General features: G+C 47.0%; 17 protein-coding genes and 3 long non-coding RNA genes across 31 annotated transcripts; 12 read left to right on the top strand and 8 right to left on the bottom strand.

The window, feature by feature from the left end:
* The first annotated feature begins 1,442 nt into the window (after positions 1-1,442).
* Positions 1,443-3,450, top strand: LOC120701252 (protein SPEAR3-like). Its single transcript, XM_039985376.1, has 5 exons — positions 1,443-1,800; positions 1,934-2,038; positions 2,647-2,711; positions 2,843-2,930; positions 3,048-3,450. The coding sequence occupies exons 1-5, from the start codon at positions 1,564-1,566 to the stop codon at positions 3,144-3,146; spliced, it is 594 nt and encodes a 197-aa protein (XP_039841310.1). The 5' UTR covers positions 1,443-1,563; the 3' UTR covers positions 3,147-3,450.
* A 5,486-nt stretch (positions 3,451-8,936) lies between these two features.
* LOC120700643 (aldehyde oxidase GLOX-like) lies at positions 8,937-10,790 on the top strand. The gene has a single exon (XM_039984892.1). It carries the CDS (start codon positions 8,937-8,939, stop codon positions 10,788-10,790), a length of 1,854 nt encoding a protein of 617 aa, XP_039840826.1.
* A 1,651-nt stretch (positions 10,791-12,441) lies between these two features.
* LOC120697867 (ninja-family protein 8-like) lies at positions 12,442-15,427 on the bottom strand. The gene is made up of 3 exons (XM_039981232.1): positions 15,263-15,427; positions 13,636-14,827; positions 12,442-13,098 (listed from the first exon to the last, which is right to left on the bottom strand). Exons 2-3 carry the CDS (start codon positions 14,708-14,710, stop codon positions 12,737-12,739), a joined length of 1,437 nt encoding a protein of 478 aa, XP_039837166.1. The 5' UTR covers positions 14,711-14,827; positions 15,263-15,427; the 3' UTR covers positions 12,442-12,736.
* Positions 15,428-16,555: 1,128 nt separating this feature from the next.
* On the bottom strand, positions 16,556-19,092 carry LOC120697869 (cytochrome c oxidase assembly protein COX19-like). 3 transcript variants are annotated; one of them, XM_039981235.1, is made up of 5 exons: positions 18,814-19,092; positions 18,116-18,221; positions 17,845-17,933; positions 17,671-17,768; positions 16,556-16,879 (listed from the first exon to the last, which is right to left on the bottom strand). In XM_039981235.1, exons 2-5 carry the CDS (start codon positions 18,123-18,125, stop codon positions 16,753-16,755), a joined length of 324 nt encoding a protein of 107 aa, XP_039837169.1. In that variant the 5' UTR covers positions 18,126-18,221; positions 18,814-19,092; the 3' UTR covers positions 16,556-16,752. The 3 variants fall into 3 exon arrangements, with proteins under 3 accessions (XP_039837169.1, XP_039837168.1, XP_039837170.1); XM_039981234.1 differs by having other exon boundaries at positions 18,796-19,092; XM_039981236.1 differs by lacking the exon at positions 18,814-19,092 and adding an exon at positions 18,667-18,716.
* A 171-nt stretch (positions 19,093-19,263) lies between these two features.
* LOC120697868 (ribosomal L1 domain-containing protein 1-like) lies at positions 19,264-20,950 on the top strand. The gene has a single exon (XM_039981233.1). It carries the CDS (start codon positions 19,311-19,313, stop codon positions 20,574-20,576), a length of 1,266 nt encoding a protein of 421 aa, XP_039837167.1. The 5' UTR covers positions 19,264-19,310; the 3' UTR covers positions 20,577-20,950.
* Positions 20,951-22,269: 1,319 nt separating this feature from the next.
* On the top strand, positions 22,270-26,842 carry LOC120697871. 3 transcript variants are annotated; one of them, XM_039981239.1, is made up of 9 exons: positions 22,270-23,048; positions 23,631-23,744; positions 24,129-24,318; positions 24,428-24,544; positions 24,689-24,817; positions 25,210-25,259; positions 25,351-25,448; positions 25,601-25,885; positions 26,052-26,842. In XM_039981239.1, exons 2-9 carry the CDS (start codon positions 23,675-23,677, stop codon positions 26,559-26,561), a joined length of 1,449 nt encoding a protein of 482 aa, XP_039837173.1. In that variant the 5' UTR covers positions 22,270-23,048; positions 23,631-23,674; the 3' UTR covers positions 26,562-26,842. The 3 variants fall into 3 exon arrangements, with proteins under 3 accessions (XP_039837173.1, XP_039837171.1, XP_039837172.1); XM_039981237.1 differs by having other exon boundaries at positions 22,275-23,048; positions 24,129-24,339; XM_039981238.1 differs by lacking the exon at positions 22,270-23,048 and adding an exon at positions 23,068-23,230 and having other exon boundaries at positions 24,129-24,339.
* An 859-nt stretch (positions 26,843-27,701) lies between these two features.
* LOC120697872 (50S ribosomal protein L21, mitochondrial-like) lies at positions 27,702-30,536 on the top strand. The gene is made up of 5 exons (XM_039981240.1): positions 27,702-28,170; positions 28,259-28,339; positions 28,948-29,049; positions 29,839-29,913; positions 30,065-30,536. The coding sequence occupies exons 1-5, from the start codon at positions 27,751-27,753 to the stop codon at positions 30,134-30,136; spliced, it is 750 nt and encodes a 249-aa protein (XP_039837174.1). The 5' UTR covers positions 27,702-27,750; the 3' UTR covers positions 30,137-30,536.
* Positions 30,537-33,614: 3,078 nt separating this feature from the next.
* Positions 33,615-36,461, bottom strand: LOC120697875. The gene is made up of 2 exons (XR_005684604.1): positions 36,324-36,461; positions 33,615-36,240 (listed from the first exon to the last, which is right to left on the bottom strand). It is a non-coding gene; the product is annotated as an uncharacterized LOC120697875 (long non-coding RNA).
* On the top strand, positions 36,215-45,293 carry LOC120697873 (probable ubiquitin-conjugating enzyme E2 24). 4 transcript variants are annotated; one of them, XM_039981245.1, is made up of 11 exons: positions 36,215-36,833; positions 38,790-39,582; positions 40,368-40,481; positions 40,561-41,966; positions 42,149-42,307; positions 42,394-42,531; positions 42,600-42,806; positions 42,910-42,973; positions 43,969-44,108; positions 44,204-44,515; positions 44,763-45,293. In XM_039981245.1, exons 4-11 carry the CDS (start codon positions 40,572-40,574, stop codon positions 44,988-44,990), a joined length of 2,643 nt encoding a protein of 880 aa, XP_039837179.1. In that variant the 5' UTR covers positions 36,215-36,833; positions 38,790-39,582; positions 40,368-40,481; positions 40,561-40,571; the 3' UTR covers positions 44,991-45,293. The 4 variants fall into 4 exon arrangements, with proteins under 4 accessions (XP_039837179.1, XP_039837178.1, XP_039837177.1 ...); XM_039981244.1 differs by having other exon boundaries at positions 36,442-36,833; positions 42,134-42,307; positions 44,763-45,280; XM_039981243.1 differs by having other exon boundaries at positions 36,442-36,833; positions 38,790-41,966; positions 44,763-45,280.
* Positions 45,294-47,800: 2,507 nt separating this feature from the next.
* LOC120700644 lies at positions 47,801-56,267 on the top strand. The gene is made up of 9 exons (XM_039984893.1): positions 47,801-47,936; positions 48,055-48,172; positions 49,795-49,923; positions 50,017-50,454; positions 50,527-50,590; positions 50,998-51,137; positions 51,239-51,550; positions 51,794-52,084; positions 53,197-56,267. The coding sequence occupies exons 1-9, from the start codon at positions 47,917-47,919 to the stop codon at positions 56,011-56,013; spliced, it is 4,329 nt and encodes a 1,442-aa protein (XP_039840827.1). The 5' UTR covers positions 47,801-47,916; the 3' UTR covers positions 56,014-56,267.
* Positions 56,268-57,391: 1,124 nt separating this feature from the next.
* LOC120697874 (MACPF domain-containing protein NSL1-like) lies at positions 57,392-60,360 on the top strand. The gene is made up of 7 exons (XM_039981246.1): positions 57,392-57,872; positions 57,967-58,205; positions 58,316-58,511; positions 58,629-58,697; positions 58,806-58,989; positions 59,114-59,280; positions 59,378-60,360. The coding sequence occupies exons 1-7, from the start codon at positions 57,609-57,611 to the stop codon at positions 60,080-60,082; spliced, it is 1,824 nt and encodes a 607-aa protein (XP_039837180.1). The 5' UTR covers positions 57,392-57,608; the 3' UTR covers positions 60,083-60,360.
* A 1,960-nt stretch (positions 60,361-62,320) lies between these two features.
* On the top strand, positions 62,321-65,820 carry LOC120697876. 2 transcript variants are annotated; one of them, XM_039981247.1, is made up of 4 exons: positions 62,321-62,537; positions 64,340-64,527; positions 64,814-65,066; positions 65,272-65,820. In XM_039981247.1, exons 2-4 carry the CDS (start codon positions 64,359-64,361, stop codon positions 65,549-65,551), a joined length of 702 nt encoding a protein of 233 aa, XP_039837181.1. In that variant the 5' UTR covers positions 62,321-62,537; positions 64,340-64,358; the 3' UTR covers positions 65,552-65,820. The 2 variants fall into 2 exon arrangements, with proteins under 2 accessions (XP_039837181.1, XP_039837182.1); XM_039981248.1 differs by having other exon boundaries at positions 64,814-65,083; positions 65,272-65,371.
* Positions 65,821-66,297: 477 nt separating this feature from the next.
* Positions 66,298-68,518, bottom strand: LOC120697877. The gene is made up of 5 exons (XR_005684605.1): positions 68,357-68,518; positions 68,110-68,269; positions 67,931-67,992; positions 67,613-67,845; positions 66,298-66,591 (listed from the first exon to the last, which is right to left on the bottom strand). It is a non-coding gene; the product is annotated as an uncharacterized LOC120697877 (long non-coding RNA).
* Positions 68,519-69,107: 589 nt separating this feature from the next.
* LOC120697879 lies at positions 69,108-74,841 on the bottom strand. Of its 2 annotated transcripts, XM_039981249.1 has the most exons (17): positions 74,607-74,831; positions 73,932-73,995; positions 73,609-73,717; positions 73,367-73,429; positions 72,788-72,888; positions 72,625-72,691; positions 72,460-72,531; positions 71,775-71,936; positions 71,251-71,324; positions 71,077-71,174; positions 70,762-70,869; positions 70,579-70,673; positions 70,333-70,470; positions 70,190-70,237; positions 69,940-70,054; positions 69,603-69,700; positions 69,108-69,515 (listed from the first exon to the last, which is right to left on the bottom strand). In XM_039981249.1, the coding sequence occupies exons 1-17, from the start codon at positions 74,677-74,679 to the stop codon at positions 69,426-69,428; spliced, it is 1,575 nt and encodes a 524-aa protein (XP_039837183.1). In that variant the 5' UTR covers positions 74,680-74,831; the 3' UTR covers positions 69,108-69,425. The 2 variants fall into 2 exon arrangements, with proteins under 2 accessions (XP_039837183.1, XP_039837184.1); XM_039981250.1 differs by lacking the exon at positions 69,940-70,054 and having other exon boundaries at positions 74,607-74,841.
* An 8,100-nt stretch (positions 74,842-82,941) lies between these two features.
* Positions 82,942-87,097, top strand: LOC120697880 (aspartic proteinase NANA, chloroplast-like). The gene is made up of 2 exons (XM_039981251.1): positions 82,942-83,759; positions 86,130-87,097. Exons 1-2 carry the CDS (start codon positions 83,212-83,214, stop codon positions 86,959-86,961), a joined length of 1,380 nt encoding a protein of 459 aa, XP_039837185.1. The 5' UTR covers positions 82,942-83,211; the 3' UTR covers positions 86,962-87,097.
* A 4,751-nt stretch (positions 87,098-91,848) lies between these two features.
* LOC120701253 (aspartic proteinase NANA, chloroplast-like) lies at positions 91,849-93,363 on the top strand. Its single transcript, XM_039985377.1, has 2 exons — positions 91,849-92,372; positions 92,541-93,363. Exons 1-2 carry the CDS (start codon positions 91,849-91,851, stop codon positions 93,361-93,363), a joined length of 1,347 nt encoding a protein of 448 aa, XP_039841311.1.
* A 1,484-nt stretch (positions 93,364-94,847) lies between these two features.
* LOC120700645 (probable purine permease 4) lies at positions 94,848-95,942 on the bottom strand. Its single transcript, XM_039984894.1, has one exon. The coding sequence runs from the start codon at positions 95,940-95,942 to the stop codon at positions 94,848-94,850; it is 1,095 nt and encodes a 364-aa protein (XP_039840828.1).
* An 11,037-nt stretch (positions 95,943-106,979) lies between these two features.
* Positions 106,980-109,613, top strand: LOC120701254 (probable purine permease 4). Its single transcript, XM_039985378.1, has 2 exons — positions 106,980-107,825; positions 109,000-109,613. The coding sequence occupies exons 1-2, from the start codon at positions 107,005-107,007 to the stop codon at positions 109,283-109,285; spliced, it is 1,107 nt and encodes a 368-aa protein (XP_039841312.1). The 5' UTR covers positions 106,980-107,004; the 3' UTR covers positions 109,286-109,613.
* Positions 109,614-117,106: 7,493 nt separating this feature from the next.
* Positions 117,107-123,223, bottom strand: LOC120697881. The gene is made up of 3 exons (XR_005684606.1): positions 122,331-123,223; positions 121,367-121,490; positions 117,107-117,615 (listed from the first exon to the last, which is right to left on the bottom strand). It is a non-coding gene; the product is annotated as an uncharacterized LOC120697881 (long non-coding RNA).
* Positions 123,224-126,970: 3,747 nt separating this feature from the next.
* Positions 126,971-135,084, bottom strand: LOC120697882 (translation initiation factor IF-2-like). Of its 3 annotated transcripts, none has more exons than XM_039981253.1 (7): positions 134,960-135,084; positions 134,752-134,855; positions 131,960-134,522; positions 130,749-131,369; positions 129,183-129,546; positions 129,002-129,079; positions 126,971-127,493 (listed from the first exon to the last, which is right to left on the bottom strand). In XM_039981253.1, exons 3-7 carry the CDS (start codon positions 132,325-132,327, stop codon positions 127,437-127,439), a joined length of 1,488 nt encoding a protein of 495 aa, XP_039837187.1. In that variant the 5' UTR covers positions 132,328-134,522; positions 134,752-134,855; positions 134,960-135,084; the 3' UTR covers positions 126,971-127,436. The 3 variants fall into 3 exon arrangements, with proteins under 3 accessions (XP_039837187.1, XP_039837188.1, XP_039837189.1); XM_039981254.1 differs by having other exon boundaries at positions 134,752-134,849; positions 134,960-135,063; XM_039981255.1 differs by lacking the exon at positions 126,971-127,493 and adding an exon at positions 127,903-128,135.
* Positions 135,085-135,714: the final 630 nt, after the last annotated feature.

Raw genomic sequence — 135,714 nt, forward strand, 5'->3', positions numbered from 1 at the left:
TATCATTGTCATCACCACATCAGTGCAAGGGCGCCAGAGATCCAGGCCGCACGTGAAACCGAAATCTACGACCGGAACTGTAGCAGCGAGCAAGTGGCAAATATGCTAGCTAGCTAGAGATGCAGACGATGCCCTCCCTGATCGATAACATATATGCCAGTGTGTGATTTGTGTTGTATCGAGGACGATCCTTTCCACCTACTCTGCGATCCCCACCCACACCCCATGTCCGATCCGAGCCAGCTGAGTCTGATCCATGCAGCAACCAGCGAAGCTTCTGATTCCCGAGATCGCCCGGAAGATTTTGCTCCCCATCTCGCCCTCCCCTCCAACCATTACTAAATCGATTCCGCTCCAATCCCTTTCAGATAATCGTACGTACATGCTGTCATGTAATCCCCATCATGCGCGTATGGCTTTATTAGTTTTTATTGTGCCTTGTTTTGGCACTTGGAAATCCTCTGCTTCCATGTCCGTCTCTCCTCCACCACCAGTTGTCTGATTTTGTGTATTGCTGCTTTTTGTTCAGTTATTGTATTATCAAATGGGATGCTGTAGGAACACGAGGTTTTCACTCAGCTGCATACTAGTTTAGAGAGATCGAGAGTTGGTAAATAGTACCAAGCAAGAAGACATCACCTGATATTATAGTGGAATTCCAAACTATCATTTCAACCTCGAATCCGTGGGAGTACATTGTTTCCTCTTTGTGCTAGGATTTGACGCAACGTCAAGTATACAAGATCCCAGATTTTCAGTTCACTTACTGGCCAAGAAGCATTTCTTAATTAAAGGCAGCTACCTCTATGAATGAATCATTATTATTGGAAGGATGAGACTATATATATTACTTCCTCTATTTTTATTCACATATTGTATTACGTTTGTCTTAAGTCGAACTTACCAAACTTTAACTAAACTTACGATACCAAATTTATTTTATTGAATCCACCATGAAGTATATGTTGATAGTACATATGTTAGATAATATAGTTATTGCTATATTTTTCTATAGACTTGGTCAAAATTAATCAAGTTTGACTTAAGACAAACCTAATACGACATATAAATAAAAACGGAGGGAGTAGTAACAAACAAAATTTTGTGCACCATTTGTTTCTGTGCTAGTTCCATGTAAATTTGAGGAGCTCGTAATTACTTTCTAAGTTATCAGTGGTGCATTTTAATTTGCTGACAAAGATGCCCCAAGATCGTCTCCGAGCCTATCAAAATCAAGGAGCCAAATTTAGTTGTTTTCTCCTTTTGTTTTAGTCATAATGATTTGTGGAGCACATGTGGTGATTATCTATGCTAGTGAGCCATGCCACTACATGGATTAAATTAATAAATCCAATAAAATATTGAGAAAAATCTGCTGTCTCCTTTTAATAACTAATGGGGGTATTGAACGTGTAAGGCGATCTCTCGCTTTCGCTTTAAGAGGCTTCTTTGCACCACCCATCTCCTCCTTTAATTTCTTTCTAGCTTGCTCCCATTTCTTGGTCTTCTTCTAGGTCTAGCCGTCTAGCAGTCCAGCTACCAAGGGGCCGGGACCCGGGATCCATGAGTGCAAGCAACTCCGGGTCCGGGGACAGCATAGAATGGGGAAGGGGAAGATCATCTGGCTCCAGGAAGGGCAGGAGAGGCGGCAACAGCAGCTCTGACAAGCCGAGGCAGCCGCAGCGAGGGCTCGGCGTAGCCCAGCTGGAGAAGATCAGGATACAAAGTGAGATGGCCGAGTACTTGCACCACCCGCTTGGCCAACCGCCTCCGATCCAAAGAACTGGTAGCTTCAACTTGGTAATCGTTCAGTCATATGTGATAATTTGATTCCATGGTTTTTTGTTGGTACCGTAGTCAAATTAATTAATAAGTTCCGTATAGTTCCCGATTTTATGTGATGATTTTGTATGTAATTGATTTGATTGAGCAGGAAGAACCGCGGTTCTCTCACTCGCTGCCGTCGTCTCCTTCCTTCCCCATCCATGCTAACATCGGTGTTTCATCTTCGTACCCAACTCATCATCCAAATCTTACGGTACAGCTTAATGCGACTGTTTTTTTTTATAGAATAGTTCAACGGGTGTATGAAGAACTATATATGTACTAGCAGAGACCATTCAAATTACCTTACGAAATTAAAGCATTGTATGCTGTTGCTATTTTCTGAATTGCTATATACATTAATTCAGATATATATTATTCCATGATTATCAGGCTGGGATAAATATTCATACTTTTCTTTTGATAAATTAGTTGATCACTATATATGCAGAATGACATGAGATCAGAAAAGCTAGCGAAAAATACGGTCTTGTTGCCCCATTTTTTTTGGGGGGGGTTGGGGGGTTCTTAGGTGTTTTTGCAAGTACTTATGTACTAGTGTAAATCAAGAATGCATCATATATTACTTTTGGGCCAATGCAAGGAATGATAGATCATGAAGCCTAAAAGATGAACAAGAATGCATATAATAATATAATTATTCCTAGCACCGAAAGATGAACAAGAGAGTATCATTGCAGATCAAGAGATTTTATTCTGCCATATATGCACGTGATGGCCTTAGCCAGCTGGCTGCCTGGCTGCATATCTCACATCAGCTGGTGTGGCGACCTAACCTCAATTATGTGGCCTTGTACGCAGATGGCCTATGGAGAGAGATCAGGAGACATAAGATATGGTGCATTTCAAACTAATCCCATCATCAGGTGAGTCGTATATATATGTGAAAGGAGTCAAGGCTTCATGTCTACCAGCTGAACTTGTGATCCTCCTAGACACCGATAATGCATTGATATGTGAGCATATGCATTTATTTCCTATGTGTATGTACCTTCAGGCCACCCAATTACCATGGCGCCATGTATGGTTCAGAAGCACATTATTCCCATCCAAACAACGTCACATTGCCGCTCTTCGAACCTGAGGTACGGTACTTATGTTTGATGTAATCTATGTGCTAGATAGTGTAAAAATATAGTTTCTGTTTTTTCTTTAACTTAGCTTATTTGATGAGTGGTGTGTTGCCAACTTCTCTTCTGCAGGAATCCGTTTGCTTGAATAGACCGCCATACGATCTAAATCAAACAGTGGACTCGCCAAACTTAGATGACCAAGAGGTAGACCTTGAGCTCAAGCTATGATCGAAAATATGCTGGCACGCCCTCTACGTACCTCAGTCAAGCTATACGCCTGATTATATTATTTGTGCCACAAGAACTAGAGTGCTTGCAGTCTTGTGTGTAATGCATGCATGGGATCATATATAAGAAAAAGAATATGCACGTGCGCAATTCTTTGAGTCACTGCACCGTATGACCGATGTGTAACTGAGTTACTGAAACAATGGACAGCCAGCATAGCTGGATTTGGTGATGCTGGCTAGCTAGTTAATTTGTACAGTTGTGTAAACATTGGCAGCATAGAATTAGTAGTAGTTTTCTCACAGTGATGTTGCAATCTATCCATGGATACGTGATGCAGCATTCATCGACATTGCTCAATTCAGAAAAGCAGAATATTGATGCATCCTCTCGGTACGGTCCACACCAGAATATTAATTCCTGATAAAGAAAATTAGGCGAAGATAGCTGCTAGTGAGAATGATGCTGATGAATGTTCCATGGTGTCGTCTCACCATATACACACTGAAAACTTTGCATGCATGCAGATTTTCATCAAGACAACCTGGAACAATGTACGTGCTTTCTCAGTCGTAACTGTACGTGGGATTGGGGCATTTTGCCTGCTATAGCTATCTTGTACATGATGTGGCGACGATATCTTATATATCCTCTTATGCAGTTCTTGCATTCGGATTGATATGTGTGTATTTACCTTTTGATAATTCTTGTAGACAATCTTAGTTACATTATTGTGCATATCAAAGACTTTCATGAATGGATGGGATCACAATCTTTTATATATACCCCCTCCATCCCGAATTACAATTCGTTTTGACTTTTCTAGATATATAATTTTTTGCTATGTATCTAGATATAGTGTACATCTATGTGCATAGAAAAATATATGTATATATTGAAAACCAGAACGGATTATTTTAATTTGGGACGGAGGTAGTATATATATGCAAGGTGATATTTTTGTTAAAATTCAGAATCCATGCACGTGCTCTCTGAGGAAAAAAAAAGAATTATGTGCACTGTAATTATCACATGTGTGAACCTAATCTATCTTAAATGTAGCTCGTGCTAGCTAGCTAAATATGAATTTCATGATCGAGTATGTATAGATATTTATAAAACTTTGCACCTTTGAGTACTCACAGTGCAGATCTTCGATATATCTATCAACTTGCGTGTACTTGAACCGGGCTAGCTAGTAATTATATATTTTTTCATAAGTATTCTATGATTTAGTGTGCTTTTCTAATTGTATTCTTGTATTGAATCGGAGTCTCTTGCGCAATAAGATATTTTTCTTGGCCACTAGCTCTTCCTCAGATATAATTCATGATATTTGTTATGGAAAATGCTTCAAATTAAAAGACAACATATATATTTGTATATAACTAAGTTACAACCAGGTTATCCAACTCCTTTGATATATATAAATAATCACCACTTAATAAGTGATTTAATATAATGAGCCGTGCATTCGTTCTCATGTTTTCAATCTCTCAAGTAGTGGAAGTGTAATTTTATATTAATAGTCCATATGCAAGCTTGGATTGACTAATTGAAAAACAAAAATGCGGCTTCTAGCTTTTTCCAGGAAAAAAGGCTGCAAGATCACAAAATCATGGCGAGCTATATATATTACACTTGTAATCTGACACTGATCGAGAGATCAGGATGTTGTCCTTCATGCCTGACCTTTCTTGTACATGCATGATCGGTAGTGATGAAAGGCTATAGGATATTGTTGATTGGTGATACGCAGCAGTCGCGGTACTGCATCAGTCGTCTCCAATCGCGTCTGAAGGAGTGAGAAGATCGACTACACAATATAATCCAACGGTACACAGACGATGAGAGAAGCCTTTAGCTGCATGCGTACGCGGAGGAGATCTCAACGTACGAGAGCTTTGCAACCCCCCAAATCCTCAAGCTGCAGTATTAAACTAGCTAACGATCCAAGTAATCATCGCATGCATGTGTTCGTAATTGGGATTTTTGAACAAGTCTCCTCCAGTTCGAAAGCGGGAAGGGACGCGCGCTCTTCCTGCAACTTGCTCAAAACTAAGCAACCGCCAAATAAAAGGAGGCTTCATTAATCTGATTCCGGATCGTGTGTGTGTGTGTGTGTGTGTGTGTGTGTGTGTGTGTGTGTGTAATGGCACCGATATATATGCTATGCATATGTAATTGTGTGTATCTAGAGAAGTTGGGACGACATCGCAGGCCCACCTGCTAAATCATGGTGCCAGAAGTGCAAGTTGCAAAGGCTCGCCCTTTAGAGAGGACCCCGGCCGGACCGGCCGAGTCTTTTCTTCTGATGGAATCTTTGCCGCCGTGCCATCGATCTTACGCACGTGTGCATCGGCCGGCGATTTTTTTGCTTCCTGCATTTGCAGCCGCAAATGCTTGAGACTTGAGTGCCTGTACTCGATCTACTACTACTCCTCCATCGCTAAGCAACCCTTGGTAGATCATGATTCATGAGTAGCTTAATTAGTTAGTCTGCCAGGTGCTCACCGCTTCCCCGTCCATCTTCCCGTCGACCCCTCCGGCGGCCGGCCGGCCAGCGGGGAGATGGGGCCGCGGTCGCCACCTGTTGTTGCTCGTCCTCGTCCATCTGCTGAAAAAGGTATGCGACCGAGAGAGAACCGCGCAGGCCGTCACCAATCTCTAAGGCCCGACCGACTCTGCCCAAGGCCGCGTGGGCCGAGCAACCGCTTCGACATTTTTGCGCCCTTGGCCGGCCCAGTCGAAATCTCCGCCGCACTCCACCAAACAAATCATCATTTCTCAAAAAAAAAAAAACATCAGCATGCCGTACGTACAGTACAGCACTAGTAGATATGCATGAACATTTACAGCACTAGTTGATATGCATCCAGAATTCGCATTGATGCTTGTCTTTATTAAGTCATTGCAGCTTACTATAAACGACTACAATACAGCTCTACCAAAGCATGAGCGAAAATATCAGCTACGAATATATATGCATTTATGGCGGGAGCGAGCATAAGATTGCAGCAAATCGATCAAATTATGAACGTCGGGCTGAGGCCACACTTTTATATTTATACACGTGGCGGGGCCGTGTGTCTGGCGCCGCTATATATACACGGGTAGGGGTGGTAAAGGGCCCAACATTTTGAACTAGAAAATTTAAGGATCGGGTCCTAAAACGGCCGGGCTCTAAACATATGTATTTTTGAATTAAAAATTTTAAGGGTCTTATTGGGCTGTGAAGAGGCCACTAGAGCCATGGCCCATTACCACCCTGTACACGGGCTTGCATTGAGGCGCGCTAGTGAAAAATATTATTATTGGGGAGCAAACTTGAAGTCGTCGTCCTTTGTGGTATTAGATATTTAGATACGATACTGGTTATTGTACTCGTGCAGTAAAAATTTTCTCCTCCGCTTCTAGATCTACTTTTGCATAGACAATGCTAATAACTTGTAGTATCTTTTACGGATGCCTCTGTTCTTTTGCAGGTACCCATGGCCATGGACGGAAGCAGTTCAAGCGATGGCGGCAACCGTAGGAACGGCAAAAGGGCCGCTGGCAAAGGCTACTTGGACAGGCTGATGAGAGAGCCAAAACGAGGGGTGGGGATAGCCAAGCTGGAGAAGATGAGGGTGGAGGAGGAAATGATGAAAGACAAGCACTTGCGCAATCCCTTTAGCAGGGCACAAATTTCTGGACCTGCAGGTATTGGTCTCCAAGGCATGGTAAGTAGCGCACCTTTTTTTTCTTTTCGCGAAATTTAATTGTAAACGCCCTTGTATGATCCATTTTGTGTGGTTCCCGCATGGCTTTTAATTTGTATTTTGTATCATCATTTCATGGATTACTTATCTGCTTAATTAATTACCTGACGCATTTTTACGGGAATTGATCTGTATCGAGTGAAGCATGTCGCCGAAATGGCCTCCAACCCTAGTATCTGGCTTATACTGGGCTTGTTGCCCAACCAACAACCTCGTCCGAATTCTGTGGTAATTTGTGGTTAGGTTTACATCATCAAGGATTCATGTTGCAATAGATGTGATCGAGGAGACATGTATTTCACAACTCTGATGATCTTTGTGATAATTTTTTTTTAATTTCGGAGTAGGGCAATCGAACTGTCCCCCATCCAACCCCACTGCTTGCATCTTACTGTCCTCTTGCTATCGCGCTTCAGTTCAATGCCTATATTATATACAGTCCTCCATACTTTAGGTATATATACGGGCCTATATGGTTGAGAGTTTGTTCAAAACTGAAAGCATCGTTGTTGTCTTTTTCTGTTTCCAATGTTTGTTTCTTTGTTCAGACCTCTCATTTGTGATGATAATAATAATACTTTCTCTTACATCTTATGCCCCTATTAGCATGCATATACATGTTGGTCTCAAGTAGGGTTGACAGTTGACCCCGTTTCTGATTTATTGTAGATGTCATATGGACCAAACGGAAACATGCGTGGACTGTTCATCGTTCCCTTGGCCAGGTACACACATCTATACATGATCAATTTCCCATGTTTACACATGTTCTTGGAATAGGGGACTAATTAACATTTTGGAAGGAGCAATGTGAACAGGCATCCAAGCCCCTCCGAAGCAGCAGCAGCAGCAGCAGCTAATGTCAATCAGCTGCCAAGCTACACAGCGCCTACTAGAACTCTGCAGCTCTTTCCTGAACATAAGGTACATATATATCTAGATCGTTGTTCTCATTTTTCTAGACTGAATGCATGGCTGACCTGCTGCGCACACAAAGCACACAGACCCCCTGCTGCTGTTCTCGGTAGCAGCATGAAATACATGTGCTTCGATTTTTTTTTCTTTTTTGGTCTAAGCAACGCTAGGCGAATTGAATTTAATGCTCATGTGAACATTGAATTACTCAAGCTTTGTAGCTAGGGAAGGAGCTCAGCATGTGCGTGCTATTCAACTGCATAGGGTATCAAACTCACTGATCACGGCTGCTCTCCGATTTTTGCAGGAAGATGAACATGGTGATTGCAAGGGGGCCGCTTCCAATAACGCCCATGACAATCCACGGGGCCTGGACCTTGAGCTGAGGCTGTGATCATCCTATAGTCCTTCAAAAGTCTCTTGAATATTTATTCGTCAAGGAGGGTGGCTCCAACATCTTAGACATGTGTGTGAGAGAGAGATCGTGTGCGACGCATGCTTTTGAGAAGAAAAAAAGAGGTTGATTATGTGGATTAGTAAGAAACATCTGCTCAACAGATCAGCAAGTAGTAGTTATTTTATTCCCTTCTGTAAGATTTGGATTATTGTGCTGTGTGTTGCTATGCAATGTCGCAATGCGAAAATGTGAGATTACCCGGATCGAGATCAGAAATAGAGCAAGCACTGTTGGCAAAAATGTGTGCGTATGAAGATTAGCAGAGCTCAAGCAAACAAGTTACTCTAAAGGGAATGAAGTTCATCTGTCCGAATCATAGGAAAACTATGGAGATTTAGCAGAACAATTTGGACATGGACCACGAGACGACGTGACGAAACAGAGCAACGACGACGCTGTTGGAACGGCCGCTGCGGTAGCGCTCCCGTGAGAATGGCGCGGCCGGCGCCAGCTATTTTTGCACAGCCAAGCCAACGGGGCTTGAAAGAAACCGCGGCCGGCGAGGTAGAGCGACGGAGGCGACCCAAAATTAGTCGCCGGGATAATTAGCGGCGGAGCTTAAAGCTTCCAGATAAAAAGAGGAATGGAGGCAGCGATCCCTAGCCGGGACGGTCACGGGAGGAGGCCGGAGGGAAGGGAGAGACCAGCGCCGCAACGATGGGGTCCCGCGCCGCGGCCTTCGCCGTGGGCGTCCTCCTGCTGGCCTCCCCCGGCGAGGCGTTCTTCGACATCTTCAACATCTTCAGCCCGCGGTCCGAGAGCGACTACTTCCAGAACGCGTTCGACGGGCCGGAGGAGCAGGCGGCGCCCGTGCAGACGGAGCAGGAGGAGAAGGGCGCCGCGCCGGCCACCGCCACGGGGCTCACGAGGGTGCCGCCCTCGGGCCCGCTCAGCAAGGCCGCGCAGGACACGGTGCAGGTCGCCGCCGCCAGCGGCGAGGGGCCGGTCGGCGAGTGGACCATCGTGAGCGAGAACTCGGGCGTGTCACCCATGCACATGGCCGTGATGCGCCACGGCCGGGCCGTCATGTTCGACACCAGCACCACGGGGCGGTCGCTGATGCGGCTGCCCCAGGACAACTGCCGCACCGACCCGCGCGCCAAGGAGGAGGGCACCATGGACTGCTGGGCCCACTCCGTGGAGTTCGACTACAACACCGGCGGCCTCCGCCCGCTCAAGATCTTGACGGACACCTGGTGCTCGTCGGGCGCGTTCGACGCGGACGGCAACCTGGTGCAGACCGGCGGCTACTTCGAGGGCGACAAGGTTGTCCGGGTGCTGAGCCCGTGCGAGACCTGCGACTGGCTGGAGCGCCCCAACAGCTTCGCGGAGGGGAGGTGGTACGCGACGCAGCAGGTGCTCCCGGACGGCCGCTTCATCGTCTTCGGCGGCCGCCGCGCCTTCGGCTACGAGTTCGTGCCGGCGCCCGGGCGGATGAACGACAAGGCCAACTACATGCCGTTCCTCCGCCAGACCACCGACGACGCGGAGAACAACCTGTACCCGTTCGTCAACCTCCTCCCCAGCGGCAACCTCTTCCTCTTCGCCAACGACCGCTCCGTCATCTTCGACTACAAGGCCGGCAAGATCGTGCGCGAGCTCCCCAAGCTGCCCGGCGGCAGCCGCAACTACCCCGCGTCCGCCATGTCCGCGCTCCTCCCGCTCGACCTCCGCAACGCCACCGCCGGCGACCCCGACCCGGTGGTCATCATCTGCGGCGGGGCGCTCAAGACGGCCTTCCGCTCCGGCGAGAACAACACCTTCAAGCCCGCGCTCCGCGACTGCGCCCGCATCAACCCGGCCGCTCCCGACCCGCGGTGGGAGACCGAGGACATGCCCATCGGCCGCGTCATGGGCAACATGCTCATCCTCCCCACCGGCGACCTGCTGCTGCTCAACGGCGCCGCCAAGGGCTGCTCGGGCTGGGGCTTCGCCCGGCAGCCCATCCTGACCCCGATCCTCTACTCGCCGCGCAAGGAGCAGGGCTCGCGCTTCCGGCCGCTGGCCTCCTCCACCATCTCGCGCATGTACCACTCCACGAGCGCCGTGCTCCCCGACGGCAGCGTGCTCGTCGCCGGCGGGAACACCAACGCGGCCTACAACTTCAGCGGCGTCGACTTCCCCACCGAGGTGCGCGTGGAGCGCTTCTCGCCGCCGTACCTGAGCAAGGACCGCGTCGGCAGCCGCCCCAGGATCGACGCGGCGTCGGTGCCCGCGGACGGGATGCGGTACGGCTCCCCGTTCACGTTCCGGTTCTCCATGCCGTCCGAGCCCGTGGGGCAGCCGGACGTGATGGTCACCATGTACGCGCAACCCTTCACCACGCACGGCTACTCCATGAACCAGCGGATGCTCATCCTGCCGGTGACCACGTTCGCTGAGGAGGGGCGGAGCTACACGGTGACCGTGGACGCGCCGAGGAAGCCGGAGCTGGCGCCGCGGGGGTACTACCTGGTCTCCGTGGTGGCCAAGGGCTTGCCGAGCGTGTCTGCGTGGGTGAAGATCCTGTGAATACTACTGTTGCTCTAGAACTTGCGATGTGTGTGTGTGTGTGTGTGTGTTGGCTTTGCGGTTTTGTGGTTTAATTTTACGTAGGGATCGAGGTTTATGGGAAGTCAGATCGAACAGATTACCTCTGTACTTGTGATCATGCGGTTCGTATGCTTGGCTCCTTACATGAACATAGCTATAGTAGCATAGCGCAACAAGCCTAGAACGTAATGCTTGAATTGAACATGTGCAAAGATTGAAAGAAAGCGGATGGTAACGTTGATCTTCAAAAGCGTAGTATGCGGTCGAATGATACTTTGTGCTTAAAATTGATTGCCGTATCTGGAGCATGACCATGTGTATAACAGGAACAAGGTCAGCATGCATCAATGTTGCAACGCTAGCTCTTGCAGATGCCGGGGATTCCAATGCGCGCGAGACATTGTCACATCTTGTAGTGCTGGGTATCTGTGTTCTAATCCTTTGCTCGGCAAGACAGCTAACTACTCTTTTCATATCGTTGATAAGCTAAGAATCGTACGGTACAAACAGAACTCAAAGTAATTCTATTGTGCTATATCAGGTCTGAATTACTTAGAAGAAAGTGCTGGGGGTCCAGATGTCACAGTTGGTATTATTGCAAAAATGGACAAGGTGACTCTACTGCAGGTAAAAAGATCAAGCATTATCGTTCCAAATCCGTAACTCCTGTAGTCTCTCTGTGTGTGCACAACAAAATTATAAATTTCAATTTTGCTCTCTTAAAATACTTTTTTTTGTGATAGTTTGCTGCAAAAGGAAGCAGCTGAAAAGTTTTTTTTTTCAAGATGGATACAAATTACCTATGGATACATTTGAAAACGTAATGGGACTTGCCATAGAAGGGTGCAAAGCAATTGCAACTTACATCCGAGAGGTACACAACTTCTTGTTGATCTTCCACTATGCTCGTATGCAGTTTATTGAGCTTATTTTCTGTTTACATTGACCTATTGACACATTGGAACTTCTCAATGCCCCATGTGGTACCTTGGTTGCTGGCCGTCATACTGAAACAGGTGCTATTGGAAAACACAAAGCGGCTGTAGTGTCAGAGTGGTTAACCTCAAGAGGTCGATCGCATCTACCCAGCTTGTGTAACATTTAGAAGTCTGGGTGATCTGTGTAACAGTGAAATTTATCTGCTTAGTGCTTACTCGACGGAGTATAGGAAGATTAATGGCCTCAGCATGTTGAAGATTGCTGACCCATCAATGGATACATCACACCTCGTGTAATAGGCTTGCTGGTTGTATGAATGGCTTTGTCGCAGTGCAGTGGGCAGGAAATTCCTGAGCCTGTACCGCACTCCAACGGAATATGTAAGTATGTAACTTCAAGGTAGCTTGCCAACGAAATATAAAAAAATTATGACGGACTAATGCAACTGTTCGGGACATTGTATGCTGATTATCTCAGCGCTTGTCAGTTTACATTGCACCCGTCTGCTTGACGATCAGATAATGATTAAAAGCAACAGGTGTTTGCTGAAAATTTAGTTCTATAATTGTGCCTTCAAGATACAGCCACCATTCAGCCACCATTCCGATTTGAAATGCAGAAAAATGCAGTACCACGGAACAAATAGCAGGAATCATAGAACTCATCCCAAGAAAACGGATAAACTTCCAAGTAATTATCTAGTTCAAATAATGTGCTGAATATTCTGCTTTACGACCAGGTGACTTGGCTTAGCATATCAATACTCCATGTGGTGTGAGGATAGAGGAACTCAGAACTAGGTAAATCTTGCTTGAAGATACAAAGCTAAAAATACACATTTTCTATCCTCAAACATAGTTCAATACCAAGCGTCTAGAATTGCATAATAAATACCAATATGAGGTGAACACAGAGTATTGCAATGAATTGGTGATAGACACAAGGGGGCAGCGATTATTAGTCAAGCATTCTCTCAAACAGGCAAATTAGTTTTCAGCAGACGCTGCTTGGTTACCGACAGGGAATGCTGGCAAAGTTTCACTATTTTCTTGGGCCGGAGCATCTGCATTTGCATGCCTCATGAACTCCTCTGGGGACATGTGAGTGCCATGGCAGGCACATACTATCTTCACCTCATTTCTACCAAACTTGTATGTCACACCGGATATTGTTCTACCATTTGGTCCAGTACCAGTGGTAGAAACCCAAGGAAGGTCAGGATATGATCCAGAACCTCCAAATTTGACATTTGGCGCGATGCCTGGCCTTATAGCAGAACCCATAAGAGGGAGCGCCCTCTCAGCCTTCTTCTCATCTTCCATGTGAACAGATGAAGAAGCACCTGCCTCTGCAGTTTGCAAAAAAAAGAAAAGAGCAAAACAAATCAGTCTTGCCGGTCTGTATGATTAGCTGGCAAAATATTCAAACATGCATGGATAATTTTGGCAGCAAACATAATAAAAGTACATATGCTCAGTATGGGATGCCTTGCATTATGTTTCAGTTTGTATTACCAAATTATTGGCAGCCCGTGCATAAAGAAAAGACTCGTACAGTTATCTCAAACAAGGTCATCATAATATTGTAAAATTAAATGAGCTTAATGACAAGCCACAGTATGCGCCAATCATACCAAACACACATATTGTGGAACCAACAAGGACCCTTGGGATGGAACTGGATGTTAAATCTTCTCTAAAATGTATTTCTAAATAGACACAGGTTATATGTCAATCAAGTGTTTTAACTCTAGTTTCTGGTAACAGATCTGTTTTTTACTTTTTAGTGGTAGAGAGATCTGTTTTGCTGTTAACAATAACCATTAAAAAATCACAAACAGAAGGATTCCCCCCTATTTCTCTGGGAAAGGAACGCAATCACTAACCTTGGGGTCTCTTGCTATCATCAGCTTGCTTGGAATTCGTTTGCTCAGCTTTGTCTTTTACAGCAAAAGAAGACACAGCCTGAGGCGGAGCACCGAAAGCCCATGAAGAGCTCGTCTCAAGTGTCGGTAGCTGGACTGCTGGATAACCAAAAGCAACCTGAGAGGCACTACTCATTGTCTGGACAGCTAGCCCACCATTTGTAGGTGGCCTCAACTGCACTGGACATACTGAGTGAAAATTCTGTGCATTAGTTACGGTAGGAGGACCAGACACCTGAGCTTGGACTTGGTATGGCACAGCCACTACATTTGATGCTTGCATAGACAATGGATTGCCAGGCGGCAGCTTTCCTGAGCTTGCCTCACTTCCTGAGAAACTTGGTTGCCTCTTTCCTTGAATACCAACAGCAGCAGCATCAGCAGATCTTTTCCTATCAGATCCTTTGTTAACAATGGAGCCCTTAGCACTGTCTTCACGCTGTGCAACCAACCAAGAATTCGAACCTTCTGCTTCTGACTCCACAACATCCTCATTTTCACCAGTTGAACCATCATCCGTACTAATTGAGATAGGTGCATTTTTCGCACCCCCATCAGAGCTCTTACTAGATGCATCAGGCTGGTCACCAGATGTCTGATTCTTCTTCTGAAAGCTCATCTCTTCAGAAAGCAAGTTGCGGTTACTTAAGACTGGCTTCTGTTCCTCAGAATTATTTCCACTGTTATTTGACATCCTCCCATCTTGATACCTGGGAAGCTGAGGCTGAAGGCCCACTGGTTCGACGGATCCATCTACCACTGGAGCAGAGGAACTCCCTGGTTGTCCCCAGAAATTCCCAAATTGTGGTGCAACAGGACCATGCCTCTGTTTACTATTGTGTTCTTGACTCTCAGGGTTTGTTTGATAATACTTCCCAAAAGAAGCATCAGGAGTTTGTGAACCAACTTTGCTACTGCTTTCTTCCACTTGAGGTTCTGCTTTTGGTTCTAGAGGAGCGTCTCTAGCCTTAGCCTTCCCAGAAGATCCGCCCAAAGAGAGGCCCAAACTAAGCTCAAGGCCATTTTCCTCTTCCATTTCCAGTTATTGGTAATTGTAATTATAGGTATGCGTAGTTACAGGCTATTCTTCACACACTCTTAGGATGACATAGACCGTGCCATTGTATACTTACAGCCATTCAAAGCATCATCCCTGCAATAAATACCTTACGTAAGAGATTCGTCACATGTGGAAACATAAATTAACTAAAAATCACTTAACAAAGCAATTCATCACATGCACACACACACACACAAACGCAAAATAACTAACATTTAACAGCATTTCACAAGGAAAATCATGGGATTTACACAGGAAATCAAGGCCCGGCATCCTAGAACAGGGATATGTCTTATGTTTCGGTAATCATTTCATCAGAACGCGCCTTCAAACAGGGGACGGACTTAAACTAGGACTCAGGGGCGGACCCAGTATAGGACATGGGTGTACAATAATTTTTTTCAAAAAAAAAGTCGAAGTTAGTAGGTAAAATCCATGGTAGATCCGAATACAAATAGCACATGTTAGGGGGTTTGGGTGTTCGATTCGCACAGCAGGAAAGGAAGGGAAGGGAAAGGACAGACATACCTTGTAGGCCGACGAAGCGCCCGACGAAGAACTGGCACGGGCGGCGCCACTCCCCAGTCGTCGCCGCTTGGAAGGCAGCCGAGCGAGCGAGAGTCAGAGAGAGAGAGAAAGAGGAGAGAGGAAGGGGCACTTCCGTGGGGGCTCGTAAGTCGTAACTCGTAAGGTAGCGGACTCCTACTGTCCTACATACTAGATAGAGATCCTCCATGGCTCCATCTATAATCAGCAGCCCATCCAATAAGCCCCCGGCCCATGATTCCTTCCGCGCTCAGGAAAAGCATCACAGCACGCGGGAGCAGCAGAAGGCCCAATTCGGTCATCTGGGGAGACTAGTTTTCCCCCATTTTTTTCCTTTTCTATTCTACTATCTTTCTTTTATATATTTCTCAAAAAAATACTATCTTTATTTTATATGGATTTATTCAAATACTTCTGTTGATTTAAAAAGATTAATATAGACCTTCCAAAAATTGTAAATGGTTAATTCAGAATTTTATAAAATATATATGGCAACACTTTTTAGCACATGTTCAATATTTTATGTTCAAATGTTGAAATTGTAAGCTCGAAATGTTGAAATTGTAAATATGAAATGGTGAAATGATAGATTCAAAATGTTGATTGATTTTTTTCACCATCAACATCCTGAAACACTTGGCTCAACATATTACTAAATCTGGGTCAATATTTTGAAATATTGTTTCAACATTTTCCCAAAAACTGTTGAACAAGTGCATTGATATAATATAATTGATTTTTTAGAAAAGGAAAAATATATACATATTGGATCTTATTTCTTGAGTTTATTATAAGTAACACAGTGCTTCAAAACGTTTCTAAAAGTGCATGCATGAATTGGGAGAAAAATGCATTTAATTTCTTACATTCAGTCAAAATACTCCACTATTGTGCTGTCTTGTCACAGGCCCGCTACTGGAACTCAAAGCATAGGAGGGGGAAAGTCAGCATATGTGCTTCACTACCTTTTTTTTATTCTGTTCATTACTTTTGTTAAAGATCGCATGATTAGCATATTTAAAATATTAAATTAATTTAGTCAGAAATCTAAAATACAAGATCAAGCATCTATTCAAACTTGATGCAATATTTTGGATAAAGTAGTTCAAGATTTTATGTAAATGTTGAAGCATTAATAATTATGAGAAAACAAATTAATAATTCAGGGACCTGTGTGAAACCCTTAAAAAAATTTAGTGAACACTGATGCAATTTACGCAATAACTTAACATGCTCTGCAATGCATGTTTTCTATACATAGAGAAAACAGTTTATGGTCAATATAATCTGCAGCCCGATCATATATCTTTTTAGGAACGTCAGAGCAACAAATAGATAAGTTTCAGCATTGGTTACAAATTTGCTACCATTTTTCTTTTTATTAAGCCTTTCTTTGCTCTCAGGTCTCGACAGATCTCCTGGATGAACAACTTGCATCAGAAAAATACAGAAGCTACATCGAAATCAAGCAGCTATTTTTTTTTCTCCTTTGCCTCATTAGGAAGGGTCTCCAGTTTGCCTTTCTTGTAAGGAGCTGTATCCACTTCATCCAGATTTCTGAACCCAAGCTCTGACATGTCTTGCTTCGCCATCAAGTTTCTGAGGAAGACAAAATTTGAGATTTAGCACCACACATGGAAAACAATGATTTGAAATCTTAATGGAAAGTGCAGAAGCAAACAGAAAAAGAAGATGCAAAAAGTATATCTTGTTATGGACCAGCAAACATTTTAATGCTAAGTGAACCATGTTATGATGAGCTCACGTACTGAATTTCAGAGATCAAAGTTGGTAAGAGCTCACGCCAGGGCTAGTAAGAATTCCCAAGATAGAACAGCGAAATACTATCTCAAAACAATCAGTGCAGCACCAAAACGTGCCCTAAAAGTAGTAGCTGCATGCCCACTTGTGGTTTGGCATACTGATCGCTTCACTTGATTACCAAACACCGACTCTGTAAGGCACACTGCACATGTTGACATGGGTTATTGTAGCCATAGCAGTTACTTCCCTCAACAACTGAAAACGGATCAGGACATGATGTAGCTTGCAGATCAGCACATGTGCCCAAAAAAGAACATATTTATCAATCACACTAAATATTTTTTGTCAAAATAGAGAATAAAAATATTGAAAGCATTTATGAGTGTAGGACAGAGAATTAATTCCAAGCAATAGGGCAACTATCCAGAAACTCCAATCCATAATATGTTTGCACAGTTTCCTTGATCATTAATTTTATAGTATGTAGTGTGCTAACCACAAAAACTTAATTGTCGCTAGGTTTAGGAAATTATTGATATGCCAAAAGCGAAGTTGTGTATCTATATCATGATAACTTTTACAACTCTAAAATTAGTATGTAGATAATAAGAACTAAGCATACTAACCTCTCCATTCGACATTCCAGATACTTCTTTGAGAACTGCCGACATTTTTCAGACTGGGATCCTGAAGATTTCAGGCAAGCAAGATAGTCTTTCTTCTCCTGTTTGAACAGTCATCATTCATATAACAAGTATAGAATCACAATGGTAATTGATAAAGAAAGTCTGCAGCCTTACCAAGTCGCACTCATGTAAGTGATCCAATGGGAATACACCTTTTTCAGGAGGTACAGGCCTCACCCCCCTATTTCCACCAAAAGCGCCACCTGTGGCAATTCACATTGTTATTCAGATCTTCATATTAATACTGCAATTTGGAATGACAACATATACATGAGGAGATGTCACTGTAAAAACTTGTAACAGATGCCTAATGCAAACAAAAACAATGAATAATAGATGGGAAGCAATGTTAAGAGGTCAACCCTGGACCAGTACACCTCCTTACCGGCACTCATTTGCCAAAAAAATAATGTTTCGATCAGGAACAATCAAGAACAAAGGCTTCCAAGAATAAAGTCGGATCTCTAGCAATTGCGTCCAATGCCTCAACACTGCAACAACACAATAGACACTATAGCTGGTAAGTGTGGTATTATTAACTGAAACTTCAATTCTGTATAATTGAATGCCATGTTTATCCATTTGAAACAAACTGTCGGATGATATGACAAGTGGACAACCTTGCAGTACACAACCAAAATATTGACAAGTATGACAACAATAGAATACCCAATACATGCATTTTTTGCTAAGTATTCTCTAAGTTGCAACAACAAATAGCTACCACCGGATGCATGAGGCTATGAAGATGCTAGATGCATCCATGGACAACTGAAACCATCCATGGACAGAGGACCAAACTTCAAAGGAGTAGTAGCCAGATATCAGAACATACTGATGTATCCAGAAGACTAGCAATACTGTACGATATGCATGCATTACGAATCGAAGGCAAGCCAACGGTCACCCATATAGCAGATTGAAAACCAGGCATACCGGTTCAATCCAATTAGTTCGAAGCTTCATATGATACTGGTCTTGCATTCACAAATCAACAGAGTGAAAATATTTACATTTCGAATCGATCCAAAGTGGATGGATGTCTAATCTGCGACGGGTGATAACCTGAGAGTAGAACAACACCTCACGGCAGCGCCTGGGGCCTGTGAGAATGCGCGGCGGCGCGGCAGTGAGAGACTCGGCGTCTCGGCCCGTAGGGAGGGGACGCCGCTACTCGGCCCAGCTGCGCGCAACTACCGCCCCCGTCACGCCCACGCGTGGCTGATGCGCGACCCCAGAGCCGCCCGCCCCCGCATCGACGCCGTCGGCCGTCGCTGCTCGGTGCTGCTGCCACCGTAGGCGGCTGCCGCGTTCCGTCGAGGTGAGGTGGCCTGGCCTGGGCTGGGCTGGGCTGGCGTCTGAGCCTTCGGAGTTTGTGGGCTCTTGTGGACTTGGCTGCTACTGCATCACTGAGCTCGGCCCAAATACAGCTTCTGACATTTTCGAATATGTGTCCCTTGGACCCACTTGCCATAGGGAGCAGTTCAGGCAAATGATTTGAAGTCGTATAAAATGTGCTCTTCCTCCTCCCATCGCGCATCAAACCCTAAACCCCTTCGCTCTCTTGTCGCGCCGCCGCCATGTCGCCGCAGCCGCCACACCCGGTGTCCCGTGAGACGGTGGCCGGCGCCGTCGCCTCCCTGACCAAGTGGATGAAGAAGCGCGCCGCGGAGGCGCCCCCCAACCTCCTCGCCGACGAGCGCGACGATCTCGTGGTCCTCCAGCTCTCGCTCCGCCGCATCCCCGCCTCGCCCACCACCAAACCTCGCCTGCTCCCGCTCCCACACCCCGTCGTCGGGCACGACGGCGCCTCCGTCTGCGTCATCTCCGACGACCGCCCCAACTCGCGGTCCCCGCCCGCCTCCGTCCTCCTCGATGCGTCCAAGTCGCTCCACGGCCTCCCCGTCTCCGAGGTCATCCCGCTCTCCACGCTCCGCACGGACTACCGCCCGTACGAGTCTCGCCGCCGCCTCGCCGCCTCCCACGACCTCTTCATCGCCGACCGCGCCATCCTCCCGCTGCTGCCGCGCGTCCTCGGGAAGGCGTTCTACTCCACCAAGAAGGCTCCGATTGGAGTCGATTTCACCCGCGTCGGGTGGCCGGAGCAGGTCCGCAAGGTGCTGGGCTCCACTTTTCTCTACCTGCGGTCGGGGACCTGCTCGGGGATCAAAGTTGGGAGGCTGGACATGGAGGAAGAGGAGATCGTGGAGAATGTGATGGCTGCGGTGGAGGCGGCTGCGGAAAAGGTGCCAAAGAAGTGGGCCAATGTTAGGGCGCTGCATCTGAAGGCTGTGGATTCAGTTGCCCTGCCAATTTACCAGGTTGTGCCAGAGTTGGGTATGAAGATTGAGGTGCCTGAGGAAGTTGAATCTGGGGAGGTCATTGATGCTGCGGAATTGGAGACTAGGGGGAAGAAGACTGACAAGAAGAAGAAGGCATTGATGAACGCTGATGCCAATGATGATAAGGGAGTTGCCAATGAGAGTGGCAAGAGGAAGAGGAATAAGAAGGAGCAGATTAAGGATGTTGAAATGCAGGAAGAAGTTCAGGCGGAGACAGAGAAAAAGAAGCGAAGGAAGAGTATTGTGGTTTCTGTTGATGAGGGCCAGAAGGTTGGCAAGAAGGGTAAAGATAAGGGCAAGCGCGATTTGGAAAATGAGGTGGAAGAACCCAGTATGGACAATAAGAACAAGAGTAAGAAGGGGAAGATTGAAGAGGGGAAGAAAAAGAAGAACATGAAGGGTGATGGTGAAGTCTCAGCAGATAAAAGCCACGAAGATAAGAAGAGCAAGGGGGAGAAATCTGATGGCAAGATCAAGAAGACAAGGAGCAAGGTAAGAGTATAAGGTTACACTCGATATTGGTGCTGGAGATGCCCGTTCTGCATTGAGGCCAGCTGCAGATTCAAAGAATTGATGAACTGGGTTAGTTGTAATCATCTTGAAGAATCATCTTTTGTCCAGGTTCCATGTTGTATGGGGAGCCTTGCTTAACTTGAGAAGACCGCCTATCAGTTTTACCATGGAACGCTATACATTTGGTCCAACAGGTTTCTTCTGAAGTTTCATCTTCAGGTTTTGCTAGCTTAGTAGCTGAAGCCTTTGGGTTAATAATAGTGTGGTGAAACTGTTTATTGCTAAGACTATGTACTCCATTCAAATCGTAACAATTTTGTGTCCATCTGAGAATATACTTGTGTTACCCTGGCTTCTTTGAAGTACCTCTTGCGATCACTTGTGCTGCCCTGGCTCACTGGCTGCATTATTTGCATTATCAGACTTGCGTATTTTCTCCCACCATGTCACCATTATCTAGATTTAACACGACCATTATGTTGTTAACTGAACCAATACAAATTGTTACTTCACAACATATGATGAATATTTTCAATTTTATTATGGGCTACATACATTGGAAATTTAGAATATGTCGTAGTTAAGATCCAGGATCTTAGACAACATCCTGGCAAGAAAATCTTCACATATAATCCATTTTAGACAAGTTACATTCGTGTTGAACATCCTGCCAAAAAAATCTTCGCACATGCTTCGATGTATTCCCAAATCTTAGACTAGTTGCATACTGGAATGACAGTCTATGAATACTGGTACTGTACTTTTTCATGCTAAGTCTGATGAACCTTTTTAATGCGAGTTGGAATTTGTTTCTGTCCGAAGTGATAGTAAATTTCCTCGAATGGTTGTACTGGTATATCTGAAGTTCTGAACACATTTGAAATTAACGCTTCCATGAGATGCCACATGCCAGTAGCTTTACCGAGGCATCGGTGCTTCGATTTTGCTTTGGCTCCCCTGATCAAAAGTCAATGAAGTTCTGCCCTAGGATACTCTGTATCAGGAGATGTTACAATTGGATCCGCTAATCATGAGCACTGATAATCTTGCTTTCAGTTCAGCAGTCTCTGTTCCCTGCTTCAAAAGTTCAAATAATACCATTGCCTCTTTCTTGAGACACAGAGCAACGACTTGGAAGTTGGAAGAACACTGCTTGGAAGATGAGTGGTGATGCTTTTGTGATTCATTGAACTTGCAGCTTGACTATTGTATGTTCAACTTCAAGGCTAGGGCGGAGGTGCTCCATTAGTAAAAGATCAATCTTCCCATACCAATCATCTTCCTCTCAATGAATCCATCCTCGATTGAACTAGGGCTTTGCTTCGCTATTGCCTCTCCTGCCTTGTGTAGTTGCTCTCTGGACTGCTCTAGTTCCCCGGATCTTAGCCAAATCAAGTAAAGTTCAATGCTAAGGATTGAGGGTGACCAGTGGTCTTATGTGTGAAGACAGCCAACAAACTGGCTAATTTGAATTATAGTATCTACAAATCGCGAGCATCGAGCTGGGCGTCCATAGCCGACCTAGCATCTGGGCGAGGAGTTCACGTCGTATGAGATGGACCGGATGGCGCTACGGTCAGTCCGAGACGCGTCAGCAGGTTCAGAATTCGGAATTTCGGGATCATCCTCTTCTCCAAGCAACCACCCAGTGGAGACCGAGCCGGGAGGCACCCGTGTCAACTGCAGTTAGCTTGCCGGCGCCAGATGCCAAGCTTCGCCGCGGATAAGAGCGGAGTCAAACCTGTTTCATCACGACGGCGCGACGTGCTCGCGTCGCGCCATCTCTGGGCTGCCACCCGTCGAATACCGCACGCGGCATGGTCGAAGAGATGGGCGCGGGCGCGGGCGCGGGTGCGGCGTGATCGGGCGCGTCGATCTCGGAGGCGACGTGCGAGCGACCCAACCCAAGACTCCAAGAGCAGCCTGTCGACCTCCCCTCCCCAGGCGCGAGACGGCGAGAAGCCCCGCTGCTGGAGCGCCTGCGGTGGCGGTGAGGCGACGAGTGGCCGCGGGCCCCGCCCGTCGACCTCGCGCCGGCCGCGATTGGCGGGCGGCGGCCTCGCGTTCCGGAAAGGCTGGGGGCGCAGCGCAGCACGCGCCCCCCCACGCGTGGTGCGCCACGGCTGGCAGCCGCGCCGCACCACCACGCGGCGCCCATGCGCGCGCCCCCCCGTGTGGTCGCCCTCGCGCGCGCGTCACCGGTCACACCGGATAAGCCCATTCGCCCATCCCACCCCACGGCTCCCGCTCCCGGATCGCCGCGGGCTCCTTTTGACTCGCGCGCCTCTTCTCTCTCACTCTTCCGTTTCGAAGCCTGAGCCCTGAGTTGCCGTGCTGCCTGGAGCCTCTGACGCCACCCCAGTCCCAGATCGTCTGGGAGTCTCGTGGTAACTGCCCGGCGGCAGCGGGTTTCCGAGCAGCGTCCAGGCCTCCAGGGAGTTCCTTCCTGCTTCTCCGGGAGAGGTACAGCGGTCTTCTTTCCTGTACGTGCGATTTGGCGCGGACCGCAGTCGGTAGTACCAGTGGTATGCGCTCCAACTGTTTGTCGAAATGCCCGCGTGTGTGAACGGGAGAAGTTTCTGTCTAGGAGTTTGATGCAAGTTGCTCCTTGTTTCGATCTCGTCTGCTCACCTGGATTCTTGGATGTAAGCTGCGAGCAGGCTTTCGATTTATTTGATCCAGGAATTAAAGTCAATTGGTTGGGCTCTCGTAGCTGGAATGTGCACCTTTGACTTGTTCACAAGCTAGAGCTCTGTGAAACCTCCACCGTTAAATCCTTTCTAAGTCTGTTAGATGCTGGAAGAGGTAGTCGCTATGCTAGTAGTGCAGACCATTTTTGTTAGTTTAAACAGCGCTACACATTTTACATTTTTCAAGATGCTGGAAGAGGAAGTCGCTATGCTAGTAGTGCAGACCATTTTTGTTAGTTTAAACAGCGCTACACATTTTACATTTTTCACCGTGCCATAGAGGTTTTCATATTAGTTATTGATCTATTATAGAGGTACTGAACTCTTGACGTGTTTTTTCTTCTTCTTTTGTTAGGTAAAAATGTATCATCAGGGTCGATGCATCTATCTGTGACATAGATGGAGGACTATTTTTCACGCTTCCTGAACCTTGGTTGGCAGTTAAGACAATACTTGACAGAATTGATAGGTGCCAACTTGAGCTTGTATCTCTTAACAAAACCACCTTGGATTTGGGCATGCTGATTTCAGTGCTCATGTGGGTCTTGTTTCTTTTGCTATTTTTAAATTATAAGTTCCTAATTACAGGGTTCCTTGAGTTTATATGGAGCACAATTAGTTTGATGCTTGACTACTCCCTGCTGGATAGTAATATTAGATTTTCATTTTGAGAGATGCTGAACCTTTTCTTTTGGAGGCAATATGGTCCGACCTTCAGAGGTTTGGACTGCATAAGATGTGCTTGATTGCCACTAAAAGAAACAAATGCTTCTCTAAACTAGGAGAAACCTGAAAATTGGTGTTTTTGTTGTGTTTTTCTTTATTTTTATGTATTTTTCATTTATCTTGCCAGAAAATTTGCTTGGGTACATTGATTGGATTCCTCAACGTCTTGAAATACAATTCTCTGCTAGTCATGGAGGATCACTGCCTGGCACTACAGGATATATTCATGAAGAGGCATATGCATTATCTATTAGTAAAACTACTACAGAAGAGCAGACTGCAAATGGAATATCTGAAGGCACAATTTTCAGAAAAAAGTTTTCTGCTATTTATCAAAGGTTCAGTTTTTTTATACCTTCATCAATCAGTAAGTATGTGTTTTTGCCCTATGTCTCACATCCACTTTGCAACTATTTGTGGTGTCAGATCATATGGTAGGTCTTCCTATCTTTTGCATGGCTTCGGGGTGGTACGAAGATTGGCGTTCCATGTGCGTGATCAGTGGAGTCTGTTTTTAAGTGAAGTACATGCCAAACTAACTAGGTTAGTTAATGCCTTCTCTGTTCAGACTTCTATATTTTGCTTGGGTGTGTGCACCTTACAGTTTGAGGACTCAAAAGGCCATTGATGGTGTAACCCAGTCTTGTTTATTCTAATTAGTTCTAAAATATGTCATTTTGGTCACAGGATCTTACATCGTTTCTGGACAACACTACAGGGATCTCGTGAAGACATAGGATGGTTGCAAAGAACTCGAGCATCGCTTTGTTCAGTTGATGGCACAGGCCGCTTCAAGGAGATATTAAATGAGATCAGGTGATTTTTTTAAACAAATCAGGATGAAGAGCTGTCAAATGTATTGAAAAAAGAAAGCCTGATTGGGCAGTACAACAAAACAACACCCCACCCCACCAACAAAAGGGTCGAACAACGACAACTACTAACAACTGAAGACAACCAAGTTGGATTGCGACCTCAACACGTGCCACGCGACACCATGGGCACCACTGCTATACTATACACCACATCAATTTCTTCAGTTCCCAGTTATAGTGAACTCTGTACAAAAACATTACCACGTTATTTTAGCATTGCTTTCATTTTCAAATACTGTAGTGTTAAAATTATGATCATACCAATTAAGTTGAACTGAAAGTGATTAATCAGTTTCAAGAATGACCAACAATACTATATGCTTTATGTTTCAGAAATGGTCTGCACTGCCTGCCTGATACACTGGTTTACTTATTTATTCCTGGTGAGACATCTTTCACAATGTAACAAGTTTTTGCAAATGATCCGTAAATGCCATTTCTTACAAATTGTCTCATCTGTACTCCTTTATGCAGGCCTTTTTAGCAACCACAGTCCACTTTACTTCACCAATACGAAAAGATTCTTTTCAAAAATGGGATTGGCTTGCCATATTGCAAAAATTCATAGCGAGGTAATTGAGCTGCAGGTTTGCATGCAAGTTTTTCCTCACTAGTTTGTCTAGCATAGGTTTCGTTCTTATCTCGCATTATGTCCTAAAGCAACAGCTGCTTGTGCTAGTGTTTCTTACTATTACTCATTGTACTTACATGTTGCTTTGTCTAGTCATCGGTGGAGAAAAATGCGTGGGAACTGAAACAGTACATTGAGGAGCTCTACTGGGGATCTGGTAAGAAAGTTTTGCTCCTTGGCCATAGCAAAGGTGGAGTTGATGCAGCTGCAGCTCTTTCCTTGTACTGGTCTGAGCTCAAGGGCAAGGTTGCCGGCCTGGCATTGGTTCAGAGCCCATATGGTGGCTCCCCAGTCGCCTCTGATATCCTTCGAGAAGGCCAGATCGCTGATAAGGAGGCAAGGAGAATCATGGAGCTCATTGTATGCAGACTAATCAAGGTCCTCATCATGAATTGTTACTCAGTCAAATCCATTGTTCATTTTTCTTTGAGAGTAGGAGCTCTGCCAATTACTTAAGATAGGAAAAAGGAGAAACCCGTTGTTTACAGACTGTTCATTCATGATGTCATCCACTTCAGGGTCTTAAACAAGCGAACAATTGCAGGGTGACATGAGGGCCTTGGAGGACCTCACCTACGACAAGAGAAAAGACTTCATCTCCAAGCACAAGCTCCCTGTTGATGAGCTGCCGGTTATCTCCTTCCACACCGAAGCCAGCACCGCGCCAACAGTTCTCACAACACTGACCCGCATTGCCCAGGCCGAGCTTCTACCATGGCTCCCCTTGCCACGGTTCTTCCCATCAGCATCCGAGTTTGTCGAGTCAATGCTCGCCTCTCTAAAGGTCCCTGTGGTTGCACCTGTGTCGGCAGCGATGGCGGTCACCGCGCTCCACCTGCGGCTGCGGTATGGAGAGAGTAGTGACGGGCTGGTGACTCGGCGTGACGCTGAGGTGCCCGGATCGGTGTTGGTGAGGCCCAAGAGGAAGCTGGACCACGCCTGGATGGTGTACTCCACGCTGAAGAAGGGCAGCACTGAGGCTGATGCAAGTGAGATGTGCGAGGCCCTGCTGGCCATGCTCGTTGAGATTGGAAGGAACAAGAAATTTCGCTGATCATTTGGTCATCTGGAGATCTGGATCGTTGGTTTGGTCATGCAAAAATGTTTGTGCCTGAAGTCTACTTTAGTGTCATGAACTGGAACTTACTAATCTGAAGTCACCGGAGAAAGAGAGATACTACAGTGAATGATAGAATACTATAGCCTTTACAGGGAATAGTGAAAACTAGGTTGTACTTTTCCTTTGTTGGAAGAAAATACACTTGGCAACATGCCATTTTGTTTTAACGAACAATAACTCTTTCGTGACTATTTTTTTGAAATAGAATCTTTTCATATTTGAAGTATTAAACATAGACTAATTACAGAACTTGTCCGTAAACTACAAGAGAAATTTATCGAGACGAATTAATCCATCATTAGCGTATGTTTACTGTAGTAATTTATTGTTTAATCACGAATTAATTAAGCTCAAAAGATTCGTCTCGCAATTTATTGGCAATATGTGAAAACCTAGACTGGCAATATGTAAAAATTGTTTTTTTTTCGTCTATATTTAATACATCATGCATGTGTCCAAACGTTGATGTGTAAAGTTTTTTTTACAGGAAACTAAACAACGATTCATTCAGTGTTCTATTATTATTTTTCCATCAATTTATGATGTGTTTTATACCACTGGATTATTCCACTCCCTCTTTATAGTCAGGACACGTATAACATATTGTCGTGATGCCTTAGAGAAAGTATTATAGTGCCACTTCAGCAGGCTGAGAGATGTCCAAGTCAGCAGAAATCACAGTTGGCAGATAGAGAATAGAAGAGAGAGAAAAAAGCTACCGACTCCTGACATGCCGGCTTCAAACCGGCGAAGAGAACTGTGCCGCAGCTGCTCCCTCTGCATGCTGGCTGCTGTGTCCACAGAGAGCATTAATTGGTAACAGACTCACTGCCACCGCTGCATGCCCGCACTGCCACCGCTGCATGCCGTGGCCTCTCCCAGCCGGCTGCCGGCTGGGTTATAAGCCCTGCTCTTAGCTGATTCCGCCTTCACGGTTGGATCACGTAAACTAGCAACTGTTGGGTCCCGAACCAAGTATAGGGGGCCCCAGTGTCAGTGTCACTCTCTCGTCTCGTCGAGGCTTCCACAGTTCCACCCCTTAAACCCTCATCAAAACCGCTGCGCGACGAATATTTCCATTTCTGCCCTTTCCTCGCTTCCGCCCGCCGCCGTCGACGCAGCCATGGCGTCGCGGCGCTGCCTCCTCCGCCTCCTCTCGAGCCGCCTCGTCCCTCAGAGATCTCAGCCTCTTGCACCGGTCTTGATCGCAACCCGAACCCTGACATCTTTGTCCGAGCCCGTCGCCCATCCAGCTCCCGGGGCCCTCGCCTCCCCGCGGCTCTACTACCCCTCGAGCTGCCACTTCGCGACCCGCTCCTCCGGCGACGAGGAGGATGGCGACGAAGAAGAGCACTACGACGACGAGGGGAGCGAGGGGGAATGGGGCGAGGAGGATGAGGCGGTGGCGGCGAAGAAACCGAGCGGGAAGACAGAGGAGGAGAAGGTAGCGGAGGCGGCGGAGATCGGGTACAAGGTGGTGGGACCGCTTGGGGCTGACGAGAAACCCTTCAAGCCCTACGAACCCGTCTTCGCCGTCGTACAGGTCTGCTCCACTTGGCCCCAGTCTTTCGAATTTTGAGTTTGGGATTTGGATCTAGTGTCTGATTGTGTGTGATTGTTTCTACCTTCAGATTGGCTCTCATCAATTCAAGGTCAGCAATGGCGATTCCATCTTCACGGAGAGGTTGAAGTTCTGCGATGTAAATGACAAGGTACGAGTTGCACTTCGATGGCAACCTATTTTACTTTTTAACTTTTGACCTTGTTGTTTCATGTATCATCTTCAAATAATTGACTTCGAGGAGATCATGTTGCTGTGCATTATACGATGACATATAGAAATTCGAATTGCATGAACATGTAATGCGAATCCCACTCTTGTAGCTCTGTTTATCTATTAGTGCTTTTGGGCATTGAAATTTGGACCAATTTATGTTGAGAATCTAGGAACCTTGGCTTATACGTAGGTGTATGCTGTTTATTCTGCCTCTGGAAATTTATTGTTAGGCTCACTTTTCCTTTCAATTCCTAAAGCAACATCGAATTTTTAGCATCTTGAGTCATTATGAATTGGTGATTAAGAAGGATTATAATTCCAGCAGCCTTCTTTGAGTTATATATAGTATATCTCTACCTGATGTCATGCTAATGTTTATTTAGTGCATCACGTTCCACAAATTAAGAAACCGAGTTTACTGGGTAACCTCATGAATTCTCTAGCAATTCTGGCAACCAGCATAGATCTCTGTTTATTATCCTGTATATTTCATTTTATTGACAATTTGCTATTGGTGATGTTGTCTGCATGATGTCGCTGCAGCTGATCTTAAACCGAGTTCTCATGCTTGGTTCACAAACTCAAACAGTTATTGGAAGGCCAATTCTTCCTGAAGCTTCTGTTCACGCTGTTGTTGAGGAGCATGTAAGATGGACATTTCTTTCCTGAACTCCACTGTTTTGTTGGTACAGCCTTGTTCTCTAAAATGAACCTTAAGAAGTAATTTTTTACTCTCTATTTTATTAACATAATTCTGTAAGTATATCTTCTGTATTTATTAGTGGAATTATGGTTTGCAAAATACATTTCAGGATCTTTCTACCTATCTATACAGATTTCAGATTTATTGGAACACATTTGTTTTAATAATTTGATTGGTATGCATGCATACCTACTTGTTGAGGAACAATGACCTAGTTACACCAGCTGATTTGATGGATTTGAGCTGGCATTGCTGGTAGCAGGTTTAGCCTTATTGGTGGAGTTCCTTGTTTGGGTATAGTCCACAGTATATCAATGATTGTAATTTGTAACATCTAAAACACGTTCCTTGTTCAATGATAGAATCATGTTGCACATCTACTCAACATCAACTACATTTATGACTTACTGGCTGATATTTGCCTAGGACAACCTTTGATGTATTGTCGACCACGTTGGATTGCATTGTTCTTATGCGTATACCTTGAATTACAATTTACATCTGATGGTTAAGCACTATAGTACTACTTTATATTTTTTGTCATAATATATTCTTCAGACATCTAGAAACGATAGTTTTTAATTGTCAAAGATGTGAAATGGCAAAAAAAAAAACTCTCTGACAACACATCTTCTCGGCGTTATCGTGGCAGAGTTCATTTTGATCTGACTGGTCCTTGCAATGTGTTGTTGGATAGATTTGACTTTAACTTCTATTGATTATCTTCTCAGGCCCTAGATGCAAAAGTGATCATATTCAAGAAGAAGCGGAGAAAAAATTATCGCCGAACAAAGGGCCACCGTCAGGTAAATTTATACTGTTGTAGTTTGTACTATATTCTGTTCTTAAAAGATATAGTGGCATTTTCTTTCATGGGTGGCTTCAAAAATAGTTTTTTCTTAGTATTTTGTCTCAGGAATCTTGCCCGTGTTCTTACTGTACTCTAACCATTTCCAGGAATTAACAAAACTGAGAATAACCAACATTGAAGGAATAGATAAGCCAGAGACTGTTGCCATTGCCGCCTAATTTCAGGTTGAAGGAACAGTGCCTTTTGTTTTTGTCGGCAATGCCCAAGCGGGTTTTAGAAGTTAAGTCAGATCATGATAGCTGATACCAGTGCAAAGCCGCTTCTTTTCTTGTTAATTGCAAAGGTGAAGTGAAAGATGAAGCTGTCTCAGCATTCCAATGGCACTATACCAATGTACTGAGCAGGTTGGGTACTATGGCGTGGATCGGCTGTTGTAGCTTGCGTGACACTGATTGTTTTTCCTCATTTTTTTGGTATCTTTTCTGCACACACCCTTTATAAATGTGTTCTGATACATCAGTGCCATGTTGACTGCTAGAACCATGTAATAATGGGACCACAATGCTTCGTAACTCGTGCATTCGTGATATCATGGGAGGATTTGCAGCTTGCAAGTTACAAGTAGCCTCCAGCGTGCATATTTGTTCACGTTTAGTACCCCAGCTTCCTGCGACTGGGCTTTAACATGATCGCTGAGCAAAGCTGCCCCAGTAAACTGTGTCCAGTTCCATTTGATTGGATCACTCGGGGCCAGGAGCCCTGCACTTTGTTGTGCTCTGATGCTAATCTGAACACGGTTGCTCTGTCGGAGTTATCTGTTTCCTGCGGCTGGATCTGGATGTCATTGTGCTCCTCGATCAGTCTGTTCTGGTTGAAGTTGCAGTCGTGTTCTCGTCGCACTAGCTTGGGAAAGGAGAAAAGGACAGGTTTCTTGGGTCCTTGGTGGGCTCGAGCTATGACTATAATACTTAGTTTTCATAATCTTTGTTGTCCTCATGTTCTCTCGAGTCAAAACGGTAGCAGCCAGAGGCCGTGCGCTTATTCCTCATGCAGCTAGTTTTTTTTGTTTTCCTTTTCTTTAAAAAAAACTCTATTCACCCTAGCATCCACTTTGCAAATCACAAGGCATTAATTACGCGGCGAAGCAAGTGCCACTAGCACCACAGAACAATTTTTTATTATAGTTACTTGTTTAATCGTCGTTGTGTGTAATAATTTTACTCGTCTGCTGTTTAATGGATTTAATTTTAACCAGTGGCGTTGTTGGTGTGCTTGGTGGTCTCTGCGGCGGATGGGGCCTGTGACATGTACTCCTCTTGGTGTCATTTTGTGTGGTTAAGGTTGCAAACTTGCGTTGTGCAAACAACTTTGCAGACGTATGTACATGGATGTGTACTCTTTGGTCTTTGTTTTGCTCTGCTGTGATGACGAATCGTTTCCCTGTGCTGCTGCTGCTGCTGCAGTCCACCTGTCGTCTTGATTTCACCTTTCATTCATCCATGCATCTGCCTATCTTCTTTGAGTCTGAAATTCTGATCGATAAGGATCCAGCGACTGCAGCTAAAGAGCAATCTGCAGTCTACTCATGGCACCATTAATACAACAAGTTCGTCGATGGCAATCTTAATAGCTTCTGCCTCCAAGTCACATGTTGGTGAGCTCGAGACTGAAATATATTCTGGCTCACGCTGCTATGTCAGCGAATGACAATCTTCAGGTGATACCACCTGTCAGTGCGGGACAATCTCACTGGCGCTGTGTATTTCCGAGTTCCGACTTAAAAAAATCAGATGTATCAACATAAGATGGTCCTTTTTCACGGATAAATGGATATGCACATGCTCGGATCGTGCTCCAGGCCTAGTTTGGACAAGCGGATAAACAATTTGGCTAACAAACATTCACTACAACACATCCGGGGCAACAAATCAGCAAACCGAAAGATCCAAACTAGCATGCACCTGTCATGGATCATGATGATCTTTCCTTGCAGATCTCTCATACTGAAATCTCTCTGGTTCAAGACCCAGGTCTAATTGGAAGCCGTGTTCATCTGCATCGCCTCCCACTCCCACCAATGCAAAGCTGCCACACCAAAAGTCAGAGCTGAAGGCTACATGATGCGCAAAGCCACTTTTGGCAAAGCTAGCGCGCCAGCCACCATTGGTTTAAAGAACTGATGTGGCGTCGTGCTTCAGATTGGAGCAATAAGCTGAAGGAACTGTGCCGAGCATTCAGATTGGAGCATATCGTCCTCAAGCGCCTGTTTTTGGTTTAAAGAACTGATGTGGCGTCGTGCTTTGCATCTTCCTTTTTGGGTGCCTCTCCCCATCCCCTACTTCGTGTCATGGTCTCTCATTGAAGTAGATCAAGCTTATCCAAATCCCTAGCTTCTTCCTCCTTGCTGCAAGCAACTTGCCATCCTCTTTTCGTGACAAGAAAAAGGCTATCATCTTCCTGTTGCTCCACCTTCTTTAGGCACTGAAATATATATGGAACTGAACATAAATTCAGCAGACACTTGTGAGCTGAACGCTACAGTTGTCTTGTGGCAAATTTAGGCTAAAGGGGGCAAAAGCATATGCTGCTGGAGTGGTTTGAGACCTTTGCTTGTAATGTCACATTCAGAAAATCTCAACCTCCAGCTTTGAAGGTTAATTAGGAGCATAACAGAATATGCTGCAATAGTGGCCTGTACTTTTTCCTTTGTAAAGTTGGTCTCCGGAAGATTCTGAGATTACTCTAACCTGATGAGTTTTCTAGTAAGCTTCCATTCACCAAATGTTAATCTGCTTATTGCTGGATTCTTTGGAAAGTTGACGGTACAAAGGATGGCATATTCTGCACGAGTTGCATGTACTTTTGTTTTCACAAAGACTACATGTGATCATTATTTTTAACTACACTGCATGATCGATTGTACTGCGAGATGAATTGTACTGCCCTCCTGAATCAAAAGATGAACTGTACTGACTTCTGTCCTGAAACAAGCATGAACAGACAACAGACATTGTTCTAGCATCATCTACCAATGACAGTGTCCCGCAATTTTCCAAGTTCACCATGACAATTTTGAATAACATGGAAAAAGACGTTCGGATGGTGCACACAGATCAATGGTACAATGGAACAAGTCACAAAGAACTGGAGGATAAACAGGAATAGACACATTCGCTGACCTAAATACTTTAGTAGGTCCATTAGACTTGGTGGCTCCAAGATCTAGTGGGAACTGCGCAAGTGCATCACTGATTGCATAATTGAACATTTGAACATGGATCTCATTCCGCGGCGAATAAATTTGGTGGAAGCCTACTGCTGAGAGAGAGAAAAACTTGAAATGGAAACAGCAATGCAGCACTATGAGCAGTAACACTGCATTACAGCAAACAGTCCTCCCATTGCAATAGCAATTGGATGTTTCATAGCACTTATATGATAACATTTTATGGGATTTTAATAAATAAATAAATAAATAAAAACTATTCATGCCTTTGATTAGCTATCAAGCATTGGGCCTGAATGATTTTCAGAAAAAGGACTTTGTATGTGCATGTGCAAATTGTGCCTGTAGTACAGTCCAGACAGGGGCTTAGCGAGCTGTGTGATCATAGTACCAACAAGGTGGTTTCTGACTTGGATTTGCAGCAGTTTTGTTATGGTGCAAACTGCACCTATATTGAACAAGAGTAGAAGTGACTTGTAAATCCTTGCATAACCTGAGAAAAAGAAAAACCTAGCAAAATACCTTGTAATTCCTTAATTCTTACTGTACTGCATAAATTTTACCTACCACAGATTTCCACCACGACCCGATGTATTTTCACAAATGAAAGCAGAAACTTCTGCTAAACAACCCAAACAACACACCACCACTCGGAGCTGATGACTTCTTTTATCGGTTTATGGTGCCATGGATGCTCACGATGCAAGGAAAATATATATACATTTCATATCTGCCAGGATGGACACTTAAAATATCGCCGGCCGCCTCCCTCCTCTCCACCCACCACCGAGCTAGTGGAGCAGTGACGCAGCTGCAAATTAACGTCAAATTTAAACACACACCAATTGCTCAGGATAACATGTTCGCTCCGAATAATTTTGGACAGATAGCTAGGTGATGCATCGATAATGCGTGCTCCATGGAAAGATGGCACTGGAAAGCTAGGCCAGCTTCTTCTGCACATGTTTGGCCCACTCATCAGCCAACAATGATGCCAGATAATTAGTGGTTCATGTAATCATGTGGGCTTAAAATTGGCAAAAGTTTACGAGCAAATAAAACGATCGGCATTGACAAACGTAGCACAGGGAGAGGGCAAATGAGAATACGAAATGTAAACACGCGCTATACGAAATTGGCAAATGTTCAGATGAACCGTGTTCAGAAAAGTCGGGACAGACCGACTTTACACTCAGGTCGGGCAACTAGAATGTACTAGTTTGTCAAGCAAGCACAAAAGGTGTTGTTGTCATTGAACTCACACTCTTCCGTAACTAGCTGGATCAGACGGGAGCATATTCTGCAGATCATCCAAAACCCATTTCGTTTTCAGCATCGATCACGCCCTTCCATGCATCTTCTCCAGAATATCCAGTTGAGATACCTCAAAAAAGGGGGCAGCCATCACATGATCCCTTGAGCTGAGCACACGCCACTTGCCACACCCTGCCTGCTCACTGTCACCACCTTCACTCACTCAAAAGATCCCCTCACATTCAGACAACGAGAAAGCCGGGCGACGCGATGCATCCCATTGCAACCACATTTTGAAGTGACAAAAAAGGGCAGGTAAATCCGATCCACGCCGATTCCGGCACAAAATGGCGGCCGGCCATCTGGTGGCTATTTTTCTTATGCGTTTGCGACCTGAAACTCCAACTAGGATTGCTTCCGGTGACCGGAAAAGAAAGGCTGTCGCCAAGCAAAAGGAGGGGGCCAGTGTTGTTGCGCCGCCTGCACTTCCAGCGGTGTGTGCAACGGCCATGTGGAGGGATATTCTGCAGGCGATCCCGGGATCCTGTAAAGGACGGGTGCAACCACACAGCACTTTCAGGGGCAAGGAGTGCAGGATTGCTGGGAGCTTTACATTGTGGGCGCCGGTTTGTTGAACTTGGGGAATATCGGTATAACCCCCTCCCAATAAGAGGAGGAGTTTTACCATTTTAGGTTAGGCCTCATACGTTTTCCACTTCCTTTTACTATCTACGGAACAAATCAATATTTTGTAGTAAAAAAGATTTATAATGTTTGGGACGGACACATCATCTACCATTAAAAAATAACACTTAAATTCCTGAAATAAATCTAAACAAGTGTGAGCACATACACTGAGTGAAGGACTCAAACTTGGTAGTACATATTCTACCCCAACGAATCTAATCGACCGAGTTACACTTAGTTCGTTGCTTTGAAATATTTTTTTATAATCATATAGTTGAGTAATTTAGATAAAGATTAGGATGTAATTTTACATTATTTCACTACTACAGAAATCATTTTGGAGCGCGGGCAAAATCGCTTTTCCGAGGCGGGCATGCCAACCGCCTCGGAGCCATCGTCACGGTTAATGGAGGAATTTACCGACGCAATTTTTAAGTGCCTCGCAAAATAGAATTTTGTAGTAGTGTTTCTATAATTTAAAGCTGAGTAAATTAGATATACATTTATGAGTTCTTTTAGGTTATTTGCATAATGTAGAGTGAATATTTTTTCCTTCCTAGCCAGGATTAGAGCATGTCAAATTAGTAGCATGATTCTTTTTCTTCCCTAGCCCATATAATGAGAATTATTGTGGCGTGGAGGCAAGGAAAGTTACACTTAGGGCCTGTAGATTATATAATCAAATTTATATGCGCTAGATTATATAATCCATACTATGATATGAAATGAGCATACTTTGGGCAGTTTATGTGATTGTGATAATCTAATTGTATAGGTTATATAATCTGGATTATAATTTGTAGTGTTTGCTATCCATGTGGATTATATAAGCTAGATTATATAATTTAGAGGGCAAGTAATCTGAAACAAACAAATTTATCAACACTACCAGAGTCTCGATTTGATAAGCCAGCAAGAAGTCCGTGAGATGAAAGCTGAAAGCAGGAAAAATTTTACCAGCAACATGTGTGATTTCCAGGGCAAAATCATGCTCGGAAAGAGAAGAGACGATTTTGACGAAGCACGGGAAGAAGAACCCAATCAGCAATCGCTTCCGTTCAGCTCCATTTACCTGTCAATTTGCTGGCTGATTGATTTACCTCCACCGTGTGAGTTAGGTCCGCATCATTTCACGCGAGTAAACATCGATCACGGCTAGGAAAAGAAAATTCGAGAGTCCATCCACAGGTTTCACTTCGCAGCACTTGAGAAGAAAAAAAGAGAGAGGAAAAGGTAACCTCGTAAAGCGGCAGGACGGAATCCCATTAGCGGCAGCGCAATTAGGCGCGCTCTCGATTAAAGAAGCCAAAAGAATTGGGCGCGGCACCGGAAAGGCGAGGCCTTTGCGCTCGCGCACCGTAGAAATTGTTGCCGGCACCACCACCACGGCCACCCGACCCGAGCAGCCACCGAGCACCCAGCAAGAACCTCTCTGCCTCTCTAGGCTTTGACGTCCTCACTGCCACTTGAAATATCGGTGGGCACGGCCACTCCAGTCTTCCACTGCTCCGGGCTGTGATTTGGTGCGACTTGGTGGTGGCCGTGCGCGTCTTGGCTTCTGCTTTCTTTCTCGCTTCCTTGGAGGATTTGGACCCGTTGGAATTCAGAAGCTTGCTGGCCATGGTCAAAGGGTTCGGGGATGGATTGAGGCGTGGGGGAAGAGGAGGGTAGCTTCCTCTTCTTCGGTGATCGGGTCTGGGTTCGTGGATCGTGGGAGCAATCATGGCGGCGGGTGGGTACTGTCACAGGTATGGAACTATGGATGCCATTTCATCCGGCCTCTATTTCGATTCCTGGAGTCCTGGTTTGGAGGTTCATTTCGCATTTTCTTTGGCGCGCCGCCGCCGCCGCCGCTCCACCGCCTCTCGCGGCCGCGCAACCGCTGCTCCTCCCCGCTCCTGCCGCGCTGTTGTTAAGGAGCGCGCGGCAGGCCAGGTGGCGAATTCCGCTACTAGTAGTTCTGACATGTTCTCAGCGTGAATATTTGGGTATCGCAGGTGTCATGCCATCAGCTCTTTTTTGGTGATTGAAAGCGAAATATCTGGACTATTTGTTGGCTTTGTAGTTGTGGGATTGGATGATTTTTTTTTTCATATTTGATTTTTGGACAGGGTGCCAAGGTTTAGTTTGACATATTTGTTAGTTTTTAAGAGGATGTGACTAGCATGGAGTGGTATTTTGTTGTATTTGATTTGTTTGGCAGGCTTGTTAATTTGTGTCGTCACATAGCTACTTATAAGTGATTACACATCCAAGGGTACCAGACTTGTCGTTATCATTTTTACTTGGAAGAACCCAAACTGAAGTCAACAAATCGACATTTGTTAATTAAAAACTGGGTTCCCTTGATCCAACCGTTTGTCTGATAGGTTCGTCAATTAAATAAAGTTTGTAGGTTGTTTTAGGGGTTTTCCATGTGAAGTTTCAATCAAGGCCGTCTTTAGTTTCAAAATCTTTTCCCCCAAAAAAATCACATCGCATGTTTAGACACATGCATGGAGTACTAAATAAAATCTATTTATAAAATCTTTTGTATGGATGGGTTGTAAATCGCGAGACGAATCCAATGAGCCTACGTAATCCATAACTTGCAACAGTGATGCTACAGTAACTATTCACTAATCATGGATTGATTAGGCTCATTAGATTCGTCTCGCGATTTACAGTCCATCTGTGCAAAAAGTTTTATAAATAGACTTTATTTGGTACTCCAAAATATTAAGATTCTCTTTCAGAAAATTTTGGCAAAGTGATCTAAACACAGCCTTTGTGATCTAGATTTTTTGAATCATCCACTCTGGTTGATTTGGTTTTTGTATTCCCCATCTATTAGAGTATTAGTGCTTCAGCATGAACCTTTCGGAAGTTTCGTTGTACTGAATACCTATTTTGATTTGCCCTTGCAGTAAGAAAAAGGGCATATTATTTGTTGTCGTTTCCACCGATCAGAGAAATAACCTTTACATGTTTATGTATTTGTGTTCATAGCAAGTGAAGGTCTATAGTTATGATTTCTGCTTCCATTTCAGTAATAATCTTAATTTCCTTGATATGTAAGATTCCCTTGTCGTTAGTATTCATATTTTTCTGTTGTCAGCTCGAACTAATTTTTCTTATTGGCATTTTAGGCTACAGTCATCATGACGCTTTGTAAATGAAATGGGTATTCAAACAAAGTGGTAGAAAAGAACTTGGTGGTTTTGATTAATGATTATTATTTCTTGCAACTGAATCAGATTTTTTAATCAATACGACCAGTGATGCTACAAAACTTAAAGGAACTTTTATTTGAGCTTAGTTGTATTCTGAGGAAAAAAATAGCTTCTCTGATCTGTCCATTCTTTATTATTCTATAGCTTTTAATTTAGAAACAGATTTAACTTTGCACTATGGCTATGCTTATCCTGACAAATTCCATCCCTGGAACTACTATTGTGAGAAATTAAGGGCATTGGCTACCATGTTTGTCCTTAAAAGTCCGATCTTCCCTAATCAGTATATTTTCTGAGGGACTGTTTTCCTTGTACAGTTGTCTCTATTTTTAATATATCATACCACAGTGGGGGTCTCCCCCGCTTTGTAGCTTTCAAAAAAAAGTATATTTTCTGAAGCATGGAATTATTTTGTCTCTTTGCGGGCTTGCTTGGTATTATTTTTGTAGTAAGATGAACATTTGGACTAATCTTGGCCTGCTATGGTTTCAGGGTGCGCTCATCTTTGCAATCGGATCAGAAAGACCTCTCTATTTTCTGATGTCATCATAAGTGAAGCCCTCTCTGATGAAAAGCTGTTGTTTTGGTTGTTTTCTTGGAATACTGGTTAACGGATGGTAGCATATTCTATTCTGTGTGATTAGGCTTGATTGCAGACTGATGCTCCCTATCGCTTACGTCCTCTGATCATCCAGAGTATACCATCTGGCAGCTAGCATTTCTCTATTGGAATTATCACCCTTCATAAGAAATAGGGCAAATCTCCTTTGGCAAACATAGTTCAGAGGTCATCTCTTTGTCGGTTTATCCTGAACTTGTTCCTATGATTGAATGAAATATCAGCAGCAAGATACTTCTAATGACCTCCCTTAGAACATCCTCATTTAGTTTGGTGGAAGTTTCAGAAGGTTCCATTCCTGGTCAGGTTTCCTCTGTCATGTGTATCAGCTGATTTGCTGGGCAAATCTCCTTTGGCATTACTTACTTACTGGTTCTTTTGGGCAAATCTCCTTTGGCATTGGCTGCTCCAGATCTCTCTGTGGGCAAATCTCCTTTGGCACTAGTTCTAGTTTTAGCTTTAGTTTCGGACTGCTCTTTGGGCAAATCTCCTTTGGCACAAAATACTATCTTCTTATATTTGCTTTATTTTGGGTAAATCTCCTCCAGCTGTGAGTAGCAGCAGCTCTATCAGGGTAATTCTCCTTTGGCATTATTAGTCAAGTGTGCTGGCGGCGTGCACGTAAATTCTACCAAAATATCAAGAAGTACTTCTGGAAGGTGGAAGGTAATACACCGTTTTCCTTCAATGTAGCATTCTGTGGTGCCTGGAAAGCTATGATGGCCATGCGTTAGTTGTAGTCCAATGATACATAACTAGAGGTACCTAAATCATAGGACAAGTATTAACTCAAATTTAGAATAGAAGGCTAGAGAGAAATGCTTGTCCAGTCCTCACATGGTTAATTTATTTGTGGTGGCAAATATGAAGACAAATTTTGACATCAACATCAGCAGAAGGCTAGGGGGCCATACATACACATCGCAGTGGATAGATAATTGATTAGCATATAACATAATGTTACAATGAAAACGCCTCCACGATGTTTCTCTGTCATTCCTCCTGTGGGTGATATAATCATGATTTGTCAGTTGTCATGGTAGAATGGAAGGAAAACAAAAAAGAAATAAGCATATGGAGCCAATAGCAGAACAAAATAGTGGAAAGAGAAATTATGAGCACACCAAGGGTTTTAACAATTTGAAACAGTTACTTTTGACAAAAAAAAGAACCTAAATTATTCTTAAGTTAAATAAGGTTTGGATGTTTGGTGATCTTTTAGGTTCTGGTACCTTCCAATACATTGCAACCACCATAAAAAGATCTAGTTCTACATTCTTTTGTCTCGTTACGATCTCTAATCCTGTGTGTGCGTGCGCGTGTGTCCTTGCCTCCTTGGGTATGTTGTAAGGGTTCTCTACCCTTTTTCTTCTTAATATAAAGATACAACTCTCCTGCATGTTGGAGAAAAAAAATCTCTAATCCTCCTATGTTGCCTTTATTTTCTGCAGGAATACTTGGCCAACTGTGTTGTTACATTGCCATTCCAAACATCAACTTGCTTATTGTTGTTTGTTCTTGAGATTACCACGTTATCCATACAGTACACACCTTATTCTAAGAAGGTGGGCATTTATTTAATCTAACATTTCTTGACAAGGTTGTCTTATATGCCATATGGAATGACCAAGCGTGGTGTTGCAGGATTTGGAATCATGGATTTGTTTGCAATTGACTCGGATAGTGAGTCATATAGTGGGACCAGTGACAGCGAAGACCAAGAAGAATGCGAATTTACGTACAGTGACCATGCCCAGAGTATCTTGTCCAGCCTGGATGAGAGCATTGGCAAGATCGATAATTTTCTGACTTTTGAAAGGGGGTTTCTGCATGGGGATATAGTCTGCCCTGTTTCCGACCCCTCAGGTCAGCTGGGACGGGTTGTTGGTGTTGAAATGTTTGTTGACTTGGAGACAAGCTCTGGTGACATAATTAAAGATGTAAACAGCAAGAAGCTATCAAGAGTGAGATCCTTCGTTTCTGGAGACTGCGTCGTAATGGGACCATGGATTGGACGGGTGATCAGAGCATTTGACCTTGTTACTGTTTTGTTCAGCGGCGGGGCGAAGTGTGAAATGCTGTTAAGGGATTCTGAGGCACTGAAGCCCATTCCACCAATTCTTTTTGAAGATGCACCTTATTTTTACTATCCCGGTCAACGTGTGAGGATTGTTGAACCCTCGGTTTACCAGTCAGCAACATGGTTGTGTGGATCATGGAGGCCAGGTAGAGATGACGGTGTTGTCTCTCATGTAGATGTTGGGATGGTGCATGTGAACTGGATCACATCTGTGACCAATGTTTGGGGAGATAAATCATCAAGTCCTCCAAACATTCAGGATCCAAAGAAACTCACTTTGCTGTCATGCTTCCCTTATGCTAATTGGCAACTGGGTGATTGGTGTGCTCTTACAGCTGACGACCATGGATGTCTGTGGATGGATTCTGGGAAGTCTTGCATTGTTAGTGAAGCCTGGAAGTGCAACTCTCCTGGGCACATGCATTTGGAAAATTGTAGTTCAGGTTATTCTCAAACATATGTTGTCTCCAAGACAAAGAGTACTGTTGATATTCTTTGGCAAAATGGAAGCATATCCCTTGGTCTGGAACCCCAGACACTGGTTCCTGTGAGTACCCTTGGTGATTATGATTTTTGGCCAGGGCAATTTGTCCTAGAGAAACTGGCTGTTGAGGATTCTGCAAGATGTCAACGAACTGGGATAGTGAGAAATGTGGATGCACTCGAGCGAACAGTAAATGTATCATGGATTAGTCCTGCAGGCAGTGACACTGTCAGCTATGGAAGAACAGTGGAGACTGTGAGTGCTTACGAGCTGGTAGAGCACCCAGATTTCTCCTTCTGCACTGGTGAGGTCGTTATCAGGTCAGCTGTGAACATAAAAAAGTCTGAAGCAGATCTCACAAATGTGTCATTAGCAAGCAGGGAATCATTGGTTACCCACTCTGACTTCTTATCATGCATCGGAAATGTGCTTGGCTACAAGGATGACGGAATTGAAGTCCAGTGGGCTAATGGTGTGATATCCAAGGTAAACTTAGCTTTGACTCTGCCACTAGCTTCTTAAGTGCTAGTCTTGCATCCTGGTCGTGTTTAGTCAATCATTTACTTTCTTAAGCTGCGTTCTTTGTTGATTCTTATATTTTCTGATCTTCTTTTGAGTTTGAGATATGGACCTCAACATACTATTTGTAACAGATCTCTCTCGTCCAGTGTCAGGTGCAGCATTTTGAAATAATTGGATTGGATAAACTTCTTGATAGTTCACTAGAATCGATGCATGAGGAAAATACAGCCGGTGATTCAGTAGATATGGACGAGCAGGACGAAATGCATCATGAGAACGCAAACATCTGTTTCTCTATCTATCCTGTACTCTCTCTATCCTGTGTTGAACCAGTATTGATCTTCGCCTTTTTAAAATTTACTAAGAGATGACCGAATAATTTTTTGTTCAGATTGCTCTGGAATCTACTGACTGCACTGGTTCCTTGTGCAAAGCCACTGCCTTTCTCTTTCCCAAGACAGCTTTTGATTTCCTTACAAATGTGGCTTCTAGTTTATTTGGTACTCATGGTTCTCCATCGCCAAGCTCAGTAAGTTCCAGTTATCTTTTCTAATAAGACATTTTTTTCATAATTCTAAGGTGAAGTTTTTCTTCCAGGTTGTGATAGATCCTCGATATCAAATTATTAAGACGGCAGAAATGCAGACATCTGCAGATGAATTGCCAGAGGAAAAACAGGTAGTGGAGTTGGTGGCAAAGATTGAGAAACCAAATCTCACTTCAGAAGATAACACATCAAAAGGATTTGATGTAGTGACTGATTGTTCGGATCATCACTTTGCGAAGGGAAGTGGCCATGAAAGTGTAATGCATCTTCTGAAGCTTTCACTGGCATTTTGTTTCAAGCGATAGTTATTCGTGCATATAGAGAAGTCTGTGTGATGATGTTTATTTTCTATTCTCTTAGGTTACAAGAAGTTGGGTGAAGAAGGTGCAACAAGAATGGACGATCCTGCAAAATGATTTACCAGGTGTGCTTTTCTGTTGTTTGTATTTATTCAATAAGGGCACTTTCTTTAACTGATCCCTATTATTGAATGTGAAACTTGACTAGCTGTCTAATTCACTCAGTATTTCTTGGAGATAGTTGTAACTATTAGTAGTGAATATATACCATAATGTTGTGTGTTTGCATACATGCGTTGGTGTCTAAGGCTAGGTGTAAGTCAAAATACTCCATGCTCCACAGGATACCACTAGAACAATAATATTTTTGAAGGAAAGCAGCATTCCTTAACTGGGTGCAGGGAAGGTTTCAAGGATGAAATCTTGCTGCAAGCACACAGATTCAAGGAATCTCTTATGCAGTCAGTTTCTGCTTGGCTTGAGGCTCTGGGATGGACTCGTCTCACTTCTCTTTTAGCATTCTCCCCTCTTACAGATTCCCCCCTTTGTTTGGGCCCAAGGGCGTTTTCTATTTATGGGTTTTTCCTCTTACACTTAAATCTACAGCTGTTTTCCTTTCAAAAAAGCATGCAATTATTCCATCTCAAGCTTATTCATATCCATTCAAGAGTACTGAAAAATTAAGTAGGTGTAGATCATTAATGTATAGTGTCTGGCCTTTTGCATATTCAGTGTAAAGCAAGCTGTTAAACTGCTACTATGCTACATGAACAATTGGAAACATAATCATGGTGGTTAGGACAGTTCTCTGTGGGCGGTTTTGCCCTTGGTGGCAAGAAAAAAATATTTGCCGCCTAGTACTATCATAATATGATCATTAGGTGCAGTAAGTAATTTAATCTGTTTATTAGATGTAGTAAGAAAGACCTGGAGCAGCCTAGGAGGAACTAGGCAGGAAATAGGCACCCAATTTCGCCTTGACGAGGACATGAACTTGGGTGTCTGTGTTTTATTGAGCTAGGCTCAATTCCTTAGCATTAGATGTAATAAGTCAATGTTTCTCAAAAGGTGATGGGGTATATTTTGACGAGTATATGCATGCTTTGTTTCAACTATGCAGATGGTATTCATGTAAGAGTTTTTGAGGAAAGGATGGATCTTCTGAGGGCTTGCATTGTTGGGGCAACTGGAACACCTTATCATGATAATCTTTTTTTCTTTGATATTTTCTTTCCTCCTGACTATCCCCATGAACCACCTGTAAGTTCTCCCACTTGTCTCTACTGTTATGGCATATAAATCTGGCAGTTCTTTTTTTTTGTCAAATTTAAAGAATTCTGTAAAATTTCTTTCAGTCTGTTCACTACCACTCTGGTGGTCTCCGCCTGAACCCAAATTTGTATGAGTCGGGAAAAGTATGTCTCAGCCTTCTCAAGACATGGACAGGGACAGGTAACGAGGTGTGGAATCCAGATAACTCAACTGTTCTTCAACTGCTGTTGTCCCTTCAGGCCCTTGTTCTCAATGAAAAACCTTATTTCAATGAGGCGGGCTATGACAAATTTTTGGGGAAGGCTGATGGAGAGAAGAACTCTATTACTTACAATGAGAATGCTTTCCTGCTGTCATGCAAGTCCATGATGTATGTTTTACACAAACCACCAAAGGTATGCCATCAGCTCTGAAGTTTCTGTACTGAATAGTCTCTGAAAACTTATTACTTTTTATGCATCTACGTCAATGATTCATATGGTTCAACTGAACTCTAAGTCTTATTCAATTAGAAAAGGTAAATAATTCTTCTGAAGTTTGAAAACTATGAGTTGAGTAATGTGTCAATCTGTACTGTTTTATCTAAGTTCTGCTGTATCTCTCAATCTTAAGAAGATACATATTGATGTATTTCTCACTCAGCATTTTGAGAAGTTGGTCAAGGAGCATTTCACTTGTCGCGCCCAACGCATTCTGGATGCCTGCGAGGCTTATCTTGGCGGTGATCTCGTTGGACATGCGCACGACAAAGCATACATATCAGAGGACGGCAGCAAGAACTGTTCAACCGGTTTCAAGATAATGCTTGGAAAGCTTCTGCCGAAGATTGCCGCTGCCTTCTCTGAAGCGGGGATCATCAGCGGCCAGTAAACCAGAGCTAACTTGCTCCCTACATCATTAATGAAACTGGGACCCTTTATCAGTGATTATTGTGTGTATTTTGATGCTTGTGTATTCCAAATAAAATGCTAACTGGTTCATGCGTTAGTTATGTCTGTCTTGTAAATGCGGAACAGTATATACTCATGATTGCTGAACTGAAATGTTGCTAAGCTAAAGGCAACTCAAGTGTGGAGTGCCTGGGTTTGGGTTGTATTCTACGTTAAGTGTGAAAGGTATGTAAATGTGCGTTCTTGAAAGGTTTTCCTAAATTATTGACAGTGTAGTCGTACATATTTGCTAGTACTCCGCTCTGAAATTTCTCTGAAACTTTTAAAGAAAAAAAAAGACAGCGTGGGCCAGTCCGGCAGTCTAGTTTTGCTCTGGGTCTACATTAACATGAACGAAATGTTAATAAAAACATCCGCACTTTATCCAATACTCCTATACGCTACTCCATTCTAAATTGTAGGCCGTTTTAGTTTGGCCTAAACCAAAACATGAAGGCATTTTGGTGGTGGATTTAACAAAAGTAATTTGATGTTATATATATATTGGTGTACTTTTCTACAAACTTAACGGAAACAAAAGAAGTAAAACCAATTTTCTTTTGACATACTATCAGGGGTGGACGAAAAGTCCCCACCTCAACTTTATTAAATCACATATGCCGAACTAGATGTAATGGTTTTGGTTCTATTTTTTTAAGAATGTGGCTAATTTACGGCGGGTCGTATTGTAAGCTATTAGTACGACCTCTCTTTTTATATTAAAAGATACTTTACACCATCAACTTTCCTTTTCTATTGACTAAAGCCTCGGGAAAATACATTAGGATGCCTATATACATGTGAGGGGCATAGAGAAAAGAAAAAGGACAAATGATATCAGCACATGCATGCATACGTGAAAAAAGAGGAAGAATGAATAGGTACGTGCATGCACGCAGTTTCAACACACAAAAGATTGTAATTATTTCAAAACTGAGCGTCCAAATTAAAATTCGGTGACACGGTTGTGCTCATTTGAATAAGAGCTTCAAAATAAGATTCCACACCACCATGTTTCAATAATACATTTTTTATGTGAGAAAAATACATTTAGTGTATTCTAATTTGCTTATAACTTTTGCAAAAGTTGCTTATGTCTTTACAAAATATTGTTTGACTCGCCTGAGTTCATTTAAGTGGATATTGATGTTGATACATAGATTGGATGGTGTGATTAGAGGATGATGGCAAATAATTATGTTAGGGTAGGTGGATGTTTATTGCATGACCAGTGATAGGAAACTCTACCAAGTTAATCCAGCATTTTAATAGTTTATATTGGTATCTATCTATTCTAAGTAAGCAAGTGACGTCTTGTGTAGTTAGAATTTGAATTTGATGACTGGTTCAAAAACTATCACTTTTTAAATTTTAAAATTGGTTGCATGTCTCGTTGTGGGAGATAAAACTTCCCCACTCACTTGAGCCGCGGTCACTGGATCAGAATTCAGTGTGGAAGTACCAGGCGATTCCACATGGTGTGGTTAGTCTATTTGATGTGCAAAGCGATGGATACGAAGGATGCGTACGTACAAACAAAATTACAGCTGACTGCAATTAAGTTATTATCTTTTTTTAATCCACTTGGCAAGCTTGAAACAAAGGACATTTAATCCTTAACTACTTTTGACTTCGTACTTATGGTATAGTTTTTTATTATACATTTAAATCATGTGTACCAGGGTCCATGAGTACATGACAGCTAATCCACACTATTTTCAAGATAATGAAATAGGTTGAACCTACCATCCGTAGTTAGTAAATCGCAACTCAGGGTAGCCATAATTAACCGAGAACCGAAAATCGAAGCGAAATAACAAAAAAAAACCAAAACCGAAAAATTCGGTTCCAGAAATCATGGAACCGAAATAACCAAAAAAATCAGTTCCTACTCTCAGGTAACCGAATTAACCGAATATATAAACTTTGCATTTTGTAAGAGTATATTTAGTCTATGTGTGATGTATCATACTTCAATTGTTATGTATTTCTCTTGCTATATTGTTATTGTTCCCTTCTCAATTTTTATTCTCTAAAATAGAGGAAGTATTGTCCAAATTTGCTATAGAACATGTATATTTTTCTTGTTGTCTTAGCTTTTGGTAAAAAAGTTCGGTTAGAACCGAAATTGAACTGAAATAACCGAGAACCGGAATATTCGGTTTTTGAATTTTTTTTGAAGCCGATCGGTTCCTATTTTCTAGAAACTGAATTTTTTGAAAAAACAAATTGCCACCCTTAATAGCAACTAAATGTTATGACATCCTAAGAAATAACAAAGATGAAACTTTATATTATGGACAGGTGTTTCATCAACTCTTAGAAATTTATTCATAAATCATAACACGTGGTAGTACAGTATATTTCGAAAAATCCAAACCGCCTTTTCGCATTTCTACTTTGCTAGTCTATTAACCCGACACGCACGTGAGTAGCCCAGGCCCACAACCAGCCTCTCAGGTTCATCGGGTCCATAGAAAATACATTTTTTTTAAAAAACTACCATAGAAAATACTGAAACAGAATCCCACGTGCGAGCTGATTGCCTGAACAAGAATGCAGAAAGCGGAGAGAGATTTATTTTCATAAAAAAAAGCCCAGAGAGAGAGGGAGAGAGAGAGAGAGCCTATGATCGGGGCCCCACTGCGCCCCGGGCCTTTGTAAAGCCCAAAAATCCAAACCGCCTTTTCGCATTTCTCCAAAATGTTGTGGATAAATTTCGCTTCTGCTCAGTCTACGCCGCACTCATCCACCTCCCCCCCCCCCCCCCCCCCGCCCCCCCCCCCCCCCGCCACCAACCTCGCCGGAACCCTAACGGCGGCCGGCGGCGCCGGGGATTGGCGGCGATCGCATTGCTGCGCCCCCCGATGGCGACCCACGCCTCCAAGTGAGTCGCCCCCGGCGCCGATCTATTTTGCCGCTCTCTTCGTTCGGCTTCGCCCTTGCGTCAATTCTAATGCGGATTTGGTTGGTCCGGTGAATCTTGAATCTTGTACCCGTTACAGGAGTTATCTCTGCGCGGGCAGCTCATCGTTCGATGATCCCGACGTGGTTGAGGTGTCCCCGGCGGCCGCCGCGGCCGGGGGGTGGGCCACGGGCCACAATAAGAGGAAGCGGAGCCAGGTGATGTTGAAATTGCCTCCCCCTTTGTTCACTGTGCGTGGTTATGTTGGTATTGTTGTTTCGGGATTAGGAATTGCGGTGCGTGTGGATGGTTGGTGCGGTTTTGTGCTTGCAGCCGGATTATACTGGGAGAAACGGTTGGTTATGTTATCCTTCTCCGATGTTCAATAAAAATGAACATCTCAGGTGGCGCAGAATTGAGTCTAAATGAACATCTCAGGTGGCGCAGAATTGAGTCTATTTGTCTAGATTCCTTGAAATTGGTCGGGTTGAGTAGTTGGTTTTCTTTGATTGTGCTAGGGAAGTAATAGGTTCTGATAAGGCTGGGTGATTATCTGATTACCAAAGAGTTAATAATTCTTGCATGTGTCATGTTTGAATGAAATGTGGAATCTATGTTTAGCTTTTTATTTGATGATCATCTTATTGATGAACTGGTAGCCGACCTTTGAACTGGCGGAGTTAAAAGTTTTGCTGTCCATTCTCTAGCAAAATAAATAAATAAAAAACCTTGCCAACTTCCTGAACGATTTCTGAGGAATCGGAACTTTGGAGACAATCAGCATGGGAAAGCAGAATTATATCATAACTTCAAGTATACACAAGTCTATTAAACTTCCTCAAACTAGGTCAGCTTCTTGAATTCCCTAGAACAAAATAAGTTCTTGCTTCCCCTTGCATCTTTGTTTCATCTACCATGTCCATGTTCTTTTTTTTTGAACTTATGACAGCCCTGGTCATCCATCGGTATACCATATGTATTTTCTGCATATCACAGAGGTTCCTCGGTTCCTCATGTCAGAGTTATGGGTAGTAATGGATCGTGGCCCTAATGCCCCCTTCACAATCCAATCTGTCCATAATTATTATTAGCTCAAATATATAAAATATGAGCCTGACCCTTAAATTATTTAGGTTAAATTGTTAGGCCCTTTACCCCCTACCTTTCCCCCCCAGTTTTACCTGCTCTGGAACACCCGTCGGGAAAAAAAAGATAATATCTAGAGGACAACCTATGTGGGAATTTATGCAGGGCCCTCATTTGGGTTTCCACCATTTTGTGCCTTTCTGTTTTATCTGCTGAGTGCTGAATAATAGGGATTCTGTCCTATACATATCATATATTAATATATTATGCATGGTGTGATCAACAACACATGGGCGAGTGATGACAGTGGCATTGTCGAGTGCATATAGTTGGAAGTTGTTCGCTGCTGGATTTCCTTTTCTGTTATCATCTCTTTGTTCTGATGGTTTACTATTTTCATTTATCATTATGCTTGGCATATTAGTTCCCTATTTTAGGTACGCAGTGTGAATGTCAGAATTATATATATGCTGTTATTTGACACATAACTCTTTAGAGTATTTGGTATGGTAAATAGCTTCTGAGCAGCTTTTATGTTACAGTTACACTGTACCAAAAGAATGCTGATTGCAGTTCTGGAAAATATTCTCATTGCTGCATTTTCTTCTGAATTATACTGTTTTGGCATTCAGCTCTTTTTAGAGTATTTGGTATGGCAAATAAATAGCTTCTGAGCATTTTTTACAATTATACTGTACCAAAAGAGGATTGAAGTTCTGGAAACTAGTCTGATGCGTTTTCTTCTGAGTTATAGGTTGTACCTCATGAAGTGATTGAAATTGATGATGATGACCCTGATGGAGTTATGATTGTTGGTGATAAAACATCAGCGGACAAGAATAAGCAAACTGTTGTATACCCGGATTGGGCAAAGCATGGCAAGGTTAATTCCCTCATATCTTTTCGCTTTGTCATACTATTTGCTTCCGTACCATGTCATTTTCTGACAGATTTTCTTCTTTGTAAACAAATTCAGAGTAGTCTGGTTCATGAAATTCCTGGCCCAAGCACATATGCTTCAAAATATGCCAATCCATGGGTTGACCTGAAAATGTCTCAAGACGATGCAGTTTACAACTATTCTGATGACTACCCTTATGAAGGATTTGATGAAGACTATGCTTATGATGAAGATGAGTACGAAGATGACGGTTATGATGCTTCACTTGTTGAGAGTGAGCATAACTATAGTTTGTCTTCCAAGTTTGATAACTTGGGTATTCCTCCTTGTGTGGAGCCTTCCATACCGTGGATGCAGAAGACTGAGATTGCAAATAAGTCCAAACCAACTAAGATCATGGATGCTCAAATAGAAGAAAAATACAAGGCATTTAAGCAGTTCGATACTGTTGATGATCATAGTGATCATTATTATTCTAAGCCAGAGTTAAGAAAGGTCCAGGTGGTAAAAAAGGTAAGATTTTTTACATGCCCTCTCTATCCCTCGTTGCCCTAATTTAGTTCGGTGCTAAAGTTCTTTCAACAGCCATCAAAAGACTGGGCGAAATGTATTCAGCACGAGTGGAAAGTCCTAAAAAAAGATTTGCCAGGTAGGTACCTTGTGCTTTCTATACTCTGGTTTTATGAACGCTGGTTGTACTAGTCTTCTTCATCAATATGACTCTTGATGAACCATGCAGTAGTGGAGCCAAGATTTTAATCTAGGAAGCCTTAATCAGTACATGTGTTTTACAAATTCTACATATGTACGGAAATTTATTAAATTATTAACTAGTCTAAGAGAAAATCTCAAACTTAGGGTAGTCCTTGGTCTATAGTGCTACCCACCTGGTTCTGCCACTAGCACCATGCCTTTGTTAGTATGACATGTGCTTACTGTTTTTAGTACTTGGAAGGTACTCTATTCTTAAATCTTAAGGACCAATAATGGTTATAATTTAGCCTCTCTTACGTTTTGAGAAAGATTTAACTGGGCCTTTTCTTCAAATTGAACCAGATACTATATTTGTGAGGGCATATGAGGATAGAATGGACCTGCTTAGAGCTGTCATTATGGGACCAGCTGGCACTCCTTACCATGATGGGCTCTTCTTCGTTGACATTTACTTTCCTCCACAATATCCAAATGTACCACCAGTAAGATTATCTTGACTGAAGCAGCTTATCTCCATCAATTATTTTCCTCGTTTCTTCAGTTTGCTTTAAGAATCTTGTATTGATTAGTTGATTTTCTACAGATGGTGAATTACCGTGCTGGTGGTCTGCGGCTTAATCCAAACTTGTATGCTTGTGGGAAGGTGTGCCTTAGCCTTCTAAACACCTGGAGTGGCAGTGGATGTGAGAAATGGAATCCATCCAATTCAACTATGCTGCAGGTTTTGATCTCCATTCAGGCTTTGGTTTTGAATGCCAAACCTTATTTTAATGAGCCTGGTTATGCTATGCAAGCTAACACAGCTCATGGGGAGAAGAAATCCCTGACATACAATGAAGATACATTCCTTCTATCATGCAGGACGATGCTGTATTCTCTTCGAAATCCACCGAAGGTATGCCTCTGTTCTTGTCCCAGTTATTGGAAGAGTACTTTTGTTTCTGTAATGATCCTGAACTTTTGGAAACCAATGCAACCATGGCAAGTCGTCAATTGCCATGTGAGTATGGGACTTGACAATTTAACTTGAAATATAGTACCTTCTCTATACAAAACTATGTTTAGTCATCTATGCTTATCGAATATCGAATACAACCTTAATAATTGCAAAAAATTGATGTGAATGTATTTTCTGCAGAATTTCGAGGATTTTGTTGCTGGCCATTTCCGCAAGTATGGGCGCAACATCCTTGTGGCATGCAGAGCCTACCTGGAAGGTGCCCAGGTCGGATGCCTTGCTGGGGATGGAGTGCAGGATGTGGATGAAGGTGACAAGAGCTGCTCAGTGAGGTTTAAGCAATCGCTGAAGAGACTGTTTGAGGAACTTCTGATGGAGTTCACCGTGAAGGGTGCAGACACTGACAAATTCCTCAACGAGAAGGCAGGACCTGGGCCTTCCACAGTGGCAGCGGACACCACACTGAGGCTATAAGGCAGAGTCGGCGCAAATAATTTTGCCATTTAAGCTACCGCTCCTATTTTCAACCTGATAGGAGCCGTGTCAAAGTGATGCCGGAGCATCTAACTGATTCCTGTAGGTCGTGTATGTAGATATCCCTGTCTAGATCTTCTTCTGGTAAAACCTAAGTGACATATCCGCGCGTGCAGGGGGAAAGTATTTTACTGTAGCTATGGCCCGCAAGGGTATTTACCTGCGGCGCCCTCGTCCGCGGCTTGTGTTCATATATGATTGGCAATCGAAATGAGGTTTGTCTGGTCGACCCTGCCTGATTCGTTCTTGGGATCTCCGGCCCGGTGTGCCGACTACTGTATCTGCCCATTGGACGATGATGCTTTGGTATAATCGCCTGGCCGTGATCCCTTTGGGTTTAGCGGCTTTGTATGCTTCCGTACATTCTGCTGGGGGCTCTCAAATCTGAGGCAGTTGCATCCAGAAAAGGAAACGAATGCTGTCCTTAGATTTAACTTTTTCGAAATTTGGAAGAAGAACGCTCCCAGACGGTGCCGCGCTCGTTCTGCTCTCCACCGTGACCCGGGTGCACCAGACGAGCGGCTCACCTAACCTACCGCCGGTGTTCCCGATCCCGCCGGTGCTTTCTAACGGGGGTAGCTCGTAACCTCGAGCCGCCGTTTGCAATCGAGTCATTTTACTAGGGGCTAGTTTGGTTTGTTCGCACTACCCCCGTACTGAATCACGAAAATGGACATTTGTTTCACGCCTCTTTTTTCCTCCATTTTTCTTTTGCTGCTGAACTCGGCACGCTCCATGACTGTGCCACCAGATGGGCTGCTGAACAGAGTACCACTCTGTTCACTGTGCTGGTGGCTGGTGCTGGAGTGGTACGAGAGAAAAATAATATTTGCTAGTTAGTAGTTGGAGACTAGTGCTGAAGCTACATAAGAGAAAAATATTGTTACGGGCGGATCCAATTACTACCCCCACCAACTTTATTGTCACCAGACACGCAGATCGACCGAAAAATGATCAGATCACACCACACCAATGGATTCCATAACAAGACCTGAACAAAATGAGAGAGGAAAAAAAATCCCATCTAATCTAACCCACCGATAGCTTAAACCTCCGAGGTCAAGCCTTCCTCGTCTCCTCCGTCCTCCCCGTCGTCGTCTCATTCCCTTCCCCAAAACCAGATGGGCGAGGGGAGGAGGCGAGATCTCACTCCCCGCTCCATCTCCGCCTCCCAGTCCCCAATGGCGCCACCGCGCGCGAACCCTACCCACCACCCGCGCCTTGCCCTCCCCCTCATCATCCTGCTCCTGATCTCCGCCGCCGCCGGAGATACCTCCGTGTCGACGTTCTCCTACCCCCGCCACTGCCCCGGCCTCCCCGCGGCTTCCGACCTCCCCGCGGGCGGCGGCCCCGCCCTCCCCACCCTCCAGCTCTCCACTGGCTACTTCTCCGGCGGGGACAACGTCTTCGGCCCCGAAACCTCCTCCCAGCCGCGGTCCTTCTCGCTCCTCCCCTCCTCCGTCGCCCGCACCGCCAACGCCTCGCTCCTCCACGTCTCCGCCACGCTCGGCGTCTCCGGGGGCCGCCGCCTGCCCCACTACGGCCTCTTCGGCCGCAACCTCTTCGAGTACGACGGCCAGGCGCGCCACTTCCGCCCGCGTCTCCCGCGCTTCACGGGGCCGCGCGGCTCCGTCATCTTCGGCCTGGAGGGCTACTACTCGACGGCCTCTGGCGAGCTCTGCATGGTCGGCACTGGCTCCGGCCGCGCCGCCGACGGAAAGCCCGTGCACTTCCTCCCCGTCGTGCTCCGCCTCGGCTTCCCCAACCCCGCCAACCTGACGCGGTCCTTCGTCACCGGCCGCCTCGAGAGCGTCGCCACCATCAGCCCCATGGAGACCGTCTCACTCGTCGCCTACGCCGAGGAGGGATACGCGTACGCGGAGAGCGCCTCCTGCCCACCGCCACCTGCAGGGAGGCTCGACGCGCTACAGGTGTTCGAGGGTAGGAATTTCTCGTGTGCTCACCTCAGTTCAACGCTCAAACGGCCGTTCAGGTTGGACTACCGGAGCGGCAGTGAGTCTACCGCATCCTCACTGGGGCTCCACCAAAGGTACATGTATGTCAACCGGCTGCAATGCAAGGATGATGGTGCCGTCCGTGCTTATGTGGCATTCACTAACCAGACAGAGGTATCAAGGTTCATGCTGGGTGAGAAGGCGGTTGTGGCGGATGGGTTCTGGGATCGGCAGAGAAGCCGGCTTTGCCTCAAAGGGTGTCATGTGGTGAATCCGGGACCATCCCGTGCGGATTTGGCAGTGGGTGAGTGTGGAATTGGGATGAGCTTCTGGTTCCCAGCAGTGTGGTCGTTACAGCAACGGAGCTTTGCTGCTGGTCTGGTCTGGAATACGAGTCTGAAAAGTGGTGAAGCCATTGCTGCAGGTTCTAGTTTAACCACTCACTACTACAGGGGCAATCTTGCTGGTTTGAAGTATAATTACACTAAGGTGGATGAGGCTATGAAGCACTATGAGAAGTATGGATTGAACAAGAACAGGAAAGGAAAGTTCCCAGATAGCAGTTCATACCGAGACTTGGTGTTCCGTTTTTTTGTGCAGAAAGGAGGTGGTTCTGGATATGCATCGCCCATCACAATTGGGTCAAAGTTGTTTGATGGTAACTCCTTGGTGGTTCCAGATCCCTTTTCTCATCATGTGACAACCGAGATGAAGCAGAGACTGATTAATGTCAGTTACGACATATACTATGTTGGGAATTGGTCTCTAGAATCATTCCATCGTCGACATATCTCTGCAGAGGGTGTTTACGATACTAAGACAGGCTCCCTTTGCATGATTGCTTGTCGAGTGCTTAACGTTTCATCAGATTGTGAAATTCTAGTGACTGCTCAGTTTTCTTCTTTGGATGCAAAAGTAGCACAGCATGTGAAGGGGACTATCAGAAGCTTGAGGAAGAAGACTGACCCTCTTTTCTTTGAAACTCTGGACATTGCTTCATATGGGATGTACCCAGACAAAGTGGATGAATCAATATGGAGAATGGACTTAGAAAGCACCATGGCCTTGATCTCTATGACACTGGCATGCATCTTCATTGCTGTGCAGCTTTTTCATGTCAACAAGGTCCCTGAAGCGCTTCCTGCCATGTCAATCACGATGCTTGTTGTTCTGGCTTTGGGTTACATGATCCCTCTTGTACTGAACTTTGAGGCTCTCTTCAAGAACAGCAACAAACAGACCTTCCCGCTTGCAGGCGGTGGTTGGCTTGAGGTGAATGAAGTCATGGTACGAATCATTACCATGATAACATTTCTGCTGCAGTTGCGACTTCTTCAGCTGGCATGGTCTGCACGATCTGTGGATGTAAGCAAAGCTGAGTCATGGGCTGCCGAGAGGAAAGTACTCTGGATATGCTTGCCACTGTACATTATTGGGGGAGTTATTACTTGGGTTGTTCACATGAGGTTTAACCACAGCCGAAGAATGCTAAGGCAGGTTGTCCAGATCAAGCCAGTTGGACATGCATTCTGGGAGGACCTTGTGTCTTATGGTGGATTAATACTCGATGGGTTCTTGCTCCCTCAAGTGATCATAAATGCTTTCACAGATTCCAAGGTTAGAGCCCTTTCCCCAGGGTTTTACATCGGAAGCACCATGATCCGTGCTCTGCCTCATGTGTACGACGTGTTCAGGAGAAAGCATTTTGTGCCCAGCTTGAGACCATCTTACGTGTATGCGAGCCCTCATGATGATCTCTTCAGCCTCGCATGGGACATTGTGATACCTTGTGGAGCAATACTACTGTCAGTGGTTCTCTTCTTTCAGCAGCGGCTTGGAGGTGCTTTCTTCCTTTGTTCTAAGAACAGAAAGACAAGGGAATATGAAATGGTGTCCACAGTCAGTTCTTAAGAAAAGCTTAGTTGATTCGAAATGGTTTTTACAGTCGGTTCTCGACAAGCTTTACATCATTGTTGCAAAAGAACTATAGAGGGATTTTTACATGCAGACGAAGAAATAGCTGTTCCAGTTGATGTTTGTTTTACAAATGTGCTTGTTTGCAGCAAAAGTTACGTGCATGTATACGAAAGATGATACACAAATTGTGCAAGTTTCGGGCCTTAATTCAGGTTCAGGATGCTTTTACTCTGTTGCAAGTTGCTCTATATTCACATGTGTCAGCATCTCTCTATCTGGGATGTTAATCCGCCTGTTAGTTTGCGCATCAGATCAATTGGGTTGGGTTTTTACCGCATTCCTTCAAAATATAGTTCAAGTTGGGTCTATGTTTGTGTTTCTATTGTTTCAGTTCATTTCCTGTGTGTAAGCTTGATGAGATGTGCTGGTCCGTGGTGGAAAATCCTCATTTGTGGCCTGATCGGAGATGGTCCTTGGTGGCACACACACTTATGTTTTGCCATCGTTGTTGCACGGCGCAACACTAGCGTCCTTAATCGAGCGTGACTCGCATTGCCCACCCTCCCCGAAAGTTCGGCGGGCGCAACTTCATACGCGTAAAGCAAGCTCCGGTCTGATTTGAACGTTGCGAAGCGCTAGAGAATATCTACCTGTGATGACACGGCGGCAGACCATGGGACTTCCCAAGGTCAGAAGAAGGAACTCGCATGACCGACCAGCGAAGCAGGAGGGGGCAAGGTAACGCCACGGTCGTTTCCAGATGGTCTCGCTGACTCCAGTAGGCTGATCAATTCACGTGGAACCAAACTTGCAGTTCACTGGAATTTCAGTTGAGTCTGGGCAGACGACTAGCAGTGCAGGTACAGGACCGCGGGCTCTCTAGGAACAAACACCACATGCGGTTTGAAACAAAAAGAAAAGACACCACATGACACTGGTCAATCATAAGTCATAACCACTTCCACAGGCGGAGAGCTCCCCGCCCCCGCACACCACGGCGCGGCGCGGGCTCCAGCCAATCTGCCCGGCCGAAGCGAAACCCCCTAGAGGCCCAAACCCTCGTGCCCGGCACCCCGTTTTGGCCCGTCCCCCGCGTCGCTTGACCCGTAGCCAGCCTAGCCGCCTCGCGCTCGCGCGAGCCCCGCCGCGATAGGGCGACAGCGACGAGGCCCCCCCGGGACCCAGTCAACCCCCAAACCGCACGTCACTCCACTGACGCGTCCCCCTGCGGCCCTGCCCAGTGCCCACCCCGGGAAACCCCACCCGGATGGCGCCCCACCACCCGCGCCGTGAGGCCGCGACCTTGACCAAGGCCGCGCGCGCGCCGTGTCGCTGTCGCGCCATCGCCGCCTGCAGGCTGCGGCCCGCAGGCATGCTGACCACGCCACGCCACCACACACACTCCCAGTACACGGCGACCAGGGCTCCGCGGCCGAGTCCACACCGCGCCGGGCGGCGAGGCCGATGGAATAGTGCCGTACCGGGTGGCGGCGCGGTCTCCCTCCCTCGCAACGGCTTATAACGCCGGGAGAGCGCGCCGCGCGGGGGCAGAGGAGGAGGACGAACTAGGAAGAGGGGCGGGCGCGACGATGAGGGGGGCCTTGGGCGCGCGGATGACCGCGCAGGGCGCGGCGGATGCGGCCGTGGGCGCGGTCGGGTGCGGCTACGACCTCACGGGGGACCTCCGCCTGGGCCGCGCCAAGCCGGCTGGGCGGCTGGTGGAGGTCGACGCCGCGCCGGCGCGGGAGCTGCTCCTGCCCGGCGGGGCCGTCGTCGCCGGCGTGCCCGCCGGGATCGTCGCCGACAAGGGCGAGCGCACGCAGTTCCGCTCCGACGTCCTCTCCTTCGCTCAGGTTCGTGCTTGAGTTGAGCAGAGCTCCCAGTGACCCAGAGTCTCAGCCCTGACGAGTGGTGTGTGCGTGCGGTGGTCGTCGCGGTCGGCCGCAGATGTCGGAGCAGGTGAACCAGTCGCTGTCGCTGGCGGGGAAGATCCCCTCGGGCGCCTACAACGCCATGTTCGACTACCGCGGGTGCTGGCACCGGGACGCCGCCGTCACGCGGAGCCTCTGCTTCGACGGCCGCTTCGTCGAGCTCTACAGCGTCGAGGCCGTGCGCGCGCAGCTCGCCCTGCAGGACCGCGTCAAGCAGGACCTGCCGCCCTTCTGGGATCCCCCGGCGCTTGCCGAGTACGCGCTCCGACTCCCCAGTCCCCCCTCCCTCGTCCCGGCCGGCGGCCGCGACGATGCGCGGAGCAAGCAAAACTGACGCGGTCTCGCCGCTCTCTCTATCACTGCAGGTTCATCGACAAGTACGGCACGCACGTCATCGTCGGGGTGAAGATGGGAGGCAAGGACGTGGTGTGCGTCAAGCAGCTCAAGGGCTCCAGCCTGACGCAGAGCGACGTGCAGGCCCGGCTCAAGAAGCTCGCCGACGACAAGTTCTCCCACGACGGCGCCGGAGACGACAGATTAGCGGCAGCGCACGGGCTAAACGTGAGCGTTCTCTCTGCTCCCGCGTGCACTTCGTTCCAAAGAATTGAATTTGGAGAGTTCATACCTGCCCGCGTGTGAAACGAATGAATTGAAGAGAGGTCTTGTTGTGTGCTGCAGGGACATAATTTCGGCCCCGGATCAGCTGCCTGGCAGACGTTCAGATCACCCGTCGTGTCCCACAAGGATGTAAGCAAGCGCTGCTTCTCCCAACGATTTTTTTTTACTGATCACAATGCGATGGCATGGCGCCACCAGCAGCCAGAAATGATAATAACCCTGCTGAAATTTGGGCAGGACGTCGTCTGCATCCACATCAGAAGAGGCGGGGTCGACAGCGGCCAGGGCCACGGCAGATGGCTCTCGACGATCACCGCCTACCCGGACGTCATCTCGATGTCGTTCGTGCCCATAACCTCCCTGCTGTCCGGCGTTCGAGGCTGCGGGTTCCTGAACCACGCGGTGAATCTCTACCTCAGATGTAAGCGTCTCTGCTGCGTTGCATTGCACTGTCACTTTTGTCGGTAAGTCTGATCTGAGCTCGCTTGGGATTCAGTTCAGATGCCTGATCGGCCGCCCATTTCCTGCTTGTGTTGTGGATTCAGACAAACCGCCGATAGAGGAGCTCCAGCAGTTTCTGGAGTTCCAGGTGCCGCGGCACTGGGCACCGGAGTTCGGCGAGCTTCCCCTTTGCCTCCAGAGGAGGAAGAACAGCTTGCCGTCTCTTCAGTTCACCCTCATGGGCCCTAAGCTTCATGTCAACACTGCCAAGGTAGCCATCAAGCGCGGCATCCCCCTGTGCCGTGTTCGCAACCTGACGCCTTGATCACCATTCCTGTTTGGGGAACTCAAACCAGATCATCATGCAGGTCGATTCCGGCAACCGGCCGGTGACCGGCATCAGGCTCTTCTTGGAAGGCAAGAGGAACGACCGGCTGGGCGTCCACCTGCAGCACCTGTCGGTGACGCCGAGCACGATCACGGTGGTCGGCGAGGCCGCGTCGGCCGAGGACGCGGCCGTGAACGAGCGCGACTACATCGAGACCGTCAGGTCGCCGCTGCTCTCGCACGTCTGCACGGCGCCGGTGCAGTATAGCGGCGCGCGGATCGGCGACTGCGCGGCGATCGTGACCCGGGCGTGGCTGGAGGTGCGGGACACCTGCTGCCTCAAGAAGGTGCTCTTCCTGCGGCTCGGCTTCTCGGGCGCCGCGGCCATGAGGATACGGCGGTCCGAGTGGGACGGGCCCTCCGCCGTGCCCCGCAAGTCCGGCTCGCTGTCGGCGAGGCTCAGCGCGGCGCTGTCCGGCGGCCTGGCGCAGGCGCCGCCGCCCGCCGCGGAGCAGGAGGAGAAGGTGGAGGTGAACTCCGCCATATTCCCCAAGGGCCCGCCGGTGCCGCTCCCGGTGCAAAAGATGGCGAGGCACGTGGACACCACCGAGGTGATGAGGGGCCCCGACGACCAGCCGGGGTACTGGGTGGTCACCGGCGCGAAGCTGTGCGTTGAGGGCGGCAAGGTCGCGCTCAAGGTCAAGTACTCGCTGCTCATCGCGGTGCAGGAGGACACTGACGTCTGACGGCTTCATTGCCGGTGATCGCTGCCTCCTCGGCTTCTCTGTTTTTGTGTATGGTTTGCGGTTTGCCTAGTGTTTAGCGTGCAGTTCAGTCGTCCGAGCGGTGTAAATGGTGCAGAGGGCGGCGCATTCTGCTTACAGAGATGTTGTAGTTGTACAGAACATACAGAGTGCCTACAGAACCGGGCTCTGTTTGCATGCAAAGTATTTTTAGAGTATTGGACACATAATACGGTTTTGCAAAATTCTTTGGTTTTCGAAAGCTGATGGGTTTTAGGATTCAACAAACCTTCTGATTTTGAATACTGTGGTGTTGTCATAGTCTAAGTCTTTTTTGGAGTTTTGAAAACGGACCTCTTTATTGCATTTGCAAGATCAAAAGACGATTTTGATGTGTTGGTTGGTTGCTTTTTTTTTCTTTTGATCTAATTTGTGTGACTAGCAAATTTCTTGTTGTTCAGCCATTTATTCAAGCGTCACGATGAGATCCTAATTCCAAAACCTGCAGCCTATCCTGAAAATATAATTTTGCATCTATTATCTTAATACAATAATACGGTAGAGTTAAAAGAAGCCACCACATTGCTTTAATAAAAAAAATAAAAATATACACCATTGAATTTTATAAAGATCTAACGGTCTGATGTACATGCTAATTTGTATTTACTTCGTATATATATTGGTATGTCAAGAAGTCATCGGACAAAGGGAAAGAGAAAAGAGAACTACTATGTGGATACACACTAGGGCTTAAAATATACTAGCCCTGGTGCCTGAGCATCACTATTATTCCATCTAAAATTGAAACTTCAGACAAAATATCCAACAAAAATAAATAATCAAAAGGTGGAATGATCAATGTTAAGAAAAATAATAATATAGTTACAATTTCATGGTATATTGATATGTTGTTAATATTTAATTTTTTTCTTCAGCCATCGAAACATGTTTTGGTTATCATATAGGTAAAATCATTGTTCTAGGTGTGTGAAGAAATAGCGCCTTTAGAAAAAGACCTATGAAGCATTTGTCTGTATGAGCAAATAGCAAATTTTTAGATGAGTTTGTGTATGCGTAGGCTATGTTCTTTACGGGATTAGGTGAAAACAAAGAAAGTCAAACAAAGATATTTGTATATGTATTTATACCAATTTAATCTTATATGGACCGGTGATATAGATTATTGCATTTGAGATACACATGTCATGCATTAACATCATATAGTTTATGATCTCTACAGACCGAGATAACATTACTAAAATATTTTATGGAGAAAAAAATACCGAAGCCAAAGATGTCGGAGGTGTGGGATGTGCCCGGCCGGTTTGTCTTTGGAACATAACAGAAGGCAATCGAGAGATATACTCCTACGAATTGCATGCATAGGAACCGGATCTGAAACGCATTCAGCCATTCGGGTTATATTCACTATGTTCGGCTGACCGTGGCTGGTGGTTGGTGCTGATTTATTGTGAGAAAAAAGTATTACTGACTGGTTAGTAACTGGTGACTGGTGCTTGGTGTGAGAGAAAAATATTATTGGCTGATTGAAGCGAACAGAGTGATTCGCTTGGCCACTCGCTCCCTCCATCCACCAGCTCTCCGGGCTACGTTTTTTTGATATAACAGGAGGGGTTTCCCCTACTGATTATAAATATAAAAGAAGCAACCAAAATGTGTTTACAGAGGAAGCTCAGGAAACAAAGAAAGAAATGAAGAAAATTAACTCAATTACAAGTGTTTCTATCCATTCCAACATTACATCTTTCCATCTCGCCTTTGCTCGGAGGATAACAAGAGTAAATTCTTTCCTGAAGTTCTAAAGACACCTTTTCCGAAGATGGTGAAACTCCCTTGAAAATATAGTAATTTCTTTGCATCCAAATGCTTCAGAAAAAAGAATGGTGATATCCATGTAAAATGGAAGTTGAAGCCGAGTCTTGATCTTTTCCAAAACTAGAAAGGGGTCAGTTTCCACAAAGATCACATTAAGTTTAATTCAGCAAACTTGTGCAAAAAGACAGGCTAAGAATAGATGGGAGAGCGTTTCCTCAACATCAAGTGTGATTCATTTGGCGGCTCTTACATTTTTTATTTAAGTCCAAACTAGCACTAGCGTGTCAGACCGCGTAGTGTGCCATGTAGTCAAATATGGTAAAAATGTAAGTGCCCCGAAATAAGAATGTTAAAGTCTAAATGTTATTTTAAGACTGATAATTGTCATCTGTAAATACTTAAAAAAAACCCTCCCTTCCGCTCGCGCGGTCGCTCCCATCGAGCCCTGTCCTCCGACCAAGGGTCCCTCCGGGCCTTCTTCCGCCGGAGGGGGGCACGACACCTGCCCCGCCGACAGTGGAAGGGATTCCTCCTGTCGTCGTCGTCCTACTCCTCCTCGGCGCTGGTGGACTGCCGCGGGGAGAGGGTTCCTCGGAGTTTGGGTCGGTTTCTTGTGCACTTGGTAAGGAACCCTAACTTGCTTGGTTGTTTGGACGGGTCTTGCGTCCTGTTGTGCGGGATCTTTTCTGTGATGCCACCTCTGTGCGATCAAATTCAGATCTAGCTGATCCAACCCGCATTCTTTGTTGCGAAATCCTTTACTACGTTGAGCGGTGGAGGGTTACTGTTAGAAGCTAGTAAATTTGCAAAGAAATCTGTGGATTCAACTCGATCCCCACGGTCACACGGCCCATGTTTGGGTGGAGATAGACCAAAAGTGATCTGCTTGTTTTGTGCTGCTGTGCTCGTGGCTAAAAAAAAACTCGACCTGCAAGTGGCAAGCTGCCCTCCGAGCATTAAGGCAAGAAGACCTCTCATACAGTCCAAGAAAACCTTGAACCCCTGCCCCACCCTTACCCTACCCTTGCATAGGGGTGCTGTAACCCAACCGTAACCCATGTGAAAGGGGGCCAGGGTGAGCTGGGACTTGTTTCCATGTGCTTTGGCGTGTAGGCAGGCGAGGGGATTTTTTTTACCTCAGTCTGAAATTCGCTCTCGCTGGGAGTTGAAGAGTGCTACTGAGGCCACCTAACCAATCCGGCTAGGCACCTGTTCGCGTGCTCGTGGCTGCATAACGTTCTTACGCCTGAATCATCTGATAACTTGCTCAATTGGCACGAACGTTACTAGTCTGGTACAATGATCTTGGCATCTATTATCATTGTTCACCAAATCCTGAAAAGGCTGAAAGCATCAATTCATACTTCATTGCAAAATGTGCACTGTAGGATTTTTCTCTCTCTCAATGTCTTGTTTATGTTGAGTGAAATCTGCATAATTGTCCATAATTGTTGACCTGTTTCATGCAAAATTGCTTATTACCTTCTTAATTTATTCCAGCAATTTGTTGCTTGATTAAAAAAAAAACTTCTTTCCCAAACTAGCACCACCAGTACCAGTTACAAGTTGGGGTGTTTCAAATATCACTCCTGCTCAACATGAAGTCCAGCTCTTATAGTAAAAGAGAAGATAGTATTTTTGAAACATGATAAGAAAATGAACTTTTTTTTTGTGGTAAGCACACAGTTCTTGTGGTATGGAAGACTATAGTATTTTTGAAACGTGATAAGAAAATGAACTTTTTTTTGTGGTAAGCACACAGTTCTTGTGGTATGGAAGATCCAGTCGGACTTGGTCCATGCACATAATGCTTCTGACTTGATACATTGTAACATTAATCAAACATGTTAGCAGTTCATCCGTGGGATATAAAATTTAGTCCTGATGTCCAATGAATACCCCTGTAAGAAATTATTTTGACACTTTAGTTAGTAATCATCATTATTGTACTGCAAAAAGACAGAAGTGTCTGCAGTTTACATGTCAAATTGTGCTTCCACAATTCTCTGTGGGCATGTTGGGGCTAGATTTCATGCTGATTGGGTTACAGAAGGAAAACTGTGGTGTTCCAATTCAGACTATGAAGCAGCATGCGTGACCTATATGACAGTATTAATCTCTTAAGGTTAGGCCTTGTTTGGATAACACAACTCCCTCACAATACATGTGGAGTTGAGTGGAAAATCAACAAATTTTCCTACCAGTCCCTCTGAATACACATGTATTGGATGGGATTATTCTCTAACCAAACAAAGCATGTAATGTTTTCCATTATCCAAACAAGTTCTAATTGGATGGGACATGTAGTGAACTTTGATGTTTCATAAATATAACTCATAAGTAATGTGCCATTAATATTTCTGTTTATTTCATTTGATATTATCTTATTTCTAATTACTAAATATTTTATTTCTTGATTGCCAGTTGAACTTTGATTTAGACTATGGATCTGGAGACAGAGAATTGTCTTGCTTCTTTACTACTTGAAGAGGCGCGGAGATTACAGTTAGAAGCTGACAGGGAAGGTGTTCATGCATATCTTCGAAAGCCTAATGTAAGGCATCGTCCAAACTCTCGGTTCCTCATGGCTACAGTTCGGGGAGTTCAGCAAGGTTAGCATTGTGCTCCTTTGAAATGCCCTTGTGTGATTTACTTGATTGGTGCAGCTTTATTTTGAGTTTATTGAATCATTTGTCAATCTTTTTCTATATTTTTCTGTGTGCAATCGTTCAAGAAGAAAAAGTAGAAAACAATAAAACAGTTGCAATCATGTGGCCTTTTAAAGCTCTACTTTGCTCTTGCTTCCTGTGGAGGACTCGTTACATTTTTTTTCTTCAAATCACACCAAGTAGTTCTTTCATACATTTTTCTGTATTGAAACAAGCGGCTGACCTGCAGCAAACCATGCTGTGGAGGTCAATGAAATGTGGCGTGCCAGGGAAAAAGAACTTGAGTTGGAGTCAAAGACGAAAAGCAGAAGTAGCAAGAGTAAAGATCTTGATGACTCTAGAGGTGAGAAGCGTCAAAGTGACTCAAGAAACCATAGCTCCAGCTCAAGGGTTGAACAAGAAGGGATCACTTATAGTAATTCCTACTCAGACCAGGAGGATGGTCTGAGGGATGATGAAATTGAAAGATTTCTTCAGTCAAGGTCAGTTATGATATTTGGTATCTTCTTTTCTTTCCATTTTTCTAGATGGAGACATGTAACTAAGTATTCTTTTTACTCTGGTGATCTTATGAAAAGCATGTAATCTGTCCACCTCCTGATAGTAGCACATTATTCTATTCATAGGTGCTTGTGTTACTTTTCTGCAACTGTTGGTAACATGTGCAATTTGTTGCTATTTTATTAGGGTGAAGCGAGGACGTGGGGCTGTTGGCTCTAGGATGGACGAGCCTGGTCCATACCTTCATTTGTTGTTCCATCATAAAGACGAGCCTAGTCCTGACATACGGGTGGAAGAAAAATGGGAACGCCGAGTGCAAGGCCCAGAGAAGCCTTCGTTTTTGGGATCCAAGTCTCCTGATGATTATTTGCATAAAGCGTTGGATAGAAAGCAATCAAGCTCTGAACCACAGAGCAAGAAAGAAAAGAAAAGGAGATCAGAGAAAAAAGATAAGGGAAAGAGATAAAAATAAGGAAAAGTACACAAGAAGAAATTCAAACATCGCGATCGTCACCACCACAAAAGCCAAAGAAGGGAGTGATGTGCGTGTTTGCTAAACAGGAAATTGTACACAATGGTTTTGCCCTTAAAGAGGCAGCTAGTTGGTTGTTGCTGTGACTTGAAATTTGTTTGTATGGAAAATCAACAGTGCAGAATGGACTGCAGTTCATATAGAGTTCCGTTGCATAGTTGTGGTGTTGAAGTCTAGCCTTTATCCTAACATGATTAATTTAACATCTAAAAGAGCATTATGTTTCTTTGGCTGGCACAAATAACATGTCCAACTTGGCAACATCTGTGTATTGGATGAGCTGGCATGGCAACCTATTAATTACGTGGTTCGTAGGTTAATAAACGTGCTCAATAATTTGTTCACTGTCGGATAGCATTCACGGATTTGGCAGCGCAACTTGTCTGCTTATACTGAATATTACAATTGACAGCAACTGGCCGTCAATGTTTGAGATCAACACCATCTTGTGAGATCTTTTTAATTCTTCCAAAATGGACATAAAATTCGTAGCATGGATCTTCAAATGAACTAGTTACATTGGCTTTAGAAATTCTCCCAGTTTCCCGATTTATGATTGATGTCCTTTCAGAACCCAAGTAGGCGATATATCCAGTGTGATGTACATGCTTCAATGCATTGGTGTGTTTGGAGAATTGGAGAGAGTATAATGCCATCAGGAAAAAAAAAAGATGCAGACATACCCTTAAAAAAATGGTGTTGTCGGATCATTCAGATCCCGCAGGAATACAGAACATTAAATATGAAATTTCAATTCAGAATTATTTTACAGGGCTAACTCTTGAACCATACCACTGAAAGATAGTGTGTTTGTTCTTATGTGGTAGTGCAAAGACTTTACAACATTACCACAACTCAAAAATCCTCGAAACAAAAGAAAATCATCCTCTAATTCTGAAGACTGAAGCCATGCAATCTATGGTCTCTGTACAGTATAATGCCATCGAATGTAATGGACTGAAAAAAAGAACTACCTGCAACGGACGATGGAAAAAGCATTAGATAAAGTCAAAAACTTGCAACAAGGAAAGACAAACAGAATGTCTTTGTGTTAACAGTAATTTCCAGCAAACAGCAGTTGATAAAATTGATCTGAAGACATTTTTCACACAGGCACACAGCCATACAGAATGTGCACGATTCCAAAAACCATGAAATGTTGTGCAGTAAGAAATATAAAGATGGCTTCAGCACATGCGTTGAAACTAGTGATGTTCAGGAGTAGCTGTTCCAGCTGCTTCCACTGAAAGTCAGATCATTCGAATGTGCAGTGTTTCATTAGGCCGAACAGAATTTAAGAGATGATTGGAACACAATATGGATCAAGAGGTGGGCTGATGCTTTCCCGTTCCTTACACTTCAAGTAATAAAGCATGTTTTTCTTTTTGAGGGAACCAAATCCGGTGTTCGTTAGCCAGGAAGCTTAGTAGCTACCTATAACTAGCTCTCGTAAATAATTTGGAAAACTTGTCACTATCCAATGTGAAAACCAAATGTTAATTCCCATCCAATGCGCATAATAAGTTAATCACACAAGAATAAATGACAGTACTCTCAATAGAGGATTTCCCAGCTGCACTGCTTATTTTTGTCCTCGCCAACCACAGTTGCTCATATTGAAGTATTCTGCTAAAATTATGTAGAAAATTCCAGTATGATAAATCCTGACCAGACATGACCCTGACATCAAGTTTCTTTTGTGAAAGAAAGTCATGATGTCTACTTCACTTAAACCTAAAACAAAAATGAAATGTTCCCCCATACATCTTTGCTGCCATTTTTTAGTACTATTGATAATCCAAACTGAGAAAAATATTTAAAATTTCAGGATGAACAACAGGAGCTGTCAACAATAGATATGCACACTCCATAGCACAAACTACTGCAAAAGGAAAGAACTGTGATCTGCCAGTTTCCCAATTTCGGAACTCAGAAGTATCATCAGACGGGAAACCACAAGAAACCACAGAGAAATTCAGAAGCATTATCACCTACCTGCAGGAACGAATGAATCAACTGCGTCGAACAACTCAGCCGACTACAAATGGGCTGATCTCGCCATTGCGCATGGCGCGGGCGACCTCATTGGCTACTAACAGGCAGGTGGACACCCAGCCGGCGAGCACCGCCCACACCATGTCCACGATGCAAACCGCGACTCCCCACGGCATCGTCATCCTTGCTCCTCCTCAGCCGCCCCCAAGGAGGCAATTCCACGAACACCGTCCCTGCAATCCGCAAACATGGTTGAGCCGAGGAGGAGATCGCATGAATTCCGAAGAATTCATGACAAGCAGTAGGAAGAGAACTCACCTCTTATCTTGCCTATGTCGTCAGCACGCAAGAACCGAAATAAACTCCGGTTAGCGCCAGTCCTAGTTCCAATCGACCATGACAGGGAATCAGCGAGGATCTTAAGCACCAGTAATCGGAGAAAAAGGTTTGCGTCGGCAAGACGGTGTTTGATACGAGATGAGGATCGATTTCATTACCGTCTCTGCCACCAAACCCTCGTTTCGCCCTTCCCACTCCGACCACCAAAGCGGGAAACTTCAACAGGATCAGGATACGGACAGAGATGACCTTTGTTCTTGCTGTCGCACCAAGAACCAACACAAATCCGCCACCACTTAGTGATCAACTGCAATCCCACTACCTCCACAATGGATTCTTTAATCAGCATGACAATTTCTTCTAAGCAGACAATTAAATTGAGATGAGTGTTGAAGAGTCTTTCACCTTTCTCGCTTGGTTTCCCCACATCCTCTTTGCCTGCCTTTCACAACCACCTTTCCCTTTCACCTTCATAGTTCTTTTCTTTTCTTTTGCCAGGCAATTCAAGATTCAAGAAGGGAAAAGAAACAACTAGTACCAACCTCAGAAGAACCAACTGGAGGTCGCCACATAAGAGCTCATGACCTGTCAGACTCTGATTGTATATGCTGAAACTTTATCCAATCAGGTTACTGTAGTTACAGGATTTCCTTTTTTTATGGCGTTAGAGCAACTACAGATTGATCTTCCCCTTTCCCCTTTCTACTTTTTCTCAATATAGAGAATTGATGTTGACAAAACCACTCCAGCAAATTGATTTTCCATCTCCTTTTTTCTTAATTTTTTCTCAATCCCTGCTAATTTCTCTCCAATTCCCAATAGAAAGGGGAGACATTGCATCTCACTTTCTATATAAAAAGGGGAAAAAATCAATTTGCTTGAGCATTTTTTCATATATATTGAAATTGAGAAAGAAAATTTCCCTATACGATGAGAAAGAGAAAAGGAAAAAATCAATTGGAGTTGCTCTTAGGAGGATTTCGACAAGTCCATGCGTTTGCCAGAAACGTGTCCCTGTCGCGTCACAGGATAACAAGGGCAACTAGCCGAATTCCAGTTGTCGCGCTCGCTCGAACCCCACATTACCCGTTCAGAAGCTGATTGTTTGGTGTGACAATTTTGTTCTTGCAAACCTAGGAACAGTTTAGATACTACGTAGAAAAAGAGAGCGGTGGCTGATCCTGCTATTTCCCAAAATTTGGCATGGCCCTGCAAATGATGGGTCCATTTACAGGCAACCTCCTGCCTGTTATGGACTTGCATCAACCAGCATGCTTAATCTGCCTTGCATCCACAGAATGTTTTGTACAACTCATGCATGTCACATATGTCCTCCCCGTTACCCAAGTACATCATTTTTTTTTGTTTATCATACACAAAGCCAACTGCATCAGAAGCAGGGTGCCCAGTTTCTTCTACCTACATGGTGCGATTGTCTCTTGCTTTGGAATTCTGATGAAACCTTGTGGTAAACTTAAAACCTCTCTGCAGGGACAACAACTGGCCGAGCCTCCACGCGCTTCCTTTCAGAAAGGTAAGGGCCCCGTCTCACCGCATCATTCAACTGCACCATAACGTTTTTGTTTTGCTGGTTATCATTCACGATTCAGGCAAAAAAAAAATGGCAGATGCTAGACCTACGAGAGTGTACCTTCCCGATGAGTTCAGATAGACTTTTTTCATGCAGAAGATGCGAGGAGGACAAAGACTTGTTGATTGCCACACAGCAGTTGTACCGTGCTTCCATGCCTACAGCAGAGAATAAATGTTACAGCTGAAATAATTAGTCCATTAAATAGAAATTAGCATAGTCCATGATAGGATTAGTAATTATGGATGACTTAAGCATGACATCATATTCAGTTTTAACCAGTTGCACACAAAAAAATTTCAAATGCTAAAAGAAATATCAATCTGCAGAGCTCCTGTTGAAACAAGTTTAGATGGTCAAAATTACTTCATTAGGATCAGATGTGTTAATTCCTTACCAAGTTTGGTTGTCTCCATTGTTGGATCTGTAACAAGTCTGATTATCTCTGAATTTAAGCAAACCTCCCTTAAGCACCATTCCCGGACAACCAGTCCTGATATTGCTCTGTAGCCCTGCAGAGTACAGATATTCAGGGGCATTTTTTTTGGGGGGGGGGGGGGGGGGGCAGATGCACCAATATCCAAGCTAATGAGATAAGAAAATACTAATTTATGCAAAAGTAACTTTAACAAGCATCAGCTACTTACAGCTATCCGTATATCCGGGTCTTGTTGCAGAATTGATAGAAGAAGAGCCTGGAAAACAATAAGGCCAAAAAAAACACCCAACTAAGCAAGCCAGAACCATAAGCTAAGATAAATGGGCACACTAGAAAGGAGTTGCTACTAACTGAAGGAGTTAATTTTGAACTGTTTGCTGCTGTGGTATAGACCAAGCGCTTCAAGTACTCTTCAGCTTGACCATCCAGTTTCATTTGGTCTTCTTGCCTATCAACACCACAGATGCTCCCAAAGGCATGTAAAGCAGCCTGAACATGTATCATAACACGTAAGAGGTGTAGTTTCTGACAATATGATAGCTTTACCAGGAGCAACAAGGGCAGTGGAACAAGAAGAAAATATGTACACAGACTTACCAGTTGTCTACCTCTGCCCTGTCGGTCAAAGGATGTCTCGACAACATGTCTAGCAACATTTGATGATGTCAGCAGGAAATGTGCCCCTTGAGTTGCTATTTTACCATAAAATCAAACAAACAATAAGGGTGTGCTATGACAACCTGGTGAGCTCCAATACTAACAAGCAGAATCATGACTTACTTGTACCAATTAGACCTAAGGTTTCCAATGCACTCTCAATTTCATCAGTATTCTGGCTTTCTTCCATCTCCAATATTTTGTCTATGGCTGCGAGCAGGTTTGTAACACCTAACAGGAGGAAATCTTGATAAGTCTGTCTAGTTCCTCATGTAAGAAGACCACAGAAGATGAGTTTCGATAACAATTAAATCAGGATGATGAGAAGTCTTTTTATAACAGATGATGAATAGTTGACGCAATAAAGGTTCTTCGATGCACAAAGTTGTGGAGAAATTAGTGAACAAAAGTCTGGCAACTGAAAATAATGATACTTACAAGATTGGTCTATCACTGTGAAAGCATCAGCTGAAGAGAGAAGCCTCCCACTAATTAATGCTGCTCTTGACCGTATAACAGAATCAGCTGAGGAATCACTGCACACAGAAAGAAAAGACAACATAGAATAGCTGAAAAAATAACAGAAGAAAACACAGAGGTATAGAGGCATACTTGATCACATCAACTATGAGTTGAAGCAAGTTGGTCTTCAGCAGGAAAATATTGCTGTGAGGGTGTTCAACGAGCTGCAGTGTGATAAAAGACACAATTAGCCAAAATATATAGCTTCTCCCTGAAATTTCAGAATCTTAAGTCGTGTTATGACTAATTCAATAGCAAAATACCTATGACTACAGGATTATGTAGTATGGTGACAAGGAACGTAGGCAAGAAAGAAACCACAATTATAACAATCCGATGACACCGATTGCCATAAGCATGTAATACGAAACAATACTAGTGCAAGCCTTTTAAAAATGAATCACGATTCCTGAGCCAATACACAATGCACACCATCACACAAAGCCAAAAATAGGCCTGTTACATCAGACGTACTTATCCTTAAAAAATAGAGTTGTAGATAGAAATCCTTTTATGAAAAATAAACACATAAATCAAAGTATTTGCAACGATACCCTCATGGAGCCAGCCATACATTAAGTGGCACAGATGAACAGAACAAAATATCCTTTTACCTCATATAGGACCTCCAGCGCGCTGAGGGTTTTAAGCATATCCCTTCTATCTTTTATTTCATCTTCAAATATGCTGAGAAGGTTTGAATCACGAATGGCAGTAGCAGTATAACTTGAAACAGTGAAGAGCTTGGCTATCAAAGATAGAATACGAATCCGCGCCTACAATAGCAATAAACATGAATAAAATATAATCTTGTTGTAGCTTGCAGATAAACAGTAAGAGTGTCCAGTAAAACATAAACAAGCACTTCACTCTATTTTGAAGCTTATTCTGTCAACAACTGGGAAAGGGAAATGCGGAGACATTTGAAAATATTGAAGATAAATAACTAGACCGATTATGATTACAACTTCTGCTCCCAAATAGATGATATCCTAGGATGCATGCAGGAATTTTCAAAACAAAGCCTTTTGTCCCAAGCAAGTTTAGGTAGGCTAGAGATGAAATCCAACAAAAGCGAGAAGCAAAGATGATATAGTATACATGAAAGTAGAAACGTAGCAGTAATAGTAATGAGTATGTTAAATTTTGATGACACTTATGTATTATTGGTTAACTGGTATGTTTTAAAGCTCGTGCTTGCTTCTGTTGTTGTGCATGTAGACAGGCATTGATCCACAAGGGCGTTTATTGGTTAGTTCTATAAAATTGTGTCAGAATAATGGACACGCGATGACATACCAAAGAGGATGAGTGAAATGCCACTCTGTCAAGTTGCACAGATCCTTGACCATCAGGTGGGAATATGATCTCCTACAAACAGGAAAGAAATAGACTACAATATGACTACAATATACATCGAATAAAGAAGATGTTGAAAACTTCGAGATGCATTGTTGGACTCACAGCTCCTTTAGGAATTTCTGCTAAACGCTTCACAGAATCCAGAATGATTGTTGAAATCTCTTCATCTCTGCGGAAATCGAAGATAGCAATAAGAAATTATCACCAAGTTACAATGCATATGATGCAAAGTGTTAGATGAAGTTTATGTGTGTAAATAAATTACCCCTCAATCAAACAATTGATTAGAACTGGATACAGATTGTGCTGCACAACTGTTTCCACCGCAGCAGCACTATCTTCAGCTTTGTCAAGAAGATTGAGTACCTGGTATAGTTATATCGAATTCTTTCACAGTCAGTGGCTAGAGACATTGTCTTCCCAAAAGTTTGTAGAACATTTTCCAAACTGACATGAAAAACAGCAAAGATGAAAGGGTATTGCACGAGTTGGCAAACCACAAGTGTGCTGTTAGTGCACAAAATTCACTGTGACTTTTGCTCTACACTATATGAGTTGAGTCTATATTAAATAATGTTGATGGGTCCAAATCTAAAAATATATATACTAGAAGGAAATTGTGCTTTATGCATTTGCCATCTCCACAAAGCAAACAGATGAAACTACAACAAAAATCCATAGTATTCACTTATAAAATGAATACATAAATTAGAGTCAAATAGAGAGAACAGACGAAACCAAAAAAATTTTGGAATGTCCAAAATGGACAACAGAAACTAGACTCAAATAAAGACAGCAACATTGGCAAATAGCATGCACTTAGAAAACCGATTCTGGTACATACAGCTTTGCAGGCTAATTTTCTGATGCCCTTTGAGTCTGTGAGCAATCCAGCTTGAATAAATGCCTGGAGGTAAAAGTGCAATTAAGTCTTTAGTTATCGATATGTATAAGAATTAAGCCATAGTTCTCACAAAGAAGATACAATGATCATTTCTATAAGATATTTTTACTATGTTGATCTAGGTAAGAGTTTGTAGGTAGACATGTCTAGATAAAAAAATGGAAGGAGAATGTTACACATACACCGTAGCCTGGCAGAAGCGATGCTCCATATCTTGAACAAAATACTTTATCTAAGCATTCTGTGACAGTTTCAACCATCCCAGGTACATCTACTTCACTCTGCAATGCCCTACATGGACAAATTACAACAGCAATCAACAGAACAGGATAGCAAACATAAGCTGCCAGTAGACAATATATGTGAGGCACTAACTAGAAAAGTTGGCTTGTCAATGTAAGAGAACATCTCAAAACATAAGCTTCAAACATGTTAAGACATTACATAACACAGGAACATACGACAAGCGACAACTCAAAACATTGGAGGAAGGAAAGAGGCTTACCCTAACAGCTTAGGCAGAGGACATCGTTCCAGGAACTGCCTCACAGCATCATCACTATGCAACCCTGCAACAAATGAAATACAGATTCAGTCACCTAGTCAGCACATGACTAACCTATCTCGTCTTTCAAAAGTTCAACTAGTCCTTTTAAAATTCAAGCCTTCATTCTTCAATATGCACCACTACTTCAGCATACAGATGTACTTCTCTTAAAACCATTACGTTCTGAATCTGCCAGTCCTACTTGCAACGCCCCTGGGGAAAATAGCTTTGTACCAGAACATACTCGGGTGCAAAAGACACGCATCGATCGAAGGTGCAGATACAAGCCATTAGCATTTCCAGCTTCAAAATCGAACTAGAAATAGTCACAAGCTCACTGATAAGTCACTACAGGCCTACATCAGCATATGCGATCATATTGTCCAACCAATAGCAGAATCAAGCAGTGAATCAATCGAATGCCGAAGTAAGCCCCCGCCCCCGTCGGAATATACCCTGCTAGGGTTCCAGCGCACCAAGCTCCACACCCGCAGCGACCCGATCCGTTCTCACGACCAGAGACAAGCAAAACCCCTCCTCCTCCCAAAACGGAGCAACCCAGAACGGCGGCTCCCCAAACGCGAGCAGCTAACTCCGCCCAAATCCCAAGGGGGGCAAGGGAGGAGGCATTGCCTGGGTAGGACGCGAAGTCGCCCGCCGCCTGAAGCATCGCGCCCAGCTCTCCCGGCGCCGGCGAGGGCTCCATCCCCGTGCTGTTCCGCGCCGCGCTTCTCCTCTTCTCTGGGTTTTGGCTTGGGAAAGGAGAAAGACCAGCACGCACGCACGCACCACCGGCCACAACGCTCTACTCGCTTGTGCTGCAATGGGCACAGGGCACGCCGGCACGGGCACGGCTGCTGCTAGCCGCGTGGACGGGTGCCCGGGCGGCGTGGCGCTCCGCGCTCACGGCAGCGGGGGCCCGGACAGGGGGACGTCTCTATCCGGAATAGCCCGCAGTGATTGGGCCGTATAGAAGTGTCTTCTTCGAGCGCTCGAAGTCCCGGGGCCCGAACCTCTTCAACTGTCAGCTGATTTGGGGGCCTTGTTTAGCTTGGGCCATTCGAGCTTTCCTACAAGGGGAATAGGCGCATCCGTGGAAAACATTGTAATCAGGACCTCCAAGTCCAAGTTGCCTCGTAAAAAGATAAACAAAGGCTTTTGCAACATCAGATTTGGGCTTGCAGTACATTACAGCCCATTCACGTCTTGTATTGCCTTAATTAAACCGCCTATCTTCTAAAGACCTAATTGGGGGGCGATTTTTGGCCCCATCGAGCCACGTCATAAAAAAAACAAGGACCGTCAGATCGGTCAGCGAAGAGACATCGGATCGCATGTAAATTTTACAAAAAAGTCCCTCAACTTTATAGAAGCTAACCCGTAGTCTGTATATTTTTATGAAAAAATCCTAAACTTTTTACAAATCAACCCGCAGTCCAAAATTTTGCCAAAAAATCCCTAGCTTTGTGAAAATTAATCCATAGTCCCTGCATTTTTGCTAAACAAACCCTAAAATTTCTACAAAATAACCTGTAGTCTAAATTTTACAGAAAAGTCCCTCAAGATTACAGAAATCAACCCGCAGCTCGTATATTTTTATGAAAAAGACACTGAGCTTTTTACAAATCAACCCACAGTCCAAAATTTCGCCAAAAAGTCTAGCTTTGTGAAAAACAACCCATAACCCCTGCATTTTTACTGAACAAACGCTAAAATTTCTAAAAAAGAACCCGTAGCCTAAAATTTTGTAAAAACATCAATAACTTTTGTAACAATCACTGGTCTACACTCTCCCTCCCTCTCAAACCCTAGCTATTTAAGACAAAAGTTTAAGACATAAGAGAGGACCTCCAAATGAGATATACAATACAACCACTCTATGTGTTTTAGTTAATGCACTATATTTTTTTTGAACCTATGCTGAATGTCACAAGACAAATACTATGATCTACTCTTACTTCGCACAAATAGCTCTGATATTTAGGAAGGACACATATTTCTGCTCTTTCCAACTAGCAAAAATCAAAGATAAGCACAAGCATGTAATATTTTGGTGTGTCATATGCCAAGTTATAATAACAAAAATAATTGTGTGCGTGCAATGAATTATAACTCCAAATGCTGAACAATTAAGTTTTTTCGTTATAGCTCCCACATAATTCTCTCTATTAGTCACCACCCTGCACATTCGTTTTCATATCACAAAAACGATAGACAAATACCATGAGTTCCATCACATTGGCCTACAGGTCGTGGCGCGGCAAAGACGTGCCAGTTTTTATAGGCACGTCAGCTGGAATATCCCGGCCGCCGGATCACGCGTGGATGGCTCGGATTATTTAGAAGGCTCGGCAATTTTATAAAAAACCCCTCAAACTTTATCAAAATTAATAAATAGTCCAGCACACACTCAGTTAATTTTATAGAAACCCCCTTGAACTTTGCAAAAATAGCATTTGCTCAAGCCATCTCGCAAACAGTTTTACAGCAACCCCCTCGAGTTTTATAGAAATACAATTTGAACCACGTCATCGGGAATTTCTCGGCCGTCAGATCGCGCATGGATGGCTCGGATTATCCACGAGCCTCGGTAATTTTATAAAAAAAACCCCTTGAACTTTATTAAAATTAATATGTAGTCCAGCCCACACTCAGTTAATTTTATAGAAACCCCCTTGAGCTTCGCTGAAATAGTATTTGCTCAAGCAACCTCTCAAACAGTTTTACGGTAACCCCCTCGAGCTTCATATAAATACAATTTTAATCAAGCCAACTCTCAAGCATTTTTATGGAAACCACCGCTAACTTTGAACGAATGTCAGCAGGCCTGCCAATTTTACAAAACCCCCCCAAACTTTATCAAAATTAAACTGTAATCCAACCACTCCTCCGACAATTTACTGAACCCCCCCAGCTTTTCATAAATACCATTTATTCAAGCCACCTCTCCGGCAATTTTACGACAATTCTCTCGATCCAGCCACCTCTCAGGTAATTTTATGATAACCAACCCGCGATCCATGCATTTTTTACAAACTCAAGCTCTACAGCAATTAACCCACGCTCCACAAATTTTTACGAAAAAGGCCCTAAACTTTCTAAAAATGTACCCACAGCCCGAAACGTTATAAAAAAGACCCCCCAGATTCATGACGATCAACCCACGGCCCCTGCATTCTAACTAAATAATAATACCCTAAAGTTTCTATAAATTAATCCATAGTCTAAAATTTCGCGAAAAGCATTCCCAGCTTTCGTACCAATCACTGGGCTACAGATAATGGCGCGGCAACGCCGCGCCTGCCGCGCCAATCTTTCTAGTCAGACACTGAAAAGAAGCGCTTCGTTCGTTTTTGTGAAAGTGAACAGCCACAGCACTGGTACAGTTGTACCTACTGCTTAACGATAATGTATATCTAATTTCTACCAGCTGGGACATTTTGTGTCCTCTGGGCTCTGGCATTTCAGAACTTAGTTAGCATCTTCAGTAGCTGGGTATGAACATCCGATCAGCACTTGTTTTTTTCCTCCTTTCCCTCGCATCTTAGGTGACAATATTCCACAAGATAAGCTTGTCTCTACCGTATACTGTAGTCACCTACCAAGTCCAACCAAGATCCACGGTATAACCTGCTAAGGCAATCATCTTTGCATGATGATCGGTCTGCATTCTGCGACTCCAAGTACTGACCAGGAAGTTTCACAGTTCAGGCTACATAGACTCCTGCTGACCAATGTAGCCGTAACCTATGAAACAATTTCTTTTCTGAAGAAAGACTAACTCCATCGGTCGTTCTTCCTTGGACAGCCTAGCCTAAACCTGTTCAGCCAAAAAAAAAGATATTACCCGCAACACTTTTATATCATTCCAGTACTACTGGTACAGTACCAAACATTTATGTTTAAAAAAAATACAGTACCAATTACCAAACATGTGGTAGTCAAATCAATCGGTCTATTTGCTGGAAGAAACGAAGGAGTGGCATCCCTGCCGCGCCTCTGCCCCCTGCCCGGCCTTTTCGATTGCGGTTCGGCCATGTGCTTTGGCCGAATCCCTACAGGGCATGTGGGTGTGGCTTGGTTCCCACGAATCCGTAATCGGCAGTTAGGGCCAGACAGTACGTCCAGGTCGTGACTCGTGAGCCATTCTGACATTCTATTCGGGAACTTTGTATATATCTACAAGTAGCTGAAAATAGGACCCCCAATCAGGTAAATTTCGCCAGGCAAACTAGCTGGCATTGTGAAATGAGAATGAGTTCAGAGTTGAGAAAATGCCCATAGAATGAGTTCAGAGGTCAGAAAATGCCCATACACGGAAAGCGGAAGGGGAGTTCAGAGTTCAGAGCCAGCTAGATCGGGCAGCAAGTCCGAAGAGAAGTTGAGGTTAACTCATGCATCTCGATCGGTGACTGCGGCTTGGCCTAAAGTTTCAAGGCAATGCAATGCAAGCAGGCAGTGATGAACAATGATCACTTGCTCGATTAAGGCCAGTGGAACAACCAGGCGATCGAATCATGACGGCGCGTGCGTGGATCCAATGATGATGAGAGCTCAGAGCTGATCATAGTCCACAGGTAGATAAAGAGAATCAAGCGGCCAGCAGACTCATGGTCCCAGGCAGCCAGGCAGTTCGTTCGTTGAGAAAAAGCGAAAGGCAAAGCCTGGCCGATCAATCCTCCCCGGAAGAGCAAAATGGCGAGCCGAAAGCCTGAACTCTGAAAACAGTTTCAGTAGCCAGCCACCATGGAACACGTGGCCGTCTCGACGGGCGCCACGCGTGCCAAGCCGCCAGATCAACAAAGCGCCCGGGACCTGCGCAGTCGAAGACACACGTACGGTAGTACGAGCATGGGTCCACCGGCAGGCATTATACGTACAGCTACACGGAGCATACTGACATGCGCACAGCGTCCAATCACAAAAGGATAACGGCGTTCTCGCCGGTCGCGGCAGCAGCTGCATGCTTTTGGGCTGGCCGTATCCGAAGGCCGGCCGGCCGAGCGCGCGCTGCGGCGAGTGTTCTGCTACGACGAAGCGCACAGCGTGCCCATGTGACCAGGCCCCGGCTTTTCGTTGCTCGCCATCATCGTGTTTCCTCGCCGCAGCTGCACCCGACCCCATGCCATGCCATGGCATGCGATTCTTTTCTTTTTCTTTTCCGCTGGTCCGTCGTCCATCCGATCCGACCCGGGCAGGACCTGGCGCCCTGCTGTTGCTGCCCTCTAGCTGGCCCTTCACGGCCACTACCGAGTAGCAGCGGCGCCCACTCACTCACTATACAAACACGGCGATCGCTCGAGCATCCCTGCTGTCTGACTGTCTGTCTGGGATCATATTGTTTTATCGTATCATGCCATGTTCGCGTCCCCCCACCTGCTGCAGCGTCGTCGTGTGGTGCGGCCGGTCTTCCCCCCTCGCCTTTTCTAGGCGGATTTGGTGCGCGCTAGCTCAAGATCACTGTGCCCTCTCGCCTCGCTCGCTCGCACCCGTGAGCTAGCTGTCGAGATTGCCGGCCGGGACTACCTGTACCTCTAGGACGACTGTCTAGCTCATCGCTGTAAGAATCTAGCGCATGCATGCATGTAGGAGTATGCGACTACACGTCCGGTGCCAGGAAAAAAAAATCCAGAGCACCTTGCCGACTGCGGCGGCGGTTTGACTGGCCGATCGATGAGCTGGCTAGCCGATGACTTGTCCGGCCGAGGTTTTACCTGCACGGTCTCGTCGTCGTGCGCGTGCCGTCTCATCGCTCTGGTCGGCTCCTGATCCGCGCAGGGTACCTTGTGAGGCGCCAGCCGCCAGGCGCCACGGCGGCTGCCGCGTGCCGCCGCGCGTGCGTCACCGCCCTTGACGACGACGCACGGCGGGGGAACGAGGTGTAAAGGTTACACTCACAGCCAGCCAACGGCGGAACCAGGGGGGGCGAGCAGGGCCACGGCCCCCCCTAAAATCAGTGAAAATTTTTAACCCCCACCTATATTCTAAAGCCAACACAAAGGTCAATCAATGCAACGATGCTTTGTACTTTAAGTTTTTCGGCTATCGTCCTTAACAAACCCAACAACACATATTGAACGGTGCACGTATACACATCTACCTAGGCAGCTAGCTAAATACTAGTCAAATCCAACCCGAAGACTCCAATATTACTCCCTCCGTCACCAAATATAAGGCATTCTGGAGTTTTTAGAATAAATTATGGCTATATAAAAGACTCTCCTACCCCTAATTACCCTAATTATTAAGTATTGGGACTCTATTTGGTTAACTAAATATGTGCTAATAATTAAAGTAGCATGACATTTCTGTTCGCCGATGGCAAAGCGCCGACGGTAGCTACAGGGACGGCGAAGCCCTTGTTTGCCGTGTGTCAAAAGTCGCGCACACGGCGAACCTTTTCGCCGTGTGTATATATAGGCGCACGGCGAAAAAAAGCGAGAAGACGCCGTCCGGGCTAGCTGACGGCGTCGGCGTCTGTTCGCCGTGTGTCTGCACCGTGGACACACGGTGAACTTTCAGACTTCGCCGTGTGTCCTTGGTTCTGGCACACGGCGAAGAGCAAGGTTTGCCGTGTGCTGGCCCTTGGCACACGGCGAAGAGTAAGGTTTCCTGTGTGTTTTTGCTTTGCCGTGTGTTCTTCTGGCGACACACGGTAAAAGAGGTCTTCGTCGTGTGCCCGAAATAATGCACACGGCGAAGATTCTAGCACACGGCAAAATACCGTTTTCCGGTAGTGAATACCCTACATTTCTAGAAAACCAAATAAATAATGCGGTTTTCAATCATAATTGGTAGAAATAATTAGGGATAACAAAGTCATTTGTTTAGATAAGTAATGTGTCTAAAATTTCCTAAAACTACACTCTTTGTGGGACGGAGGGAGTATGTTATAATTTTTTTCAGAAAACATGGTCAAACTAAAAAAACGAAGACATTTGATATTATTTTATGAAAGAAAGAGAATACAAATTCGCAATACGTCTGCGAAGTTGTAAAGTACAAACAGAACATATGCAAAGCATTTTTTCTATCTAAAATATTAGTAACACGTATATATATCTTGATATATTTCTCACGTATAGTATAAAGTATCTGCTCGGCCCCCCTTATTCAAAATTTCTGGTTCCGCCGCTCCAGCGAGTGCGTAGTGCAGCCGTGCACGTCATACCCATACACGTCACCGCCCGACGTGCCGCCTGGCAGCTATCCTCGCGCCCCTGCACGCGTCAGCGGAAGGCGCCGTGCCCGCAGCGTGACACGTGGCTCCGCGCCCGGTCAAAAAACTTGTCATGGATCGTACTACTGCTAGCTGCCTGGACGGCGGCATGTGGCAACGGTAGTGCACGGGAGGGGGGGGGGGGGGGGGCTGTACGTGGACGCGCCTGGGTGCACCAAAGCGACAGGGCGCGGTTCGGGCGGGATAACGTGCAGCGCCTCGCGATATGCTCTATAGTAGTTGCCGATGCGGACGTTTTGTTCTTTTTATTGTTTTTCACATCCAGATTAGCGGACGAAATCGTCGAGGTGTTGGAGGAGGCCTGACATGCATTTGCCATCGTGGTCATCTTCTGCAAATTGTTTGCCCTGATTTTTTTTCTTGAAATTGATATGCAAAATTTGCTTTTAGTTTTAGAGAAAGAGCAACAAAAATCAATCAGAAATCTTTGTGTTGGATTTCATGCACTGAACGGCGCGGTTCACGCGCACGACTCGCTCCTCGCGTCTAACGCGCTCCGCTCCGCGCCACGCGCTCCACGCTCCGCACGCCGCGCTCCACGCTCCGCACGCCGCGCTCGCTCGCCACGCTCCGTATGGCTCCTCATGGCCCTCCTGTAATCTAGCAGAGATTAGTTAGCCTTATGCATGCTTGTAACGTGTATAAATACTACACTCTGAATCAATACAATGCGTGGTTGATTCAATCCCTCAAGGTGGCCGTCAGTGAACTCCGCGTTCTACAGATTCCAAGCGCTCGTCAGTTCGCAGACATTTTCACCAAAGGGCTCCCGACGGCGTTGTTTGAAGATTTCAGGTCCAGCCTCTGCGTCGGATTGACGAGCTGAGACTGCGGGGGGTGTTGGATTTCATGCACCTGAACGGCGCGGTTCACGCGCACGACTCGCTCCTCGCGTCTGACGCGCTCCGCTCTGCTCGTTCCGCGCCACGCGCTCCACGCTCCGCACGCCGCGCGCGCTTGCCACGCTCCGCATGGCTCCCCGCGTCCCTCCTGTAATCTAGCAGAGATTAGTTAGCCTCATGCATGCTTGTAACGTGTATAAATACTACACTCTGAATCAATACAATGCGTGGTTGATTCAATCCCTCTCTACACTTTGTTTTCCGAGAAAGAACAGCAAGAATCGATCAGTGATCCTGCATGTAGAACAAGATTTCTACCATTTTTTTTCCAAACGATGATTTGATTTGCGAAGGTTGTTCATATTCGTAAAAATGCTGCATTCTTTTTTTATTTTTTGACCTTCTGACAGCTCGCTTTATTCAAACATGCCCAGGATCAGCGCGATCGCGATCCACCACAGTTGATACAAAGTCTGGGAAGGGATCATCCCAAACACCTGGGCGATCCAGGTCCCGTACAAGGCCCAAGCGTGCAAGCTCGTGAGCACACCTATTACAATTTCTAGGAATAGCTGAAATAGAAACAGGAATGAAATGCTGCGCCACTAATTTCTAGGAATAGCTGAAATAGAAACAGGAATGAAACACCTATTACAATTTCTGATACAGTTTTTAAAGCCATGGATGAGGAGGAGAGCAGTGAGACCCCACATGAACTGAACATTGCTTGCAACCACGGGTGAGGAGGGCCCATGGCCCACGGGGACAGGCCCCAGAGGCGATCGGAGACCGAACCCGGGGCAGGAAACGATCCTCGACCCCGGCAGGTAATCAATCACACTTGCCAAATGCCAACGAAGCGCGCACAAGCCGACCCAACCGCGTTCTATCCACGGGCAGCGAAGCAGGCCAGCAGCACCAGCGGGTGCCGCGCCTCGTGTTTATAAAAGACGCCGTCTCCCATCGCCGTGCCGGACGCACGCAGCCAAAAAGCACACGGGGCAGAGCTCGACTGCTCGATGAGGCGGGAGGCGATCGGGATGGCCGCTCCTCTTGCGTAGCAGAGTGTTGCTTGCCTGCTGCTTCCGTCACTTGCCATTGCCACTGCGTGAGCGAGAGGAAGGCGGCGTGAAGGGAGCAGCTAAGGATCGAGGAAATGGCGGCGCGCGGCCACGTGCTGGCGCTGTTCGTGCTGCTCGCGCTCGCCGGGGCGGCCGCGGCGGGCGGCGGGCGGCACCAGCACCGGCACCGGCACGGCAGGAAGTCGGCGCGGCTGAGGCTGATCCCCTCCGCGCCGGGCGCGTCCCTCGCCGACCGCGCGCGGGACGACCGGCACCGGCACGCGTACATCCGGTCCACGCTGGCGTCGCGCCGCCGCGCGGCGGAGGTGGGCGCGTCGGCGTTCGCCATGCCGCTCTCGTCGGGGGCCTACACCGGCACGGGCCAGTACTTCGTGCGGTTCCGCGTGGGCACCCCCGCGCAGCCGTTCGTGCTGGTGGCGGACACCGGCAGCGACCTCACCTGGGTCAAGTGCCGCGGCGCCGGATCGCCGCCGGACGCGCAGCCGCCGGCGCGCGAGTTCCGGCCCGCCGCCTCCAAGTCGTGGGCGCCCATCGCGTGCTCCTCCGACACGTGCACGTCGTACGTGCCCTTCTCCCTCGCCAACTGCTCGACGCCGGCCAGCCCCTGCGCCTACGACTACAGGTCAGTGCCCCCCGCCACCGCACACCTCCCTCCTCTTCCTCCTCCCGATGCCATTGCCGTGCCTCGTACTCCATCGATCGATCACCTCGTACCGCTCGCTCCACGGATGCGTGCTCGCCACTCCACCGGATCTCGGTACGATACGGCCCTGGTGGTTCCGGTTCCGGCTCCGGACCCGGGGCGGGGCCGCCGGGGGCGACGACACGGCCGCGGCCGGCCGGCTGGCGCCCGCAACCCCGAGGCAGGCAGCGGCAGGAGTAACTGTTGGTTGGTAGGCGGGGTGGGTCGGGATCCCGCGCGCGCCATTACTCGCGCAGCTTTTTTACCGCGCGCCCTCCCTGCCGGTCTCGCCGCGGCAGAGCGCGGCATATAGTTGGCCCGCTCGCCTGACGGGCTCGGGTCGGGGCGCGGCCGGGTTGATGCGCACACGAGTTCGTGCTCGGTTGTGCGCGCGCGCCTGCCTACCCTTTTCTTCTGGGGCCGGTCGATTCGATCGGAAGCTGGCGTTGGGTCGATGGCCTCCAGCTCTCCATGTGCCCTACTGCCCTCTGGTCGTCTCGAATTGCTTGCAGCCTTGCACTTCACTTCACTCCTCTCTCCCCCTGCAAACTTTACTGCCAGCACTCGAGACACCCAGAGCGAGCGAGCTCCAGTCGAAACGGTAGCACACGATTCACGGCGGCACCCAGTAATTTTAGGGATCGATTGACCAGCCGGTACGTCGTACTACTACGAGTGGGGAGTCTCCAGGCTGCCAAATCGGATGGAAGCTAGGATGCGGCGTTAATGTAGTTGAGGTGGTCTGGTTGCCGCCGGGGCCTGGGCGCGTGGGGACGGGAAGGGAGGGGCACGGAGCTCTCATTTAAAATCTTGTTACCGGCACCAGTCACTCTGCCGTGCGCGCCCAATGCCCCGATCATGGCGCGCACGTTACCGTAGGGCGGCGTCGCGGCCGCCGTCCTGCCGGTCATGGCTCCGGGGTTTTAAAATTGGGGGTGGGGGGCAACTTGTCGCCCGCGGCGCTGGCTGACGGGTGACGCCGTGACGCTGCGGCCTCGCCGAACACGAGCAGAGGTGGCGGAGCAGGTGCTCGGCGCGCTCGCGCCATGTGCTCAGGCAGAAGGCCAGGCTGTAAGTGGCTTCCTCCGCGGACGCCTCGTGACCGCTTCTTGTGGCAAAATGTTTCTGGAACTTGCCGTTTATCTGGGTGACCCGTGACAAGAAGCTTCTTTGTCTTGAACTGTTACTACGACTGGTGATGGTGTGTATGCTGGAGTAGTTGCTAGTAGGCTCCAGTACTGTACTACCTGTCTTAGCCTCGTACTGGCTGTATGGCCCGAGCACAGTAAACGCGTTGGCTCATTCAAGCTGACCGACTCATACGGTTCGTCTATCTTTTGGGCGATCTCGTTGTCCACCTCGGCTTTTGACCGGTCTCGTTGCCATCGGTGGCCGCTAGCTGAGTAGCATGCTTTACAGCTAACAGTTACAGTTACTTGTCCAAATGCACCGTACTAACCCACTGGGGCTGTGTTTAGATTCCTGGAAAACAGATAGAAAAAGTCACATCACTGTAGTACATTTCGTTTGTTTGTGGTAAATATTGTCCTACTATGACCTAACTAGGCTCAAAAGATTCGTCTCGCAACGTACATCAAAACTATGCAATTAGTTTTTTTAGTTATTTACATTTAGTACTCCATGCATGGATTATTTGTTATATTTAATGTTTCGATGTGATTTCGATGTGATGGAAAGTTTGGAGTTTTTGTGGAATATAAACACACCCTGGGACAAAAATAATCTGATATGGAAATGTGCTCATCTTTGGAACCTCTGATGAGTGATGACAAGTCCATTTTACCGTTTACGATCCAAGGCGCTCTGTCCCGGCCGTAGCCGTCGTATGAGTTGGGCTCAGTTTGCCCGCTCTCTGTTCATCACTGTTGCACACGATCTCATCTGCCCGTTCCGGATCGGACGTCTCCCATTCCTCCAACCTCAGAGGATCTCGTTCCCTATTTTTTTTTTTGGGGGGGGGGGGGGGTCGACAGAAAGCACCGATGCAAGAGCCGGCTTGCAAGTCACTCATTTCGTATATGGTCTGAATCAGAATCGTACGTCTCGTCATGAACTGTAAAGCGGAGCTCGATCCCCAAAAAGGCCTGGGTCGGGTCCCCAACTCGAATCATACCCCTCACATCACCTCTAATCCAGTCCTAGTACTAGTAATTTACAAGTGCATTTTCAGCTAATAATCATGTGGCACTTTTTTTTGTAAGCATTATATAGCGTTGTTGCTGCCGAATCTTTCCATGTGGGCGCTCCTCTTGCTGACGCGGAACTAACGCTACCTAACGGTCGTGGCAGGTACAAGGACGGCTCCGCGGCGCGTGGCGTGGTGGGCACGGACTCGGCGACCATCGCGCTGTCCGGGAACGGCGTCGGCGCGGACGGCAGCAGGCGCGCCAAGCTGCAGGGCGTGGTGCTGGGATGCACGGCCTCGTACGACGGCCAGAGCTTCCAGTCATCGGACGGCGTCCTCAGCCTGGGCAACAGCAACATCTCCTTCGCCTCCCGCGCCGCCGCGCGCTTCGGGGGCCGCTTCTCCTACTGCCTCGTCGACCACCTCGCGCCGCGCAACGCCACCAGCTACCTCACCTTCGGCCCGGGGCCCGAGGACGCCGCCGCGCCGGAGCAGACGCCGCTGCTGCTCGACCGCCGGATGAGCCCGTTCTACGCCGTGACGGTCGACACCATCTACGTGGCCGGCGAGGCGCTCGACATCCCCGCGGACGTCTGGGACGTCGACAAGAGCGGCGGCGCGATTCTCGACTCGGGGACGAGCCTCACGATCCTCGCTACCCCGGCGTACAGGGCCGTGGTCGCGGCGCTGAGCAGGCAGCTCGCGGGGCTCCCGAGGGTGAGCATGGATCCGTTCGAGTACTGCTACAACTGGACGGCCGGCGCGCCGGAGATCCCGGAGCTGGAGGTGCACTTCGCGGGGTCGGCGCGTCTGCTGCCGCCGGCGAAGAGCTACGTGATCGACGCGGCGCCCGGGGTGAAGTGCATCGGCGTGCAGGAGGGGGCGTGGCCCGGGGTGTCGGTCATCGGCAACATCCTGCAGCAGGAGCACCTCTGGGAGTTCGACCTCAGGGACCGGTGGCTCCGGTTCAAGGACACGCGCTGCGTCGCCCAATGATTCTGACAGGCGCACACGATTAATCCATCCATCGTCTTGATAAATTTGTAACGGCCTTCGAGTGAATGGTTTCTCTAAATGGAAAGATAAGCTTTAGCGCGATGGGAAAATGTTCAGCTGAGATCGCGCTTCTGCACTTCTGGTGACTTGCAGCTCGAATTTGCACCCCTGATTGCAGACATAACCCAAGAATCTCTGATCAGACCTCAGACCGCAGGGTCATGGAACTCAACACACAAAACTGAACTGACTTCTAAATCTATCTGAACGATGTGAACTGAATGAAACTTTGCAAATTTCACTGCAGTACTGGTAGAAATACGGGGTGTGTGCCCGACCAAGTTCTAGAAAACAATCGAGACAGTGCGAAGAAATTCATGACAACGGGTGGCAGACAACACGGATTCAGGAAATCGGAATGGTCTTGCGCTCTCCCAAACTGAACATATGATGAGCTCCGCTAATTTCAGAGTCACTGAACATCGAAGATAACAGTTAAGTGTATCTGAATTCACATCACCAAGTTTATACCTATTACTAAAGCGAGTACGAAACTGTACGAAAGCACAAGGGGTTCCGGTTTGAGGCTTTCTGGCCACGACTCAATGGCTATGATGAGGTGGTTACAGCAGCTTGGCAAAGAGAACTACAGATTTCTAATCCATATCTGCGTCTACACATCAAGCTGGAAAGAACAGGAAAAGCGCTATGAAAATGGGCGCGGGAAATGATAGGAAACAATAGGGTGCTACTGTGTGCAGCCAAGATGTTGATAGGGATACTAGATGTGGTGCAGGAATTTCGGCAACTAAGTGAACAGGAGTTGGGGCTAAAAAGAGATCTTAAAGTAAAATTTCTTGGAATGACGGCAGTGGAGAAGTTGAGGGCGAAACAAGCGGCCAGGCTAGCAACAGTAAAGGCAGCCGAGGCTAGCTCCAAGTTATTCTATCTACAGGCTAATGGGCGTAGGCGAAAAAAATTTATACAATCGATCAACTCGGGGACAGACACAGTTTTCTCTCATGAGGACAAAGTGGAGGCTATTTACAGTCACTTTAGTTCGCTTTTTGGCAGGCCGATCAGCAGAGGTGCAACCTTAAATTGGGAAGTTCTTGGCCTACGACAGCATGATTTAACACACCTTGAAAATGAATTTTCAGAGGACGAAGTAAAAGCCGTCATCAATGATATTGCAGCTGACAAAGCGCCGGGGCCGGATGGTTTCATAGGGATATTCTTTAAAAAAAGCTGGCACGTTATCAAACCTGATCTCATAGCTACTCTGAATTATTTCTACCAGCAGCATGATCAGCACTTTCAACAATTGAATAAGGCTCATATGGTGCTGCTGCCTAAGAAGGAAGACGCACAGATGTTAACTGATTTTCGGCCAATTAGTTTGACTCACTCCATCGCCAAATTGATTTCCAAGATCTTAGCAAGCAGATTGTCGGGAGAGCTAAATGAGTTGATATCAAGATCACAAAGTGCTTTCATAAAGAGAAGGAGTATTCTGGATAACTTTTTGTATACACAGAATTTGATCCAAGATCTGCATAAGAGAAGGCAGCCGGGTTTATTCTTAAAGTTAGACATAGCAAAAGCTTTTGACACTGTGCGGTGGGACTTTCTAATGGAGGTGCTTGAGCAGTTTGGCTTCCAATCTAAATGGAGAGCCTGGATATCGATTTTGTTGGCAACCAGCTCCACTGCAGTTTTTTTGAATGGTGCCAGGGGTAATTGGTTCAGGCACAACACCGGTTTAAGGCAAGGCGATCCATTATCTCCGTTGTTGTTCATCATAGCCATGGAGACGTTGCAACGACTGTTTCAAATTGCGACAAGAGATGGCCTCCTCTCACCAATAGGAGGCCGGGTAACAAAGTTAAGGGCTAGCTTATATGCCGATGATGCAGCTGTTTTCCTGAACCCAATCAGAGATGAAGTCCAAGTGGTTGCTGGTATTCTTGATTTATTTGGGCAGGCATCTGGACTACATGTCAACTTAAGTAAATGTGCTGTTTACCCGATCAGCTGTCACAGGGTTGATTTGGAAGATGTCATGCAAGTAAAGGAATGTCCATGCTCCTATCTGGGATTGCCTTTGCACACACGGAAACTACGACGAGTGGATTTCCAGCCACTAATTGACAAGGTTGCAAATCGCCTATCTGCATGGAAAGGAAAATTCATTAACAGAGCTGGGCGACTAAAGTTGGTTAACTCGGTGCTCTCATCAATCCCAGTATACTTCCTAACAATGTTTGATATTAAGAAGTGGGCTTTGAAAAAGATTGATAAAATCAGGAGAGGTTTAATGTGGAATGGCACCTCAGAAGCAAAAGGAGGACAGTGCTTGGTGGCCTGGGACAAAGTAAAACGCCCAAAACTTAAAGGGGGCCTCGGGTACTTGATTTGGAGAAATTTAGTAGGGCTCTACGTCTTCGTTGGTTGTGGTTCATGTGGGTTGACCCTGACAGGCCATGGGTCGGTTCTGCTGTTCCCTGCTCTGATATCGATCAGCAACTATTCAGGTTCAGTACTAGTGTGACCATTGGTGATGGAAGGCAAGCTCAGTTCTGGAACTCGTCTTGGATGGGTGGTCATGCTCCAAGGGAAATGGCTCCGAATTTGTATAAACTAGCATGGAGGAAGGGGCTGACAGTTCGGGAGGAGATCGGAAATGGGACCTGGACAAGAGGTCTGTGGCGGATGTCGACAGCAACTGAGATGGCAGAGTTCATTCTACTGTGGGAGGCGGTGCAGGAGGTACAGTTCTCGGAGACGCCTGATGAGATCACTTGGAAATGGACAGCAAATGGCCGGTACTCTTCTAAGTCAGCTTATGAGATTCAGTTTGCGGGAAGCTACTGCAATTTCAACAGTAAGGTCATTTGGAAAGCGAAGACAGAAGGCAAACATCGTTTTTTTACTTGGTTGCTAGTTCAGGGAAAGATTCAAACGGCGGATAACTTACTGGCCAAGGGAGTAGTGTGCAATCCTGTTTGTGTCTTGTGTGATCAGGAATTTGAAACGGCAGCACACCTTTGCCTGCATTGCTGCTATGCAAGGGAGGTTTGGTGGCTAGTACGCACGTGGTCAGGTGGCTTGATCAACATTCCAGTACAAGGTGTGGAGGTTCAGGACTGGTGGAACTTTTCATTGCAAGCTGCAGGTGACGAAGAGAGAGGAAAAGTGGCGGCATTGTTAATTTATACAGCTTGGAACATCTGGAACGAACGGAACCGTCGCATTTTCAAGGGGGTATCACTGCCACCGGCAAGGGTCCTGGGACTACTAAAGGAAGAAATGGAGATTAGACGGCAAGCTGCGAGGGCCGGCAAGGCACCTAGTTTCTTTTCTGTATCTTCTAGCTAAGAGTTTGAGTGTACTAGTTTGGTATGTAATCACAACTATTGTAAGAACCCACTTTCTTATGGGTGTCGCTAGTTTACGGTCAACCGCACGGAGGAGCTTCGTGCGGTCGATTTTCCGACCGTTGGTTTTTTTCCTATTTTAATAAGTTTTTTTGTCGTTTTCTGATTTGAAGAAAAAAAATTTCAAGAAAAAAATTTGAGATTTTTTTTTTGGAGCAGCAGATTAAATTTGGATAGCAGGAACTTTTTTCATGAAAAAAATAGAGAGCAGAAAATTTTTTCAAAAAAAAATTTGTAGAGAGGAACCTTCAAGAGAAAAAAATTTACGAAACAAATTAAAAAAATTTACCAGAAAAAATTTTACATAAAAAAAACTCAGGTAAGCACCCGCCGCCGGGGGAGCGCGCGGCCCAAGGAGCGCTGCGGCGGCCGCACCCAGGGGGACGGATCCGCGCGGCGGCGCCGGGGAAGCACCCGCCGGAGGTGGAGGAGCGCGCGGCGACCCAGGAGGTGGATCCGGTGGCGGCGATGCGCGGAGGAGCACGCAGCAGCAGATCCGGCGGCGGCGGCGGAGGGGGAGAGCGGATCCGGAGCCGAGATCCAGGAGAAAAAGGAAGAGAGAGAAGAGAGAGCCGGGGATGGGGTCTGCGAAGGGGGAGGGGGAAGAGAAAGTGAAGAGGAGAGGGGGATCCAGACTCATGGTGTGGATGGGCGGACGGAGTCACGTGGGTGGGCCCTCCACAAAAAATCGATCGTGACTTTCCTTACGTGCGGTCACCCGTAAGCTCAGCATTGCGCTTTCTTATCCTTCTTATATGATGCGGCAGCGCTCTTGCCTTTAAATTCAAAAAAAAAGCGAGTAAGGTTTTCCACCCAAATTTTTGGTTTGGTACGTTGGTTTGGTCCGCCTGTGTTATTGACAGGTGGGTCTTAGTCCATCCCGTATGTGAGTCGGACCAACCCTCTTTGTTCACGGCTCGATCACGTAGATCCTTACAATTTAACACACAATATGTATCCGATATTTATACCAATTGTCCATAGCAACGCACACTTGCATATTTTTGAAATTAGCATGGGAAATCAGGTACGCGCAATTTACGTATGGACCATAAATATACATAGAAACATCGAAAAATCATTCCATGCAGAAATGGAGTAGCTAGATGGCTTTCGATTAGCTTGAGCAGCTTCATATGGGAAGCTCAAAAGGAGAATGCTTGAAGAATACTATAGATGTTTGAATATTTCTTTTCAAGGTAGTGTGTGCATGCGTTGCATCTCAGGACTTGCCACATCGTCGCAAATAACGTCCATTGGTTACTGTTTGCTTGCCATAAATAGGGTCCATTCAACTAGTTTCTCACTGGTTGTGCTTAGCTTTGCTTACCATAATTAGGGCACGCCAATCAAACGTCGAAATGATTTTCTAGATATCTTTCTTGAAAAACATGGTAGTTTATGCCATTGCGTGAGGGAGAAGACGCGAAGGAAAGTCTAGGATCACAAAATGGCGTTCCGAGGCAACCTGCTGGTGTTGCTCGTGCTCGCCGCGGCGGCCGCCGCGAGCGGCAACTCGGCGAGGCTGGAGCTTGTCCCCGCCGCGCCGGGAGCGTCCATGGCCGAGCGGGCGAGGGACGATCGGCACCGCCACGCGTACATCACCCAAATGATCGCATCGTGCCGAGGCGGAAGCCGGCGGGTTGCGGCGGAGGTCGGTGCGTCCGCGGTCTCCTTGCCGGTGTCGTCGGGGGCGTACGCCGGCACGGGGCAGTACTTTGTCAAGCTCCTCGTGGGCACGCCAGCGCAAGAGTTCTCGCTGGTGGCGGACACCGGCAGCGACCTCACCTGGGTCAAGTGCCAGGGCGCCGGCGCCGGCGCCGGCGGCGCCACCCCGCCGGGGCGCGTGTTCTGTCCCGCGGACTCCAAGTCGTGGGCGCCCATCCCGTGCTCGTCGGACACGTGCAAGTGGGACGTGCCCTTCTCCCTCGCCAATTGCTCCGCGCCCACCAGCCCCTGCGCCTATGATTACAGGTCAGTACCGCCATGGCGCCATCTCCCATCCACCGATCTCCTCTTCCTCTTCCTGTCAATTCCATCGTGTTCTTGGCACCGCGTGCGTTCTGATTTCAGACAAGTTCAGTCCTCCATTGGATTGGGCGATGAACGATGATAATCTTACCAAACCGCTGTGCACGGCAGGTACAAGGAAGGCTCGGCGGGGGCGCGCGGCGTGGTGGGCACGGACTCGGCGACCATCGCTCTGCCCGGCGGCAAGGTGGTGCAGATGCAGGACGTGGTCCTGGGCTGCTCCTCCACGCACGACGGCCAGAGCTTCCAGGCGGCGGACGGCGTGATCAGCCTGGGGAACAGCAAGATCTCCTTCGCGTCCCGCGCCGCCGCGCGCTACGGGGGCAGCTTCTCCTACTGCCTCGTCGACCACCTCGCCCCGCGCGACGCCACCGGGTACCTCGCCTTTGGCCCCGGGCCAGCTCCCAAGGACTCGACGCCGACGGCCCAGACGCCGCTGCTGCTGGACCCCAAGATGCCCTTCTACGGCGTCAAGGTTGAAGCCATCCACGTGGCCGGCGAGGCCCTCGACATCCCCGCCGAGGTGTGGGACGCCACGAAGAACGGCGGCACGATCCTCGACTCCGGCACGACGCTGACGGTCCTCGCCACCCCGGCGTACAAGGCCGTGGTCGCGGCGCTGAGCACGCACCTGGCCGGGGTCCCCACGGTGGCCTTCCCCCCGTTCGAGCACTGCTACAATTGGACGGCGCGCCGCCCGGGGGCCCCGGAGATCCCGAAGCTGGCGGTACAGTTCGCCGGGGCGGCGCGGCTGGAGTCGCCGGCGAAGAGCTACGTGATCGACGTGAAACCGGGCGTCAAGTGCATCGGCGTGCAGGAGGGCGAGTCGCCCGGGCTGTCCGTGATCGGGAACATCCTGCAGCAGGAGCACCTCTGGGAGTTCGACCTCAAGAACCGGTTGGTCAGGTTCAAGCCGTCGACCTGCACCCGGTGATCGTACGTTGACCTTGCTGATTTTGCGAATTGCAAGAACCTTCGAGTGAAAAATGTAAAAACTTCTGAGATATACGAAATCTTGCGTAACGAAAACGTAAAAACGCTCTGCATAAATCAAGTTTCTGAATGAGCATCTTACAGACGTTTGCCTCAGATCTGACAACGCTACAACGTAAGATTTGTGCAAAAGAGCACCAGGAAACAATTGAAGAGACGTCCGGCGTCAAATTATCATTAGCAATTTGGTAGCAGCAGCAAAGAAGCTCAAGAACAGACATCACAGACCATCGCGGTTCAGCGGCTAGCCGAAAATATAGATTGCGGAAGTAATAAGTAGCATTAGAGCATCTCCAAGAGCTCTTGTACCTTGGGTGAGTTAACTAAAAAAAGAAGACAAAAAACCTCGTCTAACAGAAATTCTATCTATCTTCTTCTATCATCATTTTCTATCCAGGGTGCCGCTGGGCATCTTTACCTAGCGCTGAGCGCTAGCCATCCTTTTTTGAATTTTGGAGAAGCTGTTAGATTTCATCTCTTTTTCGCTAGTTATTTCGTTTTATACAATAGATATATCAGAATTTTAACTATTCATAGATACAAGAGCTCTTGGAGATACTTGCAAAGTAACAGGATCCATAGAGATGTTCCTAGAGCAAAATAGCAACTTCATGACTCTTGATTAAATATCTAGGTACTTCATTCGAAAACTAACTAAATAATTTCTTTACTTATTTCTAAAGCAAGCAATGATTTCATAGCCCGCCAGTCGGAATCCTAATCCGAACATAAATAAATCAATCAGAATTATAATCGAAACCCCAACAAATCAATCCAAATCCTAAATGGAACCAGAACAATCAATACCTCACGCGGTCACGGTACAAACTGTACATGGAGTGAAAGAGCACAAAATTGGTGGTCTCATATAGGTCTGGGTATTTTACCTGTAGCAACACATGTGTTTATATTAAACAGTGAATCTTTTGGAACCGGCCACCGGAGCTTCAGCCTTCTTTTTTTTAGGGAGTTTCAGCCTTCTAGGCTTCTAGCTACTCAGGGCGACGGTTGTGCTCTTTACAGTGTGGCTGTACCAGCAGTTCTTGAATCAAGCTCATTAATTATTAATCTCCCGAACTATAAAATCTTTGTAGCAAGAAAATAAAATTTGATATAAATTTTGCATAGTTTTTTTATATCTTGCGAGGCTCTTGAAATGCATGCACGCCTTATAAAATGAAATGGAGGGAATATGCACTTTTACCCGAAAAAATTACTTTCCTATGAAGAATTTCAACCGAGAAACATCCTTCTAACTTTACCTAATCGCTTTAACATCACAAAAGAAAAAGATCCACAAAATGCAACATTATTAACTACTTGGGTACGTACTTGCGGCACTACAGTAGTAGATTACGAGTCATTCCTACTTGCTTCTTCTCGCATGGTTCATATATAACCTTGTGCCAGTTGTTCCCGTCTGTTTCAAACGGTTTCGAGCTCTCGATCAGGGACGCCACTGCCACCTGCGATGCTCTTGAGGTGGACGCTTTCGTCGTCGACAGCGGACGGAGAAGCTTCATCCTCTTTCTTCTTCTTCGTGTACTCTCCGTAAAGGTACGAGGCGAGGCCCCAGACGCAGAGCGCGGTGGCGACGGCCTTCTCCGCGCCGAACGAGTCGCCGAAGACGACCACGCCGCCCAGCACGTTCGCCGTGAGCACGGCGGCCATGCACACGCCGCTGTGGAGCGACGACGTCAGGTAAATCACGCCGGCCGTGCCCATGAAGCACGCCTGCCACGTCAGCACCAGCATCGCCACGACGGCCCAGTACTGCGCCGTGGAGCCCTTCCAGCGCGCCACGTCATCGCGGGGCCCTCCCACGGCCGCCAGCCCGATCGCCGCCACCAGCGAGGCCATGGCCTGCATCACCGCCTGCACCTCCACGGCCAGGACGAACCCGCCGGACACCGCCTTCCGGTACAGGAGCTCCATGACGGGGAGGTACGCGGCGAAGAGCCCCGCGGCGCCCAGCGTGACGACGTAGCCGATGATGTACTGCGACCGGCCGCTGCCCTCGGGGCTCTCGCCAGATTCGCGGAGCGCGAGGAGCACCGAGCTGACCGTCAGGAGGATGACGGCATTGAGGTTGACGAAGGTGAGCGGGTGGCGGACGATGACGGCGGCCAGCACGAGCGTGAACGCGAGCTGCGTGGACAGCAGCAGCGACGACGTCGACACCGGCAGGAACGAGGAGCTGTACGAGAACAGCAGGTTGTTGGCGCCCATCAGGGCGCCGATGACCAGGCAGCCGGCGAGGAACCGCGGCGAGAACCACAAGAACGGGCGCGGCGCGGCGGCAGGGCGGCCGGAGGCGAGCACGGCGGCGACGAGCAGCGGGAACCCCGCCGACTGCACCAGCGTGGCGACCCACCGGTTCTGCCCGCCGTGCGCGAAGTAAAACCGGGACAGCAGGCTCGCCGCGACTGAGCCCACCAGCAGCGCTGCGTAGTTCGCCAGCAGGAGGAGTATGCGACGGCGCCGCGCCGCCGGAGCCGTGGGCACGCTGGCATTCGTCATTGGAGATGGATGACTCGTCGAGTAGGCGTCAGCGATGATGGGGGCGGCGGCGGCGGCGGCGGCGTTAGTTATAATCTAGATTTCGGAGGAGACCAAGACTAACGGCCTAGTTTACGTCGCCTGCGAGGATTTTGCGCGGCCTCTATTTATCGCGCGCGCTACAGCACGCGCTTCCATTGCAGAAGGCGCCTCCGTTTCACGTCCGCCTCAGCCCATTAACGTGGTCGGCCCATTTTAATCCAATCGTCATCTTCCTCTATCCTCTATTTCCATTCCTCGTTTCCCCTGCTAGGGTTTCTCGTCAGGCAATTTTGGATCTCTTCCTCTCTGTCATGCTGGTAGTTGATCTCTTTGCAGCATCTTAGCAGGTTCGTTCGTCATCCTTCTTCTTGTAGTTGAGCTCTGATTTGTATCTGCGTTCCCTCTTCTTCATTTCCACGCAGTCTAGTGATTTTATTTCATTTCATTCAGACTGTAGTATCGAAGTCATTTAGTTATTAGCTAGCCCATATCCTCGCAGTCTACTTCATCTGGATCCCTTCATCTATGTTTAGATTTTGTTTTTTCCCTTTTCCGCCCTTGTCAATTGGGATTCATTTTTATTTTTGCCGCTAATGGAATTCCACATCCATTACCTCGTCAATTTTCAATTGTCCATGTTTGAATTCATTACATTCCTTTTCATTGATTTTCAATGTATCAAATCTAGTGCTCTACTTTGGTTAATTCTTTTTGTACCTTGTTTTAGATATTCTGTGCTAATGTCTTTTTGTTCAGTCTAATTTAGATCTGTAGTATGGAAGATATTTTGTCTGATTTATATAGTCCCCCACCCTCCACGAGTTTTATTGTTTAGTTGAGTTCAATTTCTCCAAACTTTTTCTAGATCATTCCCAGTATTCAAGGATTGATAGAGAAGCATTGAAATTTCCTGAAGAATGATGTTTCTGCTGGTATTATTGACAAAGGTCAAAGAGTTTATTAAAACTTTGCTAATCACTTTGGTCCTGTTTTTACGAATTGCTTGTCCCTGCTTTTCTGTTGAGATTGTTTCCCACAATGAGTCTCTGAAGGTTTGCTCTGAATCTGAGAGAAATGCTCGAGTTTGTAAGGAATCAGGTCCTTCTTCTATTCCTTTGTCAGAGTGAAAATGTTGTGGTCAATGAGAATGCTTCCATTTAAAATGATAACAACACTGATGATATTGATCACATATTTGATACAACAGCTACTTGATAATCTCACTGATTCTCCTAATGAAGGAAGAGTTTTTGCTAGTCCATTTGAGCAGCCTTGTCAAAATTCTTGCTCCATTATTCAAGCAGCCCATATTGATGATACATATTGTCCAAGCACACCCAACATGCAGTAATCAAATGGGACATGATTATGAATCATCTATCGATCCATCTAAAATGAATTGCAAAGGTATACCTTTCATTCAGATTTCATTTCCCTTCAAATTTCTTTTATGTTTATCAAATTCTCATTCTTTTTATTTTCTGCAAGCCTTCAAGGGTTAATCCAAAATTGTTTTGAAACAAATTTCTTTTATGTTTATGAGATTTCATTTCCCTTCAAATTTGTTTTGAAAACAATCTATATATGATGAAATTTGACATGATCACATTCCAAATTGTTCCGGAATAATTTGAACGACGACACTCATTTGAATGTTTTGGAGGATTTGAAATATTTTCGAAATAATCTGGAATGTTTCCAAACAAATTTGAATGTTTCGGAACATTCTGATAACAAAACAATCCACTAAACAAGTTATAATGTTTCAGGAACACCTTTTTTTAAAAAAATATCTGAATGTTCGGGAATACTTTTTTAAATATTTCCAAAACAAATCTGAATGTTTCTGTATAAATTGAAAGTTTCGAAACATTTTGAAAATAGGACAATCTACTAAACAAATCAGAATGTTTCGGAACACTTTTGAAAAACATCTTACTGTTCTGGAACAATTTTGAAATGTTACGAAAACAAATATTTGAATTTTTTTTTCAAAACAAATTTTAAATATTCCAGAACACTCTAGAATGTTTCTAAACAAACTAAAAGTTTCGGAACACTTTGGAAAACAGAATAGTCTGGACATGTTGCCAAACAAGTCGAAATGTTTTCCGAACACTTAAATGTTTGCAAAACATATCTGATTGTTTTGAAACAAATCTATCTATGAAAAAATTTGACATGTTCACATTCCAAATTGTTCTGGAATAATTCAAGTGACGACACTCATTTCAATGTTTTGGAGGATTTGAAACATTTTTGGAATAATCTGAAATGTTTCTAAACAAATCTGAATATTTCAGAACAATAATGAAAGTTTCAGAACACTCTGAAAAGAAAACAATCTACTAAACAAGTCAGAATGTTCCGAGAACACCTTTTTTGAAAACATCTGAATGTTCGGGAAAACTTTTTGAAAATTTTCCAAAACAAAACTAAATATTTCGGTATGAACAAAAAGTTTCGAAACATTCTGAAAACAGGACAATCTAATAAATAAGCCAGAGTGTTTCGTAACACTTCTGAAAATGTCTTAATGTTCTGAAACACTTTTGAAATGTTTCCAAAATAAATTTGAATGTTTCGAAATAAACTAAAAGTTTCAGAATATTTTGAAAATAGGACAATCTACTAAACAAGTAATAATGTTTCGAAACAATTTTGAAAACATCTTAGTGTTCCGGAAGACTTTTGAAATGTCCCGAAAACAAATCTAAATGTTTTGGAAAAATCTTGAAAATTTTCCAGAATATTTTGAAATGTTCTCAAAACAAATCTGAATGTTCCATATAAACTGAAAGTTTTAGAACATTCTGAAAAAGGACAATCTACTAAACAAGTCAGAATGTTTCGAAACACTTTGAATACATCTTCATGTTTCGAAACACTTTTGAAATGTTTTGGAAACAAATCTGAATGTTTTGTGATAAACTGAAAGTTAATCTACTGAACAAGTCAGAATGTTTCGAAACACTTTTGAAAACATCATAATATTTCAGAACAATTTTGTAATGTCCCGAAAACAAATCTGAATATTTCTGAACAATCATGAAAATTTTCCAGACCATTTTTGAAATGTTCCCAAAACAAATTTGAATGTTTCGAAATAAATTGAAAGTTTCGAAACATTATGAAAATAGGACAATCTACTAAACAAGTTAGAATGTTTCAGAACATTTTTGAAAAATGTCATAATGTTCCGGAACAAATTTTTGAAAATGTTTTCAAAACAAATTTGAAATATTCAAGATTATGAACATTCAATATTATTTTCGAGGATTTGAATGTTCTAGAAGAATTTTTGGAACTTTTTGGGTGCGGATTTCTTGGGAACACTCTAAAATATTTTCAAACAAAACTGAAATGTTTCAAACTTTATGAACATTCTAAAATGTTAAAAAGCGCAAAACATGTTTTGGGAACATTTTGGTTACCATTTCTTCGGAACACTTTGATTTGTTCTCAAACAATCTTAATAGTTTTATGAACATTTTTTAGAGCTTTTTTGGTATAAATTTCTTCGGAACAGTTTGAAATGCTTTCAAACAAAACTGAAATGTTTCAAACCTTATGAACTTAGAAAGTGAAAAACATTTTTTGGAAACTTTTCTTCGGAACACTTTGAATTGTTTCCAAATATATCTGGAATGTTTGAAACATTATAAATAATTTGAATTATTTGTTGATTAGTTTTTAGAACTTTGTAAAGTGTAAACATATGAAACTTTTTAAAGTGTTTACAGATATTTTGGTTGAAAAATTGGCAGCAAATGGCAAACCTCCAATTAACATTTGCGCCTCCAATTATTAATGGGCTTCAGCTACCGTGTCCGTTCGCAATTAGCTTAATGGGCCTCAGCTTCCGTGTCCGTTCGCGTGCGCGTCCGCTCCTTTCTTCTGCGACGCAATCGTCCGAACTCGCTTAATGCGATAGATAGACGCCCCCGGATTTTGGGGTTTCAGTAACTACTTGTTCGACCGTATTTTTTTATTAACATTTTTTTTTGAGGAACGCACATTTTATATATTTTTTTCTGGCCGGTCCTTTCTCATACTGGGCCATGAATATGATTTTTGTGGAGCGGCCCAGGATAATGATGTCGAGAAAGGGGTATTTCTTGGGCTCTTAGAGCATCTCCAAGAGCTCTTGTATTTTGAGTGAGTTAACTAAAAATAGAGAAGAAAGACAAAAAACTCACATCCAACAGAAACTCTATCTACCTCGTCTTCTATCCTCATTTTCTATCCAGGGAGTGTCGCTGGGCATCTTTACCTAGCGCTGAGCGCTTGCCATCCCCTTTTTGATTTTGGAGAAGCTGTTGGATTTCATCCTTTTTTTTGCTAGTTATTTCGTTTTACATAATAGCTATATCAAAATTTTAGCTATTCATAGATACAAAAACTCTTGAAAATGCTCTTGGAGATGCTCTTAGAGCAACTCCAGCAGGGAGAGCAAATGTGATGCCATATAAAAATTTAGTCGGTGGAAATCAATCTCCAGCAGTGGGAGCAAATGGACTGCCATTTTGGTAGGCCTTCTAAATTTCTCCCTCCACCCCCCAATTTGGTGGCTCTCTATTTAGGGTGCCAACTGTTGGAAGCCCAATTTACTCAGCCTGCTGGAGTGGAGACTCATATTTGAATGAGTAAAATTTAGAAGTATGCTTCTAAATGAACATTTGCTCACCCAAATTTAGCAGGCCTACTAGAGTTGCTCTTAGGCCCACCGCTTCACTAGACTTGCCATCTCAAAATCCTAATAATTTACTCTTTGTTTTGTGGTTTCCTTCTTTGACTAGAGCTGAGAGGCCCCCCCTTATAAAAGTATCTCCAGCGATAGTCCTTAGAGCATCTCCAAGAGTTTGACATTTTCTACTTGGCAAATTTTGTGATTTGCCAACTCCCTAAAATATATGCCAAGTAAAAAAAAGACCATCTCCAACAGTTTGGCATAATTCACTCCCCAAAATTAAAGTTTTAGCTATTTAAATGCAATCGAAGGAAAAGATAAAAGAAAAACACTTTTGCAAAGTGAATACAAAACTTTTAGCAAATTAACCAAGCCCATATATGTAAATCCTTTGTCTCTAGGCATTTTGCATCAAGACCCAGCAAAAAGTTTCAGTCTTCGATTTTTGCCCTTCCTCTTCCTAGCCGACGAGCCGCCGCAGTCCGCCATCGCCGGCTGCTGCGCCCTACAGCGCCGCTGCCAGTTCGCCGTCGCCATGGCCGCGCCCCAACCGGCCGCTGCCGCTCGCGGGCAAGAGCTTCCCTGCTTCCTCCGGCCAAATCGGCCTGATCCCCACCGGTGCGCGGGCGCCGTCCCCCATCTCCCGGCTGCTGCTTCCTTGTGCTGCGACACACCACCCCAATGCGCAAGCCAAGGGCCGGCCGCCAGCCACCACCGGTCGGAGGAGAGCCCCTGCGCGGCGGGGTGCCGCGGGTGGGAGAGCGCCGGCCGCCGATGGCGTGTGCGGCTGGCGCCGCCCGCGTGTGTCGGCCACTCCATGCTCCCTCTTCTACTCTTCTTGCTCCGTAGCTCGCCCCCATGTGCCAGGTTGGAAAAAAACAGGCGGCGCTTTGTACCAGTGGGAGGACTCCACGGCGGGAGGCTGATGTGGAGTCGGATACGCACGCGTATATTTGCGCGCTGAGGGGCTCTTTTTCCCAACTTGCTAAAATTTACCAAGTGATATGGCAAACTGTTGGAGACATATTTTATGTGTTTTTCCAAAAAAAATAAGGATGGCAACTTAGTTTGGCAAACTCTTGGAGATGCTCTTAAATATGATAAATATCTTTGCTAAAAAATAAGATAAATATCAATATATATGGATAATATTCATGGATGCGTGCGCTTAGAGCATCTCCAAGAGCTTTTCCAAAATCTACATTCTAAATTATCATTTGGAGAGTCATTTGAGTGAAAATCATTTTTCATATCTTTGTCTTTTCCAACAGCTCTTCTATATCTTATTTGTAGTCTAGAGAGCCATCTGTACTCTCCATTTTTGGATAACATGAAATCCGGAATAGAGGATATCTATCTTTGGATATTCATTTGAAGAGCCTGTTGAAGGCTATTTTTCATTAAAATTTTTATTTCTATAAATTAGAGAAGATATAAAGAGTCTCTTGGAGATGCTCTTGCCTGATAGTAGCCAATATGAAAGGGTGGCTCGATAGGAAGTAGCTAGAGTGATCGAAGGCGGATTGCACGGATGCGTCGTGTGATTTCCATTTGCAGGTGGTGGCCATGTCTTATAACGACTTGATGGATGATGACCAACCTTGCTGCACTACACAGCAACTTTCATGTCATATGAGCGGTGATGACGCCAATCATATGGACAACATCCTTTGCGCTATGTACAGTGAGTCAGTCAGTCAGTCACACGTCCCTGTACAGCAGTTTTCTTTTCTGCAATCCAAAGTTCCAGAACTGGGAGTCTGGGACAACAACTACTGTAAAAAGAGTATACATCATCCACGTTGGTGCTATCCGCACCCTGCACTAGCTTTAGCCTCTCTCTCTTCAGCGTGCAGAATTTGTTTTCTTCTCGAACAGTGTGTGCAGAATGACTGTGCTAGTTTGTCATGTTGCAGGTTACCATTCCATGCAGTACCTCACCAGGTACGAGTGTACACGACTGACGGAAGCTCAAAACTGTTCATGTTGGTCTGCAGATCCGTCCAGCAGGACCTACGGAGGCTCTCCCGTAGAGCTACTTGTTGAACCATAGTAGGTAGTGACGCCTGACGTGTTGGGCATCTATAGAAGGCTTATCCTAACATCCTTCATCGTTCCATAGCTAAAAATGGGTCGGCAAGCTGATCACCGAATGAACCCGCTTTATTTGCCAGATGATGCCACGACAAGTGTCCACGCCTAGCTAGCTCCGGTCGCGTACTAGCCCGATCGCCCTTCGTCGCACAAGACCACGCAACGACACACTGCGTCCTGGTCCTGGTCCTGGTCCTGGTAAAGTATGGTGCGTGCCGTGCCCGTGCGCGCGCGCGCCCTCTCTAGCTAGCTTTCCGTCCATGCCAACGCCGGAGGCACCCTCAAACTCCTCGGCACGCAAGTCTCTCCCGCCCTCTCGTGCCGACTGATCGCTCGATCCCGCACAGCAAATGCGTGCCGATCCGGATCGATCTCCTGACGAAACAAATGCCGATGCAACCAGGCATGAAGCTTGTGTTAGTAAAAATAGCATCGCCGATCCGGTCTTTCCATGCATCTTCCTACATCTCGATTTCCAACCAACCAAATCCGAACGGAGACGAAAGGGGACTAGATAGATAGAGCTAATAACTGGCGATCTCGACGCATGCAGAGCGCGCTGTCAGGCCGCGCCCGTGGCTTTTGCCCGGCTGATGACGCGCGCACAGCGCCACGGCGGCGACGTGGAGGCGCGCCCGGCTGCGCGTGGCCCGTCCGCCCGCGCGCGCGCCGTGGCCTTCCCCGCCTCCGCACGGCGCGCGTGCACGCACCGGGCCGGCCGCCCCGGGACGACGTCGCCGCGCGTCCGGATGACCACGGCCGCTCGCGACGCCGCGCGCGCATGCCGTCAGCGCCAGGGCCCCCTCCGACCGACGGACCAAACGACGCCTTTGCCATTCGGATCAAACCTCACCTAGTGACCTTCCTTTAGTTTTAGATGTACATTACTCTTTTTTCTTTTTTGCAGGCTTGTGCTCACTGCGTCATCGGTTCCAGACTTCCAGTGTGCTCCTACTACGGATGCAGCCGGAAGGGGTCACGGCTATCTTGGCCGGATTCTTGCTACTGAAGTTAATTTGGAGCTTTTTTCAGGTGCGGCTAGTAACGCATGTTTTTTTCCACTTGTTTTGAGGGGAGGCTCTTGTAACGCATCCACTAAAGCTGTGGTGTGTTGCGCAAAATTGCGTGCTCTAGGAGAGGGTGAACAAATAATGTCGAGAACAAGCATGTGAGGAAGGTAGAGGGCAGCATGTGAGGAAGGTTGATGGCAGGATGGTCCTTTCCTACTAGCACACAGCCCGTTAATATAGCGCCAATATAGAACTGGTGGTTTCTACTACTACTACTACTTCATTTCAATTCGGGAAATAAATAATGTTGAGAATGACAATCTCCTAAATTAGCTAGATTTTCCTGATTTGCCAAAGAATGTTCGCATTAATGGACTAGCGCGAAATAAATCATGATTTGTTTTTTTTTTTTGGAATCACATCTCCTTATAGTTTGATAGTTTGTACAGCTACCCATTGTGCCAACTGCTGGCAATGCAGGTAAAAAGAACAGCAAGCAGCAAAGAGCTGTAACACAAATTTCTACCTTTGTGTAAGCAAGCTCAGCTCTCCAAGCCAAGGACGGCATAGCTTTCTGATCTCGGGTTTCGGCACATGCTTACCTTGTACACGGCGCACAAAACACAGCATGTGAAACGCTATGCGAGCCGCCAACGCTCCTTCCGGGTAATCCCTCTCCAGAATAGATAGAAGACAATCCGGGCCAGCAAACAATTCGAGAAAGAGGCATGATTTCCATCCCATTGCATCGAACTCTTTCCGGTTCCAACCCAAGCACAAACTCCACCGCCCCAAGTTGAACCAAATCATCCAAACGAATTCAATGGCCGACCACGAATTCAAACACTTCCACACACATGGTGTGTGTATGTGCGTCGCTTCTACCACTGCCGTAAACAATTCAATTCGGCCGGAATTATGGCATAGCCTACTAAACATTGATCGATTCGATACCTATCTTGAGCTGTGGTAGTAAATGAATGCAGTGCTGCTCCATCCGTTTTTGAAACCATCTCATCTTGCAGATAGACAGCGCGCGTCGATTCAATGCATGAACTGCTTTTGTTTGTCATATGCTACCTATAACAATTAATTTTGCAGTTGTTTTTTTGTATTTAATTACAGGCATCTTTTGAATTTTGCAGCGTTTGATTCGAACCAACGATCAAATAGAATCCGTCATAGGCCTCTTTTGTATTTCCTTTTCTTTTTTATACGCAACAAGCAACTGAAAATCCAAAATTGCCCACGAGCCACAAGGAAAGAGCAGATCCATCTATATAGGCAGAGTATCCAGTGCAAACCGGGGTCCTGTGCAACCATGGAAACCTTTAATCTGATCCACTAGATGCTAATCGGGTGGTTAATGATGGAGATTGTGTAATTTTGCAGATGAACGCCCGCCCCTCCATCTGGTAATCACAAGTTTTTGCAAATCAGCCCCCTAATCTGCTGGCTTCGTCCGTCCGCCGTAGCAGCGACGCCTCTCCCTGTCGATCTCCCGGCGACTGGCTGCCAGACGCGGCAATGGAGCTCCACCGCCCGTTTGCCTCTGGCGCTCCGCCGCCTGGAGTCCAACTCCAGCTCCGCCAGCCCTCGGTCCTGAAGCTCCGCCGCCCCTCGCGTGACATGAGATCCGCCGCCCCTGGAGCTCCGACGCCCCTCGCCCGTGACAATCGGCCGCCCGTGGAGGTCCGCCGCCCCTCACCCTTGGAGCTCTGCCGGCCTCGTTAGGGCACCGTCGGCACCCCTCTGCCATTGGCGCTGCGCTCAGCTCTGCCTGGAGAGAGTCTATTTGACAATGGAGAACAAAATAGTTGTATAGGAATTGTCTGTACAATTTTTGATGTTGTGTATTACTGAGATATTGTACAATGGTAGAGCTTGTGTATGACCGATTATTTCCTGAAGAATGATATCATTGTTATGCAACAAGCATCCGAAATTTGGATGAGCAATTGAAGCACTGAAACACTGAAAATTTTTGTATGACTGAAGCACTGAAGCATCTGAAATTTTTGTATGACTGAAGCACTGAAACACTGAATTTTTTGTATAACTGAAGCACTGAAGCATATACATGTGCAAGGCATACCATAGTGAGGTCCTGTTTCCTGGAGATAAATCACAGCTTACTACTTCTACCTCTAATATTCTATCAGTCAATACACTTAGAAACAACAATTGACATGACCTGCATTGGAAAATACCAAAACTACAATGGCGATCAAAGTTGCCCACTCGCAATCACGTACAGTACTGCAAAAAGAGTACATCGCACAGCTTCTACTTTGGGAGCATGGTGCCTATAAATCTGCAAAGAAATTTGATGCCGGTCTACTTGAACTCTGACCTTTGCCCACTTTTTTACTCCTTAATCCTATAAATCTGCAAAGAAATCTGCAAGTGGCTGTATTATCCTATTAGGTAAGATGCCCACTAATCTACACAAAGAACAGGGATTTCATGTTAGAACAGCAATTCGGACTAACAGGCTGAGAAGCAAGAAATTGTTAACTCAAATTACAGTGATGAGTAATTGAAGCACTGAAACACAATAAATGTTTGTATGACTGAAGCAGTGCAGTACTTCTTTCTGTGGTAATTTCCACTTCTGAAGAAAGGGTGTCAGCATCCATGGACACGCACAGAAAGGGTGTTCTGGTCTGTAAATTGTTCAAAGCAACAGATATAGTTCTGATGTAAAAATGAACAGTACAGCAGGCTCGTCCTGCGCAGACTTGGCGCCCACGGTCAGGCACTCGGCTTGGCCAAAGTCCGGCGGCTGCTGGTGCGTCGCCTGCTGCCCGTGCTTGCTACCGCCACCGGTGTCCCCGGTCAGTCCCAGAGGCAACTGCATGGGCGTGCGCCGTTCTGTCATGGTGGCGCGGCGAAAGGGCTGCGGCGCGGCCAAGGGGCGGCTGCGCAGCACGGCGACTCGGGGAGACACTGACTTGCGTCTGGCAGCCAGTCGCTGGGAGATCGACAAGGAGAGGCGGCGCTGGGAGACCCGTCGCTGCTAGGGCGGACGGACGAAGCCAGCAGATTAGGGGATTGATTTGCAAAAACTTGTGATTACCAGATGAAGGGGCGGGCGTTCATCTGCAAAATTACAGTCTCCATCATATTCGATCCCCAACTCGACCTCGATATATATCAATCCCCAGGCTTATGCCGCATAGCCGCGACCCGCGACGTCGCCCCCCGCCGCCGCCACCCGTTCCTCCTCCTCGACGAGTCTGCGGCAATGGCAGCCGCCGCCGGTGCTGGAGTCGCTGCCGGTCCGACGCCCACGGCGTCGCGCCGTCGGATGCTGCTTCTGATGGCGAACTACGCGGCGCTGCTGCTGGGGTCGGTGGCGTCGAGCCTGCTGTCGAGGTTCTACTTCGCGCACGGTGGCCGGAACCGGTGGGTGGTCACGCTGGTGCAGTCGGCGGGCTTCCCGCTCCTGGTCCTGGCCGTTCTGGTCACCGGCCGCCCAGCCGCCGCGCCGCGCCCGTTCATGTGGTTCTCGCGGCGGTTCTTCGCCGTATGCATCGTCATCGGCGCGCTCATGGGCGCCAACAACCTGCTCTTCTCGTACAGCACGTCGTTCCTGCCCGTGTCGACGTCGTCGCTGCTGCTGTCCACGCAGCTCGCGTTCACGCTCGTGCTGGCCGCCATCATCGTCCGGCACCCGCTCACCTTCGTCAACCTCAACGCCGTCATCCTCCTGACCATCAGCTCGGTGCTCCTCGCGCTCCGCGAATCCGGCGAGAGCCCCGAGGGCGGCGGCCGGTCGCACTACCTGATCGGCTACGTCGTCACGCTGGGCGCCGCGGGGCTGTTCGCCACGTACCTGCCTGTCATGGAGCTCCTGTACCGCGAGGCGGTGTCCGGCGGCTTCATCCTCGCGGTGGAGGTGCAGGCGGTGATGCAGGCCGTGGCCTCGCTGGTGGCGGCGATCGGTATGGCAACGAAGGGAGGCCTGGACGGCGAACTGGCGCGCTGGAAGGGCTCCACCGCCCTGTACTGGGTCGTGGTGCTGACGCTGGTGCTGACGTGGCAGGCGTGCTTCATGGGCACGGCGGGCGTGATCAGGGTTTCACTTCCCGTCCGGGATCCGCCGGAAACCGGAAAAATTTCCCGTTCCCGGAACTATCCGGGATTGGAAACCGCTAGAATTTCCCGAAAAATTTCGCCAAACTTTAAAAATTTTTAAAAAATTTGTATGAACGGTAACCGCTGCATCCCGAGTGGGAACCGACGTTTCCCGACCGGTTTCCGTTGATTTTGACCGGGAAATGCCGTCGGCCGAGGGGAAAATTAAAAATTTTGGCAACATTTCCCCGTAATTTTGTAAATAGCATTGCACAAAGTATATATCAAGCATTTATGTATCATTGACAGGGAGATAAACATATAAATAGAAGTTCATATACATATAAATGTTGTGTTCGCATGAGTAGTCCATAAATCACAACAATAGTCCATCCAAACTTCATATCCATAGTCCATACAAATCATCAAATACACATCATGTTATTTGTATGTATCATGTGGAATAATGTGTACTATGGAGCATGGACTTTGGTTATGTATTTGATGATTTGTATGAACTAGTGTGTATGAACTTCTATTTATATACATTATCTCTGTGTCAATGATATACAATTGCTCGATGTATATTTTGTGCAATGCTTTTTACAAAATTAGGGGGAAATGCTGTTAAAAAATTTTATTTTCACCGCAGCCGACGACATTTTTCGGTCAAATTCAACGGTGCTATATGACTTGTATTTGTAAGGCGCTATATGTGTAAAACATATGCTGTGACATGTCTATATATGTGTGTGACATGTATATATGTATCTTATATATGTTTGTGCCATGTCATGTATTCAATTTGCACTGAAATGCTGCCAAAATTTTCATTGTTCGTACTAACTATGCAATGCTATGTCCATTATATACATTAAAACATTATATATGTCTTCAAAATATCTTACGACATGTCAATTGTTCAAATGGAGTCATTTCTTTGTAAAATTTGGCTTCACTGCACCTGTTTTTTTAATTCCCGGCAGCTGTGACCGGTTTCCCGGTCAAAAAACACCGGTTCCCGGTCGGGAAAACCGGTTTCCCGATTTTTGAATTTGAAGTGTCATCCCGTCCGGTTTCTGGCGGTTTTCACCGGGAACCGGCCGGTTTCCCGTTCCCGGACTCAGGCGGGAAAGCGCTTCCCGACGGAAACGTAAACCCTGGGCGTGATCTACCTGACCTCGTCGCTCCACAGCGGCGTGTGCATGGCAGCCGTGCTCGCCGCCAACGTGCTGGGCGGCGTCGTCGTCTTTGGCGACCCGTTCGGCGCCGAGAAGGGCGTCGCCACCGCGCTCTGCGCCTGGGGTCTCGCCTCCTACCTCTACGGCGAGTACACCAAGAAGAAGAAGGACGCCGCCGCCGCTGCCCTGTCCGCCGCCGACCTCGACGGCGTCAGAAAGAGCCTCACAGCTGGCGGTGACGCCGGAGGCGAACTAGAAACCGTCTGAAACAAACTAAGGGCCACCCGAGGGCACGGATTCCATGTGATCCGGGAAGAAGCAAGAATTGCAACGGAAAAGGGTGTAGTGCTCCCGGAAACAACGTGGCATTAGGCGCAGTAGTTGAGTCATGTTACATCGATGGATTAGGCAAATGCTACAGCTTGCTAGGGGCAACTAGAAGGGTGTGCAAGTAATCCGACTTGTAACTGATGACCAGCGTTGGTGGCTGCTAGCTAGCTAGTGAGGTTTCACTGGTTGATCAGGATTTAGTGTAGCATGGATGGGTGGAATACAACATGTAATCTTGTAAACCTGCTGTACTTCATCCAGACTCGTTACCATCAATAGCTGTTATTGAAGATACTATATTTTCACACCTTTTTTTTTTGCTCTTGAATTATTGGGTCATCAGCTGATCTCCTAGCTAGGTAGCCTTACACTCGGCAGCTGGTCTTTGTAGGTATTTTTGCCTCACCGCGGTTTCCATTTGGGCCTCTGTCATCGATCATCTTGAGACATCTTACCATAGGCTAGCTGCACATGATAGATCAAAATGGTTTTACGGGTGTTGATATATCTTTCAGTCGTCTGAAAATGGCGATTTGTTCAGTCGAGCATTGCTAGTTGTTGGATCCAGACAGCATGTCACTTGTCATTTCTCTTTTTCATCACATTTGGATAATCTGTTTCGTTCCTTCTGTTCACCCTGCTAGCACCGCCCCCCGCCGAAACTCCCATCTCTAACTGCCATCAGGTAGCATGCAGCTAACAACTGGATCGTTGATGGTTGCTCACACGGCTACGGCGCTAGCTACAGTGGTCTATTGTTGTCGTCCCTCCTTATGCTTCAACACAAACCCATCCTCCAGGCAACAAATCTTTTTATTTTATTTTGCCAATAGGATTATTAGATCATACGAAGTTTCGAACTCATACCTTTTGGCTTTAGTTGATATTGTGTTATGGATATGCTCATATGCACCAACCAATTTAATCGAAAAGCTTGCTGCAGAGAAATGTGGAAAAGTAATTTACTTGTAGCTCAACACAAGTGCATCCTCACTAACCACACAATCAGAAGCTCATCAGTTGCTAATCATTGCTATTCCTCCCAATCTCTAATTTTTCTTCGGTTTTATATTTAAAGAGGATGCTCAGTGTCTACCTTTTAAAAATATATTCACTTGTTTATATTGCAAACAATACAAGTATTCCTCCTGTTCATTGGGTGGCTGCTTTTCCTAGACAAAAAATTGTCACCGGCCGGCTGAGAGTCGTGTGCATCAGAAGATGCATGCACGTATAGCATGCACATATGCAGCAACCCACAGAGAAAGCTGGTCTTACTGCATTGCTATATACATGAAACATTCCAATCATACCCCAACCTCATCATCAGATCAGGTACATGAACTTGCATTGCAAATGACTTTGTGTGTGATGGAATCAGTGGATAGCTGCACATACCACCTTCCTACCAGGTGAATGACACATGTTTTTTTGGGTGTATGCACATCTATGGCGCTTTCGATGTGGATTGATACTACAGAATTCAGTGTGAGAGCTACTTCTGAGTGGCCAGCTGTTTTTGCTTGTACGGCAACTGATCACATGAGAACATGGGGCAGCAGGGAGAGAGCTGACGAGCTGCAAAGAGAATATGTAGAATATGGCCGGCGGCTTGGCTGACAGGCTGAGGAAGATGATCCAAACTGAGATAACTACAGGCTCCGCGCACAAATCGAGGTGGATTGCAGTGGCCGTGGAACCGGTGATCGATCTCAGGCGGCCCAATCATTTGTGGGGCCGGGTCGGCCGCTGACTCATCGCCGGGGTTTGAGGCTGTCAGCTTTCACGAGGAAAAATGGGCAAGCTGAGGCAACATGCAGAGATCAGAGCGAGGAAAAAAAGGGCAGGCTTCGGCGATCAGGCGATGTGGGACACACTGACACTAACGCCTGATGGCAACGGCCAACACTGATCGAGCGATGTATTGGTGGCCGATAACGATACGAGCGATGTGGTGAAGATGGCGATCATCCGGGTGTCTTATGCAGTATTGTTGTTGGGATCGGTGAGCGCGACACTTGTGCGCCGGGTGAAGCTGTGGCGACACGTACGTGGGCGCGAGATGTGCGACATTGTTGTCAGTGCTGGGAAATGATGCATTCCAGTGTTTGGGTGTCTTGTTGCTGCTTTTGTTTGTTGCTTTCATGATTGGGTTCAGGAATGTGACTCAAGTGCAAATTACTCGGGTCTTAAACATACGAAGTTTAGGAAAGGGAGTGTGATAATACACCAAAAACTTGCTGCAAGAACCATGCATCCAGTGATCCAGAACAAGGCCTGAACTGTTTCTCATGGCAATTCAGGCAATGTTTCTCTGGAGGCTGGAGCTTCTTCCCGTGTTCCAAGGACCATAGTATATAAAGTTGTCCGTTGTTGCATCGGATTTTTTTTTGAACAATTGCATCGGATATTTCCTCCTCAAGTGCAAACGATGTTCTTCTGAAGGATAGGCCCCAACGATGTTCAGACTTCAGAGAGCTTCAAGGCTCTAGCGGACTAGCCCCTACCAGTACCAGGTGCGCGTTGGACCGGACGCTCTGACAGACGGCGAATACCATTGGCTGGTGCCGGCAGGAAACAGGGTCTAGGAGCGCAAGGTGTTACTGTTACCGGTACTCCATGTGCGCGAGCTCGAACTGGTGTGCTAGCCGCCGATACCCCAGTGCCCCCGGCCCATGCGAATCTATCCATTTGCCACTCCCTGTCCCACCTGCGGCAAAGTGTCAGCCGCCGCCGCCAATGTGCCACGCCTACACCTCCGCGCCACGTGGCCACGCCGTCGCGCTGTTCACGCACGGGGCTGTGCATGCAAAGCAAAGCAAACCAAACCATTGCCAGCCAGCAGGGCTGCAGGAGAGCCGAGAGCCATTGAGGATTGTCGGATCGAGCCGAGTGTGCCAACATGCCCACAGGCCACAGGCACAGCCCAGGGTAAGTTTCCACAAAACACGTTCGAGTGGCACAGGCCGGCCCGCACAAAGGGCTCGCCGCGCTTTTTTCATTTTTATATTTTTTAAAAAATAAAAAATTCAAAAATATATGTCCATTTTGAAATATTTCAAAAATATCTCCCGGTCGCCCCCCATAGGGCGACAGGCCCTAAGTGTAATTTTTTTCTTCAAATTTGCAACGATGTCCCTGGGAAAAAAAAGAGGCCTGTCGCCCCCCTCGGGCGACCGCTGGGCCCGGCCCACGGGCGCGGCAGGGGGCCTGTCGCCCCCCCCCCCACGGGCGACCGGGGTAACCCCCTATATAAGCTCCAACCCCCTTCCCTCCTCATTTGATCCCGAAAATTCCACCAAAAATCCAGAAAAAAAAGAGATGTGAGGAGAAGGGAAGCGGCGAATCCCTGCCGGATTCAGCACTTGTGATCTGCAGGTTAGTACATTTAGTTTATCTAATTTTTTATTTAAGTTTTACGCATTTAAGTAGGGGTGAGTAATTTAATTTAATTAGTGCTATAGTAGAACCATTTAAGTAGGAGTTTAATGATACTTTAGTTTGTAGTTACGTAGTAGTAAATTAGTTTAGAAAATTAGTACTACGCATTTATTATTACAATTGCAGTACTATTAGAGACGTGTTTATAAATTAATTATGATTTAGAATAGAATTTGACATATGCAGTATATAATTTGAGTGTCATCACGTAGTTATGAATACTTATATGTTGTAGTTGAATTTCATACTTAGTTTTTACGGATTATTGAATAAAGTAGTGAAGTAAAGAGTATAACTCGATAAGTATTATGTGATATACAGATATGTCGAGCAAGATGCAGTTTCAAGTATTTTATGGTGACTACAATGTTATGTATGCGCCAAATGGAGTAGATCTTTCTGCCTTTAAGTGCACATCTAGCGCCATAGATAAACCTCTGGAAAGGAGTTTTGGTTCCATATGTAAGTGGCTGCAGCGTGGGTTCCGTATTGATCCGTTGACAAATGTGATCCGTTTACTTGTCATTTGTTTCTATACATACTATTGATGTGAACTTATTATGTTTGTGGGTTCCATAATGCTCGTGAAATAAGAGAAGTTCGTGCGATTTTTTGCCGTGATTTAATGAAGGACAAGTTATGTGCGGTAGGAGTTAGCGGCCGAGATCCTGCCGACAATGATGACGACTACACGCTCGAATAGCTCAAAATAGGAACCATAGTGTATCTAGCTGCGAGTACGAGATCACAGGTTGCCACTGCTCAGCACGGCGCTCACGGGTTTCCCAAATGTCGCATTCTTTGCCCAGACATACGTGACCCAATAGCAGTGCCCTTCCACCATTTCAAAAAGATGTGACAACACGGCAACCACTACAGCTCACCTTCAAAGCAGTCTCTCTGTCGAGGACGACGGACCTGTCATTCTACAGCGCAGGTCTGTGGCGTGTAGTGGGGAAGGCGGCATCTAGGCGCGATCGACCGAGCGGCAGCAATGCAGCGCTGTGAGTCTGCATGCACAGAGATGCATCGAGTAGTCATTTCGAGAATCGAATCTAGCCTTTTCACTGTTTGGTCAGCTAGCCTCTTCACTGTGTTGTCATGTAGGCTTTTTAGGTACATTTACACTCCACACTCCGGGTATCAGACCTTTGTGCGCCTATAAATACTCTGAAGTTTGTGAACTCCCAGCAGCACTTAAACACCAAACCTCATTGTATACCCAATGTCTGGAGGTGGGTCTAGCGGGAAGAATTACTACGGTTTTGGAAAAAGAAAAGGGGGAAGAAAGGGAGACCCCATAATATGGGAGGGGCTTCTTGGATCTGATTCCTTTCCGGAACCAGTGTTTGAGTTTCCACCACAGCACAAGAGTGAATTTACCAATGAAACTCCTCTTCGACAATACGATAACCGTAGAGAACCGTGGCTAAAATGCAGACATGGTGAGGACTGCTTAGTGCAGATGTGCACCGACGGGATGGATGGCGGTCGGCGTTTCTTTAAATGTCCACACGCATGGGTAATACTCGGTTGTTTCATTTTTTTATCTTCAATGAGACACCTTACATGAAATTTGTTTTGCAGTCTTCCGATGCTCTAGAAAACCGTGGTTTTACTAGGTGGGTCGATCCTGCACCAATTGATTCTGTTCAGGAGTTCATCGAGTACCTTCAGATAAAGATCTTTGATCTGGAATGCAAGGTGAACCATTATGAGGAAGTGAGCGAGGGTAACAAAGACGACGAAGTTGATGATACCAGCAATGCTGCCGGTTCACAGGATGAACCATGCACTACTCCTTACTGCAACTGTCCTTGTCACAAGAAGAAGGGTCCTGCGCCTCCGGCACCACCGCCTGCACCACCTGCAATGGGTGCATACTGCGGAGAAGACTCAACGCAGTTTGCTACGTGGGGGTACGGCTACTAGAACTACCCTAGTGCTAGTGGCTTGCTGCATCGTTGTGTTTGTTCTGTTTTTTTTAAATTACCTAAGGCATGTTAGGTTAGTCCGGAATCTGTTTACCGTAGTTTGCAACGGGTTCTGCCATGCCACTGCATGTGTGATGTTTGTTTTATTATCGTTGTATTATGATGTAAAATTTGATGGTTCACATTATGTAATGCATTTCTTAGTTCTTATTTCTTATCGTTATATTAATTAAATGTGTGTTTTATAGTATTCTAGTCATATGAAAAGCTCCGAGGGCCATGTCCGTGCCCAGTAGAGGGATAAGAGGGTCTGACACCCTAGTGCTTTTTATACACTTCAACGTTCGCCTCTGATCACTCTCGTATTTTCCATTACATACAATAGATGGTATGTTTATACTTCGAAGCTCCATTACGACTAAGTACGATTAAAACTCGACATTATGTACATGTCCAGTGAATGCAAGTTTGGTACGAGACATACATACAAGCAAAATACAACATTAACAATACTAAATGCGAATACATCTTAAACCGATGAACATCATATGTTATAGATCATGGCATGAAATCATCTAGGTCGTCATCCCAGTTGACAGATGGTGGTGCTGCAGGTGGTGTACTATGGCTCGACGAACCTCTTGGCTTTCCCTTTCTCTCTTTTCTGGATCTACGTTCATGTACAGGGGGAGGAACATCATGTGTTGGAGGCCATGGTTTGGGGGGCATGAAGTCATCCATGTCGTCATCCCAGTTAAAACAAATTGGTGGTTGAGGTGCTGAAGCATGACTCGACGAACCTCCGGGCATCTGTTCTTGCGCAGGCCAAATACTATCACCCGAAGATCTTATCCGCCTCCTTCGTCTAGTTTGCGGCATAAGTCCACCACCGAAGATACATACCAATTTACGGAAATTTGGTATCGTTTCGTTAATCAACTCCATGTCCTCTGGGTAATCCTAGCATATAATTAAAAAACAATATTAGTGTTTCATAAATATGGATTCGAAATGACGGACGTGATTACAACTGAATGAGAGTTACCTTAATGTGCATCTCATACACCTCTGGCCGCATCCATATCTTACGAACATTTTATAAGAATCCAATGATCTCATACACCTCTGGCCGCATCCATATCTTACGAACATTTTATAAGAATCCAATGATATTAGGATGATTCGCTAGTTCACATACTCTCATGTATATCTTCCGACGTTCTAGCAGGTGTCTCTTTACATCTTGCGTCGTAATACCTCGAAATAATGTGAAATCTTTAAACTCTACTACTTTGGACAACACTATCTCTATCGTACCATCCGCTAACGGATCCAACTTCTTACTGATAACAAGATGGGTCATGATATCAAGTATTATACTAGATTTTTCTTCGGTCCAAGAAAATCCTCCACAATTGTAGGCAGCCATTGCCTTATGCTGCAATATCAATAAGGTACTTTTATAATTCTATTCTAATTAATAATTAATTTAAAAACAAGTATGTAATAGTACTGAAATTGTAATACTAAACGAGTGTTCTAAAGCACCAAATCTAAATCAGCTAATCCGCTAATTAAATTTAATTGTAATACAATATCAATGGATTCATACGGAAGTTACCGGTAGATCACAAGTACGCAATTCGGCAGAGTTTCGCCGTTTTTCTTCTCCTCACCCCTCTCTTTTTTCCAGAATTTTTTGGCTCAAATGACAAAGGGAATGGCGGCATATGGCGGCCAGGGCTTATATAGGGGGAGGGGACCCTGTCGCCCCCCCAACGGGCGACAGGCCCCTGTCGCCCCAGGGGTGGGCGACAGGCCCCTGTCGCCCGTTGGGGGGCGACAGACCCTTCTTTTTTTTTTCCAGAGATCTCGTTGCGAATTTGAAGAAAAAAAATTACACTTAAGGCCTGTCGCCCTATGGGGGGTGACCGGGGGTATTTTTGAAATATTTCAAAACGGACATATATTTTTGAAATTTTTTTTAAAAAAAAATATAAAAAAGAAAAAAGCGCGGGCTCGCCCGCCTCGCTCCAAACAAGAGCCCAGGGCTCTTCTTTCCTGCTGTCCCAAGCCGGCCCGTCACACGGCATAGATCTTACTTTAATGGTCTAGAGATCTGGCCTTCATTTCGAAATACTAATAGGGTGCACGTGCAGGCACGTGTTTTTCGAAAATCAGGTGAAATAAAATTTATGTATAGAAAATAACATTTATGCATGAGAAGGACGTGTTTTTTCAAAAAAAATCAAATAAAAAACTATAATTAGTATCACACGCATCAAAACAATTCAATAAAAAAACAAAAGTCGAGCTCCAACAACCACAAAAATATAGAAATTGAATTTCTGTAACCTCAAGACTCAACTACCTTCAAAAAAAATTAGTATTCAAAATTAATACTTTAACTGAATTCATGTATGAAGGGCAGTATTTTTATGGTACATTTTTTATAAGATTATTTTCACATATGCTTGTTCATATATGACACTATACTATACAACTATCTAATGACTTGTTCGGTTGGCTGGGCTGGCTGGCTGGCAGCAGTATTCCGCGAGCCACCTGCCCAGCGGATCAGCCATCCAAACAAGAAGTAAATGGCCACATCAGGTCCTGTTTGACTTCCTTCTCAATGGTAGATCTCATCCAAAATGATCTTCAGCCCATGCACCCTTGTCTTCAAAGAATTCACCATGTCGTATGGAAGCAAGCCGGATTAGCAGTCTCACTTTAGTCAATAAAAGAACAACAGTACATATCGTATCAAACACTCACATTTTTGACTTGACACTGGATCCGGAATATTGCTTGGTTCGCAGGTGTTCGTAGATCAATAGCTCTGTAGTTCAAGCAGGGATCTTGACCAACACGAAAAAGTTTTTCTCCAGCCTTCAATCACAGCAACCATGACTTAAAACTTCAATATGAAACTAAGCATCATTGTCGGTACCTTGCAACTGGGGTACCCACTCCTACTATGCCAAGACTCGCGTAGTTATCCGTAACTACGCCCTAAGGAGCTGAGCAGCCGGACCCCTGGGGTCCGACTCCATCTCACCGGACCAACGGTCCCGGACCCGCTTCCCGCTCGGGGACGGGTCCGGTGTCACCATGTGTCCTAGAGGTAGAAATGCTCAGTACCTGTGGCCGCGGACCCGGACCCCCGCAGGTGGGTCCGGGACCTCCACGTGCCATCCGGACTCCCGCAGATGGGTCCGGGACCTCCACGTGCCTATCTGGACCCTCGTGAGCTCTCGGCTCAGCTAGCTGATCGGGAGGGGTCCGGAGCCGGCACGTGTCACGCAGACGCGGGCGCGGACGCAAGCCTTCCGCTGGAAGCTCCCTCACCCACCCGCATTAAGTGCGAGTGGTCGAGGCAGGCTCTGCTGCTTCTGGGCACGGGGCAGCTTTTGTCAGTCCACACTGTGGATCGCCAGTTACCGAGGCGGCTCGTCAGTTACCAAGACAAGCATTAAAGACTCAGCGCCGTGTGCATGGGCGACGAGTCATGATGACCAGCTACTGACTGGAGCAACAGTGCACGCTGCTACAGTGGACTGAGTCAGTAGTTCGGCGCTTCATCATGACCTCGACGCGCGGCTGCAGAGGCTAGACTCTACTCTGACATGACAGCTCAAGACCATCCCTGGTCAGAAGCTACGCACAGAAGCCGACGACAAGATCTCCGAATCTGAGGCATTGAAGGCCAAAGTGTAGTTTATAATACATCGCCGGGTCCACATGTCGGGGCCCCGCTCAGTGTACGTGCTCCCCTTAGACATATAAAAGGGAGAGCACGCCCTCCTTCTAAAGGAGAGATCTCGGAGGCGGGACAGGCTCTCCAGACACACACAAGCTCTCGCGAACTCTCTCGAGGCAAGGCAATACAACACACAGTGGACGTAGGGTATTACGCTCCAGCGGCCCGAACCACTCTAATCCCGTTGTGTTCATCGTGTTCTTGAGCGAGATCGAACTAGGACTAGCTAACCCCCTGAGTACACACCCTCTGGGCTTAGGCGGGTGCTTTCCATCACCCGGCTGTGGTTTGCAGCACCACGACATTTGGCGCGCCAGATAGGGGCGTAGCTGGCTTCGGTTCATCTCTTGCCCATCTCCATGGCTCGGGTGGTTGAGCACTCCCACCACGACGACGACGTGGAGATGACGGAGGGTGTGGCGTCATCCGCACCACACGTCTCTCGCATTCCTGCGCAAGGGGCAACCGTGCCCATGGAGCAGCCACCGTCGGCGGCGGCGCGCGCTGCTCGCCGGCAAGAGTCAGGGCGCCCATCAAGGGCCCCCTCACAAGCTGCGAGCGGCGGAGAGACAAATCCTAGCTCGCAGCATACCTCACTCATGTGAGGAAGCCCGCTCCGGCGGAAAGCCGACTTCGGTCGCACCAAGCCCGCTCCGGCGGAAAGCCGACTCCGGTCGCACCATGCCCGCTCCGGCGGAAAGCCGACTCCGGTCGCACCGCCGACTCTACATCTCTGTAAGTCCTACCCTTAGAGGCCCAGCAGGGAATAAAGGCTTTTCCTTTGTAACTAGGTAGTACTTCCGTGTGGTCCAGTCCGGTGAGCCTCCCCCATGGAGGGGTCCGGACCTCTGCGAACCAGGTTCAGGGAAGCGTATTCACCCTCCGGGGAGGTCCGGAGCCGTGTAGCCGCTTAGCCTGGTTCCGTACCCTAAGCCTGCATGCTCTACCTCCTTAGGGCGAGTACCGTAGTACCTAAGACTGGGGGCTCGGAGGTCCGGACAGCTCCGGCCTCATAAACTCGTGTTCTGGCTTACATCGCACATCTCATGTACATCTAGTTATAAAGAAAAAGTTTATTCTCAGTTTGCCTTTAAGGATGTTACATTCCAATTTCAATCTACGCATTCTGTTTGCGCTAACCCCCACGTGGCTTTCTTACTCTTGTGCGGTGATTGTGGTCCGAATTGAGTTGGCTAGTTAGTGACTTAGCTCGAGACCCCTCATGGAAGAGAGGGGTTCGGACCCCTGGGAACCTGCAGGTCCAGGGAAGCGCACTCATTCTCCGGGGAGGTCCGGAGCCGTGTAGCCGCTTAGCCTGGTTCCGTACCCTAAGCCTGCACGCACCACCTCCTGTGAATGAGTGCCGTAGTACCTAGGACTGGGAACCTGGAGGTCCGGACTTTCTCTTAACCTAAAGGCCGGCCCGTTGAGATCCGTTCACTGAACCTAGCTGTCTATCTCAAAGGATTACAGCCAACAGGATTTGGGACCCGTGGGCACGCTACTAAGCATCTACCTTGAGTCATATGCAGGTCCAAACGTGATGATGCAGCAGGTGACCCAAAGGATGGACGACGCAGGACAAGACCCTTGCGGCGCGCACCGCTGGGCGCCAGAAGCAGCGAAGTTGCTCACAGTAGTGGCCCCACCTGCGGGTTCGTTGCCTCTCCCGAGGCAGGCCCGGGGGCCTCTGTCGGTACCCTGCAACTGGGGTACCCACTCCTACTGTGCCAAGACTCGTGTAGTTATCCGTAACTACGCCCTAAGGAGCTGAGCAGCCGGACCCCTGGGGTCCGACTCCATCTCACCGGACCAACGGTCCCGGACCCGCTTCCCGCTCGGGGACGGGTCCAGTGTCACCACGTGTCCTAGAGGTGGAAATGCTTAGTACCTGTGGCCGCGGACCCGGACCCCCGCAGGTGGGTCCGGGACCTCCACGTGCCATCCGGACTCCCGCAAATGGGTCCGGGACCTCCACGTGCCTATCTAGACCCCCGTGAGCTCTCGGCTCAACTAGCTGATCGGGAGGGGTCCGGAGCCGGCACGTGTCACGCAGACGCGGGCGCGGGCGCAAGCCTTCCGCTGAAAGCTCCCTCACCCACCCGCATTAAGTGCGAGTGGTCGAGACAGGCTCTGCTGCTTCTGGGCACGGGGCAGCTTTTGTCAGTCCACACTGTGGATCGCTAGTTACCGAGGCGGCTCGTCAGTTACCAAGACAAGCATTAAAGACTCAGCGCCGTGCGCATGGGCAACGAGTCATGATGACCAGCTACTGACTGGAGCAACAGTGCACGCTGCTACAGTGGTCTGAGTCAGTAGTTCGGCGCTTCATCATGACCTCGACACGCGGCTGCAGAGGCTAGACTCTACTCTGACATGACAGCTCAAGACCATCCCTGGTCAGAAGCTACGCACAGAAGCCGACGATAAGATCTCCGGATCTGAGGCATTGAAGGCCAAAGTGTAATTTATAATACATCGCCGGGTCCACATGTCGGGGCCCCGCTCAGTGTACGTGCTCCCTTTAGACATATAAAAGGGAGAGCATGCCCTCCTAAAGGAGAGATCTCGGAGGCGGGACAGGCTCTCCAGACACACACAAGCTCTCGCGAACTCTCTCGAGGCAAGGCAATACAACACACAGTGGACGTAGGGTATTACGCTCCGACGGCCCGAACCACTCTAATCCCGCTGTGTTCATCGTGTTCTTGAGCAAGATCGAACTAGTACTAGCTAACCCCCTGAGTACACACCCTCTGGGCTTAGGCGGGTGCTTTCCGCCACCCGGCTGTGGTTTGCAGCACCACGACAATCATAGACTGAAAAATTGAACACAAAATCACATGCTTTCTTAAAACAGAATACAAGTAAATCACATACCTGTTCAGCCTTCTCAAACTCCGCCTCACTCCGAGCCGCATCTTCAAGGTTAATTGGAAGGGTTGGGATAGCCCTATTGATGCAATATATCTTCCTTACTTGAATCTCCACCTGCAAATCACATCTAAAGCGACCGCATAGACAATAAATTCTTTGGTTAAACAGATCAAGGGATTAAAACAAATCAGGCTTGCAGAGTAGTCTGAAGTGTGAATTAGGTGGCATCAGTAAAACTAATTTATCTTGACAACACAAACAACACAGCCATCCCATGTTAATTTGTCTTCCTAGAGTCAAGGTACCAACAATACCAGCATATTAATACACATCAGATCAGTCGGTATGGGTTTGCAGTTTTCTAATGACAGGAATTGCATGTAGGGCTGGAAACGAGCCGAGCCGAGCTGAGCTCGGCTCGGCTCGGTTCGGCTCGCCAAGTGAACGAGCCGAGCTCGGCTCGGCTCGGCTCGCTATTTTTGCGAGCCAAAAAATCAGGCTCGGCTCGGCTCGGTGGAGGCTCGCGAGCCGGCTCGAGCCGGCTCGCGAGCCACACTAAACAATGTGAACTAAACTCAAAATAAATTAATTTACTTTTTTTTGAATGATAACAATAATTATGTGACATATATTTTTTATGTACATACAAATTGCTATGTTATGTGTATAAATATTAATTTATACCACTAATGATGAAGAATTAATTCATCAACCATCGTGAAATTATTCTTAAACTGTATTGGGTCGAGCTCGCGAGCCGGCTCGCGAGCCTGAACGAGCCGGCTCGGCTCGGCTCGCTATTTTTGCGAGCCAAAAAATCTGGCTCGGCTCGGCTCGTTTGAGGCTCACGAGCTGCTCTGAGCCGAGCCGAGCCGTTCCGAGCCCGAGCCGAGCTACGAGCCACGAGCTATTTTTCCAGCCCTAATTGCATGAGCGAATTGCAGAGCAGGATACAAGTTGAACGAACCTACTGTGTCGCGGCCTTGAGGGGCTCCTTGGGGAGGGAAAAGACGCCCTCAACGACGACGATGGACTCCTTGCTGAGGGCGGTGGCAAAGCGCTCGTCGGCGGTACGTCGCTGCTGGCGGGCCTCGATCTCGAGCGCAGACTTCTCCTTCTGCAGGCACAGGATCATGGCCATGGCCTCCTCGGCAGTGGACGCTGTGGCGCTGCGCTCCTTCTCGAGCTCCCACTGCAGCTCCACGCGCACCTTCTCGCCACTCTGCGAATTCGCGTCCTCCGTGTCGGCGGCATGGTCCCCTTCCTCCCCTGGTTCCTTCTGTTTCTGGCCCCGTCGTCCTTGGTGGGGCTGGCGAAGGGGAAGCGGGGGGCGCGGGGCGCGTTGACGGAGGCGAGGGCGCGGGGTGGGCAACGCGTGAGGAAGGCGAGGAGGCAGGGGAGGTGCGTGCGTGCGGTGGTGCAGGGGAGGGGAGCGGGAGGCTCGGGAGGGCGAGGATGCGGGCAGCTGCGGCGAGCAGCGCGGCGAGGCAGAGGCGGGCCCAGGCGAGGTCGTGGTCGAGGAAGACCTCCATGAGGGAGCGCGTCGGCTCCATGCCGCGCAGAGGGAGGGAGACGCCGGAGAGAGGGCGTCGCCGGTGGCATCGGGAGGGAAACAGAGGGTGCGCCGCCACCAGGGAAGATCTCGCGGCGGCGGCGGAGGGGAGGAGGAAGGCTGAGGCGTGGGAGGGGAGATTGGATCGGAGAGAGGGCGATGGTGCTATAGAAGGAAGCTCGTGATCAAGGACCGCATGATTACCGCGGCATGGTTAATCACTTATAGTAGGCGCGTGATCAGCGCGATCCTCCTTCCTCCGTAGCAGGCGCCGCGCTCATGGTCCGTCGCACGCGAGCACTGCAATCACGGAACAAATTTTTTCCCGTGGGTAGGGGTACGCCGCGCGGTGAGAAAAAAAGGCCGCGGAAGGCAGACACATCGCGGAAACGTGGTTTTCACCGCTAGGTAGTTTTCTTCGAGCCTGGTTCAACCAAAAACTTTTTAATTAGTAAGCCCTCTGTGAGAGGATGGGGGTAAATTTTTTGGTGGGAGTGACTTTCAATTGTTTTTGTTTCTTATAGTATAGAAGAATCAGATACTAGATTAGATCTGTGTGGTCGATCTCAAAAGCAAAAAAAAAAAAAAAGGAGCAGCAGCAATATCCAGCGATCCTATACCAGCTGGTACGTGCGCCGAGAACTCGCGCTCAGCCGAGCTGCGATTGTGCATCCACATTGCCAAGCAGGCAAGCCGCAAGCAGCACTCCCGCCTGACAAGCTGAGCAAGGTGTTAGCCAGTTAAAGCGCGTATCCGCCGCCGCCTACGTGCGCCGGTGCGATTGTGAGAACGCTTCGACTGGCACACCGACAGGCACTCCCCGTCTCCCCACCATTCTCTGCTTCAAACAGAGCGGAACAGGGCCTGGGGCTGTGCTTTCAAAGAGGGCCTGGGGCTGGGAGGACCTGGATGGCTGGATCTCATCGATACGCGATCAACGGCAACGGCGTGTACACGGTGCGCGAGAGAGCGCCATGGCTGGCTGGAAACGGATCGAGATCGACGTATCAGCATTCAGCAGGCGGCGCGCCACGGCCTGAGGGGCCACGGTCCACGGACCTTGCCGGCAGCAAGGCGAGGGCCGCCGCGGGGCGATTCGAACACGCCGCGCCGGGCGGGAAGGCGCGCGTCCGCGTGCGAGCCAGCCGCCGCCCGCCGCCCGCCGACCGACAGGGAAGGTTTGGAGCAGGCAGGCAGCGCCGCGGGGTTCGTTATAGCGGCCTCGGGCACGGGCGCAAGGGTGAAGGTGCGTGCGTGAAAGGCGACCAAGGACCGGCGGCCGCCCGCTGCTCCCCGTCGGTCTCGCCGGCCGCCTCCGTTTTGTCAGGACCCGAGCGACCCCGCGCGTCCCGCCCGCCCCGCCGGCCGCCACCGCACTGTGCAGTGTCCACTGGCGAGGGCGAGTGGCGAGTCCTTCCAAGCTCTGGAGATTACTAGTATATTTCTCTTCCCCCGGCCGGCCGGCAAGTCGCAACGCGACTTTGGGCACGGGCCGCGGCCCTAACTCGAGCCATCATGGCCAAATCCGCACGCTTTGATGCGGCCAGCAAGATGACCGGACCTAGTAGCGCACTACTACTACTAGTTGCAAGTTGCAACGAGATGAACGGAAGGAGAGGCTTCTTCCCTGCGTTACCACTGAACCAGCACATCCTGGCTGACCGTGTCCTCTGCGTGTAAGCTCACACGCGCACGCCCCATACGGGCAAGTGGATGGAGGAGGACTGGTCTACCCAGGCTCGTTGCCGCCTGCCTGTATTTTACACACTGACACTGGGCGCGGTTCGCTCGCTGCCGGGCCACAGGCCAGCGAAAAGAACGGCCTGGGCTGGGGGTGCAGGGGAAGCAAGCGCAGCCAACCAAACGCCTTCGATTCGGTCGCCTCGCCTGGTTGGTACGGGTGGGCGGGGGGCTCTCCTCCCAGCCTTTTCTTTCCTTTCCTCTTTGGCTTTGTCGTCCCAAGATCCAAGCTCCGCTGATTTCGGATCTGCGTCGCCGGGAGTAGATCCCTGCGCGACTCTCGTTCCCCACGCCGGCCCCGGACGCTGGCAGGTCTCAGCGACGCCCGTCGGTTAGGCAGCGGCGGCGGCGGCGCCGCCCGACGTCTCGGCGCCGGCGTCCGGCTAGCTCCGGCTGTTCCGCGGCTGCGTGCTACTCCGGATGGGGTCTAGGGACGCGTCGCCGACGAGGAGCTCGCACCTGGCGCGTACGAGACCCCGTACGCGCTCCTCCCAACCCTGCAAGGTACGTGTGGCCTAGTAGTATTCAAAAGTCACGTCTTTGTGTTTCTGACGCGACGCCCGGTCCAACTGTTTCCCGTGCTCGAGTCCCCCACCCAAGCTCCTCCCCTGGCCTGACGCTGCACTGCTCCTCTGACAGTATCTTCAGCGACGAACCCGAATGCCTTCGTTCCAAAGCTTCTGAGTTCCGCCGACACACCGGTGGGATTTCACCGGCGCGAAGACGCTGACTTGCCCTCACACACAACTCAGGCGCTGTGAATCGTGTGTCCTCGTCTTCAGATCAGATGGCCCCTTTTTTCTCTCTCGAGAAGTTGCAGACCACAGATTTCCTCATGGAACCACGGTCGCCACAGGGAGGCTGGCAGAGCATCTAGGCTTGTTTGGTAACAATCACTGAACCCGTCACATTACCTGAACCTAAACTATTACCACCAGCCACAGCTCCAGTGCTAAACCGTAGGAAAGATGCCATGGTCCTGCTGGAGTCTTGAGCCACGGACAGCGTCTCGCCCAATACTAAACTCCGAAGCGGACAGCGCTGGCAGGTGGCAGGTTTGGCCGTCCCTACGTGGACGTGTATTTACTCGTAGGCTGTGTTTAGTTCTCCCTAATTCCTCCAAATTTTCCAAACTTTTCATCACATCGAAATTACATCGAAACATTAAATATAACAAATGACTCATGCATAGAGTACTAAATGTAGGTAAATAAAAAAAATTAATTGCATAGTTTTGATGTATGTTGCGAGACGAATCTTTTGAGCCTAGTTAGTCTATGGTAGAACAATATTTACCACATACAAACGAAAAGTGTTACAGTGATTTCCACAAACATTTTTCGCATAATTTTTGCAACTAAGGCCCTGTTTAGTTCTTTATATGTAAACGCAAAAAAGCCGTAAACGCATTAAAGTGAAAAGGAATCTTGCTAATTTGAAGTACTAAATAAAGTCTATTTATAAAACTTTTTGCATGGTTGGACTGTAAATCGCGAGACGAATCTAATAAGCCTACCTAATCCATGTATCACCGTATCTGGCATCTGCCGCCAGCCCGCCACCACCCCCACCATCATTGCTGCCGAATTTTGAAACGCTTCCCCTGCACAGAAACTCAAACCGACACCCATACGTGCCCTGTCCCCAACAACCAACACCATCAAGGTCGCATGATCCTCGCAGCGTGGCAGCTGTGTGCATCGTCGAGGAACAAGTGGAGCATTGACCTGGGCATGGGTCACCCGACCCGAACAACCCGACCCAACCCGCCCGAAAAAAACCCGACCCGACCCGAGCTACGTGGCGGGTGGGCGCGGGCCGTATTTTTTGACCCGCAACAATCAACGGGCCGGACACGGGCCGTGATTTTTGACCCAAAACCCGACCCAACCCGAAAAAACCCGACCCAAAGGCCAAAAAAACCCGACCCAAGCCGAAAAAAAACCCGACCCGACACGCCCGCGCAGGGTGCACGGGCCAACCCGACCCGACCCGGTGATAGGTACGGGTCGGGCGCGGACCGTCCTATGCGACCCGTGACCCGGCCTTGACCCGACCCGAACCCGACCCGACGTTTGCCCAGGTCTAGTGGAGCATAAGCCCCAAGGATTCCTGATAGATTCAGCTGCAATTGCTCCTGCCATAGGGATTATCTGAACAATTCCTGTCAAAACGCACGCAACAGCAAGGCAATCGAGCAAGAGCACACACAACACTGCCATGCCCGACTAGACCACCGAGAAGATACCAGAGAGAGAGAGAGAGAGAGAGAGAGAGAGAGAGAGAGAGAGAGAGAGAGAGAGAGAGAGAGAGAGTGTGCTAGCCTAACAGTCTTGTTGTTTCCTCTTGCTGAAAACTATGAGTCTGGTTGTCCGAGACTATACAACCCACCACCAAGAAGGCGGGCGAGACCAGGTAAACCACCGGATTGTCACCCAAAAGAGAATGGGAGAAAGAAAAAAGGAATGAAAAGAAAGACGCCGGCTACATCCTACCACCGAGATATACAAAATGGAATCGAGCCAATAGCACGGTGCCTCTATGATTAACCTGAAAAAGAGAAAAAAAAAACCGCCTCAGCCCATCGGGATGAAGAGAGCCTGCCTGTTGAACATGCTCCTCTTGTCTTTGTTTGCTCTTCTCGCCCGCTTCTTCTTGCTGCTTCCCTTTCTCCTCTTGAGCACCAGATTCCTTGCTCCGAAACCGCCACTCCGAGAGTTTCTCCGCCGCCGCCGCCCTTCAGCCCGGCAACGCAGGTCCTCGTCGTCGGTCGCTCGCCGGTCAGTCGGAGTCGCTGTCCATGCTCTCCATCCCTTTCAGGCCCCGGTGCTTCTGTTGCTGCGGAGACAGAGATCAAAAGTGAGATTTGCCCCGACAGATCGTGCGCAACAAAGCACAGGCCTTGTATAATGTTGAATCTGATTGGCCCGCGGGGCTGAGAAGAAAAGAGATGCCTCGACTCGGACGTGCCCGCGCATGGCCGCGGACAGGGTATCGTTAGCGAAGTCAACTAATGACGGGCCTCGCCTTAACGACGTGTGCTAATGTACTACTACCCTTTACTTCTTTTTAGAAAATTTTGGATTTTGATACCGTAGCACATTTCGTTATTACTTGACAAATAATGTCCAATCATGAATTAATCAAGATTAAAAAATTCGTCTCGTGATAATCAATTAGACTGTATAATTAGTTATTTTTTCAATAGCATTTAATGCTCAAAATTTGATATGACGAATACTGTAGATTTTTTTTTTGAGCCTAACGAACAAGGCAGGACTTCCCAAGTCGAGCAAAAAGGCAGGAGCCCGTCCCTGTCATTCCCGGATGGCCATTCCATTATTTTCCATACTCTATCCGCGGCGTCATATCGCGGGAACCCACCACACATGCAGGGCCCCCCATCCGACCCGCATCGTATCCGAGCCAGCGTGGCCAGCAGGACCCCACACGTCAGGGACTCCCGATCAGGCTCCCACCCTGCCCATGCCCCACACGACGGGGAATAATAAATATGCTCAGTTTAGTTCCCAAAATTTTTTAAAATTCCCTGTCACATCAAATTTTTGGACACCATAAAACATTAAATATAGTTTAAAAAAATAACTAATTATATAGTTTAGCTGAAAATGATGAGATGAATCTTTTGAACCTAATTAGTATATGATTGGACACTAATAAACAAATAAAAACGAAAATGCTACAGTAGCCCGACCCAAAAAATTTCCCGAACTGAACACGCTGGGTCGAAAATGCTACAGTAGTCAGACACGGAGAAAAAAAAGAAACAGCTTACACGACGCTGGCAAATGGGTCCCGCGGGAAAGGCCCAAGCACAAGCAAGGCCCAGGTGCGGCACGAGGATCCGTCCTTTGGAGACCGGGCGCGCACGCAGCGCAGGCAGCCGCGGCCCGCGCCGGCGCCGCTGCGCGTCTCGTCGGCAAAAATAATAAAAGCGAGGGCGAGGCGCGGTCATCAATGAACGAACGAGCAAACAACAGGCCCTTCCCTCGCGCTCACGGGAGGTGGCCCCCACGTGACATAAGAAGGGGACAGGCGAAAAGGCGACACGCCCATTTCCTTCCCAATCTCTCCTTTCTTTTTTTCTTTCTGCGTGTCCCTTCCTGCCCTTTCTCCCCTTTCCCAGCAAGCCCTAATTAATCTCCCAGCAGAGTTCAAAGCTAACAGCAGCGTTCTACTACTACTACTTGCTCTAGCAGCAACACCGATTACTAGACAGTGAATCGAATCGAATTAACTCGCAGTGACAAAAAAAAAGCATTTTCGACGGCGAAGATTAAAAGAAAATAAGGCAAGCCTAGATGGATGGATGGGTGGATGTATACCTTCTTGGGGCACTTCTTCTCGCGCACCTCGTACCTGCTCCTCGTCACGTCCGTCAGCCACGCCCCCGGGCAGATGAACTGCGCAAACAGACAGATGCAGAGACGCGAGAAATCACGTCAGCTTAATCCATGGATTAGCCCAGCCGGGCGGTGGGAGCGGACGAGCAGCAGCAGCACGTACATTGACCGCCTTCTCGACGTTCTTGGGCCGCCTCTTGGGGCGCTGCGGCAGCTTGGTGCCCTTCATGGCCATGAAGTCCTCCTCCTTCTCCTTGCGCGACAGCGTGGTGTAGATCCGCGGCAGCTCCAGCTTCGGCGCCGGCTTCGACGACGACGACGCCCCCGCGCCGCCGCCGGGGTGCTGCTGCCCCCCGCCGCCGCCCTGGTGGTGGTGGTGCTGCGCCTTCGGGTCCGGGACGCCCAGGCCCATCACCGGGCCCGGGCCCGCCTTGTGCGCCTGCTGCGGCGCCTTGTCCGACGCCAGCCGCTGCTTCCCCGCCGCCGAGGCCGGCGACTTCCCCACGGCTCGCTCCTCCGCCGCCGATCTGATCATCACCACAGCATCAGAAAACCCAGCGACAAACAAGACTCTAATCCGGCTCGATGGAGTGACACGGCGCGGTGGTTGGGGTTAAAGCTGGCGGTGGGTTCCGGTTCGGTAACAACACCAACAGCGACCAGGGAATGATGGGTGGATGCGGGCGGGTGCGGTGAGCAAAGCGGGCGCCGCGCGCCGGCAACCAAAAGCCGCCGCTGCCGCTGCCGCTGCCGATGCCCACAAAAAAGAAAAAAGATGGGGACGGGAGTGCAGCCGCTGGATGTGCCCTCGGATTTATACCCGGCTCGCATCAAGTCCTACTATATTTTGCCCTCGCCCCGCCTCGCCTTGCTTCATGTCACGGTTCACCATTCACACACGCGCAGCCAGCGGACACCGGGGAGGGGGAACAGGCCATTAACGGGCGTCGACAAGGTACGGAAAGGAGACGCCAGGTTGCTTGTGAATTGGATGAAACTGATGATGGTAGATTTGTTGCCTGAACCTGCAGGTTATTCAAGAAAAGGGCAAAGGGGCATCTTCCCTTGCTCGATCGGATGGGTATTCTTCGCACGGGTGGATACGCAGGGAACTCTACACCATACGTTGGCTGAAAAGATCTGAAACTTCAAAGGAAAATTTTGATTTTTAAAACCAAAGACAGGATTTTTTTTCCGACTGTTGTGGGTGTCAAGGATAGGTCTGAAAAAGGGAGGAATTAATCGAGTGTTTGGTGATCCGATCAAATCGAAAGCTCACTCGGTCAGGTGAGCTGCCCACCCGGCTCGACCGGACGCCTCATCTCCTTTTTAAACGATGTGGCAGTGCTCCTGTCTTACTTAAAAAAAAACTGCGAAACACACCAAAACCCACTTGAATTTTAAAGAAATGATGAAAAGAAGGACACGGCGCGGAGAGAAGATGGGGGGATGGTACTCGCCGTATCTTATCATCTGAACGCACCTTCCGTGCCTAAAGATGGAGGGGGGGCGTGACAGCTCACCCAGACAATACGAACCCAACACGAACCGGCGCGATCGAACCAGACGACCGCGCGAGCCAAGCCTACCCCCCGAGCCCTAGCGCCACCAGCCCACCACGAAGGCGACCGTGCCGGTGGTGGTGGGGGTAAAAGCGGAAGAAAAAAACGGGAGCGGAAGAAAAGAACTGGCAGACGCCTAGAGGGGGGAGGGCAGACGGCGGCCATACCTGTGGTGGTGGGGGAGGGCACCGCGGCTGTGGTGCGCGTCGGAGGTCCCGATGCCGGCGCCGGAGCGCGGCGGGAGGGGCGATACGGCGCGGAGGTTGGACCCGCGGGTGTAGGACGGCCCGCTCGGGGGCGCGGGCGCGGGGGCGGGGGCGGGCGAGCGGCGCTGGATCTTGGCGCCGGCCCGGCGCTGCGGCGAGGCGCCGCTTGAGGACGCGGCGTCGCGGCGGCCGCGCGAGCGCTTGTTCTGGCCCCACTGGAGAAGCACCTCGCCGCCGCCGCCGACCCCGGCGGCGCTCGGGGAGGCGGGGTCGGAGAAGTCGGAGTAGTGCTGGTGGTGGCCGTGGTCGCGCGCGGGGCTCCGGGTCGCGACGGCGGCGGGGGACGAGGAAGGCGTGGCCTGCGCCGGCGGCTGCGGTGCGCGAGCGCGCGGCTTGGGCTCGAGCGACGTCGAGGCCAGGAACGCCGCCAGGCGGGAGCTGTCGGTGGCGACGGCCGGCGCGGCGTCGTCCTTGCTCGATCTCGGGGCCGGCGCGGCCGGCGGCTTCCTGCTGCCGCTAACACTGCTGCCGCCGGCGATGCCATTGGGGAGCGGGAGGCAATCTGAGCTGGGCCTCTGGAATCTGCAGCAAAATCAATCAAACGAAAGTCGAGTCAGCGACTGCATCGGGCAAGAACATGGTCGAACACTTCGAACAGGGGATGGAAGAAATGGCAAATTCTCGTATTTGTGCCAGAATTCGGAACCAGAAAAATCACCACGCTCACAAACTGCAAAAAAACTGCAGACTAAACAGGCAGTTCAGAGATCTGTGCGGAGGAATCAGCACAGAACGCGAGCGGAAATTCAGAACGAAAAGCTGCAATCTATGAGAACGGAACCGAGGCTAGCGAAAAACCGGAACTGATTGGCGAAATACAGCCGCAAGACGCGAGAACAAGCGTACCGCAGATCAAACGGGCGCGTCGAAGAACCTGCGGGAGGAAGACGGCACAGAACACAGGAGGACCGCGAACAGGCCAAACAAGGGAGAAACTTCTCAAATCAGCCAGCAGGAGCCCGAACGCCGCACCAACAAACACCAACGCCGGAGAAGAGAACGCAAAATCGCAACTTTGATCTCAATAAAGAGCACCACGGGAGAACCAAGAACGCAGAACGAATCGCTGCTGCGGCTGCGGCAGCGGCAGGCAACAGGATTGGGGGATTTACCTCGTCATGTCCGATGCCGGCGCAGGCTTCGACGGGCTGGACGACGCCACGTCCCGAGCAACCGCAACGACCTCCGCGGAGCCACGCATCGAATCGGCGTCCTCCGCTCCTCCTTCCGCTCCTGGTTCCACAATCGTGCGCGCACTCCGTCCCCTGCAACCTCGGCGTCTCGCTCTACAGATCAACCATCTGGGCTGACGAGACCGAGAACAGATCGCACGGAGCGGAGGTGCTTGCGAAATCTGACAGCGAGAACAGAGAGGAGCGGGGAGACGGAGAGAGCACAGCAATGGCGGAGGGGAGCAGAGCCTGAAGGCCCGAGGCTTTATCGTTTCCACTCTGCCAACAATGCCCTCCACTCTTGGCATCTATTCTCACCTCTGCCACCTGAACGCCTGCGCAGGAGTACACCTGCGAGCCTGTGGCACTCCTGAGGTTGACCTCAACGCCGATGGGCAGTTCAGTAATCCGCCCCATGGCATGCTGAGCGATTAACACCAGCCGCCGAGGCTCGTTTGGTAAATTGGACGATGGCATAGGGTGTGATTACCACGAAATTCCCTGGGGATTTGCATAAGATCTCACGTTCTTCTCCTGCACTGCTAAATCTTACAAGCAAGTGTTGAGATACATACGGCCACCAATGCTACCAGGCACCACGTCACATAGTCACTGACAGGCGGGCCATGTTTGACATCATGCCACATCATGGCCGTAGTCCTGCTGCCCTTATTTGGCCGACGACCGTGATCAGATCACTGGGGATGTGGACGGCGATTACTGCTCCCAAACTTGGCAACAACTGGGACATTGTCCGCTCTGAGCACCTAACCAGGCACGCGGCTCGCTGACGTGTGGGGCCTGGTGCATCTTGGCTTGGGGTAAGAGGGAAGGTCGTTGACGGCGGGATTCTTGACGGACGGGTGGGATTCGATAGCGTGGGGACGTGGGTGCGTCCACGAGCCACCACGTCAGACCTCGGGGAATCATGTGAGCGATGGGCGATGCGCGTGACGGCGCGGCTGCCCGCTGGATTTTCTAAAAATCCGGGCTGCTTTTTTTTGGAGTTGCATGTAGGAGATCACCACCGTCAGTACCAATTTTAGCCGCACTTAAGAGATGGTTATCCTTCCATCTCATAAAGGGAAAAACTTGATGACTATGCTTACTGGATTATGGATTTAGTGTAACTACTAGGGATATATTGCCAATATTTCCATCATGGAATACGGCTTTAGATGGTGAGTCACATATAGCCCATCCAAAATTTCTTTTTGTCGATTGTTTCTTTACACGTTGATTTGTGTTCTCACAAAAAAAAAGCTCTACAAAAGGCAAGCAACCGTATAAGAAATGAAAACTATGATTATATTATGGATCTAGTGTAACTAAAAGGGACAAGCCGCGAAGAGTTTTGTCATGGGCTACAGCTTTTAAATGGTGAATCATACATTCTGATTTTCGTATACTCCAATCCAATTTTCTTTTGGGGATTGCTTCTTTAGGCACGGTTTGCATTCTTGTATATGCCAAAAATAAGTTGCAACAAATGATAGCTATGTTGGATTTGTATTGCTATTTTTCTAAACATAGACGATTCTAGTTCTCCTTCAGAAGTCACAAAGAGAAGGATAAACTATCAATCCTTTGATTCTCCATGTAACTAAATGGCTCACATGAGAGATCTTAGAGAAATCAGTATATATCTTATTTAGGAGAGGAAGAAATCAACCATTAGAGATACACCACTGGAAAAATAACTAAAGCATACCAAATTTAGATTCTTCAAACCAATGGTATTAATGTTGGAATTATACGAAAACTTGACAAATTTTCATTCCGTGTAGTGAGATACACTACTGGTAGGGACAATAGGCCAATATCATTTCATTGAACGAAGATTTTCCTTGCTAAGGTTTTCAACTTTTAGTTTGGTAATATGACATATTCTATTTTTGTGTTGAGTTCTAGATGTATAAAGGGGTCACTAACTTCGTTTCTTTTAAGTACTTTTGTAAATTGGCATCTTGTCGACATCAAGATATAGTTCCAAAAATATGCCCACATAAAAACTAATGTGTTCTACCACAAAGAGAAGAAGATTTCTAGTAATTGTAGAAAATGGAACCATTGCAGACAAGTAATAAACTTTCTTTTGGCATATTAAGAGATATTTTCCCATAATATCAGCTTCATCATGCACGATTATCTATGAATTTAAAAATATATCAATGTCAAGTCAAATACAAGAAAAGGAGAAACATAAAGTTATTAAAATTTTAGGAAAAAGATGCTAACCTTTTCTTTGAGCGGCGACTTCCTCTGGTGGTGTGAGTTATTTGTTCCTTCTCATGAATACATGCATATCGTACATAACAAAGAAGCTCTTCTTCTATTTTGTTTGGATAATTACCCCCTCCTTAAATCGTCCAGTAGACTTCTTTTTGAAAAGCCCCATGAGAAGATATTGACACATCTATGGTGGATCAAATAATATGCTCTTGAAAAAGGGCATAGTTACTGATTATAATAAGCTCAAGGATCGAATAAGCAACCAGTGGATCTGCAATATATCAAAGAAGGAGGTTAAAAGGGGCACAATTGTCGATATAAAAAAGCGAAAACATACAATCTATTCAAAGTGGAGGCGTATGGTAGATCTTCAAAATATGTAAAGAAGTACAAAGATATAAATCACAAGAATAAATGAAAAATAAACTTGATATTGAATTCCACATGTTGAATTGTGTCACAAAAAAGAAATGGATTGATGTGGGAAATATAGATCTTACTAGTGTCCTCCAGGTGATGAAGAATTTCTCCCCATATAGATCTTATGAGTTTCCTCAAGGCGACGAAGGAACTATGTAGGCACCCTTCTAATCTGAACCTAAATCTTGAAGGAAATTTGCGGTTCAAATCAATCAAGATAGGGATTTGGTCAAAAAAAATACATGTTCGCAAAGAATAATTTTTAAGAGAATAGGAGGAACAGAGTACCAATTGATTTCTGCAATATGTTTGCGGCGAATCTTCAACCAAAAGGTTGTAAGAATTGATTTGTCTACCTCATATCTAACATTTGGCCTGGCGGATCGGAGCATGAAGAAGTATGAGGAATGAATGACGGGTTTGGGACTAGAGTAGAGCGATCCATATTTAAAACGATGGGCCACCTAACTTGCGTGAACCCGATGAAACAAGGATATCATGGTATTCCCACTGACAAGTGGGTTATTGCACCTACATGGGCCCATCTATCAGTGAGAAATGTTATAAGGAAAACAAATAAGGGACGTATGTCTTGAATTTCTCCTAATTTTCTATGATCGCCGAAATAATTGTGCAGGCTAAAAGTGTGTGAAATTGACAAAAAATTGTGGGCGGCAGGCTGCTTGGTGGTGGAAGCACGGAGGGATGAGGACATTTTGGGCATCAACAAAAGATTTGCCAGTATAAAAAATTATGCAACCTAATGTTAGGTATGTTTCATGGGTAACTTGAGCTTTCCATATTCGCTTCGTATACTTTAGTATAGAATCATATTCATGGGTACCTCTGCAAATATTTTTTAAAAAAATTGACTCTATTTTTATGTATAAATCACATTATTAATAATTACATAAAATAAATCAAACACATGTAAACATACAAAACACACTTCGAAGGTTAAATTAAACTTGTGGCTAGGGAGACCCAACTCATATAATTTCTGACACGGACATAACAATTACAAGCATGAAATACTTTAGTTG

This window comes from Panicum virgatum, chromosome 3K (genome assembly GCF_016808335.1).
Source record: "Panicum virgatum strain AP13 chromosome 3K, P.virgatum_v5, whole genome shotgun sequence".
In the NCBI taxonomy this organism is placed as follows: domain Eukaryota; kingdom Viridiplantae; phylum Streptophyta; class Magnoliopsida; order Poales; family Poaceae; genus Panicum; species Panicum virgatum.

Excerpts from the sequence above, each read along its gene's own strand:
- LOC120697872 (XM_039981240.1), top strand. The coding sequence starts at position 27,751 with ATGGCGTCGCGGCGCTGCCTCCTCCGCCTCCTCTCGAGCCGCCTCGTC. Across the intron at positions 28,340-28,947 it reads TCTGCGATGTAAATGACAAG|CTGATCTTAAACCGAGTTCT; the intron begins GTACGAGTTGCA and ends ATGTCGCTGCAG. Across the intron at positions 29,914-30,064 it reads GAACAAAGGGCCACCGTCAG|GAATTAACAAAACTGAGAAT; the intron begins GTAAATTTATAC and ends AACCATTTCCAG.
- LOC120700645 (XM_039984894.1), bottom strand. The coding sequence starts at position 95,942 with ATGACGAATGCCAGCGTGCCCACGGCTCCGGCGGCGCGGCGCCGTCGC.
- LOC120701253 (XM_039985377.1), top strand. The coding sequence starts at position 91,849 with ATGGCGTTCCGAGGCAACCTGCTGGTGTTGCTCGTGCTCGCCGCGGCG. Across the intron at positions 92,373-92,540 it reads CCCTGCGCCTATGATTACAG|GTACAAGGAAGGCTCGGCGG; the intron begins GTCAGTACCGCC and ends TGTGCACGGCAG.
- LOC120697879 (XM_039981249.1), bottom strand. The coding sequence starts at position 74,679 with ATGGAGCCCTCGCCGGCGCCGGGAGAGCTGGGCGCGATGCTTCAGGCG. Across the intron at positions 73,430-73,608 it reads CGCTTCTGCCAGGCTACGGT|GCATTTATTCAAGCTGGATT; the intron begins GTATGTGTAACA and ends TTTTACCTCCAG. Across the intron at positions 71,937-72,459 it reads CATTTCACTCATCCTCTTTG|GCGCGGATTCGTATTCTATC; the intron begins GTATGTCATCGC and ends TTGCTATTGTAG.
- LOC120697882 (XM_039981253.1), bottom strand. The coding sequence starts at position 132,327 with ATGCCAAGAGTGGAGGGCATTGTTGGCAGAGTGGAAACGATAAAGCCT. Across the intron at positions 129,547-130,748 it reads GCCCTCCCCCACCACCACAG|ATCGGCGGCGGAGGAGCGAG; the intron begins GTATGGCCGCCG and ends GGTGATGATCAG. Across the intron at positions 127,494-129,001 it reads AGAAGAAGTGCCCCAAGAAG|CAACAGAAGCACCGGGGCCT; the intron begins GTATACATCCAC and ends CTGTCTCCGCAG.
- LOC120697869 (XM_039981235.1), bottom strand. Across the intron at positions 17,769-17,844 it reads ACTTACATGAGTGCGACTTG|GAGAAGAAAGACTATCTTGC; the intron begins GTAAGGCTGCAG and ends CTGTTCAAACAG. Across the intron at positions 16,880-17,670 it reads CTGGAATGTCGAATGGAGAG|AAACTTGATGGCGAAGCAAG; the intron begins GTTAGTATGCTT and ends TGTCTTCCTCAG.
- LOC120700643 (XM_039984892.1), top strand. The coding sequence starts at position 8,937 with ATGGGGTCCCGCGCCGCGGCCTTCGCCGTGGGCGTCCTCCTGCTGGCC.
- LOC120701254 (XM_039985378.1), top strand. The coding sequence starts at position 107,005 with ATGGCAGCCGCCGCCGGTGCTGGAGTCGCTGCCGGTCCGACGCCCACG. Across the intron at positions 107,826-108,999 it reads GCGTGCTTCATGGGCACGGC|GGGCGTGATCTACCTGACCT; the intron begins GGGCGTGATCAG and ends AACGTAAACCCT.
- LOC120697871 (XM_039981237.1), top strand. The coding sequence starts at position 23,675 with ATGGAGGACTATTTTTCACGCTTCCTGAACCTTGGTTGGCAGTTAAGA. Across the intron at positions 25,449-25,600 it reads TTGCAAAAATTCATAGCGAG|TCATCGGTGGAGAAAAATGC; the intron begins GTAATTGAGCTG and ends TGCTTTGTCTAG. Across the intron at positions 25,886-26,051 it reads TTGTATGCAGACTAATCAAG|GGTGACATGAGGGCCTTGGA; the intron begins GTCCTCATCATG and ends GAACAATTGCAG.
- LOC120697876 (XM_039981247.1), top strand. The coding sequence starts at position 64,359 with ATGGATCTGGAGACAGAGAATTGTCTTGCTTCTTTACTACTTGAAGAG. Across the intron at positions 64,528-64,813 it reads AGTTCGGGGAGTTCAGCAAG|CAAACCATGCTGTGGAGGTC; the intron begins GTTAGCATTGTG and ends GCTGACCTGCAG. Across the intron at positions 65,067-65,271 it reads GAAAGATTTCTTCAGTCAAG|GGTGAAGCGAGGACGTGGGG; the intron begins GTCAGTTATGAT and ends CTATTTTATTAG.
- LOC120697880 (XM_039981251.1), top strand. The coding sequence starts at position 83,212 with ATGGCGGCGCGCGGCCACGTGCTGGCGCTGTTCGTGCTGCTCGCGCTC. Across the intron at positions 83,760-86,129 it reads CCCTGCGCCTACGACTACAG|GTACAAGGACGGCTCCGCGG; the intron begins GTCAGTGCCCCC and ends CGGTCGTGGCAG.
- LOC120697874 (XM_039981246.1), top strand. The coding sequence starts at position 57,609 with ATGAGGGGGGCCTTGGGCGCGCGGATGACCGCGCAGGGCGCGGCGGAT. Across the intron at positions 58,512-58,628 it reads CGGCAGCGCACGGGCTAAAC|GGACATAATTTCGGCCCCGG; the intron begins GTGAGCGTTCTC and ends TGTGTGCTGCAG. Across the intron at positions 59,281-59,377 it reads TTCATGTCAACACTGCCAAG|GTCGATTCCGGCAACCGGCC; the intron begins GTAGCCATCAAG and ends ATCATCATGCAG.
- LOC120697867 (XM_039981232.1), bottom strand. The coding sequence starts at position 14,710 with ATGGAAGAGGAAAATGGCCTTGAGCTTAGTTTGGGCCTCTCTTTGGGC. Across the intron at positions 13,099-13,635 it reads TGATAGCAAGAGACCCCAAG|AGGCAGGTGCTTCTTCATCT; the intron begins GTTAGTGATTGC and ends TGCAAACTGCAG.
- LOC120700644 (XM_039984893.1), top strand. The coding sequence starts at position 47,917 with ATGGCGACCCACGCCTCCAA. Across the intron at positions 50,455-50,526 it reads AGGTCCAGGTGGTAAAAAAG|CCATCAAAAGACTGGGCGAA; the intron begins GTAAGATTTTTT and ends TTCTTTCAACAG. Across the intron at positions 52,085-53,196 it reads CGGACACCACACTGAGGCTA|ACCTCCGAGGTCAAGCCTTC; the intron begins TAAGGCAGAGTC and ends CCGATAGCTTAA.
- LOC120697873 (XM_039981243.1), top strand. The coding sequence starts at position 40,527 with ATGCCATATGGAATGACCAAGCGTGGTGTTGCAGGATTTGGAATCATG. Across the intron at positions 42,308-42,393 it reads TCTGTTTCTCTATCTATCCT|ATTGCTCTGGAATCTACTGA; the intron begins GTACTCTCTCTA and ends TTTTTTGTTCAG. Across the intron at positions 42,974-43,968 it reads CCTGCAAAATGATTTACCAG|ATGGTATTCATGTAAGAGTT; the intron begins GTGTGCTTTTCT and ends TCAACTATGCAG.
- LOC120697868 (XM_039981233.1), top strand. The coding sequence starts at position 19,311 with ATGTCGCCGCAGCCGCCACACCCGGTGTCCCGTGAGACGGTGGCCGGC.
- LOC120701252 (XM_039985376.1), top strand. The coding sequence starts at position 1,564 with ATGAGTGCAAGCAACTCCGGGTCCGGGGACAGCATAGAATGGGGAAGG. Across the intron at positions 2,039-2,646 it reads CTCATCATCCAAATCTTACG|ATGGCCTATGGAGAGAGATC; the intron begins GTACAGCTTAAT and ends CCTTGTACGCAG. Across the intron at positions 2,712-2,842 it reads CAAACTAATCCCATCATCAG|GCCACCCAATTACCATGGCG; the intron begins GTGAGTCGTATA and ends ATGTACCTTCAG.